At 38.0% G+C, this 144,179-nt stretch overlaps 1 protein-coding gene and 5 pseudogenes across 2 annotated transcripts; 4 read left to right on the top strand and 2 right to left on the bottom strand.

The window, feature by feature from the left end:
* Positions 1-34,652: 34,652 nt before the first annotated feature.
* Positions 34,653-53,380, bottom strand: LOC143657691 (forkhead box protein I3 pseudogene; annotated as a pseudogene).
* On the top strand, positions 36,897-108,427 carry LOC143674122 (uncharacterized). 2 transcript variants are annotated; one of them, XM_077149446.1, is made up of 6 exons: positions 36,897-37,008; positions 102,710-102,795; positions 104,256-104,382; positions 105,706-105,801; positions 106,313-106,395; positions 106,852-108,427. In XM_077149446.1, the coding sequence occupies exons 2-6, from the start codon at positions 102,784-102,786 to the stop codon at positions 108,292-108,294; spliced, it is 1,761 nt and encodes a 586-aa protein (XP_077005561.1). In that variant the 5' UTR covers positions 36,897-37,008; positions 102,710-102,783; the 3' UTR covers positions 108,295-108,427. The 2 variants fall into 2 exon arrangements, with proteins under 2 accessions (XP_077005561.1, XP_077005560.1); XM_077149445.1 differs by having other exon boundaries at positions 106,849-108,427.
* On the top strand, positions 65,697-68,457 carry LOC143657682 (putative monooxygenase p33MONOX pseudogene; annotated as a pseudogene).
* LOC143674131 (small ribosomal subunit protein eS24 pseudogene) lies at positions 86,111-88,110 on the top strand (annotated as a pseudogene).
* Positions 97,378-102,716, top strand: LOC143674126 (beclin 1-associated autophagy-related key regulator pseudogene; annotated as a pseudogene).
* A 15,584-nt stretch (positions 108,428-124,011) lies between the features above and the next one.
* Positions 124,012-124,811, bottom strand: LOC143657674 (transcriptional coactivator YAP1 pseudogene; annotated as a pseudogene).
* Positions 124,812-144,179: the final 19,368 nt, after the last annotated feature.

Here is a 144,179-nt window from a genome sequence, read left to right as displayed (position 1 = left end):
TTGCACAACCCCACTCCATGCCCCCTTGAGCTCTGCGCATGGGTACATCAGTTTATGGCACTCTCAGATCCATGCATGTGCATGGCCCCCATTCACACACCCCAGCTCTGGGAAAGCAATGACATGTGCAGCCAGGCCACACCCACCCCCAGCCCATTCAGGCATAACACTGAACCTCTGCTCTAGCTCTGCACATGTGCTCAAAGGGCCCCACATCCTAGACCAGTGCACACCATGGCCCTGTCCCCCAGACTTCAGTACCCACAGAACCACATTCTCCCCCGCACTGGGCACCCATGTTCACAGGCACCAGCATAGCATCCCCACCCAGCATCTATACCTGCACTACAATGCATCACCAAACTGTTGTGCCCTGCCCCATGCCCTGCATCCTGCTCCACACCCAGCCAGCAAATACAAGGCTTTAGACTTGAAGGAAATCAACTTCCAAAGTAACTCCAATCAAGATATTTAAATGGCACAAAGCATATCATGATGCAGACAGATATAGCCCAATATAATGATCAAATCAAAACTCCAGAGAAGACATAGACATTGGAACAACTAATCAGAGATGTTCACATAACTCTACTAAATAAAATACATGGGATGGCTAATTACATAAAGGATATCAAGAAGACACGAGAATAACATAAAGAGGAATTTGAAAGAATAAATACAAAATAGCAGATATCACAGAGATTAAAGATGCTGCAGATCAAATAAAAAACATACTAGAGACACAACGGCAGATTTGAAGAGACAGAAGAAAGAATAAGTGAACTCAAAACAGCAAATGGCAAAAAGTTGGAAAAAATTGAATTGAATCTCAGGGAAAAGTTGGACAAAACGAAATACACAAATATAAGAATCATTAGTATCCCAGAAGGAGAAGAGAGGAGCAAAGGGCTAGGAAGATAGTAGTGGATCTAATCGGGGAAAACTTCCCAACCCTTATAAAGGACATAAATATGCAAGTCAAAGAAGCTCAACAAATTCCAAATAGAATAAATCCAAATAGGCCTTCCCCAAGATACATACTAATCAGTCTGTCAAATGTTAACGAGAAGCAGAAAATCCTGAAAGCAGCAAGAAAAAACAATCTACTACATACAAGGGATACCACGTAAGATTGAGTTCAGACTACTCAATGAGTACCATGGAGGTGAGAAGGCAGTTGTATGATATAGTTAAGATCCTGAAAGACAAAGACTTCTAGCCAAGAATTCTGTACCCAGCCAAATTGTCCTTCAAAACTGAGGGAGAGATTGAAATTTTTTTAGACTAACAAATCCTGAAAGAATCTGTCAACAAGAAACTGGCCCTATAAGAAATACTAAAGGGAATTCTGCTAGTTGAAAATACAGACAAGAGACATAGGTCTGCAGGACGGTGCAGAACTGAAGAATACCAGTAAGGGTAACTTAAAGGATAAAAAGAGAAAGAAGGAAAAGAATATATAGATCTGACAAATAAAATATGAAAGATAAGAAATAAAATAAAAAATAGATGCCTTTTCAGTAATAATCTTGAATGTTAATGGACTAAACTTACCAATTAAAAGATAGATGGCAGAATGGATTAAGAAATATAATCCAGCTATGGATTGAGAAATATAATCCAGCTATACACTGCTTACAAGACACTCATCCTAGACACAAGGATACATAAAGATTGAAAGTGAAGGATGGAAAAAGATTTTCCATGCAAGTTGTAACCAAAAGAAAGCTGGAATAGCTATACTAAATTAGACAAAATAGACTTTAAATGTAAAGACATCATACGAGACAAAGAAGGACACTATGTATTAATTAAAAGGACAATTCACCAAAAAGAAATAACAATCACAAATGTTTATGCTCCCAATCAAGGAACTCCAAAGTACATGAGACAGACATTGGCAAAAATGAAGGAAGAGATAGATGTTTCAACAATAATAGTATGAGATTTCAGTACATCACTCTCCTCTATAGGCAGAACAACCAGACAAAAGATCAACAAGGAAATAGAGAAGTTAATCAACTTGATAAATCATTAGATCTAGCAGACATATATAAGTCATTACACCCCACAACATCAGGATATAAATTCTTCTTTACTGCTCATGGAACATTCTTCAGGATAGATCATATGCTGGGGCACGAAACAGGTCTTTATAAATTTAAAAACACTGAAATTATTCAAAATGCTACCTCCTCATTGAAGCTGATTTGATTCCCTATTATATACTTTATACCTTTAGTAAGGTTTCCTTCTCTTACTAAACTGTAAACTTCTAAACTCGGGGACCAGAGTGCCAATTAGAATGCTTTAAAAATGGTAGGTACAAAATAAATGCTTCATGAATGTGAAGCTAATATGACCAGTAGCTTCATGATGGCTGAAAAGTTATGATGGTTTTTAGAGTCCTAATAAATGTTGAAAGCAAACAGGATAAAGAAATCGCCCTTCCTACTTAGCAGTTCCTTTCACCCCAACCTCTATTCCTCATTTTGTACTCCATTATTATGTTAAATGGAGGGGGAGACACATTTAAGAGATATCCTCTCGGGAGTGTATTTTATACTCAGTATTTTTATGCAGACAAAGTTCGAGTAAACCATTTTTTGGATAAGATGTCCAAGAATAAATGAGCTTTAAAGGGGTAATACAAATCTATCTAAGTAAGCAAAAGGTATCTCCACCTTCATTTTGCACTGGGCTTTCAGATGTCTCTGAAGAAACTTCCTGACTCTAAAAGGTTACAGCACGGCTCCATAAGACTCTACTATTGGCTGCTGTTTATATTAAATGATCCAGAAGAGGAAAGAAGGAACACTGAATTTCTTTTAATTGAGAAGGAAAAATAGTCTTAAGCCCTTAAAGAACAAGGGTCTAATCAAAGACTGATTAAGGCACAAAAATGACAACTCCTCTAGAAACAAAATAAGAACAGGTTTGAAGTGGTCCACTACTTCATCCATTCTCTTTAAGAAATCACCACGGCATCAAGAGATTCCCCTAACTTTTGAAAACCTCCACTGGCTAAATCCCTACCTAAATGCATGTGAAACGATCTGATGGGACACTCACAGGAAAAAAGTTCTTCGGAAGGAACTGATATTAGGCACAGTATAAAGAGAAGAATATATTCATGTTTTATTAGCGTAATTGCAAATTAATTTTTAAAATAGTGCTAAATAGTGTAGGGCATAGGGGAGAAGTTGGAAGTGTCTCCATGACTGGAAACCCCTAACCTCTGGACCTCTAACAACCCCTGCCGCGTTGGACTCCGGCCTCTCTGGACTCTAACTCCCCTCCCCCACGCCTCCCCGCACTGCCTGGGACCTTCTCGTCCCCACTGAGCCCAAAGTGCGACTCTATCTCCCGCCCAGGCCGGAGTCTTCCCACAGCCACCTCACCTCGGCGTTTGCGAGCGGTAGCGGATTACTCAGGAAGTTCTGCAGTAACTCTCCAGGATTTACCGGCCCTATCCGAACAGTGAGCAGTCCCAAGGCTCAGTGCACTGGCGCACCGGCGACTCTTGCCCAGGTCTCCTGATCCGCAAACACGCCCTGGCGGCCTCCGGGCGGGCAGGGGCGAATCCCTCAGGTACCAAACCCTCGGAAGGATGGAAGCACAGCAGGAGAGAAGCGACGTGGGAGAGGAAGTTGACTAGGAGGCAGACGGCTTAGTGCTGAGGCAGGACCCAAAGGGATTCTTTATTCGCTGCTAGCCCTCCTTTGCATATTCATGAGTCCAGCGAGGCCGGCCTTCCCAGCAAGCCCGGAGAGGTAATGTATTATTCATAAGGAAGCGGCTCCGGAGCCCAGAAAGACCTCAGTGATTATTAGTGGTCCCCAGGGGTGAGTTTGGGCATAAAAAGGCGGAGGGAGTGTTTACACACTGAGATGAGGGCGCTACCATAAGGGAGTGATTGGGGCGTGGTTAGTTCTGTTGTCTTCCTGCTATTTTTTTAACTTTTAAAAAATTGTATACTATATATACAAAGCAAAGAAAGAAAAAAAATAATTTTCAAGGCACTCTTCAACAGATAGTTACTGGACATATCGCAGAGTTCGTCATGGGCTACCATACCATCTTCTCAGAATTTTCCTTCTAGCTGCTGCAGAACATAGGAGGCTAGAAGGAATAAATATTTTTTATCATCACAATCACCTTTTTTCTTTTTTGTGAAGAATAACATATATAAAAAAAGTTATAAATTTTAGAGCACAGCACAATTAGTTGTAAAACAGATTTCAGTGTTTGTTATGGGTTACAGTGTCACAATTTTAGGTTTTGCTTCTAGCTGCGCTAAGATACTGGAGATTAAAAGAAATATCAATGTAATGATTCAGCAATCATACTCATTTGTTAAAATTTACCTTCGCGGTATAACTCCACATTACTTTGATCTTTCTCCCTCTATTTAGGGATATTTGAGCTATGGCCATTCCAACTTTTTCATGTTGGAAGGGGCTGTGAGTAATATGGGGTAGGGAAATGGAACCAGTGGATGTTCTGGAGAGGCTGGGCCTTCTAGGTTTCAAGACTTATCTGGTCCAGGTACCTAACTGGAGGTTGTAGGTTTCTGGAAAGTTACCCTAGTGCATGGTACCTTTGTAGAATCTTATATATTGCCCTAGGTATTCTTTACGATTGGCTGGAATGGTTTTGGTTGGGGTTCGACAAGTTATGATTGGTAGCAATATCTAACTGAAGCTTGTGTAAGAGTGACCTCCAGAGTAGCTCTTGATTCTATTTGAACTCTCTCTGCCAGTGATATTTTATTTGTTACACTTCCTCTCCCCCTTTTGGTCAGGATGGTATTGTTGATCCCATGGTTCCAGGGCCAGACTCATCCCTGGGAGTCATCTCCCACACCACCTGGGAGACTTCCACCTCTGGATGCCATGTCCCATGTAAAGGAGAGGGCAATGATTTCACTTGCAGAGTTGGACTTAGAGAGAGCTCTAAGCAACATCTGAGCAACAAAAGAGTTCCTCCAGAAGTAACTCTTAGGCATACCTGTATAGGCTAAGCTTCTCTGCTACATACGTAAGCTTCACAAGAGCAAGCCTCAGGACTTGGCCTATTGATTTGTTTGTCTCTAATGTGTGACACAGTATCAGGGGTTTCTCTGATGGTAAAGTTTAATAGTTGCATATTTTTTCTCCCATCCTTTTTTATCCCTTCCCACCCTGGCCAATACTTTTTTATTTGCTTAATATATTCTAGGCTATATCCATGTATTACATTATAATATACAGGATTAAAGGCCCTTATTCCTATTCTGGGCTCTCTGTGTTTCAGTTGTTCAAATGATCTATCCAGACAGGTTGAATTAGATTATGTGCTACAGAAAATTTAGGTTTCAGAGAAAATAAACCTTTCCTCCCTTGGTTTCAAATTTCTCCCTTGGTCTCAAAGAGTAGATGAAGTTCTAAAACATAGACAATATCTTCCAGGTTATACATATATAAAATAGCCTCTCAAAATCCAGAAACAATAATTACCACTCTGGACTAAATGTGACTGCTATAGGAACTTACAATTTTGGCCCCTGTTTTCTTATAAGCATATTCTAAAGGAGACCATACAATAATTGCTCTTTTGTTTTCGGCTTATTTTGCCTCACCAAATGTCCCACCAGTTCATTTACAATGTTACATGCCTCACAATTTCATTCCTCTTTGTAGGAGCACAATAGTCAATCATATGCATACACCATCGTTTGGCAATCTACTTCTCAGTCAGTGCATTCTTCAGCCACCTGCATTCATTAGACATCATGTATAGTGCCCAAAGTCCACAGTCCATCAACACTCTCAATTTTAGATAACTTCATTGTTCTCAAGAGAAAGATAACCAATACACACACCCTCACCAAATAGGAAATCTAAATCTCTCCTTAACTCTTGTTCCTCCCCCCATTATTTACCCCTAGTGTTGCTGTGGTACTGCTGATGTTTTCCTATTAAACATAGCCCATAGCATGCAATAGCAGTTTTCCCCCTGTACCCTGGACTTAAACACTATTTGTATAAGAATCATACCTTTGAAGTAGTTCATGGAGGAACTTATTTATATTTGCATTGTTAATCAAATAATCCTTTCAATCATGTTCACCTTCAATATGGTAATATTACTTATAGACCCACTAGTGAATCACCTTCACTTCTATATATTCCCTTACATTTGAGTTCCACCTCATTAGCTAAACATTCACCAATCTTTAGCTTCTATGTATCTCTAAGTTCCTTATATTCTGTATTATCAGCCTCAGTTTTACCTTTACCCTGGTCATAAAAATGGAGTCATATAGTATCTATCCTTTTTTGTCTGGCGTATTTCATTCAGTATTCTGTCCTCAAAGCTCATCCATATTGTCATGTGCTTCAGGACGTCATTTCATCTCAACACTGCATAATATCCCATTGTATGTATATACCATATTTTCTTAATCCACTTGTCTTTTGATGAGCAGTATTCTCGGTGGTCTCATTTTCCAAAAGGTCAGAATTTTCTAAACCATCAGTTTCAGGTTTCTTTGTACCCAGGATTTCAGTTCTCAGCTTATCATTCCTGTTTCATTTTACTATAAGCTTCAGGAAGAAGCCAGGATGCATTTTCCACATTTAGTTTGGAAATTTTCTCAGCTAGATATCTAAGCTCATCATCATAGAATTCTACCTTCTATCCCACAGCAGGACTCCATTTTGCTAAATCCTCTACCAGTTTAAAACAAGGATCACCTTTCTTCCAGATGAAATGACACATTCATCATTTCTGTCTAAGTCCTCATCAGAAGTATCTTTAGAGTCCACATTTCTATCAACAGTTTCTTCAAAGCAATTCAGGCCTCTTCTATCAAGCATATCACAATTCTTCTCACTTTTGCCTTAACCATTTATAAAGCCATTCCAACATTTTTGATATTTGCGAATATCACTTCTCTGGTACCAAAATCTTTTTTTTTTATTTGCTAAAGCTGCCAGAATGCAATATACCAGAAATGCATTGGCTTTTATAAAGGGGATTTATCAAGTTACAAGTTGCAATTCCAAGGCCATAAAAATGTCCAAATTAAGGCACCAAGAAGAGGATATCTTCTTGAAGGAAAGGTAGGCAGTATCTGGAACACCTCTGTCAGTTGAGAAGACACATGGCTGGCATATGTTTGTCCGTGCTTCCAGTTCATTGATTTCAGTTTCTGATTCCAGTGACTTTCACACTAAGCATCTTTGGGTCCTCACTTGGCATCTCCAAGGCAAACTCTGAATTTCGTCTCTTAGCTTAGCATCTCCAAATGTCTGTGTCTTGTTTTTGTTTCTCTGCTGTCCATGTTGGTTCTGAGTGCTCTCTTTCTCTCTCTTTCTCTCCCCTCCTCCTCTCCCTGTGAGCTCTTTTAAGGACTCCAGTAAACTAATTAAGACTCATTGGAATGGGCAGATACACATTTTGATGGAAAAGATCTAATCAAAAGGTCCCACCCACATTTGGGTGGGCCATATCTCCATGGAAACAACCTAACCAAAAGATCCCATCCAAACCCACAAGATTGGTTTAGGATTAAAAGGATATGGCTTTAGAGGTATATAACAGTTTCAAACCATCACAGAAACTGAGGGGACACACACCCAACTAAACACAGAAAGGAAGCGTTGCTAAGGAAGGGACTGAGACTAGGGACAGGGTACAGAGGGGAACATATTCATATTTTATTTGCATAATTGCAAATTAATGTTAAAAAGTTCAAAATTGTTTCAGGCATGGGTGAGGAGTTGCAAGTGCCCTCAAGGATTGGAAACCATGCACCCTGGCCTAGCTTATAATAGACACTTAAGTTGAATTGTATCACCTACATGAGATCCAGACTTTGACTTGGTGGAGAATAACCAACAAACAAAGTGCAAAAGGAAACATTCAGCAAAAACTAAGTAAATACAAAACTTTAGGAGAGTGAAGGAAGCCAACTTGCAAAATAACCATATCAAGATAATCAAATGCTCTGAACATAGCAGAAAATCACAAAGATCATACTTAATGGTGAAATTGAAATATTCACCTTGAGATTGGGGATGAGACAGGGATAGCCATTGTCGCCACTATTATTCAACATTGTATTAGAGTACTATCTGGAGCAATTAGACAGGAGAAAGAAATAAAATACATCCAAATAGGAAAGGAAGAAGTAAAACTTTCATTATTTGCAGATAACATGATCTTATACGTACTGAGAAATCTACAATTAAACTACTTGAGCTAATAAACAAATTCAGCAAAGTGGCAGGATAGAAGATTAATGTAGGAAAATCAGTAATGCTTCTACACAGAAGCAATGACCTAGTTGAGATGACAGCTAAGGAAAAAATCCATTCAGAATAGCTACCAGAAGAATTAGGTATCTTGGACTAAGCCTAACAAGGGATGTCAAGGACTTATACACAGAAAATTACAAAATATTGCTAAAAGAAATAAAAAAAATGACCTAACTAGTTGGAAAGATATTCCACACTCATAGATAGAAAGGTTGAATATCATCAAGATGTCAATTCTACCCAAATTGATCTACAGATTCAATGCAATACCAATAAAAAATCCCAACAACCTGCTTTGAAGACTGAGAAAAACTGGTTATCAAATTTATATAGAAGGGAAAGAGACCTCAAATATCTGAAGATATCCTATTAAAAAAAAAGAACAGTGAACTGGGAGGTCTATTATTTCCTAGCTTTAAAGCTTACTATAAAGCCACAGTGGCCAAAACAGCATGGTACTGGAACAAAGATAGAAAGAATGACCAGTGGAATGGAATAGAGAGTGCAGAGATTGACCACCAAATTTATGGACATTTGACCTATGATAATGCTGCCAAATCCACTGAATTGGGACAGAATAGTCTTTTCAATAAATGGGTATGAGAGAATTGGATTTCAATAGCCAAGAGTATGAAAGAGGACCTGTACCTTACACCCTATACAAAAATAAATTCAAAATGGATGAAAGACCTATATGTAAGAGCCAGTACTATAAAACTCATGGGAAAAAAATCTAGATCAAGAGCTTCTAGGTCTCAAAGGACTTTGTTAACAATGTGAACAGGCAGCCAACTCAATGGGAGAAAGTATTTGGAAACCATATATTGGATAAAGGCTGGATATCCATGCACATAAAGAAATTTTACAGCTTTTGAACAAAAGAACAAAAAACTCAATTATAAAATGGGCAGAGGAAATGAATAGGCACTTTTATGAAGAGCAAATACAGATGGCTAAAAGCAGATGAAAGCTGCTCATCTTCATTGGTTATAAGGGAAATGCGAATTAAGACAACAATGAGATATCACCTCACACCTATAAGAATAGCTGCTATTAAACAAGCAGGAAACTATAAATGTTGGAGAGGATGTGGAGAAATTGGAACATATTCACTGTTGCTGGGAATGTAAAATAGTTCAGCTGCTGTGGAAGTCAGTTTGGCAATTCCTCAAAAAACTAAATATTGAGTTGACTATGACCCGGCAATTCCAATACTTGGTATTATACCCAGAAGAGTTGAGGGCAGTGATACAAACAGACATTTGCACACCGATGTTTATAGTGGCACTATTCACAATTGCCAAGAGTTGGAAGCAATCCGGATGCCCATCAACAGATGAGTGGCTAAACAAAATGTGGTATACGCATATGATGGAAGATTATGCAGCATTTAGAAAAACTGATGTCCTGAAACATATCACAACATGGATAAGACTTGAGGACATAATGCTGAGTGAAATAAGTCAGACACTAAAGGACAGATACTGTATGATTCCATTATTATGACTCTGATAAAGCCACCAGCATTTTGGAGAAGCTAGAAGGAAAAATCCGAGATGAGGACATGGTAGCTCAGGACAAACTCTGGGAACTGTTCTGTAGCTGCTTGTTGAAGTGTGCTTTGAAAATCATTGCTGTTTTTCTTTCTTTTCTTTGTATATATATACTGTATTTTGCAACAAAAAATTGTTTTAAAAAACCGTAGACAGTTATAGTAATATTAGATAAAATAAATTCCTGAAATAATAACAATAATAAAAGGGGATATCTATGTAATGCATGTCCTCCAGGACAACCTCTAGGCTTTGTTTGAAATCATTCAGCCACTGAAATTTTATATTGTCTCATTTTTCTCTTTCCTCTTTTGATGAAGAAAGCTTTCTCAATCCCACGATGCAGGGTCCTGGCTCATCCTCTGGAGTTCTGTCCCATGTTGCCAGGAAGATTTACACCTCTGTTATCCTTTTCTTTCACTATTTTTTTTGAGGATAATAGTGAACTATTAAATAGTTATTAGAGGGAATTGGAATGGGAAAGAGGTTTTTTAATACTTCTGTTTTAACCATAAAAGCCAATAAAAAAAGCTGCCCACTTTGGAAAGCAGAACTGTAAATGTATGTTTTACTTGGATCTTGTGTAAGGCAATTTTGGTTGAAATGCAGAAACTTAAGTTTTGTCCATGGACCCAGCTAGTGGCCAAAGAATATGAATTTTCTTTCCTCTATACACAATTTTGAGGAGTTGGGTCATAACCTCAAAAAAAACACACAAAAAATATGTAGACATTTTAAGAGTTTTGCATTGAATTATGACTGCAAGACTGCCAAAAATATTTGCAGTTACTGCCTATTCTAGTTTGCTAGCTGCCAGAATGCAATATACCAAAATCGGAATGGTTTTCAAAAAGCGGAATTTAATAAGTTGCTTATTTACAGTTCTAAGGCTGAGAAAATGTCCCAATTACAATAAGTCTATAGAAATGTCCAACCAAAGGCATCCAGGGAAAGATACCTTGGTTCAAGAAAGCCAATGAAGTTCAGGGTTTCTCTCTCAAGTGAGAAGGCACATGGCAAACACAGTCAGAGTTTCTCTCTCATCTGGAAAGGCATATAGTGAACACAGTCAGGGTTCCTCTCTCATCTGGAAGGTGGCATGGCAAACATGTCATCATCTGCTAGTTTCTTCTCCTGGCTTCCTGTTTCATGAAGCTCCTTGGGAGGCATTTTCCTTCTTCATCTCCAAAGGTCGCTGGCTGGTGGACTCTACTTCTCATGGCTATGTCGTTCAGCTCTGCTCTCTCTGAATCTCTTCCCTCTCCAAAATGTTTCCTCTTTTATAGGACCCCAGAAACTTCTCAAGACCCACCCAAATGGGAGGAGACATGTCGTCACCTAATCCAGCTTAACAACCACTCTTGATTAAATCACATCTCCAGGGAGATGATCTGATTACAATTTCAAACATACAGTATTGAATAGGGATTATTCTGTCTTTATGAAATGGGATTTTGATTAAAACATGGATTTCCTAGGTCCATACATCCTTTCAAACCAGCACACTGCCATTTGGATATCAACCTATGGATTAACCATAGCTCAAGGAATTGTGACCATATACCCATTAGAGATAGGAAAATATCTGAAGGATTTAGTTGAGGTAACTGGCTTAGAGGAAAGGAGAACAGAACCCAAAAGTCTGAGAAAATTATCCCCACCTGTAAATCCCTGTTTTAAAAGCAAGTCCAAAACAGAAATGGGGCAGGCAACAGTGACTCAGTGGCAGAATCCTTGCCTGCCATGCTGGAGACCTGAGTTCAATTCCCGGAGCCTGTCCATGTCAAACAAAACAAAACAAAACAGGAATGACTCCATGTGATGGTTATGGAGCTTCCTTTGTTATCATGAAACTGTTCTGGAGTTAGATAGTGGTTATGCTAGTACATTAATGTGAATGTACAAAATGTCACTGATAGGCAAACTTTGTGTTATGTATATTTTACCACAATTTTTTAACATTGAAAAAAAATGTCTAGAAGAAATATAAAGACTTGAAATAGCATTGGTTTTCACTTGGGCTGAACTCTGGCAGAATATTAGGTCTGTGAAAGCTCCTGGCACTTGGGCCCAAGCTCTGGCCCTTCCTGGGCACCCCGCTCCTGGTCTTTGCCCCAGAGCGGCTGTATTATGGAACCCGGGGCCTGGGACTCTTCCTTAGACCTCTGAATGCAAGGGATGATGCGGGCCAAGTCCAGGGGTCAACCTTGCAGTTCACGCTTGGACCAGAAGTGATTACCTTGAGGTGTAAGGTTTCATTTCCCGCATGGGCCTCATTTCGTGGGCCACAGGGCTATGGGGCTGTGGCGCTGCTGAGCTGCCGAACATCCAGCTGGGAGCTTCCTGGAGACCGTGCAGTTGCCCGGCCAAGGCGGCCAATCTCGGGGCACTCTGTTTGGCACGCGTCTTCTGGCTCTTTCCCTCCCACTCCCCTAGGAAGCCTGTGGTGCTGCTGCTGCTGGTGGTCCAGGGTTCACCAGTAACCATATTTTCAGAGACACCAGGTGGATTCCCACCTCAGGTAGCTCCCCTCCCCTCCCTTGGCTGCTACCGCCACCACTTCTTCCCCCATCTCTTACACCTCCCCATACCACCCCCTCCACAGCCCGGAGAGACTAGGGAACAACACCAGGTGCGACATCACTGGGGTGACTTTTGGGTCTACACCGTGGGCTGAGAGCTGCTGCAGACCAGGCATTGCTGCACCTCGAGGGCTAGTTTATCTTTTATCTTTAAGTTCATCTGTAAAATTCTGGAGAGAATAAATAAGGACCAAAGTGTGGCAAAATATGGTCATAACCATACACCCTGGCTTGTGGGCCTATCACACTTCTAATGTAATAGGCTTCTATCTGTGCAGGTTTTCATAATTAATCTTTAAATGACTAGATTTTTTTTTGCATTCCAAGCTGCTTTCCACTGGATATCCTTTCCTATCACACACCTTATCATCGTAGTAACATGGTTATTAGATTTCATTTCCTTGTCACTACTTAAAAGATGATAGTGGAAAACATGAAAGAACCCCATAAATGGTATCTCTGAGATAAAAATTGTGGTAAAAGGAATTGAGAGTGGGGAATCTCATTTGGTAAATTTTGACTTTAAAATGTAATCCCAGGTTTGTTTTAAAGTTGGAGCAAAAGAATCAACACGGAGCAGAGTTATTCAGAGTGCTTTATTTGGCTCCAGCACTAACCTCACAGTAGTTCTCTGAGTCAGGGTCTGTTTTCCTCCTATTTGTAAGTAGATGGTGAGAAAGAAGCAAGGGGGCATTTAAGACACAACCTCAATACACAGATGAGGTCCAGTAACTGGTGGGGACTAAAACTCAGACTACCATACTCCAAATCAACTTGATGATACCTTATAGTTGTGGTCATAGGTATCTCAGTTCATTTTAGTGACTCGTGACTTGAGATCGTAGAAGAGAAGGAGCTCAGTGAGACTTGGGAGCATCACTTGTAGTGAGAAGCAATTGCAGAAAGAGAACCATAAATGTTTCTATTATTTTTCAACTCATTTACTTCTTGCCTACCACACTGATTCCTTGAACTGATAGTCCTTTATGACTAGAGTGTTCAGTCTCTCACAACTGCATGTGATTTGCAGTTCTCAATAATTTTTTCATTTCCCAGGGACTATGTTAACTTATCATAATAAGATCTAATGTGTAATTGATGAGAATGACACCCACAAGATTTCATACCATTTAGGAAATAAGAGTTAGATCTTGAGGTGTAATGCTTCATTTCCTGCATTCTTAGACTTCTTTCTCAAGGTTTTTCTTAAGTCAACACATTTCCAGAATTATGGGCAATAGGTATTCAAGGAGGTGATCTCCTAGTGAAATTTCTGATATAAACACAAAGATCTCTGTGATCTGTGATCACTGTTTTTCTGTTAATAAACCACACTCAATTTGACTAAATAAAAATAAATACCTGCTGCCAAAACCAAAGACAAAATCAAAGAATAAAGAACCAACAAACTGGAGAAACCACACCATATCTGAGGCCAAAAAACAACAAACTAAAATAAATTTTTGTCAGACTTATGGAAAATAAAGGAAAAAAAGGTCTGTTCAGGTTCCATTACAGTCACTGTGGGAACAATGCAAGGGTTTGGGGGGACTGTGAATTGGAGGGGCAGGGTCTAAGGCAGTGAAAGAGGAGCCACAATCACCCTCACAGTATAGGCAGCCCCTTGCTGGGCCATCTGAGACCCTTGCTTCTCTATGAACACTGCTCTGGGAAAATTGGAGAGTGTCAGCCCTGCTTTGAACTGACAGTTTGATCCTGTGTGGGTGACCATCCCTGAGCCTCAATAAATTAACCAATAAATGTGGGCATCTCATGCCTGGACAGAGGCAGAGGGTGGGTGGCATGTAGGAGGGAAGGACTCTGGGTAGGTGTGGCCCTCTGCAGAGGGAGTAATACAAGGGAGTTGTGTGTGGGGGGTGGAATGGGAGTTAGCAGAATGTCAAAGACATCCCAGTGAGAGGCACCTGGAGCTCCAGCCAGGGATTGGCCAATAGGCAGGTCCTGCTGAGGATGGAGGAGACAGGGAGGAGGTTCTTTAGCTCCTGTCCTTTCTTCTGTTCCTTCTTTCCTGATATCTTTGATGTTAGCTCTGCTTAGGAAGCCCCTTCATTTGAGTTCAGTAACTTGGAATTGAATCATCTGAACCAAATTTCAGTGATTAAGCCTTATGACAAGGAGGTGGGCACAACCATCAATGTATGGTGAGTACCAAGTTTCCTATTCTGTGCTGTCAGCTGGGACAGGGGTTCTATTTATAAAGAGACCTCCAGTAATCTGGATATAGACCAAACTTAAGTCATTTGAGCCACCCCTATTTACAATGGGTTCATATCCATAGAAAAGTGGATTAAGGTTAAGAAATAATCTAAATTGGGGTATATAATTCAATCTACCACTAACAGACAATCCTTGCCTCTAACCCTACAGAGACACCAATGCCCTGATGTTTTTATCCACTGTATTAGTTAGGGTTCTCTAGAGAAACAGAATCAACAGGAAACACTCACAAATAAAAAATTTATGAAGGTGTCTCACGTAACCATGAGAATGCAGAGTCCAAAATCCGCAGGGCAGTTTGTGAAGCTGATAATTCTGATGGAGGGTCTGGACAGACTCCACAGGAGAGGTTCACCAGTCAAAGCAGAAAGAAGCCTGTCTCTTCTGAATCCTCCTTAAAAGCCTTCCAGTGATTAGACTGAGCATCACTCATTACAGAAGACACTCCTCTTGGCTGATTACAAATGGAATTAGCTGTGGATGCAGTTGACATGATCATGATTTAATTCTATAAAATGTCCTCATAGCAAAAGACAGGCCAGCACTTGCCCAACCAGACAAACAGGTACCACCACTTGGCCAAGTTGACACATGAACCTGACCATGACACATGCCCTCAAACATACTCATATTTGACTTCATTTAGTGTACTTACGTTGTTGTGCTACCATCAAGTAATATTGTGCTATCCATTTCTGAATTTTTACAATCAGTCCTGTTGCACTATCTGTATTCCTTCAGCACCAACTGCCTGACCTCAATCCTCCTCTGTCTCCTGATAACCTGTGTTCTTAACTTTAATTTTCAAGGTTCACTTATTAACATTAGGTCATATTAGTGACATCATACAGTATTTTTTCCTTTTGTTTCTGGCTAATTTCACTCAGCAAAGTGTCCTCAAGTTTCATCAATGTTGTCACATGATTCACAATGTTATCCTGTCTTACAGTTGCATGGCAATCCATTGTATCTATATACCATACCTTGTTTAATCACTCCTCTGTTGATGAACATTTAGGCTGTTTCCATCTCGTGGCAATCATAAATAATGCTGCTGTAAACATTAGTGTGCAAGTGTCCATTTGTGCCTTGCCTTCATTTCCAACTAATATATACCTAGTAATGGGATTGCTGGATCATATGGCAGTTCTATACTTAGCTTCCTGAGGAACCACCAAATTGCCTTCTAGAGATATTGTATCATTTTAAATTCATACCAACAGTGGATAAGTGTGCTTCTTTCTCCAAATCTTCTCCAGTACTTGTCATTTTCTGTTTTTTTGATACTGGCCATTCTAGTGGTGTGAGATTATATCTCATTGTGGCTTTGATTTGCATTTCCCTAATAGCCACTGAAGTTGAGCATCTTTTCATGTGTCTTTTAGTCATTTGTATTTTCTCCTCTGAAAAATGCCTGTTCGTGTCTTTTCCCTATTTTTTAATTGGGTTGTTTGTCTTTTTATTGTTGAGTTGAAGAATTTCTTTATATATTTTGGATATTAAACCGTTACTGATATGTGGTTTCCAAATATTGTCTCCCATTGCTTTGACTGCCTTTTGACTTTCCTAACAAAGTTCTCTGATGCCAAAAGTATTCAATTTTTAAATTGTTTTTTCAAAAGTATCTATTTAGAGATCCCATTTATCTATTTCTTTTGTTCAATGCTCATAATTTGGGTGTAAGGTCTAGGAAACCACTTCCTCCTATTACCAGGTAAAGAAGAATTCCTTACATTTTCTTCTAAGGATTTTATGGTCTTAACTCTAATGTTTCAGTCTTTGATCCATTGTGAGTTAATTCTCTATAGAGTGTGAGACATGGAACTTCTTTCATTCTTTTGCTATGGATATCCATTTATCCAAATACTGTTTATACAAGAGGTTGGTCTGTCCCAGGTGTCTTGGCTTGACTGCCTTAACAAAGGTCAATTGTCTATATATGAGACAGTTTATTTTTGAACATTCAATTTGATTCCATTGTCAGTATATCTATCTTTATGCCATTATCATTCTGTTCTGACCACTGTAGGCTTGTAATATGCTTTAAAGTCAGGTAGTGTGAGACTTCCCACTTCATTTTTCTTTCTCAAGATATTTTTAGCTATTTGGGGCATGCTGCACTTCAAAATAACTTTGGTTATTGTTTTTTTCTATTTCTACAAAGTAAGTGTTGAAATTTTAATTGGTATTGCATTGAATCTATAAATCAATTTGGGTAGAATTGACATCTTAACTATATCAGTTTTCCAATCCACAAGCATGGTATGCTCTTCCATTATTTAGGTCTTCCATGATTTATCTTAGAAATTTCTTGTAGTTTTCTGTGTATTGGTCTTTTGTGTCCCTAAATTTATTCCTAAATATTTGATTATTTTACTTTCTACAGCAAATTGATTTTTTTCTTGATTTCCACGGCAGATTGCTCATTTCTAATGCATAGAAACACTACTGGTTTTTGGATGTTGATCTTGTACTCACCAAATTTACTGCACTAATTTGTTAGCTCTAGTATTTTTGCTGTAGTTTTTTGGGGCTGTTGACATATAATATAATGCCATTTGCAAATAGTGAGAGTTTTACTTCTTCCTTTTCAACATGGATGTCTTTTATTTCTTTTTCTTGTCTAATTGCTCTGGCTAGAACATCCAGCACAATGCTGAATAACAATGGTGACAGTAGGAATCTTTGTCTTGTTCCTGATATTATAGCAAAAGCTTTCAATCTTTCCCCCATTGAAGATGATGTTGGCTGTGGCTTTTTCATATATTCCCTTAATAATATTGAGGAAGTCCGCCTCTATTCCTATCGTTTGAAGTGTTTTCGTCAAGAAAGGACATTGAATTTTGACAAATGCCTTTTCTGCATCAATTAAGATGATCATGTGTTTTTCCCACTTTGATTTATTGATATGGTGTATCATATTAATTGACTTTCCTGTCTTGAACCAACCTTGCCTACCTGGAACAAATTCCATTTGGTCATTATAATTCTTTTAATGTGCTACTGCATTCAATTTGCAAGTATTTTATGAGGACTTTTGCATCTATATTCATTACAGAGATTGGTCTGTAATTTTCTTTTCTTGTAGTATCTTTGTCTGGTTTTGGTATTACAGTGATGTTGGCTTCATGGAATGAGTTAGGTAGCCTTCCCTTCTCTTCAATTTTTTTAAAAGAGTTTGAGCAGGATTTGTGATAATTCTTTTTTGAATGCTTGGTAGAATTCACATATTCATATGAAGCCATCTGGCCCTGGACTATTCATTTATAGGAGCTTTTTGATGACTGATTCAATCTCTTTAATTGTGATTGGTTTGTTGAGGTCGTCTATTTTTTCTTGAGTCAATGTTGGTTGTTCATGCCTTTCTAGGAAGTTCTCCATTTCATCTATGTTATCTAGTTTATTAGCATATAGTTGCTCACAGTGTCCTCTCATTATCTTCTTTATTTCTGTGGGATCAGTGGTTATTTCCCCTCTTCCATTTCTGATTTTACTCATTTGCAGCTTCTCTCTCTCTCTCTCTCTCTCTCCCTCTCCCCCCCTCTTACTTTTTTTTTTGTCAGGCTAGCTAAGCATCCATCGACTCCAACTTCTGATTTTGTTGATATTCACAATTGTTTTCATATTCTCAATTTCATTTATGCCTGCTCTGATCTTTGTAATTTCTTTCATTTTGCTTGCTTTGGGGTTAGTTTGCCATTCTTTCTCTAGTTCTTCCAAGTGAACAATTAACTCTTCATTTTTCACTTTCTTCTTTTTTAATATAGGCATTTAAGGCTATAATTTTCCATCTCATCAGTGAGAATTGGGAATTGAAGTTCCAACTATTTTGGTAGAGTGTCTGCTTCTCCCTTTAGTGCTGTCAAGGTTTGCCTCATGGAACACTCTGATTCAGTGCATAAATATTTTTGACTGTTATCTTCTTGCTGAATTGTACCTTTTATTAATATATAGTGTACTTCTTTGTCTCTTTTAATTATTTTACATTTGAAGTCTAATTTGTCAGATATTACTATAGATATCCCTGCTCTTTCTTGTTGTTTGAACAAAATATCTTTCCCCAACCTTTCACCTTCAACCTATTTTTGTTCTTGGGTTTAATATGAGTCTCCTGTAGACAGCATATAGATAGGTACTCTTTTTTAATCCACTCTGCCAATCTATGTCTTTTGATTGGGGGGTTTTAATCCATTAACATTTAATGTTATTACTGTAAAGGGAGTACTTTCTTCTGCCATTTTGTCTTTTGGATTTTATGTGTTATATCTAATTTTTTTCTCTTTTTACCCTTATTAATAGTCTTCATTTCTCTCTCTCTTGTCTTTTCCTTTCTGCCTGTAGTGCTCCCTTTGGTATTTCTTCTAGAGCAGGGCTCTTAGTCACAAATTGTCTCAGTATCTGTTTGTCTGAAAATATTTTAATCTCCCTTTCAATTTTGAAGGACGATTTTGCTTGGTATAGAATTCTTGGTGGACAATTTTTGTCTTTCAAAATCTTAAATATTTCATAGCACCGTCTTCATGCATGCATGGCTTCTGCTGAGAAATCCACACATAGTGTTACTGAGCTTCCCTTGCATGTGATGGACTGGTTTTCCCTTGCTACTTTCAAAATCCTCTCTTTGGATTGACATCTGACAATCTGATTGCTAAGTGTCTTGGAGGATGTATATTTGGATCTGTTCTGTTTGGGGTATGCTGCACTTCTTGGATCTGTAATTTTATGTCTTTCATAAGAGATAGGAAATTTTAGTGATTATTTTCTTCTTTAGTCTTTCTCCTTTTCCCTTTTGGGACACCCATAACATGTATATTTATGCACTTCATATTGTCATTCAACTCCCTGTGACCCTGCTCATATTTTTACATTCTTTTTCTTATATTTTCTTTTCTGCATCAGATTTCAGTCCAGTCCTCTGGTTCACTAATGCGTTCTTCTGCCACTTCAAATTTATTGCTGTATGTTTCCATTGTCTTTTTTTTTTCATATCTTCTATTGCGCCTTTCATTTCCATATGTTCTGTGCTTGGCTCTTTTCAATCTTTTGAGTTCTTCTTTATGTTCACCCAATGTCTTCTTTTTTTTATTTTTTATATGGTTTAATTTTTTTCTTTTCTTTTTTTTTATGTAGGTCTACACAACCCCTTTCAATCTTGTTCATCCTCAATATGGTAATATTACTCATAGACCCACTAGAGAACCACCTTCACTTCTATCTATTCCCTTATACTGGAGTTCAACTTCATTAGCTAACTGTTCAACCATCTCTTGCTTCTATGTATCTCTAAGTCCCCTATCTTCTGTATTATAAGCTTCTGATTATACCTTTATGGTGGTCATAAAAGTGTAATCTACAGTATATATCTTTTTGTGTCTGACTTATTTCACTCAATATTATGTCCTCAGGACTCATCCATCTTGTCATGTGTTTCATGACATCATTTCATCTTACTGCTGCATAATATTCCATCGTATGCATATACCACATTTTGTTGATCCACTCGTCTATTGATGGGCATTTGGTTTGTTCCATCTTTTGGCGATTGTGAATAAGGCTGCTATGAACATTGGTGGGAAATGTTTGTTTGTATCATTGCTTTTCACTCATCTGGGTATACCAACTAGTGCTGTTGCTGGGTCATCAGGCAACTTGATATTTTGTTTCCTAAGGAACCACCACAGAGTCTTCCATAGTGGCTATGCCATTATACATTCACACCAGCAGTGACCATCAATTTTATTGATTTTCTCATAGAACCAACTTTTGGTTTTGTTGATTCTTTCTATTGCTGTTTTGTTCTCCCATTCATTTATCTCTGCCTTAATCTTTGTGATTTCTCTTCTATTTGCTTTGGGGTTAGTTTTCTGTTCTTTCTCAAGTTCCTCCACCTGAGCAGTTCCTCTATTTTTGCTCTTTCTTGTTTTTTTTTGGATCCGTGGTACATGAATTGAACCTGGGTCTCCTCACAGAAGGCAAACATTCTACCACTGAACCACCTATCTTGTTTTTAATATAGGCATTTAGTGCAATAAATTTCCCTCTGAACAGCCTTTATGACATCCTATAAGTTCACAAATATATGGAGATTAAATAGCACACTTTTAAGCAAGTTGTATTTTCATTTTCATTCATCTCATGACAGTTACTGGTTTTCTTGCAATTTCTTCTTTGCTTAAAAGTGTGCTATTTAGTCTCCATATATTTGTGAATGTTCTCATTCTTTGATGGTTATTGAGATCCAACTTCATTGCATTGTGATCAGAGAAAGTGCTTTGAATAATTTCAGTGTTTTTAAATTTATAAAGACCTGTTTTGTGCCCCACCATATGAACTATCCTGGACAATGTTCCATGGGCACCTCAGAAGAATGTATATCCTTGTGTTTTGGGGTGCAATGACCTATGCATGTCTGTTAGGCCTATTTTATTTATCAAGTTATTTAACTTCTCTATTTCCTTATTGATCTTCTGTCTGATTGTTCTATCTATAGAGGAGAGTGGTGTATTGAAGTCTCCTACTATTATTGTTGAAATGTCTTTCACTCCCTTCAGTTTTGCCAATGTCTGTCTCCTATCCTTTGGAGCACCTTGATTGGGAGCATACATATTTAAGATTGTTATCTCTTCTTGGTGAATTGATCCTTTAATTAGTTTATAATATCCTTCTTTGTTTCTTATGATTTTTTTCATTTAAAGTCTATTTTGTCCAATATCAGTATTGCTACTCCAGTTTTCTTTTGGTTACAACTTGCATGGATAATCTTTTTCCATCCTTTCCCTTTCAAACTATTTGTATCCTTGTGTCTAGGATGAGTATCTTGTAAGCAGTGTATAGCTGGATTTTATTTCTTAATTCATTCTGCCAATCTGTATCTTTTAATTGGTAAGTTTAGTCCATTAACATACAAAGTTATTACTGAAAAGGCATTTCGTGAATCTGCTATCTTATCTTTTTATTCTGTTTGTCAGATCTATATATTCTTTTCCTTCCTTCCGTTTTTATCCTTTAAGTTACCCTTACTGGTACTCCCCAATTCTGTGCCCTCCTTCAGACCTCCCTCTCCTGTCTTTTTTTTTTTTTTCGGCTGGCAGAGCTCCCTTTAGTATTTCTTGTAGGGTCAGTCTCTTGTTGACATATTCCTTCAGGACTTGTTTGACTGTGGAAACTTTAATCTCTCCCTCAGTTTTGAAGGACAATTTGGCTACGTATAGAATTCTTGGCTGGAAGTCTTTCTGTTTCAGGATTTTAAATATATCATACCATTGCCCTCTCACTTCCATGGTGCTACTTAAGTAATCTGAACTCAGTCTTATGTGGTTTCCTTTGTATATAGTAGATTGTTTTTCTCTTGCCACTTTCAGAATTTTCTGCTTCTCTTCAATATCTGACAAACAGATTGGTATGTGTCTTGGGGAAGGTCTATTAGGATTTATTCTCTTTGGAGTTCTCTGGGCTTCTTTGACTTGTATATTTATGTCCTTTATAAGAGTTGGGAAGTTTTCCATCATTATATCTTCATATACTCTTCCTAGCCCTTTACTCCTCTTTTTTCCTTCTGGGACACTAATGATTCTTTTATTTGCATACTTTCTTTTGTTTATCATTTTCCTGAGATCCAATTCAAGCTTTTCCAACAGCATGTGCTGTTTTGAATGTTCAAAGTCAGTTGTCCCATCCTCAACATCACCTATTCTTTCTTCTGTCTCTTCAAATCTGGTATTGTGTGCTGCTAGTATGTTTTTAATTTGGTCCACAGAGTCTTTAATCTCTGCAATATCTGCTATTTTTATATTTGTTCTTTCAAATTCCTCTTTATGCTCTTCTACTGTGTTCTTTTTTATCATCACATAATTGAATATTCATCACCATCATCTTTTGAACATTTGCATGACTCCAGCAAAAGAAATAAAAAGAAAAATGATAAAACTCATACATACCATACACCTCACCTGTCCCTCTCATTGACCACTATTGTTTCCATCTACCCAATTTATTTTATCCTTTGTCCCCCCCTTATTTATTTATTTACTTATATTCTTTTTTTTTTACTCATCTGTCTATACCAAGGATATGAAGAGCATTAGACACAGGGTTCTCAAATCACACTGTCACATTGTAAACATTGTATTTTATACAATTGCCTTCAAGAATCTAGGCTACTGGAACACAGCTCTACAGTTTCAGGTACTTTCCTCTAGCCTCTCTAATACATCATAAAGTAAAAAGGGATATCTATATAATGCATAAGAATAATCTCCAGGATAACCTCTTGATTCTGTTTGCAGCCTCTCAGCTACTAAAACTTGATTTTGTCTCATTTCTCTCTTCCTCCTTTTGGTCAAGAAGGATTTCTTGATCTCTTGATGCCAGGTCCTGGCTTATCCCAGACTTTCTGTCCCACATTTACAGGGAGGTTTCCACCCTTTGGAGTCATTTCCCACATAGGGGTGAAGGCAGTGAGTTCACATGCTGAGTTGGCTTAGAGAGAAAGGCCGCATATGAGCAACAAAAGAGGTTCTCTGGGGTGACACTTGGGCCTAATTGTCACTAGACTTAGCCTGTCCTTCGCAGTAATAAGTTTCATAGGGGAAAATCCCAAGATTGAGATTAGGCTCAGCCTATTGATTTGGTTGTCACCACTGCTTGCTAGAATATCAGGAATTCTTCAAATGGGGAACTTGAATTTTCTCCCTTTCTCCCCATTTCTCCAAGGGGACTTGGATAATACTTCTTTATTCCTGTTCAAATCACTCTGGGATTTATCAGGGCACCGCACTAATCTGGACAAACCTACAAAATCTCATGCTCTATTCAAGGTTCCATGTAGTTATGGTGTTCAGTTAAACTGTCTGTACACATTAAAGTAGGAATTGCACTAGCCAAAATATAAATTTTGTACCAAATAAACATTTCTTTTTTAGTCTCACACAGACATTGAAGTTTTAAAATATGAGTGACCATCTATTCACAACACCTTGCAGCATGGACATTCCTTTGTTCTACCGCATGCAAAACCATTTTATAATTTGTACATTTATTCACTATCATTGTATACTATGGGTATTCTTAGATTATACCATCTCAGTTTTTATCATCTATGTTTCCTTCTGGTTTCATATATGCTCCCAGCCCTCCTCCCTCTATCATTATCACATTCAACTTCATTCAATGTACTTACATTATTGTGTTACAGTCAGGTTATATTGTGCTATCCATTTTTGAATTTTTACAGTCAATCCTGTTGCACAATCTCTATCCCGTCAGCTCCAATTACCCAATCTCTACCCTATTTCTAGCTCCTGATAACCTCTTTTGTTAACTGAAGTTCTCCAAGTCACTCATTAATGTTAGTGAGACCATACTTGGATAATCTCACTCAGCATAATGTCCTCAAGGTCCATCCACATTGTTACGTGCTTCATGACTTTATTGTCTTATAGCTGCATAATATTCCATTGCATGTATGTACACAGCTTGTTTAGTCACTTATCTGTTGATGGATATTTGGGCTGTTTCCATCTCTTGGCAATTATAAATAATGCTGCTATAAACAGTGGTGTGCAAATGTCTGTGTCTTTGCCCTCATGTCCCCTGAATAGATACATAGCAATGGTTTTGCTGGATCATATGGCAATTCTATATTTAGCTTCCTGAGGAACTGCCAAACTGCCTTCCACAGTGGTTGTATCATTTTACATTCCCATTAACAGAGGACAAGAGTGTCTCCTTCTCCACATCCTCTCCAGCAGTTGTCATGTTCTGTTTGATTGATAATAGCCATTCTGGTGGGTATGAGATGGTATCTCATTGTGGTTTTGATTTGCATTTCCCTAATAGCGAGGGAAGTTGAGCATCTTTTCATGTGCCCTTTAGCCATTTGTATTTCTTCTTCTGAGAAATGTTCATGTCCTTTGCCCATTTTTAAAATCAGATTGTTTTTCTTTCTGTTGTTGAGTTGAACAATCTCTTTATACATTCTGGATACTAGACCCTTACCTGATATGTCATTTCCAAATATTATCTCCCATTGTGTTAGCAGCCTATTAACTTCCTTGACAAAGTTCTTTGATGCACAAAAGTGTTGAATTTTGAGGAGCTCCCATTTATCTATTTCTTTCTTCAATGCACATGCTTTGGGTGTAAGATCTAGAAAACAACCTCCTATTACAAGTTTTATATTTCCCTACATTTTCTTCTAAAAGTTTTATGGTCTTAACTATAATGTTTAGGTCTTTGATCCATTTTGAGTTAATTTTTGTATAGGGTGTGAGATATGGATCATCTTTCATTCTTTTGCATACAGAGATCCAGTTCTCCAAGCACCATTTATTGAAGAGACTGTTCTGTCCCAGGTGAGTTGATTTGACTGTCTTATCAAAGATCAATTGTCCATAGATGAGAGGGTCCATATCTGAACACTCTATTCAATTCCATTGGTCAGTATATCTATCTTTATGCCAGTACTATGTTGTTTTGACCACTGTAGCTTCATAATACTCCTTAAAGTCAAGTAATGTGAGACCTCCAATTTCATTTTTCTTTCTCAAGATATTTTTAGCTATTTGGGGCATGCTTCCCTCCTAGATGAATTTTGTTATTGGTTTTTCTATTTATGTGAAGTAAGTTTTGGGGATTTTAATTGGTATTGCATTCAATCTGTAAATCAATTTAGATAGAACTGACATCTTTACTATATTTAGTCTTCCAATCCATGAACACAGTATGCCCTTCCATTTATTTAGGTCTTCTGTGATTTCTTTTAACAATTTCTTGTAGTTTTCTTCATATAAGTCTTTTGTATCCTTAGCTAAATTTCTTCCTAAATGTTTGATTCTTTTGGTTGCTAGTGTAAATGGAATTTTTTTCTTGATTTCCCACACAAATTGCTCATTACTAGTGTATAGAAACACTACTGATTTTGGAGTGTTGATCTTGTAACCTGCCACTTTGCTGTACTCATTTCATAGATCTAGCAGTTTTGCTATGGATTTTTGGGAATTTTTGACATATAGTACCACATCATCTGCTAATAGTGAAAGTTTTAATTCTTCCTTTCCAATTTTGATGCCTTGTATTTCTTTTTCTTGTCTAATTACTCTGGCTAGAACTTCCAACACAATGTTGAATAACAATGGTGACAGTGAACATCCTTGTCTTGTTCTTGATCTTAGGGGGAAAGCTTTCAGTCTTTCCCCATTGAGGATGATGTAAGTTGTGTGTTTTTCATATATTCCCTTTATCCTGTTGAGGAAGTTCCCGTCTATTCCTATCCTTTGAAGTGTTTTCAACAAGAAAGGATGTTGAATTTTGTCAAATGCCTTTTCTGCATCAATTGAGATGATTATGTGGTTTTTCTGCTTTGATTTCTTGATATAGTGAACTACATTAATTGATTTTCTATGTTGCATAACTGGGATAAATCCCACTTGGTCATGGTGTATAATTCTTTTAATGTGCCACTGATATCATTTGTAAGAATTTTGTTGAGAATTTTTGGATCTGTATTAATTGGAGAGACTCGCCAGTAATTTTCTTTTCTTATAGTATCTTTTTCTGGCTTTGTATGAGGGTCATGTTGGCTTCATAGAATGAGTGAGATAGCCTTCCCTCCTCTTCAATTTTTTCGAAGAATTTGAGCAGGGTTGGTACTAATTCTTTCTTTAATGCTTGGTAGAATGTGAATCCATACGGTCCTGGACTTTTCTTTTACGGGAGCTCCTTAATAAGTGATTCAATTTCTTTACTTGTGATTGGTTTGTTGAGATTGTCTGTTTCTTCTCGAGTCAATGTTGGTTGTTCATGCCTTTCTAGGAAATTGTCCATTTCATCTGTCATCTAGTTTATTAGCACAGAGTTGTTCATGGTATCCTCTCATTACCTCCTTTATTTCTATGCGGTCAGTGGTTTTGTCTCTTCTTCCACTTCTGATTTTATTTATTTGCACCCTCTCTCTTCTTTTTGTCAACCTTGCTAAGGGTACCTCAATTTTATTGATTTTTTTAAAGAGCCAACTTCAGTTTTGTTGATTTTTTCATTTTTCATGTTCTCAGTTTCATTTATTTCTGCTCTAATCTTCGTTATTTCTTTATTTTTTCTTGCTTTGGGGTTAGTTTTCTGTTCTTTCTCTAGTTTTTCCAAGTGAACAGTTAATTCCTTGATTTTTGCTGCTGCTTCTTCTTCTTCTTCTTCTTCTTCTTCTTCTTCTTCTTCTTCTTCTTCTTCTTCTTCTTCCTCTTCCTCTTCCTCTTCCTCTTCCTCTTCCTCTTCCTCTTCTTCCCCTTCCCCTTCCCCTTCCTCATCTTCTTTCATGCATGGGCAGGCACCAGGAATCGCACCTGGGTCTCCAGCACAGCAGTTGAGAAGTCTGCCTGCTGAGCCAACATGGCCCACCTTTATTCTCTCTCTCTCTCTCTCTCTTTTTGATATAGGCATTTAAGGCAATAAATTTCCCTCTTAGTACTGCCTTTGCTGAATCCCATAAATTTTGATATGTTGAGTTTCCATTTTCATTTGCCTCGAGATATTTACTGATTTCTCTGATAATTTCTTCTTTCACCCACTTGTCTAAGAGTGTGTTGTTCAGCCTCAGTATATTTATGAATTTTCTGGCCTTCTGCCTGTTATTGATTGCCAACTTCCTCCCTTTATGATCTGAGAAATTGTTTTGGGTGATTTCAATCTTTTTAAATTTATTGAGACTTGCTTTGTGACACAGCATATGGTCTATCCTTGAGAATGATCCATGAGCACTTGAGAAAAAGGTATATCCTGCTGTTGTGTGGTGTAATGTTCTATAAATTTTGCTAAGTCTAGTTCATTTTTTGTATTATTCAAATTCTGTGTTTCTTTATTGATCCCATGTCTAGATGTTCTGTCCATTGATGAGAGCAGGGAATTAAGCCTCCAACTATTACGGTAGATATGTCTATTTCTCTTTTCAGTGTTTGCCTCATGTGTTTTGGAGCACTCTTGCTCAGTTCATAAATATTTATGATTGTTATGTCTTCTCATTGAATTGTTCCTTGCATTAATACATAGTATCCTTCTTTGTCTCGTTTAATTGTTTTACATTTGAAGTTTAATTTGTTGGATATTAGTATAACTACTCCAGCTCTTTTCTGATTGTTGCTTGCAAGAAACATCTTTTTCCAACCTTTCACTTTCAACCTATGTTTGTCCTTGGGTCTAAAATGCGTCTTCTCTAGACAGCATATAGGTCCTGTTTTTTAATCCATTCTGCCAGTCTATGTCTTTTCATTGGGGAGTTTAATCCATTAACATTTAGTATTATTACTATAAGGGCAATACTTTCTTCTACCATTTTGCCTTTTGGATTTTGTCATATCTAATTTTTCTTCTTTTTACCTTTACTGTTAGCCTTCATTTCTACACTTTGCTCCACATCTCTCTCTCCTGTCTTTTCCTATCTGTCTCTAGTGCTCCCTTTAGTCAGTCTCTTGGTCACAAATTCTCTCAGTGATACTTTGTCTGAAAAGGCTTTAATTTTCTTTTGAAGGACAATTTTGATGCATATAGAATTCTTGATTGGCAATTTTTGTGTTTTAGAATCTTACATATATCATACCACTGTCTTCTTTCTTCCATGGTTTCTGCTGAAAAATCTACACATAGTCTTATTGGGCTTCCTTTGTATGTGATGGATTGCTTTTCTCTTGCTGCTTTCAAAATTCTCACTTTCTCTATGACATCTGACATTCTGATTAGTAAGTGTCTTAGAGTATGTCTATTGAACCTATTCTCTTTGGGGCATGCTGCATTTCTTGGTTCTGTAATTTTAAGTCTTTCATAAGAGTTGGGAAAATTTCAGTGATAATTTCCTCCATTAGTCTTTCTCCTCCTTTTCAATTCTCTTCTCCTTCTGGGACACCCCCAACACATATATTCATGAGCTTCATGTTGCCATTGAGTCCCTGCTCACATTTTTACATTCTTTTCCCTATGTTTTCTTTTGCTTGTTGGATTTCAGATGTTCTGTCATCCAGTTCACTAATCCTTTTTTCTGTCTCTTGAAATCTAGCATTGCAGGTTTCCATTGTTTGTTTTTTAATCTCTTCTACTGTGCCTTTCATTCCCATAAATTCTGTGATTTGTTTTTTCAGTCTTTTGATTTCTTCTTTTTTTTTTTTTCACCTATTGCCTTCTTTATATCCTCCCTTAATTTGTTGCTTTAATTTTTTATGAGGTTTTCCATGTCTGTTCAAACATCCTGAATTAGTTGCTTCAACTCTCATTTGAATTGTTGGTTTGTTCCTTTGACTGGGCCATATTGTCAATTTTCTTCACATGACTAGTTATTTTTTACTGGCATCTTGGCATTTAATTTCCTTAATTGGTTTATTCTGGAGATTGCTTTCACTTTTTTACCTAGGATTTTCTTGCTGGATAGCTTTGTTCTCTATCTCTTTGACATTCAGTTCAGCTTATGCTACACTTTTAGCATGGGTTTTGTTTAATAGATCAGAATGTTTCAGTTCTTGTTTTCCTCTTTCTTGCCCTGCCTGTATGGAACATTTTTTCTTAGGAGGATCTACTTAGATATTGTAGCCCTTAGGCAGACTTTCCCAGACAAGACTGGCCTCCTCTCAGGAGGAAAGACGCACCTGCATCAGTTTTCCCTGAGGTGAGACCCAGCAGATTGACAGACTTTTCTATGAAGCCTCTAGTCTCTGTGTTTTTCCTATCCTGCCCAGTATGTGGTGCTTATTTGCCTGTGGATCCCACCATCATAAAGTAATGTGGTATCTTTAACTTCAGCAGACTGCCCCTGCTGGGGGCATGATTGAGACAGAGGAGAGGTTGTAGGCTGACTTTAATTGTTTCAGTCTTCCAGTCCCTGGGGTCAGAATTCCTTGAGGAAGGTATTTCACATGAGCTGGGCCCAACCACTCTCCTGGGGAAGGTACAAGTTCCAGGGAATTAACTCCTTTCACCTAAGCAGCCTTTTTATCTCTCAGACAAACTTAATTCTGCCTTTACCTGGGGCAATTGGAGCCTGAGAAGCCTTGCAGTTGTATCTAATGAGTTAAGCAATAGAAACAAAGCAATAAAAAAATCCTTTTCTAAGTAGGACCCCCATTACTCAGGTTTATTAATCAAGAGTTTAAGTTAGTATGTTACTCTATGTATTTCAGGTCTTATGTGTCCCTCTCCCTTTATTTTTCAGATCTAGACATTTAAAGTATTTTGTCCTGTCTAATCCAAAAAGCCTGTTTTTTCCCCATCAACCCTGCCCTCTCTGTGCCAAGGCAAAAGCTAGTAACTTTAGTTCTTATTCAATGTTTATCTGAAATGGATGGCCTATTATCAATAGTTAGAATTTGTTAGTTATTTCTACAATTGGAGCTTAGTTGAGTGCAGTCCCTGCTGCTAGTAAAGTCTTTTTCCTTTCCCCTCTGGGTACCAGCCTGTGGAGGAGGGGTGCCAAACTCCCATCGCTCGGGAACTCACAGTTCTAGGTGGGATTGCAGCTGGTCCAGCTTGTTGAGCCTGATGTACGCTGTGAGTCTGGTCACTGATGTGGCCCCAGCAGTGTTCTGTACTGTTCCTGGCTATCTACTCTTTGCTCTGGAGGATGAACTAAATTCCACACCTCACTAAGCCACCATCTTGGATCTATTCTCCTTCTACTGTCTTCTTGATCTCCTTTATGTCAATTACTATCCCACTTATTTTATTAAATAGAATTATATGAATATCTTTGATTAGTTGTTCCAACCTCTGTGTCTCCTCTGGTGTTTTAATTTGGTCATTAGGCAGGGCTGTATCTGTCTGCATTATGATATGCTTAGTGATCTTCTGTTTTTTTTTTTGTCGCATATAAATGTCTTGATTGTTGCATATAAATATCTTGATTGATGTACTTTGGAAGTTGATTTCTTTCAGTAGTCTAAGGTCTTGTGTTTGAGGGATGGATGTTCCACTAGGAGCAGGGTACAGGGTGGGGCACAACAGTGTGGTGTTTCATTGCAGTGTAGGTATAGGTGCAGGTTGGGGATGTTACACTGGTGCTTGCAAACATGGGCACCCAGCAGCCAGGGAGGATGTAGCTATGTGAGTGTATCGGTCTGGGGTGTGTGACCCTGGCATGCACTGGTCTAGTGCTTGGGGCCCTTTGTGTGCATGCATAGAACTGTGGCAGCAGGTCGGTGTTATGTCATCATGTGTTGGAGGCAGATGTCACCTGGCTGCACAGGTCAGCAGTTTCTCAGAGCTGGGAAACATGACTAAGGGCCATGCACATATGCAGGTCCAGGACTGCCATAAACTGATGTTTCCAGAGCTGAAGAAAATGATTGGGGGCTCATCTGCATGCATGGGTCTAGGAGTGCCATAAACTGAAGTTCCCAGAGATGAAGGAAGTGATTGGGGGCCGTGTACATGCTAGGTCTAGGAGTGCTGTAAACTGAGGTTCCTAGACCCAAAGGACATCACTGGGGACCTGTGCACATGCATGGGTCTAGGAGTGCCGTGCACTGATGCATAGCACTCAGGATGGGGAGGGGTGAGGTAGTGAGACAGTATGGGTGGGGGGCAGGGGTAGCCTGGGTATGGAGGTTAGTGCCTATAGCCTTTATGCCCTGGCAACAGCCTGCAGGGAACATGGAGGGGAATTTAGTGCTCAGGAGGGGTGCAGGAGAGGTGGGTTGGGTTGCACTTGGGGTGGGAGTGTGTAGTGGGTATGCACGCTGGGGGTACTTGGAGCATGGGGAATGGGAGTCTGTGGCGGGGTTCGGGTGCATGGGATGTCAGGTGTTGCAGGTCATGGGTCTGTGCTGGCCAGGGTAGCACATTCAAGGAACAAGCGCTGGCTTACTTCGTAGTTCCTGGCTCCCCATCTGTGCACTTCTATGGGCTCTGCATTTCCATGCCAGGGTCCAGCTTTCTGCCTCTCAGTTCCTTGACCTTTGCAACCAGGGCCACCCTGTGTGGTGCAGAAGGCTCTCCTAGGTCAGTTGAACTCTTGAATCGCCTCTTCAGTCGCCCTCCCATCCTTCTCTAATTTTTTTCGTGGAGCAAGGCTGAACTCAACCTACTTTATTCAGCTGTCTTCCTAGAAGTCCTCACCTATATACTGTTTAATTTTTAAACTTTTTTCATTGTATAATATAACATATACAAAGCAAATAAAGAAAAAAAAAAGCAATAATTTTAAAAGCACTCTTCAGCAAGTAGTTACAGAACAGATCCCAGACTTTGTCATGGGCTACCATTTCATCATCTTAGATTTTTCCTTGTAGCTCAGCATACTGGAGGCTTTTTTATCATAAGAATATATTTGATAAATATATATATATATATTTTATCATCACAGTTCACTTATTGCAATAAGTTTCAATGCACATTGCAACAATTAGTTGTAGAACAGATTTCAGAGTTTGGTGTGGGTTACAATTCCACAATTTTATGTTTTTACTTCCAACTGCTCTAAGATAATGGAAACTAAATGAAATATCAATATAATGATTCAGCAATCATACTCATTTGTTAAACCTTACCTTGTCTGTATAACTCCACCATCATCTTTGATCTTTCTCCTATTCTTAGGGGTATTTGGGCTATGCCCATTCTAACTTTTTCATGTTGGAAGGAAGTGGCTTTCAATAATATGAAATAGGGGGCTGGAACTAGTTGTTGATCTGGAGAGGCTGGCCCCTCTGCATTTTAGGACGTATCTAGACCAAGGACCCATCTAGAGGTTGTAGGTTTTGAAAAGCTACCCTAGTGTATGGAACCTTTGTAGAATCTTATATAATGTCCTGGTGTTCTTTAAGATTAGCTGGAATGGTTTTGGTTGGGGCTTGGCAAGTTATGATAGGTGCAATGCCTAACTGAAGATTGTGTAAGAGTGACCTCCAGAGTAGCCTCTTAAATCTATCTGACCTATCTTAGACACTGATACCTTGTTTGTTACACTTCTTTCCCCCCTTTTGGTCAAGGAGGCATTCTCAATTCCACAGTGCCAGGGCCAGGTTCATCCCTGGGAGTCATCGTCCATGCCATCAGGTCGACTTTCACCCCTGGATGTTATGTCCATGTAGCATGGGGGACAATGATTTCATTTGTAGAGTTGGGGCCTAGGGAGGCCACATGTGAGCAACAAAAGAGGTCCTCTAGAAGTAACTCTTAGGCATACCTATAAGTAGGGTAAGCTTCTCCACTACATACATAAGCTTCACAAGGTCAAGCCTTCTTTATCTCCTCCCTCAACACGTTGACTTGACTTTTGATGAGATTTTGCATGTCTGTTTGAACATCCTGAGTCAGTTGTTTCAACTCCTGTATCTCATTTGAAGTGTTGATTTATTCCTTTGGGCTATATCTTCGATTTTTCTAGTATGACTTGTTATTTTTTGCTGGTGTCTAGACATTTGATTTCCTTAATTAGTTTACTCCGAGGTTGTTTTCACTCTTTTACCTATGGTTTTCTTGCTGGCTCGCTTTGATCTCTACCTGTTCTTTGACATTCAGTTCAGCTTATTCTACCTGTTCTCAATACCACAGTTATAGCATAGGTTCTGTTTAACTGATCAGAATTTCTCAGTTTTTGTTTTTCTGTTTCTTGCCCTGCCTATATGGGGACTTTTTTTCAGGAGGGATGCTCTGATATTATCAACCCCAGTCAGATTTTCCCAGACCAGATAGGTTCAAGTCTCAGGAGAAGAGTGTAGTCAGTCTCAAATTACCCTGAGGGGAAGACCCAACAGGTTGTTTGACTTTCCTATGAAACCTCTAGTCTCTGTTCTTTCCCTATTCTGCCCAGCTTGTGGTGCTTATCTGCCCATGGCTCCCACCAGCTTTAAGTGATATGGTGCCTTTAATTTCAGCAGATTCTCCCTGCCAAGTGTGTGGTTGAGACAGTACAGGTGGGCTTTGATTATTTCTGTTTTCCAACTGCAGGGGCCTGAATTCCTGTAAAGAGGGATTCCACTTGACCTGGACCCACTCCCCCCAATTTTCTTGGAGAATTAACCCCTTTCACTTGACTAGTTACTTTGTCTCTCAGACGTGTTAGTTCCACCCTTTCCTGGGGCAGTGCTGGAGCATAAGAGCACTTCCAGTTCTCTTTAATGAGCTGTTTAGGAAGTAAAAAAAAAAATTCCTTTTCAGTGCTGGACTCCCACTCTTCAACAAGAGCTTGAGTTCATATGTGGTTGTATATATCTAGAGGCTCTATGTGCCCCTTTTCTTGGGGTCCACCTCTTTTCCAGTATTTTGTGCAGTCCAACTCAAAAGGGCTTCCCCCCCCCCCCCCCCATTAGCCTCAACCCTCTGTACTGGGGCAAAATCTCCTAGTTCCTTTAGTGCTTATTCCAGGTTCATCTGTGCTGGGGGCCTGTTTTCAGTAGTCAGAATTTGTTAATTAATTCTATAATTGGAGATTTGTTGAGCTAAGCCCTTACAACTAGTAAAGTCCATTTCCTTTCCCCTCAGGAACCAGCCTGCCTCATCCTTAGGGGAAGAGCACTGCCTCTGCAGTTTGGGGGACTTACAGTTCTGCATGGGATCTCAGCTGTTCCACCTCGTCCAGACTGGTGTATACTGTGTGCCTGGTCACTGATGTTCCCCCAGCAGTTGTTTTGTACTGTTTCTGGCTATTTACTAGATGTGTGTAGGATGAACTAAATTTCACACTTCACCTTTCACTATCTTGCTGGTTTTCTTTCTGTATGATTTTTAAAAAAGTAATGCTCATGTAAGCTGTACCTAAGTAAAGCTGTTTTATAATAGATTTTCTCTGTATGGACATTTCAAAATAATAAAGACGTTTTTAAGTACTTATGTCTTAGAAAACAACACACGGAAAAGTTTACACTTTTTAGTTTGTGCTCCTTTTTCTAAAAAAAATTGAAAACCAGTAACACTCACATCAAGGCCCAAAAGCATGATACGAAGGCAATTCAAAACTATTATATTTATTTTAATGGAATCCTGTTCCATAAATTCAACTATCCACATTTTAACGAACATTTTTGAGTAAATTATTTCATTCAACAAATACTAGCTGTGTGTTCATGACCTACCAGACCTTTGCTGGGCACTGGGAGGGTGACCACAAAAATTGTAAAGAATGAGGGAGATACTTTTGAGTATTGAAAGTGCTAAAAATTAATTATAAGCATTTTTTTAAATTTTTGTCTGCAAATGATTTTATTGTATTAAAAACTATAAAAATCCATTCAAAAACTAATAAAATTCTAACAATATTTTGTTACAAAGTGAAAAATTCAAGACCCTAACTAAAAAACACACCAAACTGCCACAAACAAGAACAATGGTTGCCCTTGATCTTGGGAATAGGGCAGCAGGAAAAAGGCAGAAGCAAAGTTTAACTTGGCTGCTTAGGAAAATATCTCAAATGGGATCTAGCTCCATTCCTGCCCTTGTAGATTTATGTTTGTCTGTGAATTCTGCTTTCTTTGTTTTTTAGGAACTAGAAGGCAGAGGTTACGAGCACCAGCTCTGGCATCAGACTGCCAGGATTTGATCCTGGTGGCACAGTTTGCTATCTGTGTGGCCCTGGGCAGACTACCTAACATCTCAGAGGTTCACTTCTTCATATGGAAAATGAGGGGTCAAAATAACATCTGTCTCCTAAGGCTACTGTGAGGTGTGTGTGACATCGCCTGACATACAGGGCTTGGCTGGGAATTGACAGTTCATTGCTATTAGATGTCTGCTATTATGTACCATACATTGTTTTATTCTCTTTTCTTTTTTTAGCATGGGCAGGCTCAGGGAATCGGACCCAAGTCTCTGGCATGGCAGGCAAGAATTCTGCCACTGAGCCACCATTGCTTCGCTCTGAACCATCCACTTTTTTGAGTATAAGCAGAGGTGGTTCATGAACTCGATTTAGCTCAAGGGTTGGTGGTATTTCCTAGTACCATGCTTTAAGAACATTAAATAGAGGCAAAGAACAGAAAGTTGGAGGTTTCATATATCTGGCTTTTTTAGAAAAATCAGAATGCCTCCCTGGAAGAGAACCAGCTGCTCACCGCAGAATGCAGCTGCTCAGCCGCAACCACTCCTCACTGCTTGCTTCACTTGCTCTTTGTAATTGTTACTTTTCCTACCCAACAACTTCATTTGTTTATGTTGATACGGTGGACCCTATACATATGTGTGCTTGCAACCTTGGTATGCAGTGATAAAGAAAATAAACATACTTTGCGTCCTTGTAAGGCTTATGGCTGCTGTCTCAGAATAGAATGAGATGAAAGTCTCTCTAAGGAGGCCTTTTACCTGGAGAAACCTGCAAGTTCTGCTAGCCTGTAGTTATCCACTCCCTTGCTTCTCTAATGAAGACCCTCAGACCCTACCCCAGACCTACTGAACGGGAATCTGTATTTTAAGGAACTCTCCAGCCGTGAACATTAAAGTTTAAGAAGCGCCGCCCTAGACCTCAGAGCCCTCCCAGGGGTAGATGAAGGTGTTAATCCTGCTGAAGTTCTGGAAGGCGCTGCTTTGGCCCCCTGCTGCCGTTGGGAGGGTAAAGGCTGAAATAAGAAGACCTCTGGTTGTTGTTATTGCCCCTACTGTTACTCAGCTGCAAGGTGTCCGGAGAAGCCTCTGCGCTGGAGCTGGGAAGTAACTTGCTGCTGGGGTGTAGCTGGATGCCCTGGGTCCGCAGGTGGCGGCTGCCAAGGAGAGGGCTAGGGCTCCCACTGCTGCTCACACTTAAGGTGTTGAGGCTGAAGGAGTGGTGGAGGGGTGCATGGTTCCTCCCGGTGAAGAGGTAGGAGTCCTGATGTCCTCGGAAGGCTCTGGGAACTGAGAAAGCCTCAACGAAGAAAACGCGCTGTTTTTATTTCGGTTTCCCCGCTCTTCCCAGCCACAATCCTGAGGAGAGCTGTTTTTCCGACTTCTGGCCTCCGGCGGCGCTTTCTCTTCCGGCGGAAGTTCCGCTGTCAAACCTTTTCTCGCGGTTTGGATCCAGGTTCCAGTAATTGCCTGCCTTTCCCTGGGTCGTCCTCGTCGCTGGGCACCTCCTCAAAGCAGTCTTGGGCGACAGATCGTGGCGGAGGGAGTTGTGCCAGTCGTCTCTGCTGCGCTGGTAGAAGGGGAAGCTGTGGGCCGGGACCTGGTAGACGTGGCTGACGCGAGCTTGTACTTCGGCGCGCCCTGGATGGCCGTGGCGAGAAGGGCGGGCGCACCAGCTTCCTGAGGTCCTCACGCTGGACACAAACAGCCAGTCAGATCGCCGGTAGCACCGAGCGGGCTGCGCGAAGGGCCGCGGCGCGCAGCCGAAGGTACCCGTGGCGATTGGTGGCTGATGCCAGGACCCTGCCGTGGTGGCGGAGGGTCATCCAGGTAAGCGGCGGCGGCGGCTGCGGCGTCAGTGCGGGGCCCGTTGAGGCACAAATAGGGATTGGTGGTGGCCGGCGGTGGCAGATGGCGGTGGCGGGATGGAGTAGGGCGGGCTGTGAGTGCAAGTCAAAGTTGTCATCGCAGTAGAAGTTGGCGGCGGCCGTGGGCGAGTGAGGCTGGCCTCGCCGCCGCCGCGGGAAAGAACAGCGTCCGTTTCGGGGCCAACCCACCGCCCGGCAACGGCCCTCTCTGGGTGTGGGCTGCACCTAAATGCATGTTAGACTTAAAATGGAGTCCATGGGGCATTGGAAGCTGCCTGAGCCTGGGAGGGACACAAGCAGAACTGGGCCTTAGAAAGCGACTTCTTGGGGCAGGCTTGGTAATCAGGTGGACTGAGGCTGATATTTGCAGTATGGAAAAGCCCACAGAATCATAATGGTGTTCTGTGACGGCAGGGCTCAGGACTGACTCATCTCAGGAATCCCATCATTTATCAAAGCTGTAGCAAATATTTGAGATGCCAAAATGTGTTGAAAACACAAAAAGAGAGACCCACTTCCTACCATGATGCTAAATGAACGGAGTTGCTGCTTCTGTCGCATGAAATGTGTTCCTGAAAAAAAAAAATGTAGAGGAGAACAGGAACAGACCCTCAATAATGAGAACCTTTTTGGAGGAAGAAAGGTCTTTAAGTCTGAGGTGTGCAAGTGTGTGTGCATGCTTGTGTTTGAATCTCTGCATGGGCATGTGTATATGGGGTGTATGCATGTGTGCATTTCTGAATACTGGAGGTGGTGGCAGCAAGGTGGAGTGCAGGGCATCTCCTGAAGCCATGAGTAGGGTAGCTAAAGATAATATTTTCAGTTCTGTGTTCGCCTCTGCGTACTGCCTTGTGAATATCATTACCCTACTCTTGTTCTAACCCTTACAACAGAAATCAGTGGCAAAGGCTCAGTCCTCTGATGTGCATGTCAACAGCATTAAGTCAGAGCAGCACTAAACCCCTGTTGGTTAAAGAATTGGGGACAAGAACTTGTGACTAATGTGCCAAGAACTTGGGAATGATGTGCCCAGGTCATAATTTACCCTCACTTCACCAAGCTTCCAGAACGAGTGGATTCCAATTTAATCCCAGTTCTACTGATTGTTGGGTCTTTGAAGGAAACCCAGATGTGAAGAATTTTCTGGTGCCTAAGATCCCATATATGAAGGACCAGGGATAGAAAATTTTGCATGCTGCAAACTCATGCAGACTTGGTATGCTGCAGAATACAAACGCTACTCCCTTCCTTTTTCAGGAACTCACCATTCCCAGACTCAGGCCAGGGGTCTCCACCCTCTCTCAGTACATATGTAGGGTAAGTGATACCACTGAGCATAGGTAATGAGTTCAGGAGACAAGATATAAGAAAACTGAGCAGCACAACTACTTCAAAGAGGAACAATGATTTGACAGCACTTGACACAGAAAGCAGAAGTCAAAGTCAAAATTATAAAATAATAATATACATTAACAAATATCTGAAAGCATAAACAGAAGATATTAACCATATGAAACATGAAAATATAAATAAAAAGAATTAAATTGAAATATTAAATAAAAATATTTTATTATTAATTGTGACCATTTATTTCTTATAGAGCATTGAGATCAATGATAAAAATTTATGACTAGAGGGTGCACAGGTGGTTCAGTGGTAGAATGCTCACCTTTCATGTGAGACACCTGGGTTCAATCCCAGCCCATGCACCCAAAAAAAAAAAGAACAAAATTTATGAATAGAGGCTCTTTTCTCTTTTCCTTTATGTATGCATTTATTTTCGAGGGGTGTGTGTCAGTTCCACTAATGTTACAGATATAAGTCAGTATCGTTAATCAAGCAGCCTATTTTTTGTGATATTATTCTTTATGATTGTCATTATTTTAAATTGTTACCAAATTATCCATACTTAGTGTATAAAGTAAATTATAATGTTTGTGGTGACAAAAAACAACATTCTGTCTCTAATCACCACACACACCCCCAAACCACCTCTCCTTCCCCAGAATTATCCAGTTCCACTTTCACTAGCTGGTTCCTTTGGGTACATATTTTGAAATAACATGTATGTTGCCCTTTCCATCCACCCATATCCTACCAAATGTGCGAATTTTTAATGTGCCCTCATCTTGCAAACATTATGTTACATTTCTGAGACCAGCTACATATTACCATATTGTGTTATTAACCTGTTTTCTATCATTTATAGAGAGATTCTACACAGATGGGTGATGAACTTGAGGGTTTTCTTCGGAAATTAATGAGTGGCACTTAGAGTTGACTATAAGCTTTGAACATGTAAAGTTTCTTCCATGTGAACTTTATTTTGCTGTATTCTGTGTGGGTGAGATCCTTGAGTATCCACTAATATTAGTACAATTAGGTCTTAGGCAACAGAAACAACTTTAAGACATGTTTTAAAGTATGTGTCTCCTATTATCCCTACTACTGCTAGCCTCAAGCTTAAGGAGTAATCTATTTTAGGTGTGATTTCTTTGTTTAAGTTAAGTCTTCGTTCATTTATAACATACTAGCAGAAAAGTTATCAAATCATAGGAATTACATTTTATAAGATACAGGAATTTAACTAAAAGGAATAAAATGGAATTCCAGTGACAAAAAAGGTATGGACAGATATCAGCAAGATGATGGGGTACAAAACTCCAACACCTATCATCCCAAGAAACATCATAAAGCAAGCATAAAATGTCAAAAACAACTATCCAAATTCAGGAAAATTTCAAACCTTTACATAAACCAATCAGGTGATGAATCAAGAAAAAACCTACTGGAAAATGTTTGCATACCTCTGGTGCTTTCACTAGACCTCTGGTGCTTTTACTAGTAGCGACACTTCCTGGCATGATGGCAGTGCTATAGCCTGAGAACCCTACACTTCCTGGTCCCTGGTTCTAGAGGAAGTGTAGAAGACCTTGCTTGCAAAATAGAATGCATCTGTTTACTAGCCCATCAAGTGGGCATTTGATGGACTGATCCAAGGTGTTTATAATTTCTGTTTCACATTTCTTAGAGCACATTGGGATAGGAAGCAGCAGGCATTCCTCAAAAATAATGTAAGGGAGGGATTGCAGTGTAACTAACTTTGGCCATAATCCCCCTAATACCAAAGGCATAAATGGATATTGCAGGAATAAAAATGTATATAGCAATAGCAATTTGATTATAAATGCAAAATTCTTCACCAAATACTAACAAATCTATACAACCAAGTAGGATATATTAAGAAATGCAAGGGTGGTTCAACATAATAAAATAATTTAATGTACCACATTAATAAAATGAAAGATAAAAAACACATGGTCCTCTCGATAGACACAGAAAAGGCATTTGACAAAACACTTTCAATGCAACAATACTTTCAAGAACACTTTCAACACAACAACAAAAAGATCAGCATACCAATTAAAAATTGGTCCAGAAACCTGAATAAACATTACGCCAAAGTATATTTTAAAAAGGCCAATGTGCACATGAAAAGATGCTCAACATCAATATTCATTAGAGAAATGCAGATTAAAATCACAGTGAGATATCCTTCCATGCAGTAGGATGGCTGTAATAATAGCAGTGAATTTAATAATGGAAAATAAATAGTTTTGGTGAGGATATGGAGAAGTTGGAGCACTTCTGCCTTGATGCTGGGAATATCTAATGGTGAGGCCACTTGTGGAAAAATGTTTAGGAATTTCTCAAAAAGTTAAACATAGAATTACTATATCAACTAGCAAGTACGCTTCTAGTTTCATGATGTTGAAAACTGGTATTCAAATGTTTTTGTATGAATATTTCTAGAGGCTCTGTCTATTCACAATAACCAAAAAGTACAAACAACCTAAATTTCCATTAGTGGATAAACAAAACGTGTTGTATCATTACAGTGGATCCACCTATATAAAATTGCAGCTATATAAAAAGAATAAAATAGTGATGTATGCTACAACATAGATTTATATTTAAAAAAATGAAGCTTGTTGATAGAAGCCAGGCACAAAAGATCACATATAGTATGACCCATTTATATGAAATATCCAGAATAATTAAGTCTATAGTGGTATAAAGAATATTGTTTTCCAGGAGCTGGAGGGGGGATGAATGAGGAGTAACTGATTACTGGATATGAATCTTCCATATTTATCATGGAGGTGATAAATATGTTCTGGAATGAGGTGAAAGTGATAGTTATACAATATTATGAATGTACTAATTATGACTGAAATGTATACTTAAAAATGATTAATTATTATGTGAATTTCAATCACTTCTAAATATCAGTTGCCTTTCAAATATGTTTATACTAAACAATATTTTTTGATATTTTAGTGATATTGATGAGTGGAAAAGTTGGCTATATTAGTGAGGTAGAATTCAGACAAATTCATTTCAGCAAATACATTGTAGACAACATATTGTCTTGAGACAGTTACAAGTGTAGTGGCATTGTGAAACATATAACTGTGGTAATACAATGAACTTTTTTATAGAATCAAATTATTATAAGTACTACCTCATTTATTATCAAAATCAATATCTGCATCAATTAAGCAAATTAATAAAAAACCCAGATGTATTTGTGATGTAATTTCTATTTTTTTGTTTGCGTACCTCAGGTTCTTATGTAGCTTCCTAACACCTTTGAGGCAATGCAACTTGCTTCTGAGTTTATTAAATTCTATCCAAACATAGTTTCTATTAATATTGTTCCTTGTGTTCTTTTCCTATGTTATATAAAATAAAATGGCCACATGCTTTGTTGTTGCCAGGGGTGAACTCTGTCCAAGAAACAACAGGACTTTTCTAAAAGACAAAATGATTAATCACAGGGACAGCTCCTTCTAAGGTCTAACAGACCCACAATTTGAACAACACTTAGACATTTAGTAAGAAACCGATAGAGATAACCTGTCAGAAATGGATACATATATCATACTAACCAACATACATCTATTGCCCATTGTTTAAAACCCAATGTACTAAGAAACTTAAATGTCACCAATAATTATACTGTTCCATTTGGAAATCCTCTAAATTTCTTTAAAAGTGGCTGTGACCAGATAGCTACCGAGATTCTCATTCCAAATTCCTGGTACTGAGAACTCCCTTCTGGAGCAGTTTCTCTTTCAAGCCACTTTGGCCCAGAATGCCTGGACCCTGTGGTGCCCTCTGGCAGACACTTCTAGCTGAAATAATGTTAAGTGGGTCTCAGGAAAGGAAACCCCAAGAGCAACATTTGAAAAACAAAAGGAAAAGTAGAGGGACCAGTGAACTTTAGTGGGAGTGAAAAGAAAGGGCCCATTCCTTCCCTTCCTGTGTTTCCTGTACTGCTGTTGACCTTTCGTTTTGTTCTTAATACGATGACACCATCATTAAAAGTTGGTCAATCCTAGCACATTTCTTCCAAGACAATACTTTTCCATGTCTGGTGGCTGTGAGAAGCTAAAATATGTTTTTAATGGGAAGTGTTGCTGATTGAATTTTATTTTTAAACAGATTTACAGTACATTGAATATGAAAAGTTCACATTCTTTTATCAATAATCTTGGCCTTCTTTACTCATTCTAAGAAGAGTTTGTTTCCTTGTTTGTATTAGTATAAAAATTAAACTTTTGGAGATGCCCTGATAGCTTCCCACTGAATGAAAGGCAAAGGGGAGATAGTACGCTTATGGAAATGCGAAAATTGTGTCATCTCAGGGCAAAGGTAAGTGAATGACTTAAAAAGAAAAGTGATCACTAGTATTTTTTTCTGAAGTTAATGTGGAATAATAATTATTGGGACTTTTAATGATCAGAAAATTATAGTGTCATGAGCTAATACAATAACATGGCACACGGAATTAATAGTATATTTTAATGCAGGTAAACATGGGATCTGTTTCTTTTATTTTGAAGTTTATATAAATAAATTTGGAGGGTACTATGAATTTCTTAAATTCAAGGATGCATTCAATGGCTCTGACACCCTCAAGACAGACCATCATAAAATGAACCTGATTCTTGATTATTTTCATACATCAGTTGAGTATTCATTTGCCACTCTGAAAATCTTAGGGCCCTTAGAATTATCCTAAAGGTACTCTATAAATGGAACTACAAAGGCTAGATGACAGCACATCTATTTACAACACAATTGATTCCATACTTTAAGTACACTGTTGAAACCTACTGTCCCCCCCACCCCCAAAAAATGTTCCTTTCAAAATATTACTGTTCATTAGCAGTGAACCTGGTTTTCTATGAGCTCTGATTGAGGGTTTCAATGACATTAATGTTTTCATTTCTGCTAACACAATATTCATTCTGAAGCCCATGAATCAAAGAGTCATTTTGATTTTCTAATCTTATTTAAGAAATGCATTTCATATGGCTATAGCTTCCATAGACAGCAGTTTTTCTGATGGATCTGAGCAAAGTATGTTGAAAGTCTTCTAGAAAGGATTCATCATCCTAGATGCCATTAATAATATCAGTGATTTGTGAAAGAAGGTCAAAATATCAACATTAACAGAATTTGGAAGAAGTTGATTCAGCCCTCATGGATGTCTTACAGGGGTTCAAGACTTCAGTGAGAGAAGTAACTGCTGTTGTAGTGGAAATATCATGAAAACTAGAATCAAAAGTAGAGCCTAAAGATGTAACTAATTTGCTGCAATATCATGATCAACCTTGAATAGAAGAGGAGTGGATTCTGATGGATGAGCAAAGAGAGTGGGTTCTTGAGATAGAATGAAGGCATCATGAAGATGCCTTGAACATTGCTTAAAGGACAACAAAGGATTTAGAATATTACATAAACTTAGTTCATAAAGCAGTGGGACAGCTTGAGAGGATTGGCTCCAATTTTGCTATAAGTTCTACTTTGGGTAAAATGCTGTCAGACAATATTGTATGCTACAGAGAAGTCTTTTATGAAAGAAAGGGTCAATCAATTGCAGCAAAATTCATTGCTATCTTATTTTAATAAATTGCCAAAGCCCTCTCAATGTTTAGCAACCACCATACTGAACAGTAAGCAGTCATAAACACCAAGGCAACACACTCCAACAGCAAAATGATTATGACTCACTCAGATGGTGATTAGCAATTTTTAGCCATGAAGTATTTTTAAATTAAGATATATACATTGGGTTTTTTTAGACAATGCTATTATACACATAGACTAAAGTGTAAACATAATATTTTTTTTTGCACTGGGAAAACCAAAAAATTCATGTGACTCACTTTATTACATTATTTTATTGCAGTAGTCTAGAACTGAACCCTCAAAAATAGCTGAGGTATGCCTGTAATTTCCTGGTTGACAGTGTAATATGTATCCTTTTCAAGAAATAGAGTAGTCTCTGGTGTCCCTAACTGTTAAACCCCATTTAAAATAGTACTTATTACAATCGGTTAGGAGCCCAGGTTCCCAGCACACCTTCCTGACACCAAGGGGGGAAAAATAGAGTTTCAGCAATCTTGCCTTGTTCCAACTTGTTGATTCCAAGCAGGGTTAGAATTTTAGTTATTATGGGGGTGTTCTGGACTGGTGACTGCCTTGCTTTGCATTGTCTCATTCAGAGTCATTGTTGCCAGGTGAATATGGAGGTTCAGGCACCCAGTGGACTTTACTGACATTGTGGGTGGCAAGCTTTTGGGGTACTTGCTAGCCTCACCTTGTACCACCTTGTTTTGTCTCATGGATGTTGAGTAGGGTGGGAGCTCAGCTCCCCACTCAGTTCCCAAACCCTGTCCTGGCAGGGACATTGGAGTGCCTCTTGCTTCTTCTGTACATAGATGGATGATTTACTTTAACATCAGCCTTTCAGACACTATTATAGCAGAGGATCAGAACACCATCTAGTTTCCCCATGTGAAAAATGGAAGATGAACACTTTTTTTTTGGCATGAGCAGGCTCTGGGTAGAAGATGAACTCATTTTTTCTGTGACTGTTGGGTTAGTGGCTTCTACATTGCCCACTCTGCGATATGAAAACTAGGTGACTCATCACTGTGAGATTCCCAAAGCTCCCAAGCTGTAGCCCTGCTTTTATCAACCTTTTAGAGTCTTTCTGTGCTTCTTGTTTTTATTTCCATGATTTTGCATTGAAAGGAGTATCAATGAGAAATGGAGCTACTCTTGGGTGAAACAGAAGTTTATTTTCAGAGGAGATACAGGAGTTTTCCACGTGGCTTAGAATTTTATGACCCAACCAAGTCATATACCTAACTGTGTAACACCCCTTCTTTGTTTGTCCTGGTGTCTGTGTGATCATGTGAGGATGAGGGCATTTATCAAAAATTGCACCCTGCTTTCATTTCCCAGTTGCTATGACAAATACCACAACAATGGGCTATCTTAAACAATGTAATTTATTATCTGTCAGCTTAAGAGGCTAAAAGGTTTGTTTCATCTTAGAAACTGTAGTGTTTTGGCTGCCCAGCAATCCTTGAGGTCCTTGGCTTTCCTTGGTGATGACCTTTCCTTTCTCTTCCGGTTTCTTTTACTTCTGGCTTCTGGATCCTTCCTTCAGCTCTCTAAATTTCTTTTTCTTATGAAGTACTCCTATAATCCATATTAGGGTCTGCTCTTGTTCAGTTAAGCCACACTTACTAAAAATACCATTTTCAAAAGGTACTACATAATTTAGTCCATCTCTTCTTGGCCTCATAACATTTTACTATCAGTCCATCCTCCATAATTTGTGCATTTACAAATAAAATTTATTTTCTGGTCAATTTCTTAAATGTGCAGGGAACAGATATCCTAGTAAGTTGCTGAAATGTGCTTAGAAATGTCATAAATCCAGGAGCTAGAAATGAAGAGCAGATATCACAGTTTTGTTGGAGAGGGACGTGTATCAGAAGCTGTGTTCAATCTGTTTAATGCTACAGGTGCTGGTATTGAAGATCATTTCAGTCCTGGAATGTTATGAGACCATTGACAGGGCAATTTCCCAGAATCCTGAATCATGACTGAATATCACTCTTTTGCTAAGTTTTTTTCATTGCCTTCACTAGGATATAAAATCTGTGCACATGGGAACATTGTATCTTCTTATGATTTTATGTTGTGATAACTTCCAGCATAACATTTCCCATTTCAACTCTTTGCAAGTATACAGTTGAGTAGTGTTAGTTACATTCACAATGTTAGTACATACACCAAACCATTATGTTACCATGCCGTGGTCCAGCCGCAGCAGAGGGAACGGGCTTGAAGGTGTGGAGGGTCGTTGGCACGAGAAGAACACCAAGAGACAGCTTAGAGTGCTCTGAGAAGAGTTGCTTAAATTTATTTTTGCTTAACTGATTTTATACCCTTATTCTTGGCAAAAAAACAGGTATCACAGGATCATGGTTACGTTAAGGCTTACATTTTAGGTAAGGTTACAGGTTCAGGGAAGCAAAGCGAAAGTACACGTTCTGATTTTCTTAGGAACATGTACATAAGATTTCGATAGCAGCAAGACATTGGCTTAAGCCGCAGACATTGTGTTTGCAGTTTTCTGAGTTTAGACTTTCTGTTCCTATTATTCTACAGGTGAGGCTATATGTCAAGACCTATTTTAATCTGGTTTATGATTAAAAGGATACATTGTCTACTTAGATTTTTTATTGTTTCATAAGCATGGACCGGCGCCGTGGTGGGGGAGATTGGGTAGTGATAGGTATCAGTTTTTCTTATTCCTTTATTTCCTCTTGAAGTTTTTGGACAGGTTCCCTGAACCAGGGACAGCATGTTAAACTCCATTTTAACTGTGATTTCACTAACTGTTGTAAAAGATCTTGTTTCGTTTTAGGCCCCAAAAAGACACCAAGGGGGGCTTGCTCTTCTAAGTTTTTCTATAAATGATAAAGCGTTAAATCTAACGTGCCTACCGTTGACATTTACAATTCTATGGCCATCTTCATTGTAAGCTCCTGTGTATGGTAATGGAGGGTCAGGGAATCTTTTCCCATTAACATTAGCTCCTTTAGGGGGTTCCCACCATTTGTTTCCAATTTTATATTTCACATTAGGTGGTCCTTGCGCGGTGGGAAGTAAATTTCTAGGATGGCTCAATGCAGGGTTTTTTAATTGTAATTGTTTACTTTCTATGGGGTACTTTTCTGTGACTTGTTCTAAAAGCACTTCTGCCTGCTGCATCTGCAGCATGACTTGCTTAATGGGGGCATCCCAATCTAATTTTTGCCAAACAGTCATTAACAAAGTTTTGCAATTTGTATCATTTTTTCCAGTTCTTAATACAAAATTTTTTGCTTTCTGATTTGTTTTGATATAATGCTTGGAGAACAACCAGCAACAAGAAACACACAATTAGTGTCGTTAATCCCAGTATTTTTCTATTACACCATTTTATGCCTCGTCCTCTTTTGGGGCGTTGAAGGCCTTGCCACCGCCCTTCCTTCCAGGGAACCGTGTCAAACCGGGGAGGAAAAAGAGGACGCGGCATTACCAAAATGTTTCCTTTTACTAAACAGAAAATCTGTATCCATTAACTGTTAAGTTCTCACATCCTACCTCCATCCACACCCCTGGTAACCTGTATTTTTTCTTTCTGAATTTGCATACTCTAGTTATTACCTGTAGGTGTGAGCATTAAGAAGCATTATTTCTTTTATCCCTGGTTGATTTTACTCATCATGATGTCTTCAAGCTTATTTCATGTTGCAGCACCTTTCAGAACTTCATTCTGCTTTATGGCTAAATAATATCCCGTTGTATGCATGTACCTCATTTTTTTCATTCACCTACTGATGGACACTAGGGTTGTTTCTATGTCTTATCTATTATGAATAATGCTGCTGTGAATATTGGTGTACAGATATCTGTCTGAGTCAGTGCTTTCAATATTTGGTATATACCTAGGAGTGTTTTTGCTGAGTCATATGGTGATTTCAAGTTTAACTTTATGAGAAACCACCAAACTGGGGTCTGGATGCACCACTTTACATTCCTACCAAAAATGCATAGGTGTTCTTATTTCTCTCCATCACCAAATACTATATTCAGTTTTTAAAACATTAGCCATTCTATTGGTTGTGAAGTGGCATCATGTTTTGTTTTCCATTTCCGTAATGGTAAGTGACCTTAGAATCTTTTCGTGTTTTTATTGGTCACTTTTATAGGTTCTTTGGAAAAAATGTTTATTTAATACCTTGGACCACTTTTCAATTAGGAAGTTTAATTTTTATTGTTGAGTTATAAGAAGTTCCTTATATAGTCTGTATATTGCACCTTTATCAAATACATAGTTTCCATTTTTCCCCATTCTGTATGTTTTCTATTCACTATATTGTTAAAGTACTCCAAAGCACAAAAGCTTTTAATTTTGATGAGTGCCAGTTTCTAACTTTTCTTTTGTTGCTCATGGTTTAGTTTAAAATCTAAGAATCCATTGCCTAATATAAGATCTCGAAGATATTCGCCTATACTTTCATTTAGGAATTTTATAAGATTGTGTTCTTTTATTTAGGACTTTATTTTGAGTTAAATTATATGTGGTGTGAGATATGGGCCCACTTTCATTCTTTTGCACATGGATATCCAATTTATCCAGGACCATTTGTTGAAGACCATTCTTTCCTCATTGAAAAGAATTGGCAAACTTATCAAATATCAGTTGGCCATAGATGTGCTCATTTATTTCTGAACTCTCAGTTCTATTCTGTTGGTCAATATGTGTGTCCTTGTGCAGTTCTACTGAGGATTTTATATTTTTTACTGAGGCTTTATAATAAGTTTTGAAATCAGAAAGTATTTGTTGTCCAAATTTGTTCATCTTTTTAAAGCTGATTTCAACTATTTAAGGTCCCTTCCTGTTCTATATGAATCTGATGATTGGCTTTTCTCTTTCTATGAGAATGACATTGGAATTTTGATTGGGATTTCATTGAATCTTTAAATTGCTTAGGGTAGTATTGACATTCTAACAATAGTAAGTCTTCCAATCCATGAATATGGTATATATTTCCCTTTATATAGACCTTCTTTAATTTCTTTCATCAGTTTTTTTGTAGTACTCCATGTAAAAATCCTTTATATATTTGGTTATATTTGTTCCTAGATATTTGAATTCTTAATTGATATTATAAATGAAATTGTTTCCTTGAGTTCCTTTTCAGATTGTTCATTGCTAGTGTTTAGAAACAACACTGATCTTTTCATGCTTTTTTTTTTACCCCCTACTTTGCTGAATTTATTAGTACTGGTAACTTTTTTTGTACATACAGTAAGAACTTCTCTATATAGGGCCATGCCTAAAGGAAATTTACATCTTCTGCCCAATTTAGCTGCCTTTTATTCCTTTTAGTTATCTATTCTGGCTACCATTTCCACTACAGTATTGAATAGCAGTAGTGAAAGAAGGCATCATTGTCTTTTTCCTGATCTAAGGGGAAAACTTTCATTCTTACATGATTTATTATATCAGCTGTAGGTTTTTCATATATGTCTTTTATCATTTGAGGATTTTTTCTTTAATTCCTAATTTCTGAATGTTTTTATTAGGAAGGTGTGCTGGCTTTTGTCAAATGCATTTTATGTGTCAATTGAGATCTTTTTTCCCTTCTTTCTGTTAGTGTGGTTTATTACATTATAATTGATTATGTTAAGTTGAAGCACCCTTGCATTCTTGAGGTAAATCTCACTTTGTTGTGGTGTAGACACTTTTAATGAGCTGTTGGATTTGCTTTCTTAGTATTTTGTTAATACTAAGAAACAAAAATATATATATATATAAAAGAGGAAACATTTTGGAGAATGGGAGATTTGGAGGGAGCAGAGAATGCTGCAGCACCATGAAGCAGAGAGTCCACAAGCCAGCGACCTTTAGAAATGAAGAAGGAAAACACCTCCTGGGGAGCTTCATGAAACTGGAAGCCTGGAGAGAAAGCTAGCAGATGATATGTGTTCACCACGGGCCCTTCCAACTGAGAGAGAAGCCCTGACTGTGTTTGCCTTGTGCCTTCTCACTTGAGAGAGAAACCCTGAACTTCATCGGCCTTCTTGAACCAAGATATCTTTCCCTGGATGCCTTTGATTGGACATTTCTGTAGACTTGTAACTGGGACATTTTCTCAGCCTTGGAACTGTAAACTTGTAACTTATTAAATTTCCCTTTTAAAAAGCCATTCTGTTCCTGGTATATTGCATTCCAGCACCTAGCAAATTAGAACTGGCATTTCTCATTATTTCTTAATGTGGTCTTAGCTGCTGATTGGAGGCATTTTCTTTCAATATGAATAACCTCCTAAAGCATTTCTTGTCAGGTAGGTCTAGTGGTAACATACTCCTTCAGATTTTGTTGACCTGAAAATGTCTTAAACTTGTCCTCATTTTTTACAGTTTCACTGGATATAAACTTCTTGATTGGAAATTATTTTCTTTCAGCATACTTACTATATTGTCTCACTGCCTTCTTATCTCCTATGTTTTTGGTGAGAAATCAGCTCCCATGTACATGATGTGTTGTTTCTGTCTTGCAGCTTTCATGATTTTTTATTTGTCTTTGGCATTCAGTAGTTTGATTACAATGTGTGTGACTAAGATCCTTTGAGTTTACACTATATGAAGTTTGTTCATCTCCTTGGATGTGTATTTTCTGTTAAATTTTTGTTCGATTTGGGAAAATTTCAACAACTATTTCTTGGAAAGTCATTTCTGCCTCTTTCTTTTCCTTCTCAAACTCAAACAATTGCACATAATATTAAACTTGATGGTATCCCATGGGTCGCTCAAGCTTTCCTCATTTATTTTCATGTTTTTCCTTTCTGCTCCTCAAATTGAATAATTTCAGTTTCGTTATTGTTGAGTAAAGGGGTCTTCTTCCAGATCCAGGTTGCTTTTGAATCCTTTTTGGGAATTTTTTTTTTTTCTGTTATTATGGACTTCATGTCCGGTGTTTCTGTTTGGTTTCTTTTTTTATAATTTCTATCTCAATTGAAATTCTCACCTGATTCATAAATTGCTTCTCTGATATCCTTTAGTTTTTGTCTGTGTTTTCCTTTAGTGCTTGAGCATATTTAAGACCATTTTGAAAATTCTTTGGTATGCCCACTATCTGATCTTTGTTCATAGTTGATGATGTTTTATCTTGCTCATTTATATGGCTATTTTTTTCCTGTTTCTTTTTTATGTCCTGTAATCTATTCTTGTACCTGCTACATTTTAATATGTCAGTGTATTAACTATGGGATTTAGATCTTCATATGTGTGTTCCTTATGTTTATATCCAGCCAGTGACATAATAGAGATTCCCCTGAATGTCAGGAACAAAACAAAAAATTCTTTTTTTTTCTTGGAAATTGCTCCATGTTGGATGATTTTTTAAAAAATATTTTTATTGATAAATCTTCACACACATACATTCCATATGTGTGAGTGGCTCACAATGTCATCACATAGTTGAGTGTTCATTACCATGATCATTTTTTAAAACATGTATATCACTCCATAAAAAGAAATAAAAGGAAAAAAACCTCATACATTCTGTTCTACTTTGCTAGCTGCTGGAATGCAATATACCAGAAACAGGATGACTTTTTAAAAGAGAAGCTAGTTTACTGTTCTAAGGCTGTGAAAATGTCCAAATTAAAGCAAGGCTATAGAAATGTCCAAACTAAGGCATCCAGGGAAAGATACCTTGGTTCCAGAAATGATGTTCAAGGTTGTTCTCTCTCAACTGAAAAGGCACATGGCAAATATGGTGAATTCTGCTAGTTTTCTGTACAGGCCTCTTGTTTTATGAAGCTCTACTGGGGGTGTATTCCTTCTTCATCTCCAAAGGTTTTTGACTGCCTCAGCTCTTGTGCTTCTCCATGACTCAGTTGCCATTCTGAAGCTTTCTCCAAAATGCTTTCTTTTCAAAATCCCAATAAACTAATCAAGACCAACCTGGAATGGATGGAGACACATCTTTCTCTAATTCAAGGTTAATACCCACAATTGATGAGTCACATCTCCCTGGAGATAATCTAATCAAGTTTCGAGCATGCAGTGCTGAATAGGGTTTTAAAAAAATGCCTGCCTCCACAAGAATGGATTAGGATTGAACCATGGCTTTTCTAGGTTGCATAAACCCTTTCAAACTGGCACACCTACCACACCCCTTACCCCTCCCTCTCATTGACCACTAGTATTTCCATTTACCCAATTTATTTTACCCTTTGGCCCTCTCTATTATTTATTTATTCTTTATCATCATTTTTTTTTTTACTCATCTGTCCATACCCTGGATAAAAGGAGCAATAGACATAAGGTTTTCACAATCCTAGTCACATTGTAAAAGTTATATTTTTATTCACAGTCATCTTCAAGAATCAAGGCTACTGGAATAGAGCTCAACAGTTTCAGGTACTTCCCTCCAGCAACTCCAATGCACCATAAACTAAAAAAGGATATCTATATAATGCATAAGAATTACCTCCAGGATAACTTCTCGACTCTATTTGAAATCCCTCAGCCACTGAAACTTTATTTTGTCTCATTTCTCTCTTCCCCTTTTTGGTCAGAAGCCTTTCTCAATCCCTTGATGCAGAGTCCTGGCTCCTCCCAAGATTTCTGTCCCACATTGCCAGAGAGATTCACACCCCTGGGAATCATGTTCCATGTAGAGGGGGTCAGTGAGTTCACCTGCTGAGCTGGCTTAGAGAGGGAGACCACATCTGAGCAACAAAAGAGATTCTCTGGGTGTGACTCATAGGCCTAATTTAAAGTAGGCTTAGCCTGTCCTTTGCAGAAATAAGTTTCATGGCAAACCCCAAAATCAAGAACTCAGTTGGCTGATATTTTACTTCAGAGCTTAACCCTCATAACTGTGCACCTGAACAGCATCCTGTGATTGTGCAAGGTTATCTTTCATGTTTTCTGAGCATATGTCTTGTCCTAGGTATGTACCAATGGCCATAGAAATTCTCCTGTTCATATGGGTCAAAATGTCCTCTCAGCTCCCTACATAATATTCTTTTCTTCTGATTTGTTATATTGTATTGTGTGTCTTAAGGTTGATCATCATTTTACCCAGGCCTCTGTCATTTGAATGCTTGTAATGACTCAGCTGCAGGCAACTTTTGCAAAGTTCAAATTAAGTTATAGGTAAGCCAGAGACAAGTGTTTTTGTTCAGTTCTTCAGGCTACCATCTAATAGATTATACAGACATACAGGTACCTTTTCTGTGCATAGGCTAACCTGCTTTCTCCAGAATGAGGATAACAGAAATATCCTGAGAGCGATGCTTGCTCTGTACCAAGCTAGGGATGGTGTGAGGAAAGGACGAGTATTGGGTTTGAGATCTTTCTACCACGTACAAGTTGCCTATTTCTTGGTTTAGCATTGATTTGGTTATTGCATCCCTTTAATTATTTTCTGGACTACTGAGAAAGATGGTTTTGCCCATTTCTTGCTAGTTCTTTGGATCCCTGGAGCTTCTCATTCTGCCATATTGATGATGGCACTCCCTTGACTGTTAGATTTGGTCCCTGCTCATTAAACAACCTATACGGTACATTGTATCCACTCAACATTATATATTTTTTACCACTTAGTTCCTACAAAAATTTCAGGCTTTGCAACATTGGAGACCTTCAATAGATTTTATTAATGATAATTTGTCTATAAGAGAATGAGCTGATTTGTAGTGAAGACTCCTCCTATGTGACATACATGCCATTGTGCTCTGTGATTGCATGAATGTTCCTACCATCTGTTCTAAGGCATTCTGAAAATGAGGCCCTTCTTTCATCTGTAGTTATTTTCCACCTCCTTGCCTGGGATATCGCTGCATTTGGTGGCTGTTGTATTTTGGACCTGTATGTACCCTAGAAAAACATGTACTTAATTCCTTCCTGTGGGGATGAACTTATTATAAGTAGGACATTTTGATGAGGTGACCAACCTCAATCAGGAAGGGTCTTAATCTTATTACTGGAGTCCTTTATAAGCAGAATGAAATTCAGAGAAAGAGAGAAAGCCACACAGATCACAACCAGAAGTAGAACATGAATTGATCCCAAAGACAAAGGAGAAACCAGGAGATGCCACCATGTGCCTTGGTATGTGATATATTAAGGACCAAGGATCTCTAGCAGCCAACCTCAGAATGCCACTGTCTTCAGGGGAAAAGAATTGCCTTGATGACACCTTGATTTGGAGTTTCTCTTAGCCTCAATGCTGTGAGTGAATAAATTCCCATTGTTTAAGCTGACCCATCCCATGATATTTGCTTGAGCAGCCAAAGGAAACTAAAACAATGGCAAAAAACACCTGGCAAAATTTTTTGATGTAAGAAATGAGCCACTGCTTCATTCTGGATTCTCAAGTGTTTTCCTGCCCAAGCACCCATAATACACCAGAACTTTCTTTTAAAATTATATTATTTTCTATGTGATTTTAAGTTATGAGAGAAATCATGATATTTTAAAAGGGAAATTTATGCACTATCAGACTTTTATTTGCAAACTATCTCTTCAATGTTCATCGTTGTTTGCACCCACATAGGTTAACAGTACTTAATAGTTATAGCACAAATGTATAGTTAACTACATTTTTAGTTAACATGCTAAGTTATTTCTCTGTTTCCTGTTATAATTATATTTAGGTTGCCTGAAATAATAGAAATTGACCTGCATAACAGATTTTTTAGCAACAACAAAGTTTACTTCAAATATGTTTGCCAGTATTAATTCATTTAAATAATTAAATATCATTGCTTATTTAGCATTACCAAATCCTTCACCATCCTATTTTTTTTTAATATTTTTTTCATGTTAGAGAAGATTATGGTTTAGAGAAAAATCATGTGTCAAATACAGGATTCCCACATACCACCCTTTCATTAACAGCATGCATTGGTGTGGCACATTTACTAAAATTAATGAAAGCACTTCTTTTCTTAAACTTTTTTATTGTATAATATAACATATATACAAAGCAAAGAAAGAAAAAAGCAATAGTCTTCAAAGCACTCTTCAACAAGTAGTTACAGGACAGATCCCAGAGTTTGTCATGGGCTACCATATGAGCCTCTCAGATTTTTCCTTCTAGTTGCTCTATAATATAGGAGGCTAGAAGGAATAAATATTTTTTTATCATAACAATTGACTTTTTTTCTTTTTTGTGAAAAATAACATATATACAAAAAAGTAATATATTTCAAAGCACAGCACCATAATTAGTTGTAGAACAGATTTCAGAGTTTGGCATGGGTTACAATTTCCACCATTTTAGGTTTTTACTTCGAGCTGCTCTAATATACTGGAGACTAAAAGAGAGATCAGTTTAATGATTCAGCAGTCCTATTCATTTGTTAACTCCTATCTTCTCTGTATAACTCCACCCTTACCTTTGATCTTTCTATCCTTTCTTTAGGGGTATTTGGGCTATGGCCATTCTAACTTTTTCATGTTGGGGGAGGGAGATGGAGCTAGCTAATATTCTGGAGGGGCTGGGTCCCTAGTGAAAGCACATTTTTATAATTATACTATTAACTCTAGTCCATGCTTTAACTTAGGGGTCACTGTGTTGTACAATTGCATGGAGTTTTTTTTGTTTTTAAAGTTATTCTAGTAACATGTATACAACCTAAGTTTTCCCTTTTAACCACAATCAAATATATAATTCAGTAGTGTTAACTACATTCATAATGTGTCCTATTACCACCATCCATTAACATAACTTTTGCAATGTCCCACTGTTCTAGTTTGCTAGCTACTGGAATGCAATATACCAGAAACAGAATGGCTTTTAAAAGGGGGAATTTAATAAGTTGCTAGTTTACAGTTGTAAGGCCGAGAAAATGTCCCAACTAAAAAAAGTCTATAGAAATGTCCAATCTAAGGCATCCAGGGAAAGACACCTTGGTTTGATGAAGTTCAGAGTTTCTCTCTTAAGTAGAAGGGCACATGTCAAGCACAGTCAGGGTTCCTCTCTCATTTGGAAGGACACATGGCGAACACAGCATCGTCTGCTAGCTTCTTCTCTCCTGGCTTCTGGTTTCATGAAGCTCCCCAGGAGGCATTTTCCTTCTTCATCTCCAAAAGTTGCTGGCTTGTGGACTCTCTGTTTCGTGGTGCTTCAGCATTCTCCGCTCTCTCTGAATCTCCTCTGCTAAATATCCAAGTTCATGGATAAAATCTCCCTTCCAGCCAAATCCATTAGTCAATTTTGCCAGATTATCTGCCATTTTAAAACAAGGATCGCCTTCCTTCCAGTCTGCAATAGCACATGCCTCATTTCTGTCTAGAGCCTGGTCAGAGGTATCTTTAGAGTCTATGTTCCTAACTTTAATATTTAGCAGAAGAGATCTCCAAATTAATTGTGGAAAGTGAAGCATGGTTTCTCCTTGCAGCTTATAGTGAAATGCGAAAGAAGATAATTTAAGAACTGAATTCTTGGGTACAAAGAAACCAGAAGTTGATGTCCTAGAGAATTCTGGGCTTCCTGGAAGGGAGACCCCAGAGAACAGTGCCCCACATGAGGACTTGGCCAAATGTGGAATTATTCAGCCATTTCAGAGAAAGCCAGGATTGGACATGGAGTTATCCAGGAAGGATTTGTGGAAACTCCTTATGTCTGATGGGCATGATCCAAGGCTACTGCACCCACATAGATACTCTCCTACATTTTTATCCTATGCATTTTTTTCATTAATAGAACATTAGGCATAATTCTAAATACATGGCTGAGTTCTACAGTAAGGTATTTATGGTAGATGTGTTTTTGCTTTAGATTTATGGTATGAACTCCAATTATTTCACTTTGATTATAGGCTTATTATAGCCACATTGTAAGAAATTTAATGGTGCCTAAGGAATTAGAAACTAATGAAGACTTTCATTATTTATACTTGAAAGAGTTTTATAGTGTGATGTCTCACATATTCTATATGTTTTACTCTGGTGGTTTGGAGCTGTATGTTCCCCAAAAATATTAAACTTAATCCAGGTCTCTCACCTTTCTCACCTGTCTTTGTGAGAGTGTCCTCATGTCCTCTCACATATTTTCTCAATAAATTGTCTGCCTGCTTACTTTATGCAGTGCTGTGCCTTTGAATTCTTTCTCACAGCACTTTTGGCTTAATGTTGGATGTTAATCCAGCATCCCCAGGACATAAACTCAATTCACTCTGAGCCTCCGGCTATCCAAGGGAGCTCAGGGCAGCAGGTAATACTGCCCATTGGGACCTGTATGGGGGCTTCTTCCCATGTTGAGCATGAGTCCAATGTGAGCCAAATCAAGTCCCTGTCTCCCTCCCTCTCCCTCCCTCTCCCTTCCCCTCTCTTTCTCTCTCTCTCCCTCCTTGGCTGTCTGAGACTTTCCCCACATTCTCTTCCCCTCAGGACCCAGACCCTTTCTCTTGCTGGTTCTTTTCCTTTTTTTCACCTCTTTGGCAGAGGTCCTCTCCCTTTCCTCCATGAGGATTTCCCTCTTTCTGGCTTTCAATGCCTTCTGAGACATCCCATACACAGGGTTCTTGGCAAAGGATTCTTATAACAAATAAGATTTTGCCTTTAACATTAAAAAAAATGCTTGCATTTTAGCCCTCAGGAAACTGCAAACTTAGAGGTATTCCCAGGAGTGTTGTTCTAGATGATTCTTAGGTGGGGTGAGTGCCCCCATCTCATGAGCATAGATCTAGACATTTATGGGGGAATGTCATGTGGATGTCTGGTGATTTGTCCCTGGGACACCTGGTGACTGTACTCCCCATATTCCAAAGAGATTAGGCCAATGGAGAGGACTCCTCAAGAGTGTTACGCTGGAGTTCTTCCAGGAAATGTCCAGGAGATACCTCCCACCATCCAAGAAGCGTAGGTGCAGGCATCTCAGGAAAGGTGCTATATGGGGTTTGAGTCCCTATGTACTCGGGAGTGTTGTCATGGAATTCTGGGTAAGGCCTGGAAAATCCCTGGAAGCCTAGGTCCAGATGTTTCTCAGGAAAGATAACTCATGAATGCCCAGTGGCTATACACATGTTCTGAAGTGATTGGGCCAGCAGAGAGGGAAACACCCAGCTCCAGCATGCATTGGTATACCACACAGTCACACTGGTACTAGTGTGACTTTTTCTTTTCTCTTTTCCTGAGAAAATGGGAAATACCAACAGTCAACTTAAGCTAAAAAAATGGGGAAGCATAGTCCTCCAGTGGGACTATGAATGACAATACCATCCTCGAGTTTGTAAAAGACAGGAAATGAAGCCAGAAATTCCCCATACCCAGATGTTTGCAGTTCTATTAAGACAAGGACCTGGGAAGGATTTGTTGCTTTGTGTTATGCCCAATTTCCACTAGAGGAAAATATCTTCTCTTCCTTTTCCTCTTCCTTCTTTTCCCTTTTAGAAGTTGATTGCTAAAACACATGAGGTAATGTATCGCCAAGCTAGTTAATTATAATTAAACTATGGGAGTTCACTCAGGGGAAAGAGGAAAACTGGCTCTGTCCTCAGAGATACTAGTGAAAACCCTGAAAAGTACAGTAATGTAAGCCCAGATCTCTTGGAAAGTCAAATTTTGCCGGACACCCATTTCATCAGTCAGCCATCAGATTCAGAGAAATCTGCAAAAGCTCTCCATGGGCCCACAAACTCCCACAATGCTGTTTTTATCAGAACAAGGCCAAGGAGGGGGAGAAGGCAGAGAGGTAAGCAAAAGACCAGAGAATAGTCTCAACTGTTTGCATTTGCTGTTAACAGCATCCTGGCTTCAAGCCTTTCTTCAACTGTGGGTCAGAGAGCTGCTGGCAGAGAGTGCCAGAAACCTTGTGTAAATCCTTGACAAAGGATCCACTGGGGCCCTGCCCCAGGTGCCAACAACATAGTCTTTGCATCCAGGGACTGCACTGTCTCCTGAAGGGGAGACAGGACAACCCCTCAAGCCCTACTCATGGCAAGTGAAAAACATTGAGGGTGCCTGAGGCTATATATGGCTCTGCTGACTTCACATCTGACCATCAACATAGAGGAGTGTTGGGTGACACTTGATGTGACAGGTAAGATTATTAATTTCTTAATTAACAGTAGAGCTACTTTGTCTTAAACTGCCACTCTGGGCCTATCTCTACTCGGACTGTCTAGTTGTGGGAGTTGATGGTAAAACCCAAACTAAAATCTTCACTACCCTTCTCCTTTGTAGAATCAAAGATATTCTAGTGTCCCATCAATTTCTCATTTTCCCTAGTGAATACCACATATCCTTCTAGGGAGGGAGATCTTTTTCACTCCATAGGGACTACTTTAAGACTAGTGGACCCAACTAGTGATTACCCACTTCTTTGCCCCAAAGCCTTGACTAAATCTAGGCCCTTTGGCATTCCAGAGGAGATCCTTAAGCAAATAAGCCTGTCTGTATTGGATGAAAGCATCCTGTGAGCCCACTGACAAACCTCACTCTCTGCATTCAGGTTCCCAGTCCTAAATCTTAAAAACGTATTTCTGTATCCCTCTTCACCCTAACTTTCAATACCTATTTGCCTTTGACTGGCAGGGACTTAAAAATAAGATTCCCACCCTACTCACTTAGAGAGTGCTACCCCACAGGTTTCAAAATAACTCCCATATCTTTAAGAATGCCTTAGCAGCAGACTTTGCTGACTTACAACTGCCTCAGAGAACAGGCAAATACAAAGATATATTAACCTAGTAAATTAACATATTTTTAGTATGATAGTAAATGTTGTGGTCATTGCTGATTGAATGGATATAGAACATTTGTTCTAGTTTGCTAGCTGCTGGAATGCAACACACCAGAGATGGATTGGCTTTTAATAAAAGGGAATTTATTTTGTTAGTTCTTCAGAGGAAAGACAGCTAACCTTCCGCTGAGGTTCTTTCTTACGTGGGAAGGCACAGAGTGATCTCTGTTGGTCTTCTCTCCAAGCCTCTGGGTTCCAACAACTTTCCCCAGGATGAGTCCTTTCTGCATCTCCAAAGACCTGGGCTGAGCTGTGAGTGCTGAGATGAGGTATGCTGAGCTGCTTGGGATGTACTACATTGAGCTCTCTCATTCAAGCACCAGCCAGTGAACTCAGACATCAATCATTGCAGCAGGCACACCTCCTAGCTGACTGTAGATGAAATCAGCAACAGATGAGGTTCACGTACCATTGGCTCAGGTCCACAGCAACAGAACTAGATGCCTTCACCTGGCCAAGTTGACAACTGAATCTAACTACCACAGCATTATAGAAGGTTTTTAAAGTGAATTTTGTAATCCTTAGTGACTACAAATCCTGAATGGATATGGAAAATTACAGAAGGTTTTAAAAAAATGAATTTTGTAGTCATTACAGACTATAAGTCCTGAATGGAAGTGGAAAATTGTGGAGAATTTGAGAAAGTCAATTTGGTTTGTAGTCACTGCTGAGTCTAAGAATTTATATAAAGTTTATGAAAGTAAATTCTGTCCCTCATAGTCCATGTTGCTCTCAAACTGCTCTTAATGAAAAATTTTTAAAAAGTTTGTCTTAACCACCTGAGCACTCTGTCTAAAAATTTTACATCACATCAGAATAATATCCTTGTTAGTGTTTATGTTTACCTTTTCATCCTTTATTTCATAAGACAGGATTAGAAGAAAGCAGAATTAACAAAGTCTGATTACTTCAGATATCATTGTGCATGGATGATGTGCTGTGTATATGCAGTTGTGAAAAACTTTCAGTTTTTACTCTTAATGTATTTAAAATCCAAATAACCAACCTAGTACTATTAAATTACAAAGTATGTTGGTATATGAACATAAAATACAGAGCTTTAGAGGAGAATTCAATTTTATATTTGATTGTGGAAGGACAGAAAAATCCTGTTCAAGTTGTTATTTTAAAATGATAATTGTGATGATTGTTAGGAATTATCCTGTAGATATGTGGTGGGTAACAGAAGAGTGGAAGCAGATGAGGGAAAAATGTTCCATATTTAAGGATCAACATTACTTGATACCTGGGTTATATTAATGAGTGATAGAAGGCAGTTACCATGTGGAACAGAGAGATATAGGTACTATACTTTGCAGCATAGTTTTCTTACTGAATCAGTGGTTGTTAGGTAAGGCCAATAACTTAGGCTCACATTTTTATAGAAGAGCAAAGGTGATTAAAGGTGATAGGTTCTTATTTTGCCACCTCATCTGTTCTGAGAAAGTGCATTTTCATTCACATACTCCTATTTTCATACTGATCACACTGTTATTCTTCCTCTCATTCACTGAGGGGATATTTTGTATCTCAGAAATCTCAATTTGTACCTGGAGTCAGTCCCACCTCCTCATTCTGTCCTTTAGACTTAGGCATCACACCACTTAGCCACTCAACAATCCTGCTAGAAGCCTAGACACAGATATTTCAGGCCTATACCTGGTAGCTTCTGAATCCAGTCCTTAATCTCCTTTCAAAACCCTTTGCTCCCTGCATGCTTCACTTGAGCCACCTCTGGGATGTATGGGAAGGTCAAAGGAATCACATTTTACCACCTAGAGAGGGTTCTGAGACTCAGCCCGTTACTTTCTTAACCAACTCCTCAAACTGTGTCGGGTTAGGCACCCAAAGGAGCATAGTTCCAAACTGGGTGAGAGAAGGCACAAAAATGTCCCTCTTAGAGCCCAAATTGGGTGGCAGATCCATTTAAAGGTATCATTTCCCAGGCTTGACTTCAGTGTATGAAGAGTGGGAGACAGACCTCTGTACTCAGTAGCCCCGTAAGTCTCCTCTGTCCTTGTCCTCACATGACATTTTTCCTGGGAATCAGCAGGATCCCTTGACCAAAACTTCAAGTCTGTTCCCCTTTCCCTTCTATTTAGAGGCTTCCCTTGCTGGGCTACAAGTGGGTGTAGGTGGAGACTCACTCGGTACCAATGACCTGAGGACTAGTGGTCTATATGGCAGTAGTTTCTTTCCATTCATAGAATGGGCAGCACATACTTGTGAATTCCATATGATGGGCCAATCCTAAGAAGATGTTGGTGATATGAGAGACTGTTATTTGCTGTTCTCAAAAGGACTAGAGTTTTCTTTTTTTTTCCAGTTCATGTCCCCCAAACCTTTCTCACATTCTAAAATCTGAGTTAATTGTAGATTTATCTTTTTTTGAATTTTAATAAAATATATTTTTAGGCAAATATATTTAAAATATTATGTAGTCCATTAAAATTTATTAATGAAATGTTATATTCGGGGGAACTAAGCCTGAAAAATCTGGTATGTAGTTTTTCTTTTTCTTTCTTTCTTCTTTCCTTTTCCTTTTTCTTCCTTCCCTCCCTCCCTCCCTCTTTCATCTCTTCTTCCTTCTTTCTTTTGTTTCTTTCATCCTTTTTTTGTTAGAGAAGTTGTAGGTTTTACAAAAAATAATGCAGAAAATATGAAGTTCCCACATACACACCCTTTCCCTATCATTAACACTTTGTATTAGTGTGATAACTTTGTTCCAATTTGTGAAACAGTATTATAACATTAATTACTATGCCTGGATTACATTAGGGTACACTGTGTTGTACAACCTTATAGTATTTTTTTTATTTTGTTCTAGTATCGTATATACAGCTTAATATTTCCCATTTTCATCACATTAAAACATATACTTCAACAATGTTAATTACTTTCACAATGTTGTGCTTCCATAACTACCATCTATTACCAAAATTTCCCCTTACCCCAAAGAGAAAGTCTGTACAAATTAGGCATTAAAACTCTACATTTCCTCCCAACACCCCAGTACCTGGTAACCCATGTTCTACATTTGACACTATATATTCTAGTTCTGACATTATGAATTTGATTTTTCTAATTCAGTATGAGTGAGGTCATATCATGTTTGTACTTTTGTTTCTGGAATATTTCACTCAATATTATGTCATCAAGGTACATGGCTGAATAATCTTCAATGGTATGTATAAATCATATTTTATTCATGCATTCATTGGCTGATGTACACTACAATTGCTTCCATCTTCCTGCAATAGTGAATAGTACCACTGTGGATGTTGATGTGCAAATATCTGATCAAGTCAATTCTTTATCATGTCATTTATTTTGGCTCCAGTAGTGGAGTTGCTGGGTCATATGATAGTTATATACTTAACCAAACTGTCTTCCAAAGTAGTTGTACCATTTTACATTACCAAGAACAATGAATGAGTGTTCCTTTTTCTCCACATCCTCTCCAACACTTGTAATTTTTTGTTTTTATTAATTGTAACTATTCTTGTGGGTGTAAATAATGTCTCATGATTTTGATTTGTGTTTCCATAATAGCTAATGATGCTGAGCATCTTTTCATGTACTTTTTGGCCATTTGTATATTTTCTTTGGAAAAATAACTATTTCTTTTGCACATTTTTTTAATTGGGTTGAGTTGTAAAATTTCTTTAATATTCTGAAATCACATGCTTACTGTATATGTGATTTCCTAATATTTTCAACTCAATAGGCTGTCAATTAACTTCAATGATAAAGTCCTTTATTGCACAAAAGCTTTTAATTTTGTGAGAGCCCATTTATTTCTTCTTTTGTTCCTTGTGCTTTGGTATTGGAGTTTAAGATGCCTTGCCTAACACAGGGTCCTAAAGATGCTTCCCTCCAGTTTCTTCTAGGTATTTGATAGTTCTAGCTCTTATATTTGTGTATTTTATCTATTTTGAGTTAATATTTGTTGATAGAGTTGATATTGTATGTGGCAAGTTGAGGTGCACAGTCATTCTTTTGCACATAGAGATCAGTTTCCCCAACACCATTTGTTGAAGAGATTATTCTTTCCCAAAAGAGTGGTCTCAGCACCCTTGTCAAAAATCCTTTGGCCATAAATGTGAAGGTTAATTTCTGAACTCTCAGTTTGATTCCATTTGTCTATATGTCTGTTCTTGTGCCAGTCCATGTAATTTTTGTGGCTTTGTAATGTTTTAATATTGGGAAGTATGAGTCCTCTAACTTTATTCTTCTTTTTCAAGATGGCTTTGGCTATTTTGGGCCTCATACTTACAAATAAATCTGTTGATTGACTTTCCATTTTTGCAAAGAAGATTTTTAGAATTTTGGTTGGGATTGGGTGGGATCAGAAATTGACCAGTTTTTGCAATTTGTTAAATTAAAATTTTCAGTTCTTAGGCTGTGAAAATACCCAATTTAAAGGCATTAACATACCTGGGCTTTGAGGACATGTCTTCCAATCCAAGAATGTGTAAGTGTCCTTTTATTTAGATCTTCTTTGATTCTTTTTAGCAGTGTTTTATAATTTGTTATGTACAATTCTTTTACCTCCTTCATTATATTTATCCCTAGATATTTAATACTCAGTTGCTATTGTAAATTGATTTTTTCTTAATTTCTTCTTCATATTGTTCTTTACTAGTATATAGAAATACCATTGATTTCTATACACTGTTGATCTTCTGCCCAGCCACTTTGCTAATTTTATTAGTTCTAGTATATTTTGTTAGTGGGTTTTTCTCTATATACGATTATGTCATCTGCACACAGGAAAAGTTTCACTTCTTCTCTTCCAGTTTGGATGTCTTTTATTTCTTTCTCCTGTCTAATTTCTCTTCTTAGAACTGCTAGTAAAATGCTGATTAATGGTCATGTTAGTGGCATCCTTGTCTTTTTCCTAAACTTACAGGGAAAGTTTTCAATATTTCTCCATTTGGTATAATGTTAGCTGTGAGATTTCCATAAATTTCCCTTATATTGAAGTTTTCTTCTATTCCTAGACATTTAAACATTTTTATCATGAAAGGTACTGGATTTTGTCAGTTTCCTTTTTGCATTGAATTTAGATAATTATGTAGTTTTTTCCTTTAATCTGTTAAGTGATATGTTACTATTTCAGTTTGCTAAAGCTGCCAAAACAAATATACCAGAAATAAGTCCATTTTTACAATGGGAATTTATTAAATTGAAATTTACAGTTCTTAGGCTGTGAAAATGTCCAACTCAAGGCATCCACAGGATGATATCTGGATGCTGAAGATGGGCTGCTGGCATCTGTGACTCCTTTCACGTGGCAAGGCACATGGTGATATCTGCTGGTCCTTCTCTCCTGAGTTTTGTTGCTTTCAGCTTCTGGCTTCACTGCCTTCTTCTCACAGCTTCGCTGGTGCTCTTCTCTGAACTTCTCTTAATTTCATCACATAGCTTTGTATTTTACCCTCTTATAAAGGACTCCAGCAAGAGGATCAATGAATGATCCACATCACAATTGAAATAGCCTATCAAAAGGTCCCATGCACAATAGGTCAACAACTACAGGAATGGATTAAAAACATGGCCTTTTCTGGGGTACATAACAACTTTAAAACTACCACAATTGCAGTAATTGCTTTTCTCTTATTGAACCTCCCTTGCATATCTGGGATATATCCCACTTGATCATGGTGTATAATTTTAATTAATTTTAATGTAATGTTGGAGTCTGTTTGCAGAATTGTTGAGCATTTTTGCATTGTCATTTATGAGGTATGTTGCTATGTCTATCTTTATTTGGTTTTGGTATTTGGTATTGAATTTAGATGATTATGTAGTTTTATCTTTCAATCTATTAATGTGATATATTGCTGTATATCACCTCATAAAATAAGTTATGAAACATCCTTCCTCTTCAGTTTTTTGAAAGTGTTTGAGCAGGATTAATACTTATTCTTGAAATGTTTTGCAAAATGTACCAGTGAAGCCATCTGTCCTTAACTGTGGTGGCATGGATTAAACTTTGGAATTCTATCAAGAAAAAGCACCTAGATCCCAGTCTTTCAATAGCTTTGAGGCAGTCAGAAGTGCCTGCTCTTGATCCTAGGAGGCCTCTAGATAAGATATCTCTGCCCACTGGAATCTACTGCCAAGTATTGATCCATGATGATAACCTCCATGACCCTATTGTCCATGACTCCTTCTCCATCAGACATGGGCAGCATCCCCTGGAAGTTAGTAATTCTGGGGCACAAATTTCAGTACCTTACCAATGTGGAGGAAGGAAATTTCAGTGTATCTTCCCCTGCAATCACCCTAAGACTGGTCACTGACAGAATTGTCAAGGCCCCAGTGTGATGGCTAAAACTACCAAATGTCATCATGAATTACTTGATAACAAAATAGATCCAATTTTCTATTCAGCAATTTGAGCAACAGGCAGGCCTGAGAGATGCTGGATACATACCTTACAGGGTTTTACCACCAAGGCTAATACCTTTGAATGGTAGAAGCATTCCAAAAATTAAAGCTACAAAGTGGAGTGACAATAAGAACAATTAAAACAGCTAGCATCAACCCACACTATACCAAGCAGCATCCCCTATTCTTCATTAAAGCAGAAACCCAGAGGCTGATACACTTCTGATTCTTCCATAGCTTCACCTGGCCCAAATAATTCTTGCATCATAGACTCTAGAATTGGGGATTATAGAAACTCGTCATAAAGAGGGAGCATCTCTAGATCAAGATCCTTACAGAAGCCTGATTTAGGAGGCTTTGCTACCCAGACCTATACAGAAATTTGGAAATCCTCTCCAATAGAACTGATCCATGTCCAGACCACCTTCAAGTCATGCCAGGAAGACATGTAATGGGAAGAAATGATCAGCATAGCACATAATCTTAAACCCTGTCCCTTGAATGCCCACTGAGTTATAAAGCACTTTCTATACCCAAGACTCTGATAGAGGGTGTTTTGCTCCCCACTCTCTTTTACCTCAACTCTGACATACTAAAGGTATATTTTATAAAAATCTGTTAAACAGGCTATAGCTGGAGACATAATTGGCTGTTGAAAAACAAGTGTAAAAGTTTGCCTTTATTGTGTGGAAGAAGCCATTATGTACTGTTTAAAGTTAGGCTAAATAATCTCAACAGTGGTGTTTGGGAAACTTATTGCCTATTGCATGTCATTTGCCCTAGACAAGAACTTTAATTATTGCTTATTTGGTAACCAATGTTTGTGATGTTTAGTCTTCCTGATTCATTTACCAGCGAGAACATGAGCGTTGGCAAATCATGAAGTGCTAATGTTCTGACTAAACAACCTTGGTCCTCCTGGCACTGTGCTGAAACATTTCTTGGCTCTTCTCAGTGAGGGGGACTTAAGATCTGTTTAGGGTCTGGGTACAAATAAAAGCCAGACTTAGCAGGGACCCCTCTTCCTAGGCTGAAGCTGTGCTGTCCTTGCCTTTTTGATATTCCTAATGGGTTGTATTATACAGCCAGTGGTTCAAACAGTACCTCTTGGGTCAGTGCTCTTGGAGAGATGCTTCTCCTTTATGTGTTATACAGAGCAAACATTAGTCTTGCATATCCTTTCTTATACTTGCAACTCCATTGAAAACTTTATAAGGGAAAAAATTCAGTTATTGGTTTGATATAAATAAAAGGATATTAAATTTTTTAAATAAATAAATTGGTAATCACAGTTAGATGATAGTTTTGAAGTTTTTTGTGAGCAAGTGTCATTATATTGTGATTTCCTTGTTCAGTCCAGGACCTGAAACCATTTTCTCATGAGCATGGAGAAAAATAAGATTTTACTGTATGAAATCATTTTCCTCCCAAATGAGCCTCGTGCCTTTATACACATTCTTACCTTACTAATAAAAGGAAAGAGGGAAACTGCCTTTATATTTCTCTTCACTGTATCCATATTCAGCCATTGTCTTGAACCACGTCTAAAATTCCTGCAGTTTTATATTTTGGTTACTGTCTTATCTGTATAAGGAGCTGACCACTTCATAGAGAAATCTGAGAGTCTATAATGATCAGAACAATAATTAATTTGTGTCTCCTGTGTCAAAAGACAAAAAGAATCATCATAAAATTAATTTTTGTGGTCTCACAGCTTTATTATGCAATTCATGAGCTGGGAAACATCCAGTCCATAAAGAGGAGTGGAGCTCTGAAGTGTGAGAGCAAGAACAAGCTAATATGTGCAGCATAAAGAAGTCTTAATGAAAATAATCTTATTGGTTGGTACAAGAAAAAAGTTTTTCTTACTTGGCTTAGCCATGAGTTAGAGGAGCTTGGTTCCAGAAGGAGCAGGGCACTGAATAGTTGTGATTGATTATTCTCAGGTTTCAGATTCTGGGAGAAGGAGCACTTACGAGAGATAGAAACTTACTCAAGATCCAATTTGCTGACATAGAGGTTAGCATTAAGGTCTCCATCTTGGGCCTACTTAATTTGTTTAACAATTTCCCCCATTTTGACCTGATTCTCAGTGATTGAGAGAATTAATACCTTAATTAAAAATTCTTTTTTAATTTAAGGTATTGAATGCCACTTCCAGTTATGCCTATTAGTCTTGGAGTAGTACTTGTGTATTATTTTCACACTGGGGTCATAGGTGATCATGATGTTATCAGTTGTTCCTTATTTATCTCTTTTTTGTCATCCCAAAAAAGATAAAGAAATTATATAAAGAAATTATTTTGTATTGTATAATTAAATTAAAATCAATGCAGATTCACTTTCAGGTTTCAGACCCTGGCTGACACTATTGTGTCCATAGTGTCCATGAAAGCTTAAAGCAGAGTAAAGGGGACCTTGGCTCTAATATTCATATTTGATATGAAAGAAATATTTCAGTTTGATCCAAAGAGACTGAAACATTTGGTATAAGAAATTTCTTACTAGTAGAGTGATAGGATCCCCTGTAATGTGAGTGGATTGGATTTTGTATTGTAAATTAAATTGTATAAAGAAATTATTTGCTACTTAATGTGCTGTTGAACCCATTTAAAACTCTTGGAGGAAAACTGCACTGGGGAGACTATAATGAGTACTCTATCAAAATGTCCAAATGTGCATCTCATAGTATGCTCCTAAGCCCAAGTCCCTATGATTTAGACCAACTGAAATCAAAGTGGTCAAAAGGGGCCCTGAGGAAGGCCTTACTGTAAGCCATGTGGCTTGTTTAATTATTTCAGGCAATTGTGTCTTAACTTCCCCACAAGTGTTTACTCAAGAGGACAGTAGGTGCTATTGACAATGCAAAAATGACCTTTGTTTCACTAATAAGTAATAAAGTTTGGCAATGCTTTTGTCTAAAACAAGTTTAATGAATCTAATGTCTATTATTGTGCACCTATAGTTCTAACAGTAGATTAAGCAATTTCTCCTATTGTGATTGATAGATTTCTAATCATGTTTTCATTTGTGTTAACCTAAAGCCAAGATAGCTACAATCTGCCCAAAGAGGCAAACACAGAATCATAGACTCCCTGGGTAAATCCTGTTTTGCTTGAGAATGTAAATTGAGGGATGTAGTCCAGTGAGAAGTTTCAGATTGATTATAAAATCCTAAGGGGACAGTGAAGAGACAAAGTAAACAGTGTCTAGACATTTATCAGCTAATAAGGCCATTTAGTGCCCAAGCAGATATCAAAACCCTCCACAGTAAAAATATGACCTGGGAAAGCAATAAATATCCACCCAAGTGCTGTTGTTTATAAATCCATTACTAGAAACACAATCATTTGTTCAGAAATTGAGAGTATAAATTAGGAGATGACTAAAATTTATTTGTGTTATGAATCTTTTGGAGAGCCAGGGTCTGAAACCTGAAAGTGAATCTGCATTGTTAAGGTAACTTGTAGTGCACGGAGGCATGTGGACTGTAACAGTAAGGCTCCAAGCTGTTTTAAGATATCTTTATAATTCTCTAGACCAATTGTGTCCATAGTGTCCATGAAAGCTTAAAGCAGAGTAAAGGGGACCTTGGCTCTAATATTCATATTTGATATGAAAGAAATATTTCAGTTTGATCCAAAGAGACTGAAACATTTGGTATAAGAAATTTCTTACTAGTAGAGCGATAGGATCCCCTGTAATGTGAGTGGATTGGATTTTGGGTGAAAAATTGAACATTCTCTGAAGTTGCCTCCTTTTGAAATGGCCTGGGAGAAGTAGACAATGATATTGTCTTTCCAGGCTAGTGCAAGGGAAAAACATAGTGATATATAAAGGATTTTATGTATGATAAATGTTAATAAGATAAACTCTATATGAGGAGTAATTGATCTGTCACCTTGGGAATAAGTAGTCTACCTCATGACATCCTCCACTTCATGGCTAGTTTATTTTTTTTAAACTTTCTTTATTTTTATTTTTTAAACATTTTTATTGTATAATGAAACATATACAAAACAAAGAAAGAAAACAACAATAATTTTCAAAGCACTCTTCAACAAATAGTTACAGAACAGATCCCAGATTTTGCCATGGGCTACCATTCTGTCACCTCAGATTTTTCCTTCTAGCTGCTCCAGAATATTGGACACTAGAAGGAATTTTTTTTATCATCACCATTGACTTTTTTGTGAAAAATAACATATATACAAAAGGGCAATACATTTCAAAGCACTTTTGCAACAATTGGTTGTAGAATAGATTTCAGAGTTTGGTATGGAGTACAGTTCTACATCTTTAGGTTTTCACTTCTAGCTACTCTAAGATACTGGAGGCCAAAAGAAATATCAATATGATTCAGTGATCATATTCATTTATTAAAGGCTACCTTCTCTGTAAAACTCCACTATCACCTTTGAGCTTTCTCTCACTCTTTAGGGGTGTTTGGCCTATGGCCATTCTAACTTTCTCATATTGAAAGAGGCTGTCAATAATATGAGATGGGAGATGGAACTAATTGATGTTCCAGAGAGGGTCGCCCCTCTGCATTTCAGGACTTACATGGTCCAGGAACCCATCTAGAGGTTGTAGGTTTCTGGAAAGTTACCGTAATGCACAGAACCTTTGTAGAATCTTATATCTTGTCCTAGGTGTTCTTTAGGGTTGGCTGGGATGGTTTTGGTTGGGGTTTGACAAGTTATGATAGGTAGAAATGTCTAATAGGGGCTTGTGTAAGAGTAACCACTCCACTCTGTTTGAACTATCTCAGCCATTGATACTTTAATTTTTGTTGCAATTCTGCCCCTTTTGGTCAGGAAGGCATAAGTTGTTCCCATGGGGCCAGGGCCAGATTCATCCCAAGACATCAACTCCCACATGATCAGGGAGACTTTCACCCCTGGATATCATGTCCCATGTAGTGGAGAGGGCAATGATTTCATTTGCAGAGTTGGGCTTAGAAAGAGTGAGACTATATCTGAGCAACAAAAGAGGTCCTCCAGAAGTAACTCTTAGGCATATGTGTTGGTTGACTAAACTTCTCTCTACTACATACATAAGTGTCACAAGGCATGGCTAGTTGACTTTTAAGCCTCCCAAGTTAGAACAAATGCAGTATTATGAAGGAGTCTTCTTTAATTGTGTTGTAGACCCATGGTTTAACATTCTGTAATCAAGTTGCAGTGCAGAAGTTAGGAGCATTTGACATGGTTCCTTTGAATAGGGTCTAGGGCTGTCTTCCATTTACGTCATTTCTTATAGATCCAGTGTCTGGTGCCAGACTATGATTAATGGTAAGTGTTTGTCATGTGGGTCAGGCAAGATATCCTTTACCCATTAAAGATAATCTTTGGCATAATATAGTAAGGAATCAGATTTGCAAATTGACGTCATGCTGTGACAAGAATAAACAATCAGCTGTCAATTTTATTCCCAGATATAGGTCCAGAGGTAACTGGGAATGCTGTGAATGACCATCAGGGCTAAGGTAAAATTGTGGGTCAATTTCTTCAGATTATTTAAACTTTTGCTTTATATCTGTAACTCAGCTATTTTAGTAGTGGCTATTTTTTGCATGAAATGCAAAAGCATTTTTTTGTAATATTCAGGCTCAATTCTTTTTTTGTGAGTCACAGCCTTCGGTGATTAAATTAAGCATCACTCGTTGCAAAAGGCACTCCCCCTAGCTGATTACAAATGCAGTCAGCGGTGGATGCTGCCTATGTAATCATGATATAAGTCCAGAAATGTCTTCATAGCAGCAAACAAGCCAGCACTTGCCTGACCAGACAAAATGGGTACCACCACCTGGCCAAGTTCACACATTAACCTGACCATGGCAGAGATAATTTACTTGTCCACCATTTTTTGCTGGTGTACCTGAAAAATCAAGGAACTCTCTTTTTTTTCCATAGCGTATTGAAATCATGGATTTTACCAAAAGCTTATCTGTTATCACTATTGATATTAACAAAATTTCCTTCATATGGAAAGCAGGCTTGGGTAAGAGCATAAATTCATTCTGTTTGGCAGAAGAAAATTGTGGAAGGCTACCTCATTTGATTAGTTCATCATGAGTGGTAATAATTAATTAGTTATCAAATTTATTTGAAGGAGAAATCCTGGTCAGGCAAGCACTGGCCTGAATGTTGCTGCAGGGTATTTTGTGGCTGGTTAATAAATCAGAAGGCTGGTATATTAAATCATTAGGTGATTGCATCTGTGGCTGATTACATCTGTGATCAACTCAGGTGTGTTTCCTACAATGAGATAATCTAATCAGTTGGATGCTTTTAAGGAAGAAGAGACTCTTTGGCTGCTTCTTCAGCCAGTGAGCTTCTCTTGTGGAGTTTGTCCAGACCTTTCATCAGAGCCACCAGCTTCACAGCCTGCTGTACAGATTTTGGACTCTTCCTTTCCCACAGTTGCATGAGACACTTTTATAAATCTCATAGTTACAGATCTCTCCTTTTATTTCTGTTTCAGTAGAGAATCCTAACACAGGCTTTATCTATAATATTTCCTTCAGCACACATATTGTCTAGCTCACACCATTGTAAGGATTATAAAAGATAACGTATAAGAAAATGCTTTATAAATGCAAATTTCTTTATAAATAGTGGTATTTTATTCTTGTCATTATTAACATAGTCTTTGGAAATCAAGTTCTGCACCAAGTACCTAACTTGATAAATGATCAACTTGTAGAAATAGTCATCATTCATGATTATTGTAATGTATCAGTGCTATGGTAGTGACTAACTACATATGGTTATTGAATTCTTGATATGTTGCTAGCTTGATTGAGAAATTGAATTTTTAACTTTATTTAATTTTAATTAATTGAAATTGAAAAGACCGTCTATATACAGTAGCTATCAAGATGGACAGCACAGATCTACAGATACCACTAAGTGTAGATAGTAACACAGGGTAACAATTTAATCCTATATATTCACTGAAAAAATAAAAGACATTTTGCAAAACAAGGCATATTCAGGAGATGTGTAAGCACGGATTCAAGTCAAAATAACAAACCATGATATGTAGAGAAAGGTTAAGAAGTGAAAGAATTTCAGCAACTATTGAGTGTCAGTTATTTGCTAATCACCATGTTGTATAATGTATTTCTGTTAAACAGAAATAAAGAATATCTGTATAAAAAAAATTTATTTGGAAGAGGAAGGAGTTTTGAATAGCCAAAAGCATCCTTAAAAGGAAGAACAGAATTTAAGTTCTTACACTTCCTGGCTTTAAATCTTATTATAAAGACACAGTGGTCAAAACAGCATGGTATTGGCCCAAAGATATACATATTAATTAATGGAATCAAATTTTAAGTTCAGAAATAGACCCTCAGATCTATGATCAATTTTGACATGGACCTCAAATACACTGAACTGGGATGGACTAGTATCTTCAGTAAATGGGGCTGGGAGAGCTGGATATCCATATCCAAAGGAATGAAAGATGACTCTTACCTCATATCCTATACAAAAATTAACTCAAAGTGGATAAAGAACTAAATATAAGAACTGGTACCATAAAACCCCTAGGAAAAAATATAGGGATATGTTCTAGTTTGCTAGCTGCCGGAATGCAACACACCAGAGATGGATTGGCTTTTAATAAAAGGGGATTTATTTTGTTGGTTCTTCAGAGGAAAGGCAGCTAACTTTCCACTGAGGTTCTTTCTTACGTGGAAGGCACAAGATGGTCTCTGCTGGTCTTTTCTCCAGGCCCCTGGGTTTCAACAACTTTCCCCAGGGTGACTTCTTTCTGCATCTCCAAAGGCCTGGGCTGAGCTGCGAGTGCTGAGATGAGGAATGCCGAGCTGCTTAGGCTGTGCTACGTTGTGTTCTCTCATTTAAGCACCAGCCAATTAAGTCAAACGTCACTCATTGCAGCAGACACGCCTCCTAGCCGACTGCAGATGTAATTGGCAACAGATGAGGTTCACGTACCATTGGCTTATGTCTGCAGCAACAAGACTAGGCATGCTCACCTGGCCAAGTTGACAACTGAATCTAACTAACACAGGATACATATTCAAAACCTAGTGATAGGAAGTAGCTTCTTTGACCCTATGTCCAAAGTATAAGCAACAACAACAACAAAAATAGATAAATGGGAGTCCCTGAAGATTGAACACTTCTCTGCTTCAAAGGACTTAGTCAAAAAGGTGAATTGGCAGCTGACTTAATGGAAGAGAATATTTGATATCCATTTATCTGAAAAGGGTTTGTATCCAGTACATATAAAGAAGTCCTATAAAAGTCAGTAATAAAAGGATAAACAACCCAATATAAAATTTGCAAAAGATATGAATAAATGTGTTTCCAAAGCAAAAATACAAATGACTTAAAAGCACATGAAAATATATTCATCTCCATTAGTTATTAGGGAAATACAAATCAAAACTGCATGAGATTTCATCTCACACCTGTAAGAATGGCCTCTCAAACAAAAATGAAATAACAAATGTTGGAGAGGATGAGGAGAAATTGGAACACTTATTCACTGCTGGTGGATATGTAAAATAGTACAGCCACTGTGGAAGACTGTGGTTCCTATTTAATCTAAACATTGTATTGCCCTATGACCCAGCAATTCCACTGCTCAGTATAGTAATGAATGATCTGAAAGCAGAGGCACAAATAGATATTTGCATAATGATGTTCATAACAGCATTATTCACAATTGCCAAAAGATGGAAACAATCAAATGTCCACCAACAGTTGAGAGAATAAACACAATGTGGTACATGCTTATAATGAAGTATTATGCAGCATTATGAAGGAATGAGGTCCTGAAGTATGTGGCAACATGAATGAACCTTGAGGGCATAGTACTGAATGAAATAAAGACAGGCACAAAGGGACAGATATTGTATGAGTCACTAATATTAAATAATGAATTTGTAAACTCTTAAAACATAGGATATAGTGTAACTAGAGATAGACAGAAGCTAGAGAAGGGGGAGCAATTACCTAATATGTATAGAATTGCTAATGAGGGTGAACTTAAATGTTTTAGAATTGATAGTGATGATGGTAGCTTGTTATTGGAATTATGGGTAATAGTGCCATATTGTAGCTGAATTTGGTTGAAAGGGGGTTGTTTAAAGTCATTTATGTCACTGATTAATACTACAAATATAAGTTCTTGCATGAACTACTGCAAAGGTACAACACTTGTACAAATAGTTAATAACAAAGTGGTATGTTGGGGGAAATTATCTATTGCAAGTTATGGACTATTAAACAGTAATAACTTAATATCCTTTCATCAGCAGTGACAGGTGTACCACATCGATACTAGGGCTCAGTAATAGGGGGGCATAGGGATATGGGGTGTTTTGGGTTTTCCTTTTTGTGTTTATCAGCTATTTTTTTCTTTAGAGCAATGAAAATGGCCTAAAATTGAGTGGGATGATCATTGCACAACTAAGTGATGATACTGTGTGTGCTGGTTTGACCTATTATGTACCCCAGAAAAGCCATGTCCTTTAATCTTCATTCAGTACTGCTGGGTGGAATCTTTCTTATTGTTTCCATGGAGATATGACCCACCCAATTGTGGGTGGTAACTTTTAATTAGATGGTTTCCATGGAGATATGTCTCCACTCATTCAAGGTGGGGTTGCTTACTGGAGCCCTTTAAGAGGGAACCATTTTGGAAAGAGCTTTAGAGCCACCAGAACTTACAGAGCCAACAGAATGGACACAGTCCCTGGCAAGCCATTGAAGAATCCTGGAGAGAAAACTAGCAGATGTTGCCATGTGCCTTTCCGGCTGAGAGAGAAACCCCAAACATCATTGACCTTCCCTGAGTTAAACCATTCCAGTTCTGGTATATCACATTCCAGCAGCTTGCAAACTAGAACACTTTGTGACATTGATTGTAGATTGTATACTTTGTACAGAATATATGGTATGCAAATATCTCTCAATAAAATCTGCAAACAAAAAAACAGGTGATAGGTTTGGAATATGTGTTCTTGTATGAACATTCCTAAATATTCCATGCAATTGATAACATATCAAACTGTTTTTAGCACCTCTTTTTTTACATAGTGAAAGAAAAAAAAATCCTTTGTGATTTTCCAGGACCCCTCTGGGAAATCTGAATGAGAGTTTGGGATCAAGAAGACATCAAATATGGTTGGATTTGGGGAAGGAAAATGTCAAAAGTTATCAAGTTTGAGTGGGCCATGGTGACTCAGCAGGCAGAGTTCTCACCTGTCATGCTGGAGACCCAGGTTTGATTCCTGGTGCCTGCCCATACAAATAAATAAATAAATAAAGTTAACAGGTTTTAACATTTTGTTAAATACAATCATGGGTCAGTGTGAAAAAATATTTAAGTCCCTACTTAATCAAAGTGGGGAAAAAAGATTTTAAATATAAAGACATGAGTTAGGATGAAGATAAAAAAAAAATCCTTATCATTTCAGAGTGAGAAGACTTGTTCTCCAAAACAGTAAAGGAATATAGGGTCACTACAAAGCACAGGGTATTATTCTGATAAGAGAGAATCTTTGCCATCTGAACAGGTTACTCCAATGGTTAAGGAAAACTTTCTATACATTCTTATTAAGAGCAGATGGAGAATCCAAGAAAACCTTGTCATTTTAATAGAAAGAAAATCAAATAACTAGTTTTGTGTGAAGATGCTGTCTTATAAGAAAATTCTTAAAAACATTTTTACCATCAATTCTTAACAAATCTTGACCATAGTGTTAGTTTGCAGGCTTCTGGAATGTGATATACCAAAACTGGAACAGTTTTTTAAAAGGAGAACTTAATAAGGTACAAGTTTACAGTTCTAAGCCTATAAAGATGTCCAAACCAAGGCATCCAAGGAAAGATAACTTAATTCAAGGAAGGCCAATGGGTCAAGAACACCTCTGTCAGCTGGGTAGTCACATAGCTGACATCTGCTAGTTCCTTGTTCCTGGCTCTCTTGCTTTCAGCCTCAGTTCCTGTGGGGGCTCCTCACTTTGCTTCTCTAGGGCTGGCTTTCGTCTCTTGGCTTCCCTTGGCTCTCTCCAGGTTCTCACTTGCTTGACATCTTACAGTGACATCTGCTGGGCTCCAAGCATCTCCAAACATGTCTGGCTCTCTCTGTTGGCTCTGTCATTTCTGGTGCTCTCCAAAATGTTTCCTCTTTTAAAGAATTCCAGTACACTAATCAAGACTCACCTGGAATGGGTAGAGATAAATCTCTGTCTAATCAAAGGTCACACCCAAAATTGGGTATGTCACATCTCTATGGAGATAATCAAATCAAAAGATTTCAACTTATGGTATTGAATCAAGATTAAAATAAATGGCTGCTTCCACAAGATTGGATCAGGATTAAAACATGGCTTTCCTGGGGGTACATAATGGATTCAAACTGGCACAACCATACTAAATAGTTACTTTTCTGCAAACCTTCTATAACTTTCTATATCTATTCAAGATTCCTGTATATATTCTTGTTTTTCAATCTGCAGCATCTATTCATTTTATTTAACAACAAAACTTTCTTTTCCCCTATTAAAACACATCCTGCATACTTCATATGTTTGTGTTATCAAAAAGAGTTTGGGAAGGTGTGAGGGTAGTTCAGTGGTAGAACTCTTGTCTGCCGTGTGAGAGATCCAGGTTTGATTCCCAGTCCATGCACTTCCCAAAAAACAAACAAGCAAAATAAACAAACACAAACAAAAATTCAACAAATGGTGCTGCAATAATGGATACTTCCATGGAAAAATAATGAAATGTGACCCTGCCATACAGCAATACAAAAAAAAAAAGTTTGGAAACTCTTCAAGCCAACATCCTACAAAATACAAACATTCTTTAAATAAGAATTTACATTTTTCATCATCTTAAGTATCTAGTTTGTATAATGTCAGATTATTTAATCAGAAAATATGTATACATTTAGTTTAAGATACACCTAAGTAGAAAAAATGTAAGCTCATATTTTACTTAATACTGATAATTCCTAAGACATAGGTATTTTTATATTATTTGTAACATTAAATTAGTACTGTTTGCCAAAGATTAACATAAATTATGTGAACTTTAATTTTCTTCAGAAATTTGGATTTCATTCTATGAATACTCTTTCCACTAGAAATATTAGAAGTTTGGTTTCCTTAATTTATTATATATACATGCTCATTTATTTTTAGATAAAATTGAGTAGAGTTCTTTTAAGGAGTTTTTGTTTGTTTGTTTGTGTTTTTTTTTTTTTGCATGGGCAGGCACTGGGAAGCAAACCCGGGTCCTCTGACATTGCAGGCAAGCATTCCTGTCTGCTGAGCCACCGTGGCCCGCCCTCTTTTAAGGAGTTTTATAAGTTAATTTGGTATTACAATTCAGAGGTAGAAAAATATACAGCCAACATATAGATCTTATAACTTCAATTTTAAAAATTAGCTATTTGACATAAACAAAGAAATAAAATATAGAAATCTTATGTGCCTATAATTTATTATCCTTTTTTTAGAGTCCTTTTATGAAACCATTTTTGACTCTTGCAGTTTTCCTAGTAAACTCTAAGTGCCAATCAAAATAGGCCTTCCATTCAGCTCTCTTTCTGCAATGCATTTCTGAGATGAGTAATTTTGTCTAATTGGATATTCCTCATAATGGACATTGAAATTCTTGGTTGCGTTTGGTGAGATTTTGCCATTTTGTTAGATTGACACAACTTACATCACCATAATTTTTTAAATGTAGTAAGCCAGAGTTGTCAGAGTGTAGATAATTAAAGTTTTTAGAGTAAGATCCCATCTTTATTGTTTCACATCTTACCTTGTGTACAGGACAAAGACACCAGCAGTAGCAAAAATGAAATTGGTCTTCACCTAAAAGCTAGGGACTCGGGCTCAGAATTTGAACTTTCTCATCAATTAGTTTGACCCACTAACCTTAGGACAGAGATCTAGTGAGATCAGAGAGCTCAAACACAAAAAGAGTGGTGTTCACATGAGAGGGACTCACCCATGGACCTTGAAGATGGTAGGGAGGACAGAGAACTTAAGTGGTTCAGTGGGCACTTTTGTCTTTCTTTCTTGTTGTCTCCAGAGTCATCAGTAGTCACCTTTGGAATCTGCTGTCATCATCAAAATTGTCCCCCCAAAAAACCCACAAAGTATTAAAAGGAAATTTCATGAAATGGGGAACATCCAATCTGTAAAATGGAGGGGAGCTCTGAAGAGTGAGTGCAGTAAGGCTTATATAGGCAGAACAAGGTAGTCTTAAAGAAAATAATCTTTTTAACTGATACAGTGCCGTTTTCCTTACTTGGCTTAGCCTTGACTTAGAGGTTATTGATAAGCTACTAGAGGAAACAGGAGCTGATAAGTGATGATTAGTTGTTCTCGGTTTTCAGATTCTGGAAGTAGGAACACTTTCAAGAGACAGGAACATAGTTAAGTTTTGGTTTGCTGACATGGGGTTTAGCATAAGGACTCTATCTCAGGCCTCTGTAACTTATTATGTTTTATGTTTATATCTCTTTGACAAAAAAATTTCTTTCTACTTTCTCAAAAAAAATTGTAGAATAAATTCCAGAATTATCCAACAAAGTATATATTAAAGTACCATACCCCCGAAAGAAAATCTATCTTTAAAGAGCACAGGGGCCCAGCTTAAATGATTCATACAATAGGATTGAAGAAAACTCAGCTTTGAAAGGGATAGAAAATCCTATTTTTCCCCATTTCAGTCTGTCTTCTGAGATTCTTCTATTAATGGTAGTTGACCTTTCTACAAAAAACAACATTGAAATATTCTATGTGCTAACAACATGGCAACAAAAAGATAAACCAAATTTCAGCATTTTTATGAAACTTGACTTAAAAAAACCACCGAGTATTTCAAACAGTAGAGTCACTAGAAGTACAAAGCTATCAAAAATGTACACTTCACTTGGCATCTTCTGGGCCTTCCACTTTCTGTGCCTGGGCCGTGAGGCATCTGTTTTTTTTCCAGGGTTGTTCCCATCTTTGCCAGTATCTACTTTTCCCTTACTCCCTCTGGGCAGCTTCTCTCTCTTCTTTCCTGGGATTTATTTTTGGCCTGGGTTCTGGTGTTGGAAGGGCAGGTTTAGCAGACAACCATACTGATTTCTGTGGCTCATCCTTCCCCTTTACTAGTGTCTGATTCTGAAAAGGAAATTTTTTTTCTTTTTTTCATTTCTTAGCTGCCAACTAAATAAAGCTTCAGGCAATCTCAGGTTTCAGCACTGCTCCAAGAAAGGGCAGAGTTAAGGTATGTCTGAGAAGCAAAGAAACTACTCAGGTGAAGGAGGCAATTCCCTAAAGGGCATGTATTTCCCAAGTAAAGGGGGAGGCAGGGCCCAGTACAAGTTGTGGCTTACATTCAGAGAATGTAGCCCACAGAGACTGGAAGACAGAAAGAGTTTAAAAAGCCATCTTCTGCCTCAACCTCTGTCTCAACCATGTTTCTGGCAGGGACAGGATCTGCTGAGAATTAAAGGCACTACACCACTTTATGCCATCAGGGAGCTGTGGGCTCCCCTTCTGGACACCACCTTCTAGGCAGGATAAGAAAAACAGATTCAAGAGGACTCACAGGAAACACTGGGATCCTGATGGGACTTATCCTCAGGGAAGCATGATACTGATTATGCTCATATCCTGAGTTCTGGGCCTGTCTTGTCTGGGAAAATCTGATTGGGATCAATCCTATCTGGGAAGGCAAGAACCAGAAAAACAAGAGCTGAAAAATTCTGCTCAATTAACAGAAGCTATCTTAAATGTCTAGACAAGTTGAACTAAATGTCAAATAATAGATAGAGAACAAAGCCAACCAACAAGAAAACCATAGGTAAAAGAAAGAAGATGACCTCTAAAATAAACCAATCGAGGAAATCAAATGCCTGGATACCAGTCAAAACTCACAAATCATACAAGGAACAAACTAGCACTTCAGATGAGATAAAGGAGATGAAATAACTAAAGCTGTTCAAACAAATCTAAATCAAATTAAAAAATAAAATCAGTGAATTTAAGGAAGATGTGGCAAAAGAGATGAAGGAGAAAAAGAAGAAATTAGGTGACCATAAAGAATTTGAAAGCTTGAAAAAGCAAATGGTAGAACCTATAGGAATAAAAGGTGCAATAGATGAATTCTGGGAAGATGGTGGAATAAGTAAGTCGAATTCATTTCTGCTCCAAGGAACAACTAGAGAAGGGAGCAGAAGGTGACTGAGATGGTGATTCCAGAGTGTAAGTTACCTGGGAGGGTCTTCACCACATAGAGAGGCCCTGGTTGCAAAAGCTGAAGAACTGAGAAGCAGAGACCCAGAGCCTGTCCCACTGGTGCAGCCTAATGTGCCCCTTTCCAAATGGAAACTGTGTAAGGGTTCTCTAGAGAAACAGAATCAACAGGAAATATTCATAAATACAAAATTTATAAAAGCACTCATGTAACCATGGAAATGTAGAGTCCAAAATCTGTAGGACAGGCTGTGAAGCTGATGACTCTGATGGAGGGTCTGACGAACTCCACAGGAGAGGCTTGCTGGCCAAAGCAGGAAGAAGAGCCTGTCTCCTCTGGATCCTCCTTAAAAGGCTTCCAGTGATTAGATCAAACATCACTCATTAAAGAAGACATTGCCCTTGGCTGATTACAAATGGAATCAGCTGGGGATGTAGCTGACATGATCATGATTTTATTCTATGAAATGTCCTCATAGCAAAAGACAGGCCAGCACTTGCCCAACCAGACAAACAGGTACCATCACATGGCCAAGTTGACACATGAACCTGGTCATGACAGAAGCCCAGAGCCCTCAGGAGTGCAAAGAATGGTAGATGGGGACTAGGAAATAAACAAAGCTGCATTCCTTGAATGCACTACTCTCACTGGCACAGTCTTGTGACCCATGACTCACCCCACACCCCACACACATGAATGCTGTTATCTGCTCCCCCTCCCCATGTTCCAAGTGTCCCCAGCCTACCACCCCCCAAACACATTTGCCTGTCCTGTATCCCCACCCCAAGTGTACACACACCTCACTCAACCCAGCCCAACTCTCCTGCATAATTGCGCTCTTGCTCCACTGGTCCTGAGGCCCACCTCCTCCTCCCTGACCCTGGCAGGCAATTACCAATGCATAAAGACTATGGGCACTTATATTCGTACAGAGGCTACAGCTGCCCCCAGCCCCCACAACCCCCCACCCCACCCCACACTCTATGCATGTGTACATCAATTTATGACCCTCCCGGATCCATCCATGCTTATGACCCCCAGCTCTGGGCAAGCACTGACTTGTGTGTGCAGACCACACCCATCCCTAGCCCATGAAGTTGCAATCCTGGCCTCCTGTCCCTGAGCTCTGTATATGTCCACACAAGGGCCCTACCCCCTAAACCACCACACACCAGGGCCCCACCCCCCAACCCACATACATCCTTCCTACTTCCAGGTGGTCATGCATTTGTGCACTGATTTCTTGATCCCTGCACCCCAAATCCCTGCTGCACACTTGTCCCACACCCTGGTACAAGCACCCTATTCCCACACCTGGCAGGTGCTCATGGGTGAATCTGTGCTAGATAGCCCCTGCCCTGCACACATGTGCACACTTGCTCCAACCAACTTCATACCTGCCCACATGCACCAGGGCACCATCCACCAATGCAACCTGCCACATCCTGCAACCACAGTGACCTGTGCCTGCCCCTACACACTCCCACATGACCACCCAGGGCCCTCTGGACATCTACCCCTATGCAAGGACACACCTGCACCTTGCCCCCCTCATGCCCCTACCTCTGAGCCACCTACCCTACACCCTGATACCCACAACCCCCACACTCCATGTGTCCACCGCATCCTACCTGCACACCAGCCCCATGCATCCACACAGCCTCATCTTTTGCCTCCTATCCTTTTCTGCCTTTCTGTCCCCCATACCGTACCCTGCTGCAGTACTTCAAGATCTGCCTGAGCTGCACCCCATACTCTCGGCTGCCACACCACACCTCCACAACCCTGCAACCAGCACCCCATGCTCACAGGCACCAGCATAGCATCCCCTATATACTATATAGGTATAGTGTCTATACCTACACTGCAATGCATCACCACACTGTTGTGCCCCACCCCACACCCTGCATCCTGCTCCACATCCATCCTGCAAATACAAGGCTTTACACGCTGAAATAAATCAACTTCCAAAGCAAACTAATCAATGTATTTACATGCTTCAAAGACAACAGAAGATCACTAAGCATATCATGGTACATACAGCTATAGCCCAGCCTAATGGCCAAATTAAAATACCAGAGGAGACACAGACTTTGGAACAACTAATCAAAGATGTTCATATAACTATACTAAAATAAAATAAATCAGATGGCTAATGACATAAAGGAGATCAAGAAGACACTAGAATAGCATAAAGAGGAATTGGAAAGAATAAATACAAAATACCAGATATCACAGAGATTAAAGATGCTGCAGACTAGGTTACAAGATCAACATTCAAAAATCTGTAGCATTTCTATACACTAGTAATGAACAAGCTGAGGGGGAAATCAAGAAACGAATCCCATTTACAATTGCAACTAAAAGAATAAAATACCTAGGAATAAATTTAACTAAAGAGACAAAAAACCTATATAAAGAAAACTACAAAAAACTGCTAAAAGAAATCACAGAAGACCTAAATAGATGGAAGGGCATACCGTGTTCATGGATTGGAAGACTAAATATAGTTAAGATGTCAATCCTACCTAAATTGATTTACAGATTCAATGCAATACCAATCAAAATCCCAACAACTTGTTTTTCAGAAATAGAAAAACCAATAAGCAAATTTATCTGGAAGGGCAGGGTGCCCCGAATTGCTAAAAACATCTTGAGGAAAAAAAACGAAGCTGGAGGTCTCGCGCTGCCTGACTTTAAGGCATATTATGAAGCCACAGTGGTCAAAACAGCATGGTATTGGCATAAAGATAGATATATCGACCAATGGAATCGAATAGAGTGCTCAGATATAGACCCTCTCATCTATGGACATTTGATCTTTGATAAGGCAGTCAAGCCAACTCACCTGGGACAGAGCAGTCTCTTCAATAAATGGTGCCTAGAGAACTGGATATCCATATGCAAAAGAATGAAAGAAGACCCATCTCTCACACCCTATACAAAAGTTAACTCAAAATGGATCAAAGATCTAAACATTAGGTCTAAGACCATAAAACAGTTAGAGGAAAATGTTGGGAGATATCTTATGGATCTTACAACTGGAGGCGGTTTTATGGACCTTAAACCTAAAGCAAGAGCACTGAAGAAGGAAATAAATAAATGGGAACTCCTCAAAATTAAACACTTTTGTGCATCAAAGAACTTCATCAAGAAAGTAGAAAGACAGCCTTCACAATGGGAGACAATATTTGGAAATGATATATCAGATAAAGGTCTAGTATCCAGAATTTATAAAGAGATTGTTCATCTCAACAACAAAAAGACAGCCAACCCAATTACAAAATGGGGAAAAGACTTGAACAGACACCTCTCAGAAGAGGAAATACGGATGGCCAAGAGGCACATGAAGAGATGCTCAATGTCCCTGGCCATTAGAGAAATGCAAATCAAAACCACAATGAGATATCATCTCACACCCACCAGAATGGCCATTATCAACAAAACAGAAAATGACAAGTGCTGGAGAGGATGCGGAGAAAGAGGCACACTTATCCACTGTTGGTGGGAATGTCAAAGGGTGCAACCACTGTGGAAGGCAGTTTGGCGGTTCCTCAAAAAGCTGAATATAGAATTGCCATACGACCCAGCAATACCATTGCTAGGTATCTACTCAAAGGACTTAAGGGCAAAGACACAAACGGACATTTGCACACCAATGTTTATAGCAGCATTATTTACAATTGCAAAGAGATGGAAACAGCCAAAATCTCCATCAGCGGAAGAGTGGCTAAACAAACTGTGGTATATACATACGATGGAATATTATGCAGCTTTAAGACAAGATAAACTTATGAACCATGTAATAACATGGATGGACCTAGAGAATATTATGCTGAGTGAGATTAGCCAAAAACTAAAGGACAAATACTGTATGGTCCCACTGATGTGAACGGACATTCGAGAATAAACTTGAAATATGTCATTGGTAACAGAGTTCAGCAGGAGTTAGAAACAGGGTAAGACAATGGGTAATTGAAGCTGAAGGGATACAGACTGTGCAACAGGACTAGATACAAAAACTCAAAAATGGACAGCACAATAATACCTAATTGTAAAGTAATCATGTTAAAACACTGAATGAAGCTGCATCTGAGCTATAGGTTTTTGTTTTGTTTTGTTTTGTTTTGTTTTGATTTTACTATTATTACTTTTATTTTTTTCTCTATATTAACATTCTATATCTTTTTCGGTTATGTTGCTAGTTCTTCTAAACCAATGCAAATGTACTAAGAAATGATGATCATGCATCTATGTGATGATGTTAAGAATTAATGATTGCATGTGTAGAATGGTATGATCTCTAAATGTTGGGTTAATTTCTTTTTTTCCGTTAACTAAAAAAAAAAAAAAAAAGAGAAGGGATAATTGGAGATGAAGGGATACAGACTGTACAAGGGGACTGGATATAAAAACTCAGAAATGGACAGCACAATACTACCCAATTGTAATGCAATTATGTTAAAACACTGAATGAAGCTGCATGTGAGGTATAGGTTTTTTGTTTTTGTTTTTTTTGTTTTTTTTCTTTCTATTATTGTTTTAATTCTTATTCTGTTGTCTTTTTATTTCTTTTTCTAAATCGATGCAAATGTACTAAGAAATGATGAATATGCAACTATGTGATGTTATTAAGAATTACTGATTGTACATGTAGATTGGAATGATTTCTAATTGTTTTGTTAATTCCTTTTTTAATTAATAAAAAAAAAAGCTGCAAAAAAAAAAAAGATGCTGCAGACTAAATAAAAACATACTAGAGACACACAACAGCAGATTTGAAGAGACAGAAGAAAGAATAAGTGAACTCAAAACAGCGAATGGCAAAAAGTTGGAAAAAATTGAATTGGATCTCAGGGAAAAGTTGGACAAAACAAAGTACACAAGTATAAGAATCATTTGTGTTCCAGAAGGAGAAGAGAGGAGTAAAGGGCTAGGAAGATATTTGAGATATAATTGGGGAAAACTTCCCAACCCTTATAAAGGACATAAATATACAAGTCAAAGAAGCTCAGCAAACTCCAAATAGAATAAATCCAAATACGCCTTCCCCAAGACACATACTAATCAGTCTGTCAAACGTTGAACAGAAGCAGAAAATCCTGAAAGCAGTAAAAGAAACACAATCTACTACATACAAGGGAAACCACATAAAACTGAGTTTGGACTACTCAACTGTCACTGTGGAGGTGAGAAGGTAGTGGTATGATATATTTAAGATCCTGAAAGAGAAAGACTTTTAACCAAGAATTCTGTACCCAGCCAAATTATCCTTCAAAACAGAGACATTAAAATTTTCATAGACAACCAAATCCTGAAAGAATTCATCAACAAGAGACTGGCTCTGCAAGAGATACTAAATAGAGTCCTGCCAGTTGAAAAAAAAAAAAAAAGACAGGAGAGGGAAGTCTGGAGCAGGGCTCAGAATTGAAGAGTACTAGTAAGGGTAACAAAGGAGAGAAAGGGAAAAGATTATATAGATCTGACAAATAAAATCCAAAAGATAACATGGTAGATTAAAGAAATACATTTTCAGTAAAAACTTTTAATGTTAACAGACTAAACTTACCAATTAAAAGATACAGATTTGCAAAATGGATTAAGAAATAGAATCTGGCAAAATGCTACTTACATGGTACTCATCTTAAACACTCTATTTCTGGTATACTGCATTTCAGAAGATTAGCAAACTAATACACTACCTCAAGTGCGGTTATCAAGTTCAAGAAATTTAACATTGATAAAAAGCTTATATTCTATATTCCAGTCTCAGTAATGTACTTTTGAGCCTTTTTCCCTCCATTCCTAGATCCCAAGCAATATCATGTCTTACGTTTAATTGTCATTGTCTCTTTAGTTGCTCTTTCTTTTTTGCATTGTGGAAACATAATATAACATAAATCTTAACAGTCTCAACCCTTTCCAAGCACACCGTTCAGTGAGATTAATCACATTCACAATATTGCTGTACCCTCATCTCCATTCCTATATCTTTCCCTTCATCCTGAACAGAAACCCTATACTCATTTTGCATTACCTCTCTATACTCGTTTGTATCTGTTATGTACTCCTGAAAAGGCTATGTTCTTTTAATCCATGTGTGTGTTGTTTCCATGGAGCTGTGACTGAGCCCATTCAAGGTGGGTTTTAATCCCCTTGCTGGAGTCCTTTATGAGAGGATAAAAGGCAGAGACATTTTGGAGAGAGCTCAGAGAAAGAAAACACCCCAGGATAAGCAAGAAGGACCCAAAGTTGCTGAGAGAGCCACTTTGAAACCAGAATCCAGGAGAGAAAGATGAACCAGTGTCACCATATGCCTTTCCATGTGACAGGGGAACCCAGGATGCCAGTAGCCTTTCCTCAGAAAAGGAAGTTCATGACCAACTGACTACTACAGCAAAAACAAATGATCATTGAGGTCCTTTGACCTAGAAAGGCAATAATAGCTAACACAGAAACTCAGGAAAAACTAGCCAAAATGAACAAGACTACACCAGATGTCATCATTGTATTTGGATTTTGAACCCATTTTGGTGGTGGCAAGAAAACTGGCTTTGGCATGATTTATGATTCCTTGGATTATGGAAAGAAAAATGAACCCAAACACAGACTTGCAATACATGACCTGTATGAGAAGAAAAAAACCTCAAGAAAACAGTGAAAGGAATGCAAGAACAGAATGAAGAAAGTCAGGGGCACTGTAAAATCCAATGTTGGTGCTGGCAGAAAGTGAGCTTGAGATTGGATAATAGAAGGAGTAAAGATTCTTCAGTGACTTTATCTGTGATTGTGCAGATATTTCACCAAAGGATTAATTTATTAATAATTATATATATATATTATTTATATATATATATAACTTAAATATATATATTTAAGTTTTTAGTTGTATTAATCCTTTGGAACTTATGGGATGTGGCAAAGGCTGTGCTGAGAGGGAAATTTATTGCCCTAAATGCCTGTATTATAAAACAAGAAAGAGCAAAAATTGAGGACTTAACAGCAAACTAACCCCAAAGCAAATAGGAGATATCACAAAGATTAAAGCAGAGTTAAATGAATGGGAAAACAAAATCAGAAATGAGAAGGGGTGTGTTACCACAGACCCTGAAGAAATAAAAGAAATCATAAGATGATGCTATGATCAATTATATACCAACAAACTAGGCAACTTAGATGAAATGGGAAAATTCCTGGAAACACACAAACAAGCTGCACTGAATCAGGAAGAAATAGAACATCTCAAAACCCAGTCATAAGTAAACAGATTCAGTCAGTCATCAAAAATCTTCCTACAAAAAGCCCAGGGCCAGATGGCTTCACAGGGGAATTTTATTAAACATTCCAAAAAGAACTAACACAAGTCCTGCTCAAATATTTTCAAAAAATTGAGGACAAAGAAAGACTACCTAATTCATTTTATGAAGCTAATATCATTTTAATACAAAAACTGGGAAAAGGTGCTATAAAAAAGGAAAACTACAGGCCAGTCTCCCTAATGAACACAGGTGCATAAATTCTCAGCAAAAAACAGCAAATTGAATCCAACCACACATCAAAAGAATTATATATCACAACCAAGTGGGGTTTATACTAGGAATGCAAGGATGGTTCAACACAAGAAAAAGAAAGTAATACAGCACATTAACAAATTGAAAGGAAAAAATCACATGGTCATCTTGATTGATCCTGAAAAGGCATTTGACAAACTTCAACATCCTTTTCTGATAAAAACACTTCAAAATATAGGAATCAAAGGTAACTACCTCAATATGTTAAAGGGCATATATGGAGAAAAAGCTTTCCCTTTATGAACAAGAATGAGACAAGGATACCCTCCCTCTGTCACCACTATTATTCAACGTTGTACTAAGAGTTCTAGGTCAAGCAATCAGGCAGGAAAGAGAAATAAAAGACTTCCAAATTTGAAAGGAGGAAGTCAAATTTTCATTATTTGCAAGTGAAATGATACTCAGAAAATCCTGAGAAATCTACAACAATGTTAATTGAGCTAATAAATTCAGCAAGGTGGCAGGATATAAAATTAATCTGAAAAAATCAGTAATGTTTTTATACACAAACTATGACCTGAGGAATCAGTTATGGGAAAAATTCCATTCAAAATATCAACTCAAATAATCAAGTACCTAGGAATGACCTTAACTAGGCCGTAAAGGACTTGTACATAAAAAACTGCAGAGCATTGCTAAAAGAAATCAAAGAAGATCTAAATAGGTGGAAAGCCATTCCCTGCTTATGGATAGGAAGGTTAAATATAGTTAAGATGCCAATTCTACCCAAAGTAATCTAAGGATTCAATCCAATACCAATCAAAATTCCAAGAACCTACTTTGAAGACTTGGAAAAGCTAGATATCAAATTCATCTGGAAGGGAAAGAGACCTCAAGTAGCTAAAAGCATCCTAAATAAGGTGAAAAAAAGTGGGAGGTTTGACACTTCCTGATTTTAAAACTTATTATAAGCCATAATGGTCATAAAAGTATGGTACTGGCACAAAGATCTAAGTATTGATCAATGGAATTGTATCAGGAGCGCAGAAATAGACCACCAAATCTATGATCCACTGATTTTTGACAAGGTCCCCAAATCCACTGAACTGGGGCCAAATAGTCTTTTCAATAAATGGGCATGGGAGAACTGGATATCAATAGTCAAAAGAATGAAAGAAAACTCATTCCTTACACCCTATACAAAAATTAACTCAGAGTTGATTGTTCTAGTTTGCTAGCTGCTAGAATGTGATACACCAGAAACAGAGCAGCTTTTAAGAGGGAATTTAATCAGTTGCATGTTTATAGTTCTAAAGCCGTGAAAATGTCCCAGTTAAAGCAAGTCTATAAAATGTCCAAATTAAGGCACCAACAAGAGATTACCTTCACTGAAGAAAAGCTGATGAAGTTCAGGATTTCTCTCTCAACTGGAAAGGCACATGGAGAACATGGCAATGTCTGCTACCTTTCTCTCCTGGCTTCTTGTTTCATGATGCTCCCTGGGGGCATTTTCCTTCTTCATCTCCAAAAGTTTCTTACTGCCTGGACTCTCATGACACTGAAGCTTTTTTCAAAATATGTTTCCTCTTTTAAAGGATTCCAGTAAACTAATAAAGAGTCAACTGAATGGGTGGGGTCACATCTCCTTCTAATTAAAGCTTAATACCCACAATTGGGCATGTCACATCTACATGGAGATAATCTAATCAAGCTTCCAACCTTCAATACTTAATAGGCCTTAAAAGAACCCTGCTACCTCTATGAGATGAATCAGGATTTAAACATGGCTTTTCTAGGTTACATAATCCTTTCAAACCAGCACATGGGTCAGACACCTAAATATAAGAACTAGTACCATAAAGCTTCTAGAAGAAAATGTAGGAAAACATCTTCAAGGCCTAGTAATAGAAAGTAGCTTCTTAAACTTTACACTCAATGCACATGCAACAAAAGTAAAAAATAGATAAGTGAGAACTCCTCAAAAATAAATGCTCTCCACCTCAAAAAGCTTCCTCAAAAAGGTGAAGAGGCAGCCAGCTCAATGGGAGAAAATATTTGGAAATCACACATCAGACAAAGGTTTGATATCCTGTATACATGAAGGAATCATACAACTCAACAACAAAAGACTGAACAACCCAATTATAAAATGCCTAAAGGTGTGAATAGGCATTTTTCTGAATAGCAAATACAGATGGCTCAAAACACATGAAGAGATGCTCACTTTCATTAGGTATAAGGGAAATGCAGATCAAGACTACAATGAGATACCACCTCATGCTTATAAGAATGGCTATTAAACAAACAGGAACCTACAAATGTTGGAGATGATTTGGAGAAAATGGGACATTTTCTATATTTTAGAACCTTATCTACTCTTTGAGACCAAAGGAAGAAAGGTTTATTTTATCCAGAACCTAATTTTCTGTAGCACATAATCTAATTCAACCTGTCTGGATAAATCATTTAAACAGTCCAAACACAGGGAGCCCCAGTGAGTGCCTTTAATCCTCTATAGCTTAATGTAATGCCTGGATACATCCTAGAATATATTAAGTACATAATAAAAAAAATATTGGCACCCTTATGAAATTATTCCTGCAAAAGATAGGGTAAGCTCTTAAAATTAGGCCCAAGTGTCACCCCCAGGGAACCTCTTTTGTGGCTCAGATGTGGCCTTACTGTCTAAGCCAACATGGCAAGTGAACTCGGTATCCTCCCCCTTTACATGAGACATGACACCCAGGGATGAAAACCTCCCTGGTAATGTGGGTCAGAATCCTGAGATGAGGTGGGACATGAAGTCAAAGGGATTGGGAATACCTTCTTAGTAAAAGGGGGAAGAGAGAAATGAGACAAAATAAAGTGTCAATGGCTGAGAGATCTCAAACAAAGTCAAGAGGTTATCACGGAGGTTATTCTTACGCATTATATAGACAACCCCTTTTTAGTTTATGGTGTTTTGGAGTGGCTGGAGGGAAGTACCTGAATTGTAGAGCCTGTTTCCAATAGCCTTGTTTCTTGAAGATGATTGTATAGTGATACAGCTTTTATGATGTGACTGTGTCATTGTGAAAACATGTCTGATGCTCCTTTTAACTAGGGTATGGAAAGATGAGTAAAAAAATGTGGATAAATAATAAACAAATAATAAGGGAAACAATGGTTAATATAAATTGGGTAGATGGAAATATTAGTGATCAATGAGAGGGTGGGGTGAGGTGTACGGTATGTATCAGGTTTTTTCTTTTTTCTTTTTCTGGAGTGATGCAAATGTTTAAAAAAATGATCATGGTGATGAATATACAACTATGTGATGATATTGTGAGCCATTGATTGTATACCATGTATGGAATGTTTGTGTGTTTGTATGTTGTTTTATTATTAAAGTATTTTTTAAAAAAAAAAAAACAGTGTTCACAAAGAAAAAAAGTACTAGCAAAGTCCTTTGAGGAATGGGAGAAAAAATATGGAGCTATTAAACTTTACCACCAGGGTAATCCCTTATACTGTGTCAGACATGAGGGACACTCAAATCAGTAGGTCAAGTCCTTAATCATGAGGCTTGCTCTTGTGAAGCTTATGTATATAGCAGAGAAGCTTATCCTACCTATAGGTATGCCTAAGAGTTATTTCCGGAGGACCTTTTGTTGCTCAGATGTGGCCTCACTCTCTCTAAGCCCAACTCTGCAAGTGAAATAACTGCCCACCCCCATATGTGGGACATAACATCCAGAGATGAAAGTCTCTCTGGTGGCATGAGAGATGACTCCCAGGGATGAGTCCAGCTCTGGCACCAGGGGATCAACAATGCCATCCTGTCCAAAAGGGCAAAAAGTAGAGTAACCAGGTATTAGTGACTAAGATAGTTCAAATAGAGTTGAGAGGCTATTTGAGAGGTCACTCTTTTTGCAAGCCTCAGTTAGACATTGCTACCCATCAAAATTTGTCAACCCCCAACCAAAATATAACATTCTACAAAGGTTCCATGCCCTAGGATAATTTTTCAGAAATCTACAACCTCCAGATGGGTCCCTGGACCAGATAAGACCTAGAGGGGCCAGCCTCTCCAGAACATCAGGTATTTCCATCTCCCTACCCTACAGCGTTGACAGCCCCTTCCAACATGTAAAAGTTAGAATGGGCATAGCCCAAAGACCCCTAAAGAATGATAAACAATGATTGAAGTTGATGGTGGAGTTATACAGAGAAGGTAGGGCTTAACAACCGAGTACAATTGCTGAATCATTATACTGATATTTCTTTTAGTCTCCAGTATCTTAGAGCAACTAGAAGTAAAAACCTCAAATTGTGGAATTGTAGCCCATACCAAACTCTGAAATCTGTTCCCCAACTAATTATTGCACTGTGCCTGGAAATTTATTGCTTTTTTGTATGTATGTTATTTTTCACAAAAAGTCAATTGTGATGATAAAAAAAAACATTTATTCCATGTAACCTCCAATGTTCTGGAGCAGCTAGAAGGAAAAAAATCTGAGGTGATGGTGTAATAGCCCATGACAAACTCTGGGATCTGTCCTGTAACTACTTATTGAAGAGTGCTTTGAAAACTATTGCTCTTTTTCTTTCTTAGCTTTGTATGTATGTTATATTATACAATAAAAAGCATTTTTTAAAGGGGCAGAATAGAAAGAAGAAAGACATGATGGACACATACAACAGCAGATTTGAAGAAGCAGAAGAAAAGACTAGTGAACTGGAAGACAGGACACAAGAAATCCTGGACACAAAAGAACAGATATGGAAAAAATATGAGCAGGGTGTCGGCATTGAATGACAACATGAAGCACATCAATATATGTGTTATGGGTGTCTTAGAAGGAGAAGAGAAGGGAATGGGGCAGAATGAATAATGGAGGAAATAATTGCTGAAAATTTCCCAACTCTTATGAAAGATATTAAATTACAGATCCAAGAAGTATGGCATACTAAAAATAGAATAGATCCATTATACACTAATTAGATTGTTAAATGTCCAAGACGGAGATTTCTAAAAGCAACAAGAGAAAAGTCACCCATCACACACACAGGAAGTTCAGTAAGACTGTATGTGGGTTTCTCAGCAGAAATATGGAGGTAAGAAGACAGTGGTAAGATATATTTAAGATACTGAACAGAAAAAAAAACTGCCAACCATGAATTGTATATCAGATTAAAATGTTCATTAAAAAAATATGGGGGGCAGGCCACTGTGGCTCAGCAGGCAGAGTTCTTGCCTGCCATGCTGGAGACCTGGGTTCAATTCCTGGTGCCTGTCCATGCAAAAAAAAAAAAGCAGGGGAGGGGGTAGTTTAAACTATTTTCAGACAGACAAAGTTTTTGACAAGAGACTTGCTCTACAGAAAATACTAAAGAAATCACTATAATTAAATAGGAAAAGACAGAAGAGAGGTTTGGAGAGTGTAGAAATGAAGACTATCAGTAACAGCAAAATGAAAGCTCAATATTGTAAGTATAATGAAAAAAGCTCAATGTCACTATGGATGAAAGAAAAAGGCTAAGGACATGTATGGCACCAGAAGGAAAGATATAACATTAAAAACTGGGACTGCATAACTTAGCAAAACCTAGACTGGACAGTGATGGTGATTAAATGTGTAAATACAAAAATGTTTTTACATGAGGAAGAACAAATAAATGTCAACATTGCAAGGTGTTGAAAATGGTAATGGCATATGGAAAAAATACAATCAATGCAAAATAGGCTCTATAATTAACAGTAACATTGTAATATGCTTCCATTTATTGTAACAAAGGCAATATACCAAAAGTAAATCACATTGTCAGTAAGAGGTGGATAGAAGGAAAGGATATGGGATTCCTAGTGGTGTTGGTGTTTCTCCTTTTTATTTTATCCATTTTTTCCTCTTCTTTCTTTGCAGATTAAATGGAAATGTTCTCAAATAGATTGTGGTGATGAATGCATAGCTAGGTGATTATACCAGGAACTGTTGATAATTTACTTAGGATGGATTGTATGATATTAGAATAAAACTTTAAAAAATAAACAGAAAACTTGGAATATGTCATTGGTAACAGAGTCCAGCAGGAGTTAGAAACAGGGTAAGATAATGGGTAATTGGAGCTGAAGGGATACAGACTGTGCAACAGGACTAGATACAAAAACTCAAAAATGGACAGCACAATAATACCTAATTGTAAAGCAATCATGTTAAAACACTGAATGAAGCTGCATCTGAGCTATAGGTTTTTGTTTTGTTTTGTTTTTACTACTATTACTTTTATTTTTTTCTCTGTATTAACATTCTATATCTTTTTCAGTTGTGTTGCTAATTCTTCTAAACCGAGGCAAATGTACTAAGAAACGATGATCATGTATCTATGTGATGATGTTAAGAATTACTGATTGCATATGTAGAATGGTATGATTTCTAAATGTTGGGTTAATTTCTTTTTTTCCGTTAATTAATAAAAAAATAATTAAAAAAATAAATAAAAAATAAACAGAAAGAAGCAAGTGCTGGAGGAAATGTGGAGAGAGAGAGAGAGAGATGTACCTATTGACCAAGTAGAATGGTACAGCCTCTCTGGATGGCAGTGTGGTGATTCCACAAGAGAGTTGTCATGTATTTTAGTTGTCTAAATGCTACAAGAATGCAGTATACCAGAAATGGAATAACTTTTTAAAAAGGGAAGTTATAAAGTTACAATTTACAGTTCTAAGGCCATAGAAATGTCCAAACTAGGGCATCCAGATAAAGATAGCTTGGCTCAAGAAAGGCCAATGTCTGTCACATGGCATCTGCTGGTTTGTTTTTCCAGTTTCATTGCTTCCAGCTTCTGATGCCAGTGGTTTCCTCTCTAAGCATTGTGGGCCTTCACTTAGCTTCTCTGCTACACAAGTCTGGGTTCTGGCTTGCCTAGCATCTCATGGGAAGGTACATGGTGATGTCTCCTGGGCTCTGTATCTCCAAATGTGCATGTTTAGGCATCTGCTCTTCCTGTTGGCACTCTAGGCATCTCCAAATATCTGCATCGCTCTCAGTTCTGAGCTTTCTCCAAAATGTTTCATCTTTTAAAGGATTCCAGAAAGCAAATTAAGACCGATCTTGAATGGGCAGAATCAAATCTCCATTTAATCAAAAGATTACATTTATAATTGGGTTTATCACCTCTCCATAGAAGCAATTCAATCAAATGTCCCACCCACAACTGGTTTGTTACATCTCCATGGAAACAACCTAACATTTCCACCTCAATATTGAATCACGATTAAAAGAAACATGGCTTCCCCACAATATTGGATCAGGAAAATGACATGGCTTCTCTCAGGTACATAACAGCATCAAGCCAGCACACAATATTATCCTGCAAACCTATTATTAGGTATATACTTGGAAGAACTGAAAGCAGGGACATGAATGGATATGTGCACACTGGTGTTTATGTTGGCAGTGTTCATGATTTGAAATGGATAAAGGTGGCCTAAGGGTACATCAACTGATGAACAGAATGCAAAATATGGTGTATACATACTGTGGAATATTGAGTGGCATCAAGAATGGATGAAGTGAGGCATGCAAATAGGTGAATGGATCTTGAGGACATCATGCTGAGTGAAATAAGACAGACGTGAAAAGATAAATATTGTAAGGCCTCACTAATATGGACTAAATATAAAGTGCAAATTCTGAGAATTGAATATGAGAGTATAGGTTATCCAGTGGTAAAATGTGGGCAGAGATTGGGCAATTGACGATTAAGGAGTGCAAAATAAAAAGTCTTATTGTAAAGATTCCTAGATTGTAAGCTCTTACAGCAGTTACATCTATTCCAGAGCTGTAACTGTTATTTCTGAATTCTGATATACTGAGCACTTTGTGTATAACTTGTTTGTTCCCTGGAAATTTGGGCATCTGTAAGACACCTGAGGACCCAGAGTTAGTGTTCTGTAGCCCAACATTACCCCATACAGCAACTATAAATGAAGCTGAAAAAGAGATAAGACCTCCATTAGAGATGTGAATTAAGCTGATCTGGTTAGGACTAAGGTAAATCAGGATACAGGGAAAAGATAATATTGACTGTATTATAAAACTTCAATTTCTTTGTAAGACCAAAGGAAGAGATGTTTATTTGGTACAAAATTTATATTTTCTGTAGCACCCTGTCTAATTTAATCTGTATGATCAGTTTATGTAAACAGAAAAATTACGTGGAAATTTGAATGGGGAATGAGACCTTGCTATTTTGTACAGGTTAATGTAATACCCTGATACGCCCCAAAGTAATTTGGGCATAAAATAAAAAGATATTTGCAAAGTCCTCTTGAGGGATTGGAGAACAATTTGGAAATACGAAACTTCCCCATCTGGGGAATTCCTGATACTGCAAACTTTAGGGACTACCAATTTAATAAGCCAAGCCCTCAATCTTGGGGCTTGCCCTTTTAAACTTATTCTTGCAAAGGACAAGCCAAGACTAATTATAATTATGCCTAAGAGTCACCCCAAGAGAACCTCTTTTGTTGCTCAGGTGTAGTCTCTGTCTCTAAACCAACTCTGCAAATGAACCTACTACCCTCACTCCCATGTGGGACATGGCTCTCACTGGCTCCTTGTCAACATGGGACATGACTCCCAGGGATGAGCCTGGCCTTGGCATCATGGGATCGACAGTTCCTTCTTGACAAAAATGGGGAAAAGAAATAGTTTCAGTAGCTAAAAGATTTCAAATAGAGTCAAGGAGTCATTCGAGAGGTTATTCGTATGCGTTATTTAGGCATTCCTTTTTAGTTTCTCGTGTGCTATAATAGCTAGAAGAAAGACCTGAAACTGTTGAACTATAATCCAGTAGCCTTGATTTTTTATGATGATTATATAGCTAGCTATATAGTTTTTTTTTTTTTTTTGGCTGTGTGGCGGAGGTCACCTTTCATTCTTTTTCCAGCTGAGTATCCATTATTGCTGCACCACTTGTTGACTTTTGTTTGGTTGATTGGTTTTCTTTCTTTCTTTGCTCCCTTTTGTTTTGTTTTGTTTTGTTTTGTTTTGGAAAGTGCATGGGCCTGGAATTGAACCTGGGTCTCCCACATGGCAAGCGAGAATCTACCACTGAACTACCGCTGCACCCCCTATATAACTATATAGCTTTTACAGTGTGACCATATGATCTTAAAAACCTTGTGACTAGATCATCATGGCGTCTCCCAGTGGGAAGGGAGCCAGGTGCCGGAGGCTCCGAGCTGCAAGTACCGGCCTCTCTCTAGGGACCTGGTGGACTCTGTGGATGATGCGGAGGGGTGTACGTGGCGGTTGAGCGGTGCCCACTATGCAACACCACCCGCCGGAGGTTGACCTGTGCAAAGTGTGTCCAGAACGGGGATTTCGTCTATTTTGACGGCGGCGAACGTGAGAGGTTTATTGACAAGAAGGAAAGGTTAAGCCGACTTAAGAGCAAGCAAGAAGAATTTCAAAAACATGTGTTAAAAGCTCTGGAAGGAAAATGGATAACAGATCAGTTGAGATGGAAAATCATGTCCTGCAAGATGAGGATTGAACAATTAAACCATATGTAAAGGAAACGAAGAAATGAAGAAAAATTCTGAAGGTCTTCTCAAAACTAAGGAAAGGAATCAGAAGCTTTATAGTCGCGCACAGCGGCATCAAGGGAAAAAGGAGAAGATACAGAGACAGAATCGCAAACTTGGTGACGTTGTGGAAAAAAAAACATAGACTTAAAGAGTCATTGTGAGAGTCTGACAAATCTTCTGGGATCTCATATATTAGAGCTCACCTCTGTCATTTTTCCCATCGAGGAAGTAAAGACTGGTGTGAGAGATCTTGCTGACGTGTCTTCAGAAAGTGCCATGACCTCCAGCACCGTCAGCAAGCTTGCCGAAGACCGGAGGACAACTTACGTCTCCGGGAGGTGGGTCTGTGACGACCACAACGGGGACACCAGTATCAGCATTACTGGGCCTTGGATTAGTCTCCCGAACAATGGGGACTACTCTGCCTACCACAATTGGGTGGAAGAGAAGAAAACAATGCAGGGGCCTAATATGGAGCATAATAATCCTGCTTACACAATCAGCGCTGCACTATGCTATGCAACTCAGCTGGTCAATATTTTATCACATTACTCAATGTAAATCTTCCCCAAAAACTGCAACAGTGGATTTTGTGGGGAAAGTCTCAGCAGACAGAAATTTACTCAAGCAGTGAAGAAATTGAATGCAAATATCCTTTACCTTTGCTTTTCTCAGCATGTAAATTTAGATCAATTACAACCGCTGCATACCCTCAGGAATGTAATGTACCTGGTCAGTACAAACTCTGAACACCTAGGCAGGTCTGGACCCTTCGAAGTGCTCGCAGGCCTCGAGTAGTCCGTGGAGTTTGTGGATCCCGGAGTTGCTGGAGAATCTGATGAGAGTAGAGGTGAGCACGTCAGTGAGGAGACCGACCTGGGCACGGACTGGAAGAACCTGCCAAGCCCCTGGTTTTGCGATATCCCTTCCCAGCCCGTGGAAGTCTCCCAGAGCCAGAGCACCCAGGCATCCCCACCCATCGCAAGCAGCAGCGCAGGCGGCATGATTTCCTCGGCGGCTGCCTCCGTCAACTCCTGGTTCAAAGCCTACACTGGACACCGCTAGTGGACATGCATGGACAGACACACGCCACATGTGCATCCAGAAGATTCTTCTCCCATGACACAGCAGTGAATCTTACCTGCTTAGCTAGGATAGTGCCTGGAACCAAACGGGGAACTGTTTGTTTTCTCTCAGGCAGTGAGCCAAACATTTTTGCCAGATGGCCTGTGATGACCAGTGACATATTAGAAATGGCTAGACCCATTATTGTGACAATTAATAGGCCAGAACGGCCCAAGGCCCTTGTCCCCAGTGCAGTCTTGGTGGAAGAAGGACCTGTGCATGCAGCCATTTCCTGGTTTTGTTGAGGAAGAAGTTCATTGGGGCTGCCTCGGATCACATGCCGAAGGACCCCAGGATCGGCAGGGATGGGTTTATGTGTCAGGCCTTGGATTCTGAGACTGTTCCTGAATGCTTTAATTAAGTGTTAGAGGTTGAACCACAAGGAAGTGATTCTTGATTTTAGGACTTGAAAGATAAAAACTGTTTTCACGTGAGTGTTTTTATGCCATCACTTTTTGTACAGAGAATCAGAAGGCATTTTTGAAATATTTGATTTTTTTTTTTTTTATAGTTTGGTCATCTTGGATTTTTAGGTCGAGGATTTTGGTTTTGTTTGGGAGTAGGTGGTCTGTTTTGGGGGTGAGATTTTAGTTTGAAAATTATTTCATTTGTGCTGCACTACCATAGCTTGTCAGAAATTCTGTTTTTCATTCTCCCCACAAACCAAAGAAACTAAGGTCCTTTTCCTTTAGGACCTACATCTGTGAGTGAAAGATATCCTAGATGCAATAATGTCCTAGAAAATTTAAAACAAGATTCTCTTGTATTCTGAAAGAAATTAAGTTCATTCTCATTAGGTTTTTCAATTCCTGCCATCCACATTATTTTCCTTTGAAATTGAACTTTTCTCTGAGTAAAAATAAGTTGTATGATCGTTCCCTTGTGTAAATTAAATGCACAAGTTAAAAGCCACTTAAGTGGCCTCTGGTCATCCTTCCACTGTCCAGGTTTTGTTCGTGTTTTATCATCTTACTTGTTTGTTTCCTAGAGGTCTTGGTTGCTCTGAGGACACTACTTTTGCTCAGAAATACAGAGTAGATACTTGTAGCTGGTACTATTCTTCTCTCCTAGGGAAAGCTCACAGATAAAAGAATTTTCCCTCACCAAGAGAACATTCTCAGCTAATGTGTCTTGCCATTCTCTTAGTGACAATCTTATAAGAAAACTAATGAAAGAGGCATTATGTACAAATATGTAAGTAGTGTTTTTATTTTTAATACCTGCAAAAAAAATCCTATGAAAAATTCCCAACAAGCATTATTACCATATCTTGTTAGTATGAATAGCATGATAGTACCTCAGGTCATTCAGAGGTCTGCCCTGTCCTAACTCCTTCTTTTCTCATTGTAATTATGATAGTTGATACTTTGCTTTGATACTATTGACAATACTGCAATTTCTTCTGCCATTTTGTATTTAGTGTTTGTAACTCATTTATGATTTTTTCCTCAGTTCTGTTAATGCTTAGTTTTACATTTATTTTCTTTGGTGTTGTACCACACTGAATGACTGCTCATTTCCATGTTGATATATTTTTCATCTGTTTTCCTTGTAATTACCATGGGGTTAAAATTTAACATCCTAATTATATAGCAATCATTTGTTTGGATGCCTTCTTAACTCTGAATGTATATACATATACATCCTATACTCCATGGCACCCTTAAATTTTTTGTACTTGTTACACTTCTATCTTTGTATATTGTATATTAAAATACACAGATTTATCATTATTTTTATGCATTTCAGCATCTGAAGGAAGTGAGAAGTAGAGTTACATATGGAACAGTACAACAAAATAATGCTGGCATTCATAATCACCCAAATGGTTACCTTTAAAATGGGTCATTATTTCTTTATGATTCTTTGAAACATTGTCTAGTGTTCCTTCCTTTCAGTCTGAAGAACTACCTTTAGTATTGCCTATAGGTCAGGTATAGTTATAAACTGCCTCACCTTGTTTATCTGAGAAGTCTTAATCTCACCCACATTTTTGAAAGAGAATCAGATATAAAATTCTTGGCTTGCAGTTGTTTTCCTTCAGCACTTTAGATATTTCAACTTACTTCTTTCTTGTCTCCATGGTTTCTGATGAGAAATCAGTGCCCAGTCTAATTGAGACTTCCTTGTGCATAACATGATGCTTTCTCCTGCAGCTTTATATTTCCCTTTTTATCACTAGCAAACTAGCCTGGGGTTAGACCTCAAGGATATGTGACTTGAGAGGAAGGTATGGGCACAGTAGCCACCATGTGGAGAGAGCAGTTTACTGTTTTTTACTGTAAGTTATCATCATCTTCCTGACACTCTTCTCTGGATGCTGAAACAGTGTCCTTCTTAACTCAGAAGTTACAAAATAGTTGTTTCAAAAAGTTTTTTTGGCTGCTTAAAAGTGGAAGGACTGAGTCCTGGATCAACCTATTCTGCTATTTTCTGAAATGGGATATTTTTATGACTAGATTTGTATGATGGAAGCTATTGATCCCTCTAAGTTGACCAAGAACTTGAATTAATCAACCTCATAATAAACTATTCTTAAGTTTCTTGCTTTATATGCAAGTCCATTAATGTGTGATTTAGAATTCTGTTTCGAGGGAGTTACATTGTTAGGCTTCACTTGTGGAAACACCAAGATGATTTAGTATAAGTGTAGCTTGGAGGGTAAATGCAGGGTAGAACAGGAAGGGAATGAGAATCCAAAGGATGGGGATGGATGTTCCTAGTACATAAACTTGTAATAATTATTTATGGGAAAATCCAGACTGCATTCTCTGTTGGAGACCCAATTCCAGATTTGACAGGAGTCAAGCATTCTTATGTTGAAACCAGGGAGTATACTGAAAATCAAAGAACATCATGGGCTAATTGAAACCTCAAATTCAATGATTATTATGTTTTTTATCTGTACCATAGAGGGATCCATGTCTTTTTTAGCTAGAGTATCTAAGAACTCCTACATTTTGAGCCTGCGAGAGGAGTAGCCTCCCCTTACTTCTCTTGGAGCACATTTCATGCTGATTGGGCTGAGGCTACTCCCATATGAAGTGTTTGGAATTCATAACAGATGTGTCTGGATATTGTGGCCAGAACTTGAATCTGAAGGGTTCTTTCTCCATTATCAGGTTTTCTCACCTACTGTTTGTCTGGGTGTGAGAGAAAACCCAGAGGAAGACAGTTGTCAGCTGAGCTATTGACAATGCAACCATGGGTAAGTATGGAATTCTTCTTTAACTGAAATTACATCTCTGTCATTGGTATATGGGCAGATTTCTTCTGTTGGATGGATATTTCAAATACTTTCATCAGCTATTCAAGATCTGAGCTTAAGTTTACCCAGGACTCTAAAATAGTTATGGTACAGTATGGATGCTGTTATTTCAGCAGGTGCATTCAGTCAATCCAGAGTTACAGTTGCTGGGGTTTAGGGCTGTGCATTTTTGACAGAGACACAAGAAAGAAGGTTGGCAAATTAAAGGAAAGAAGAAACCGTTTGTTTATTTTCCCCAATTTTAAGTTTCTTAAGGTTTTGATAGAATATATTTTCACATTTTGAAAGCTTCAAAAAAGGAAAACTAAAGTTCCCCCTTAACACTGTAGTTCCCAATTCCCCAGCTTAAATTTTTGTAAAACAGTTTTATTCAAATCTTATAAATGGGTGCAATGTATAGGAAGTATTGTTTCCTTAATTTTGGCTGTGATTCAGGAGGAATATAATACAATAAAATTCATGCCCTTGTGAAAAGTTTACAGGATTGGTGATACAAGAAGCAGTCAAGGGCTTTATTAATCTTCCACAGACAGATGAATATAAATGATAGACAATGAAAACTAGTGTTCATAGACCCCAGAAAAAGTTGAAAATGGGAGTCTCCTACCACAGAAGTGGTCAGGCTAGGTCCATCTTTCAGTACAACCATCTCAGGAGTCCCTATTTGTTATCATGAATCATCTGTGCTTATAGTGAACACCTAAGTTATGTAGAATTGAGGGAGACAGCCCTTATTAATCCAGAGTTCTGTATGAAACATGCTAAGTACTCCACAATTCTGGATATTGCTTCAAAATTCCTTGCCATTTTAATGAATAACATAATATAATATTAATAACAACTCAATCCAATTAAGTGGATTGGGTTTATTTAGAAAGCACTTCACACATTAGCTCATTGGATCTGTGAAAATATCTGAATATATTGTTAAACAATTTTGTAAATCAGAGGCAAATGAGATCATCTATATAGGAGAATAAGCTAACCATATCATCACTGAAAAGTGAAATATCATGGATAATGCTTGCCTTATGATGAGTCACAAGATTTATTTCAAATTGGTGGAAAAGCATGTTTTAGTTATGATTTCTCAAGTGCAAGTTTTATAATGAGCACCAGGAAATCATAATTACAAGTTTAATGGCAAATTTCCAGGAGTATATCATAACAAATATTACATGATATTCCTTTGCAATAGAGTTTTATGAATTCAGTGTGTCTATGAGTGTATGTGAAAGGCAGATGGTAGTTTAGTATTGAAAGTGATCTTACTGGAACTCCAAACACATTTTGAGCTTTATAAACACAGTCTCTGCTTCCTCAGTGCTGTCATTTTTGAACAACACACTCAGGACATTGGTAAGGTTGGCCCTCTGTGAATGCAAATTTCTGTGATTTAGGAGTTAGTGACCTTAAAAGATGTAGCTGTAGACTTCACCCAGGAAGAATGGGCCCTGCTAGATACATCCCAGAGAAAGCTGTTCAGAGAAGTAATGCTGGAGAATATCAATCATCTTTTCTCAGTAGGTGAGTCTCAAACAAAATTTTCTATCATTGATATCTATCTCTATCATCTATTTAGTGTGTTCTAATGTATTCTACCAAATACATAAATATTTATCATGTATCATCTTCTATTTACTTATTTAAATATTTAGATCAGATTCTCCATATTGTTGAATAAACTTTGTTTATTGTTTTATGTTTTTACATTTTAAAACTTTTATGTTACTTTATATCATTTTATAACATGCAACTGCCTAAATGAGTTTTGTATCCTTGTTAAAGAAATTTATTAGAGAAGTTGTGGGTTTACAGAACAGTCATGCATAAAATACAGGATTCTCAAACATAATTCCACCTCCAACACCTTGCAATAGTGTGGAACTTTTATAATTTATGATCACACTTTTTATAATTGTATTATTTTTAATGGCAGCTACCTTTGTTACAGTTGAGGAATGATTATTGAAATAGTACTATTAACTATATACATATTTTTAAAATAGGTGGTTTTTCCTATATATTATTAACTCCTTTTATTAGTGCCATACATTCATTATAATTCATGAAAGAACATTCTTATAAAATTTGTTATAGCCCACGTTCTATTATACGGATCACTGCTTTATACAGTCATATGTTTTAACTTTTAGTTTTTATGTGGCCTAAAGTTTCCCCTTTTAGCCACCTTCACCTATATATAATTAGTGCTGTCAATTACTCTCCCAATAATGTACTACTATTACCATTATCCATTTCCAAACATTTTCAATCAACCTATATATAAATTTTGTACAAATTTAGCATCAACTTTCCATTTTCTACCCCCAAACCATCCCCTCGTAATCTACATTTTAGTAATGCTAAGAACTCAGTGAGTAAATTTTGAATACATAAATAAGTGACTAAATATTTTGAAATAATTATTGTATTTCAAGGGCTATGCTGAATCTTCAGAACAGAATAGTAAAACCATCATATGTATCATTTTACACATAGAATTTAGATTGTTCTGATGGAGTTTATGTTTATTGGATTATTTTTGAAAATAGTAACCAAACCCTGTGGAAACACAGAAATTCTCCCCATTTAGAATTTGTATGGTTTTACAGTTTCTCTTTGAAATTGTGCATGGGCAGCAACAAATACAAGTGCTCACTATAATGGGCACAAGGTCAACTGTTACCCAATTTTTTTGTAAAATATTGGCAATATTCTATGTTCAAAGTACTTTTGCCTTGCTGACCTAGAATGCTGACCTTATTCTTTGTTAGTTTGCCATGGGGTTGATGTTAGTTCACTCTTTTTAACACACTAAAATATAGACATTTTTTTTCCTACAAATAGGATATCAGGTCTCCAAATCAGATGTGTTTTCCCAGTTGCCACAAGAAGAGGAATTGTGGAGAGAAGGAATACAATTTCTCAAAAAACAGAGTGCAGGTGAGCTCAAGGAACCTGTGCACTAGTAGAGGAGGGACCTGGCCAGTTAGTAGTAGGTGTTTGGAAATATCAAATTCAGGTTTCTGTAAGTGAGTTATAACTTCTCAACTGTAGGTGGGGAAATTTTCTTCATATGCAGTCATTATTCCATATACTCATTAAGCTCTTTTCATGTGAATTTGACTTTGGTAAAGGGATATTCATATACAATTAGTTTAGAATAAAACTTTCACATAATGGTCCTTGTCCTGGTCCTTCCTTTGAAGATCTTCTCTCTTTATCTCCTTGACATCCCAACTTTTTATTTTTCTTGTATTTCAATCCTGAAAAATTTTCTTATTTTTAATGTCCTGTAATGGTTTCTTCTGCCAGTGTATTTATTAATTAGATATTCTTTCCCAGCCAAGTGTTAATGTTGAGATATACTGAGAGGGATTATTCAGGCTTTCCAACATTTTCATTCCCCTCATGCTCATTTAATAATTTATTGTGTTTTTTTCAATTATTACAGGCAACAAAAGTGCCTTTAAAAAAGAAGAAATTATATTCATGCAACCTATCTGCAGTAAAGACACTTTTAACATCATGTTATTGGTAAGCTTCATTGGTGTGAGCCCTAGTTTTCCAAACAGACCCTTGAGAGTGCAATAAATTAGAAATTTAGTACAATCAACTAATTGTAATTAATGTTGGGATTAAATGCTAATCCAACAAACATCTCTGATAGTTCAAATTTAGGGAAAAATTAACCTGAACACAAAACTCTAACCTGAGTTTATATAAAAAGATAATTGCATAAATGTGGTTCACATATGTAATCTTTGAAACATCATGAAATTCTAAATTGATTGTATAGTTCTGTAATTGGTATGCTATAATAGAGAAAATCTTTGGTAATGAAGGAGAATAGTGTGTATATGAAACTAACATGGGAAAGATTTTAATTGGAGACTGTCACTTGAAGGTTAGTCTAGAATTCATATGTAGGGAAATAAAAAATAATATATATAGACAAATGTTTTACATGTCTCATTTAATTCCCCACAGCAGAGATCTTACACTCAAAAGAATTCCTTTAAGTGTAATTATTTGAAAGAAGACTCCACTCACAGATTCACAGTGACTCAACAAGCATTAGTTCACAAGACAAAGAAACCTTATTTCAGTAAACCACTTGCAAAAGTCCTCAGTGATCAGGTATCTTTTAGTCAACATAAGCAGAATCACAGTAGAGGTAAATCAGATGAATGCCATGAAAGTGCTAAGGTTTTTTTGGAAAGCTCTAGCCTCAGACAATACAATGGAACTCACATTGGAAAGAAACTCTATGAATGCCATTTATGTGGAAAAGCCTTCAGTCAATGCTCTACCCTCAGGCGACATGAGAGAACTCACACTGGAGAGAAACCCTATAAATGCCAGCTATGTGGGAAAGCCTTTAGTCAATATGTTAATATTAAAGAACATGAGAGAACTCACACTGGGGAGAAGCCCCATGAATGTCTTCTATGTGGGAAAGCCTTCAGTAGATATTCTAATCTTAAAGAACATGAAAGAACTCACACTGGAGAAAAGCCCTATGAATGTCATGTATGTGGAAAAGCATTCAGTCGATACTCTAATCTTAGAGAACATGAGAGAACTCACACTGGAGAAAAGCCCTATGAATGTCATGTATGTGGAAAATCCTTTAGTCAAAGTTCTTATCTTCGACAACATGAGAGATATCACACTGGGGAGAAACCCTATGAATGCCACTTATGTGAGAAAGCTTTCATTCATTGCTCTACCCTCAGACAACACGAAAGAACTCACACGGGAGAGAAACCCCATGAATGTCATATCTGTGGAAAGGCCTTCAGTCAATATTCTACCCTCAGACAACATGAGAAAACTCACACTGGGGAGAAACCCCATGAATGTCATCTATGTGGGAGAGCCTTCAGTCGATATTCTAATTTTAGACAACATGAGAGAACTCACACCGGAGAGAAACCCCATGAATGTCATCTATGTGGGAGAGCCTTTAGTCGATATTCTCATCTTAGAGAACATGAGAGAACTCACACCGGAGAGAAGCCCTATGTATGTCATCTATGTGGTAAAGCCTTCAGTCAAAGTTCTTATCTTCGACAACATGAGAGAAACCACAATGGAGAGAAACCCTATAAATGTCATCTATGTGGGAAAGCCTTCATACAATGGTATATCCTCAGACGGCATGAGAATACTCACACTGGAGAGAAACCCCATGAATGTCATCTATGTGGGAAAACCTTTGGACGATATTCAAACCTTAGAGAACACGAGAAAACTCACACTGGAGAGAGGCCCTATACATGTCATCTATGTGGAAAAGCCTTCAGTCAAAGTTCTTATCTTCGAGAACATGAGAGAACTCATACTGGAGAGAAACCATATAAATGCTATTTATGTGGGAAAGCTTTCAGTCGAAATTCTAATCTTAGACGACATGAGAGAACTCACACTTGAGAGAAACCCCATGAATATCATCCATGTGTAAAAGCTTCCATTCATAATTCTGCCCTCTGTCCACATCAGAGAACAGACACTGGACAGACACCTTGAGAATAGCATTTATATTGAGAAACTTAATTTTCTAACCTTATACAACATATGATTATTCAAATTGAAGACAAACCCTATGAATGTCATCAGAGAGGGAAAGCCTTAAATCAATATTCTTACCTTAGATGGAATGAGAGAACTCACACTATAAAATTTTGAATATGGTAGAAACTTTAACCATCCCTTTATCCTTTAAACACACCAGAGAACTCACATACTGAAGAAACACTATGTTTGTAATCAATATGGAAGTGCCTTTAGTCATCCATATACTTCAGCTAATATATGGAAATTCACACAGGAGGTAATTCATGTGAATGTCTTCTATATGGCAAAACCTGGTAGGAGATGGTCTGATGTTATACCACATGAGAGAATTCACAAGATAAATCTAAGGGAAGTGGAGAGTTCTAATCTACCATTCTGATAATCAAACCAGAGAAATTGCATGTGAGAAATTCTATGTCTATACTTAATATAGGAGTTCCTTAATTTATAATTTATTCTTTAAATAAAATGAATGAACTACACAGGAGTGAAACACTAGGTCTATAATCATTGTGCACTATCATTTAGCTAAACACAGGCCATAGTGTGTGTGCCTGTTTGAAACTGTCGTGTATCCTAGAAAAGCCATGTTCTTTAATCCTGATTAAATATTGTTGGGTGGGATCATTTTGATTGGGTTGTTTCCATGGAGATGTGTCTCCAACCATTCAAGGTGAGGTTGCTTAAGAAGAAACCATTTTTGAAAAAGCCACAGAGCCAACAGAGCCAACATGAGACCCAGATGTTTGGAATTGCATTAAAAAAAGGCCCCAAGGAAGCTCTTTAAAGAAGTCAGGAGAGAAAGCTAGCAGACATCACCATGTGGGCCATCCCAGCCAACAGAGCAACCCTGAACACCATCGGCCTTTGCTTGAGTCAAGATATCTCTCTCTAGATGCCTTAGATTGGACATTTTTCTGTCCTTAGAACTGTAAACTTGTAATGTAATAAATTCCCTTTGTAGAAGTCATTCCATATCTGGTATATCGCATTTTGGCAGATTTAACAAACTAAAACAGTATGCTAAAGAAAATTCAGTTTAGGATTAAGTATGAAAACATATAATAAAAGTGAAAACTCCTTACTAGGAGGGTGAAACCCCTGGGGGAATTCCAGAAAATTGATATTGGAAAATGTATTCAAAGGAAAATCACTTATTCAGACATTGGAAAGCTTATAGACATCAGTTATTGTGGATTTGTATTGTGGATATTGTTTAAGGAGTTTGGGCAAATTATTGGTTGTTTATGGATTGAGTTATGGAGATCAGTGGTGGACATGCTATAGTTTTGGGGATAGTAGGAAGTGTGAAGTCTGTGATTTGGGAATCTTCTAGGGCAAATTAATATACTCTATAATGCATCAGTGATAGACATTTTGGGGGTCAGTGATCAAATACCTGAAGGGTAGAAAGAGAAATGTTTGCTTTGTTTCTGACCTTGGAGGAAATAGTACTTCCTCTTAATGACAATCTTTATTAGTGGGTGAGAGAATCTTGCATACAGTAGACCGTGAAGAGGTCTACATTATTGTCATTCCCCAGATGAAGACCATAATGACTTCCATGAAAGTCACAGTGTCGAATTTCATGTGCCAAAGTGGGTACTTCTGCATTCAAGTACCAATTGTCTACAACTGACCACCGCGGTCCACTTACCTCTTCCACTGGCCACAGCAGGCTGTTATAGGCAGAGATAGTGGAGTGGAAGAAAGCTTCAGCTCTGTCTGTTATGAGTTTTTTAATGTTCTCTTCTCTACCATGGAGGCATTATTGCCACTGTTGGACAGTGTATGTAGGTGGGAGCACAGGGTGTGCATGGTCTGTCACTCTCCCAACCTTGTTTGCTGGAATTTTGGGAGGTTGGGGAGTGTATACTTGTAGTCACATTAGGATGTGCAGTGGTGCAGGATACCTACAATATATTCCCTGGTAAGATGCATGACCACAGAGGTGGCCAAAGGGACCAACCCACAGGTAGCAATAACCTCCCATCCCGTATGTGGAAGGTCCAAAACCTCACAATATTATTCACCCCTCCCTTCTGTATCTCCTGGAATAATAGTGACCCTGTATCCAAAAGTGTTATAAAGTTTTGTTCAATGGTCCCAAATTGTACACACACTGGGGCATATAGCCTATGGTCCTGGGGGAATGTTCAGGGACCTTGGCCTCACGCAAAGCCATTTTCAATTTTTCAAGTCTTGGCAAAGAGGCCCCTTGCAGCTGCCAGTATCCTCAGTCAGAGCCAAACTGAAGGTGGAAAATCTCCAAGTTCCTCTTTCTTCTCTACTGTCCATATCTGGGGATTGAGCAGAGGGGATTAGGAAGAGAAAGTCCTTATTGATCTCATGATTCTCCTTCTAACTTATATTTTCCTCAATGTTCTCCACTGGAGATCCCATGTTGTGATGCCATTTGGTACCCGCTAGTCTAATAACCACAAGAACATAGTTTGGCGAAAGTATTCCCCAATGAAAGGGTGGCTGCTGACTCAACCTGTGGATCACAGCACATACTGGATTAATACCTCCCAGGTGAATCTCTGGGTGAGGAGAACAAACTTGCAACCCCATTCAGCAGAGGACTTTCTAATAAAATCATCAATGTCCTACCACAAACTGGGAATATGGTGAAGGGTTAAGTCCTTCCAGTGGGATGAAGTATCCATGTGTCAGAACTCAGTTGTGTCAGTGTGATCACAGCTTCTGCCTTGCTACTGCAAGCCTTAGTTGGAATTCAGGGAAGGTCACATGCTTCTGTGATTCCCTGAAGGATTCAGCTGAATAGAATCTGCAGTCACATCTCTAACTCCTCCCTCCACAGACCACATATACTCTTTTAATTGCAGCAAAATTTGTTAAAGGACAGTATTGGATGTGAGGTGGCTAATACTCCTCCATCAGGTTGGTTGATCAGGGTGGTAGTGGTGCCCTCATTGTAAAGTTAGTGAAGATCCACACTGGGCTTCTGTCCATACCTTTCTTTCATATCCCATATCTCCTCTGTAAATCCCATTATTTCATTTTCCCCACCTTCAGTTCTAATATTCTGCTGAATAATGACCAGCCTCACACTAACTACAAGATCAGTCTGTGTTGCCTCATTGCAGGTATACCTGCTTCCATAATAAGAACATATGTAAGAAGCCATGTGCCAAGGTAGTGTATGTTAGCTAGTGGAAGACCCAACCTCAAAGATCTCAGCATGGAGCCAGCTAACCAATACCCCGGTGTTCATGGGGGATTCTCAAAGTTTCGTTTATTGCTTCCCCCAGAGGATTATAAACAGCATGCCTTAGATTTCCCACCTATGGGTCATTACCTCTACCTAGGTTGGTAGGGCATGGCTGAAACTTCAGTTTAGCCCACAAAGCCATCCATCCTATTTTTTCCAAGATGCTCCTGTACAAAAGGAATGTAAAAGTGATGAAAAAATGGGCAAAAAATTAACCCATTCCACTCCATTCTTCCACATGCACTCTGCTTGCAGCACCAAAATCTGTGGAGTAAGTTGCTGTATGGTACATTATGGGAACAGAGGCTCAGGCACAACAAAAACTTAGTTAATGAACCTTTTATTGCTTGCGCAGCACAAACTGTCCAAAAGAGAAAGGGAAAAGATTTCATCATGGCCAGTCTTCCAGGGAGGCCAACTGCCAGTATTTGTAGATGGCAGCGTAGCATTCTAAGTTGTCATCAGAGAGGAAATATTCTGTGCTGTTTGAGTGTTGTGTTTATACACTGCAGCAGGAGTGGGACATGCCACTTAGAGTTCCTGCCCTAATAAGCAGCTTGAGCTGCATGCTCCCAGTTTCCAGATTTAAGGTTTGGTCAGGCCTTAGTATTAGACTTAACATCTTCATCAGACTGTGGTTGGAAACATACTGAGGCATCTGCACACAATAGGAAAGGAGATGGTGTAGGCAAATGCTGAGAGGTGACTTCTAGTGTATCCCTGACTTACCCAGCAAATTAAATTCTCCATTGCGCCTCATGTAGGCACCATTTATTGTACATTGGGCTACTTTGTCATGTCCTGCAACAGTGTTATTGCCCATAGAAACATTAAATTTGGGCTCAAGAGAAACAATCCTTAGATTCAAACCACATCATTTTTTTACAGTAGTCATTAGGACCTTCTTCTGTGGATGGCCTTGTGACATTTAGTGTTTCACTATGGCGTTAGCTGTTATCTAAGGTTTGGGCATTCTGTATGGGAAGATCTTGGACTTCAAAAGATGTCTCGCATGGACAGTGGAGTCTATCCTACTTGTCTATAGAGTGGTTTCATAAAGAAACTGCTCCATACATCCAGTAGGTCAGACAGTTTGATTGGAATGATGTGGATTGATGGCTAAAGACTGACAGAGCTGTCAGTGTTGCTTAGGTTGATGGCTCCTGCAAAAGCCTGTTGTTGGGATCATTGAACATAGGTGTTGTCCATCACTGTGAGATAACCTGAGGAGGTGGAGACAATATCATTTAACCCCTCCACCCTCACTTCCTGGAGTTCACAATACTCTTTCACAATGAATTGTCAAGATATACCTACCCAAATTCTCTGCCAGAGCTCTGAAGCCAGAATTTTGGCAAGGACCCTTTATCTTTGTTGTTTAACCCAGACCTCCAGCCCTGATCATCCAATCTGGGGGGCGAAGTCTTATCATTAACATATTTCATAGAGCCAATGATAATGCCCACCTGTACTGACAGGTTGCAAGTCCAAGTTGCAACCAGAAGAACGCAGTCCCTTGACAGTGTGTTGCCCCTACCCATGTTACCCTGGAGTTCCACAAGAGCATCTGCTTCACCTTCAGGTTGGAATTGGGAGATCCTTCTAGTAATACCACTGCTGCCTGATCACAAATCACCCTCAGGGGTTGTGTTCTCATATTGGTACACTGAAATTGTAGTTCTATAGGACTGGCAATGTCCATTGGCCCCGGTAGCAAAGTCTGTGCCCTTGTATGTTTTGCATGGCCTCTAGAGCCTGCCATTGTTGGGGTTCCCATTTAGAGATGGCCACCTTGTGGGTGACTTTAACTAGAAGGCCTAAATAGTGCGCAAGTGTGGCACATGTTTTCATTAGTAGTCAAACATGACTTTCAGCTCTTTTCCTACTTGAGGTGGGAGCTGCCAATGATGACTTTTATTTGACTTTGTCCAGTATTCTTCTCTGATTTCCAGCACAAGTGGCCACTAAAAAAAAAATGGTCCTGATGGTCAGTTCCCTGGACCTTCTCAAGGGTGACAAGTTGTTACAGTATGTATGACTATATGTAGGACATGTTCAATCAATTCCTTAGTGGATCCTGCAATGTGGATGATAGCAATATATTAGATAGCAAGTACTTCATGGGGTCTGGAGACTTATTACAAGTCTACCCTTACCCACTGGTGAACATATTGCAGAAGAACTGAAATAATCCTGAGGAAGCACATGAGATATGTACTGTGGACCATTCCACATGAATTCAAATTGATCTTGATCTTTGTCCTTCAAAGGGATTGAGAAAAAATCATTTTATCCAGGTCAACAATGACATACCAGTCACCTGAGTGGTCTGCCACCATGTTAGTGACAGCAATAATGTCATGTAAAGTAGGGACCAAAGGCAATACCTCAGTCTTTTTATCTGTATTGATCTATTGTTAACCCCTAGGTTCCTGATGTCTTTTTAAAGGTCCAGACTGGGCTACTAAATGGTGACAAGATGGTTCTTAACACTCCTGCAGGCAATACCATTAATTTCTATCTCCCCACCTGAGCAGCAATACTGATTTTATTTAATAACCCAGCAAGGCTTGGATAATTTAGGGGGCAAATGGATAGGACATGCCCCATAGTTATGGCTTGAATTCTTTTGATGAAGTATAACCCTCATTCAATGGTGGTGTTCCATGATGCAAGCAGCCCAAATGGTAAGAACTATATTGCATTCAGTAGTGGGAACCATAATCACTGAAACAATTCACAGCACCCCATCCACAAGTGCATACACAATTGCCTTTCATGGGTCACTGAGTTTATTACAAAATCCCACATTGCCAACAACTTACCCTTGCACTGTGGGGCCCCAGAATTTCTTTCACTTGGCCACTTGTATCTAAGAGCCCCATGAAAGCTTTGATCTCCCTATTTTCCCTTCCACCCTAAAATTGGCAAAGGAATGCTTTTCCAAGGTGGGATTCTGAGATGGTGGCCACACCTCCAATTATTATTTTTAAAGGTAATAATATTGAGGTAGCAAGAAAAATCATTGTCCCTACCTGACTCATTATGCTTACGGTTAAAACTGTCTTCTTTGATGTTCTGATTGGGGCACAGGGAAGCCTTAGGAACATGTATATCCCTCTCAGTTCACCATCTGGGAACTCAGAGGGCAGCTCTGCAGTATTCTAAATCTTTATAGTCATGCCAGACCTCTTCCTCCTGCTGTTTATGGCTCCTATGAAGGCTTTAACCTCTTAAAGGGACCCCCTTCCTGATAGCATTGGAATTAGCAGTGTTCTGGTGATATCACATCAATGTCTGCTTTGTCTATACTGTTTCAGTAACCGAGGCCACAGTGGCCTGAAGGTGGGCCCCACCACATCCTTTGCATTTCACTAGTCGTTCTTTGTTTTTCCTTTATGGTCCTTCAGTGAATCTTCTATTACCTAGTTTGCTTCTGTGGAAATAAATGATTCTGTGTTGTTGCTTGTGCCCCAAAGTAGAATACTGTGGTGGATATTTTCCACCACAATTCCTACCATCATCTCTTGGGACAACAAAAGGAGTAGGAGTGTCTTCCACTGGAGAGGCCTGTGTCTCATGAATCCCTCCAGGGATGTTTGAGGTACAACTGTCTCATCTACATCCTGACCAGTAGTCACATCTACTGCCTTAACCTGAAGGACAGTTATAGCCTCATGAGCAGTTTTCCAGGGAGGTTTTACTCATTGACAAATTTCCCCCCATTGAGAACAATGCTATCGTTCCAAGCAACTTGGACTAAAAATGTCATAGTTTAACTCTGACTCTGTCCTGTTGGTTGTGTTGTTCAATGTGGAGCAAAAAAATGCATATTATCAAGGCATCAGTAGCTAACATCTCCAGGATATGCCATTTAGCTCAAGACATCTGAGTCTGTAATGCCTCCGTATTGAAAGATTCACTAACCATGCTAAATGACACCCTAGATTTTGTCCATATCCACATTTTAACTTCTGCATTACATTTGTGGAAAAACACCTTGTTTTAATAGTTTCATTTTCAGCAACATCAACTATTCTTCATTGAGTCAAAACTGATCTAGCATAGTGCCCCCAAACAACCTGGACTGGATGGAGTTCCCTGCATGAGGGTCTCAGATTCCTCTTAAGACTCATTTGAAACCCTTGAGACGAGGTGGGTGGTGGGTTATATGGGAGTGTGCAACCAGGTGCCAGGGTAAAGTGCTTCTATTTTCCTAATACATGCTTCTTACATCCCCATCCTCAGTAATCACACCAGTTCATCCTTGTTAACAAGGAGGTATCTTGTATCCCACTTGACCCCATGAAGCTAGAGGGAGGCAAATACCTCAGTCAGTCTGTCATCCACCAGGGTGCTAGCATCCCTCTGGGTTTCCACCAGAGTGCTGACATCACTCTGGGAATACTGAACTGAAGAATCCTTATTCCTTCACAATGCTATGGGGTGCTTTGTTGGTGATTGTGCCCCCTGTACCAAGCTGCTGGGGAAGAGACACGTATTACCACCCCCTGGTTAAGGTTCCTTCCTAAGAGGTCAACACACCCCATTCAGATGTTAAAATTACCAAGAAAAGATCCAATTTACACAGGCATTAGATGGAACAATGCTTACTCACATAGAAAAGAGATAAAGCAAGATCAACTCCACTAGTAGGCATCAGTCCCTCAGAACCATAAGGTCCCCTTGCAGCCATAGGAAGATAGTCTACATGCATACCTCTCTCCTATGTGCTGTAGGTAAGGGACCTTCCTCCCTTTTGGGAACAGGCATAGACTTAAGAGGTAGGCCAGGTGCCATAAATTGAACATACATAGGCAAGGAGTGCCCAGTAGGTGTTTACATATGTTCTGAGCAAAAGGGAAGGAATGAGCCAGCAGAACACTATCTGCAAGGGGATGTGTTTATCTCCAGGATAGTTTATTCCCAAGAAGGGAACAGGCCCACATTTATTATCCCATTCTAGAAACCAGGTTAATACATCTTGTCCCAAGCACAGGGTTTATTTGTAGGTCACAGGGAAAGGTGGTTAGTTGTGCTTGGAACATCCCTTCAACAGTATAAAAAAGAGAAGAACATAAACAAGAATTCAGTGAAGATGAGCAGTTCTTCATCTGCTTTTTAGCCATCTGTATTTGCTCTTCAGAAAACTGGCTATTCATTTCCCCTGCCTATTGTATAATTGGGTGGTTTGTTCTTTGGTTAGTGAGACATATAATTTCTTTATGTACACAGGGTATCAAGCCTTTATCCGATATGTGGTTTCCAAATATTTTCTCCCATTGAGTTGGCTGCCTCTTCACCTTTTTAACAAAGTCCTTGAGGCACAGAAGCTCTTGCTCTTAAGGAGTTCCTATTTGTCTATTTTTTCTTTAGCTTGTGCTTTAGGTATAAAGTTTAAGAAGCTACGTCCTATTTCTAGATCTTGAAGTTGTTTCCCTACATTTGTTTCAAGAAGTTTTATGGTACATTTAGGTCTTTGATCCATTTTGAATTAATTTTGCTATAGAATGTAAGATTGGGGTCCTCTTTCATTCTTTTGGCTATTGAAATCTAGTTCTCCCAAGCCTATTTATTGAAAAGACTATCCTTTCCCATAAAATAATAATTTTAATACTTAAGGAAGTACAATAATCCTTACAGAAATTGTTTTACCAATTCCTCACAATTGGAAATTTTCAAGCATAACTGAAAATCAACAGAGAAACACATACTCTGGGTATTGAGTATACATCTATCTGAAATCCCTTGAGATGACAATACTCTGAAAGTTAAGTTCATTTGGCTTATTCAAGACTAAGCCATTCCATCTTGGCATATTTTTCTTAATGTCAAATGTTATCTTTATGTATATTATGTGCATTCTTTAGTTCACCATTTTATAATTGGCAAACTCTGCGTTCAGTTTGGTCACAAATACCACAAATACTCACAAATGCAGTAGGATGTGTAGCTGTTTAGGGAAGTAAAGTAAATGTGAGGTATTATCTTCTGAATTTCATGGGGTGACTAGCAGCCATTGAAATCTTTCCCTTTCAATACCCTTCATTAATTTTCACAAACAATCCTTTTAGTTAACAGGCTACTTCTCTGTGTAAGACTCCCCAAGAAAATGATGGTTGCCACTAAAGCCAACAATTACAGATTTTAGCATATAAGTTATTATAGTTCTAATATCAGATTTTCTCCTATTCCCTTTAGAGTGATCAGAAATCTCCTTAGAATAAGGGAAAGGGTAGGAATAAGCAAGAAGACATAGGAGCATGGAACAGTAGAACTGATGTGCTGTTGGTTGTAAGCAAAAATGTTTCTTCAATCCTTACAATTGAGAGCCCATACTGGGTTTGAAATAATCAAAATGTAACAGAGTTGTCACACTAATAGCCCTGCAAGTACTGGTCTGAGTAAGACAGAGTACAATGGGGTACCTATCTAAGAAATGTGGAAACTTTGTGCAAAACATTGGAAGTCCAAATGTTCAGGGTTTGGAGAACAATTGAGCACCTTTAAGAAACTCAGCCATTTGAGTGAGCCCTTAGAAGAGAAGGGAGTTTATCAGTTTCTGGCTATGGTCACAAATACCACAAAATACATCAGCTTAAACAATTCAAGTTTATTGGCTCATGGTTTGCAGGCTAGGAGAAGTCCAGAATTTAGACTTCAACAAAGTGATGCTTTCTCCCTGCAGACCATAGCATTCTGGGACTGGCTGCCACCGGTCCTTGAGCACTTGAAATTTTTGTCACATGGGAATGCAATATGGCAGTGTCTTCTCATTTCTCTTCTGGGTTCTGTTGAGTTTCATATAGCTTCTCCATATGGCTTTCTCCTCATAAAGCCTCTAGTAATAGTATTAAGACCCAAACTCATTCAGCAGACCACACCTTTACTCAAAATAACACCTTCAAAAGGTTCTGTGGTTCACATCCATGCAGATAAAGAAAATATTTTTTTCCCTGGGGTACATAATTCTACCTACCACGAGGGTGCACACAACCTGGTTTTTACATTCATCTCAAATAAATTCTAAAACTAAGAGCTGCTAAATGAGATAGACACACTGGGTGGTTCCCTAGTCAAATGAGAGACTGCAGCACAGGAACTGAGTGGGATGAATCTACAGCTGATATTAACAGGAAACATGGGTCCAAGAGAGCATATTTCAACTTGAAACTTGGAAGTTCCAGTAATGACCTTGCATTTATAAAGTTCAAGATAAATAGCCCTGGCATTCTCTGGAGTATAGAGGTAGTTGAAAACCAGCAACAGAAGTGGAAGAAGTGAAAATGAAGCTCAAAGCTTCACTACCTGGCTTTCTAACACTGAACATTATTGAGCATAGACATGTCCCTTTGGCTTACACTCTCTCCATTTAAAGACCATTCCCATAAAATTTATGGTCTAATGATTGTTTTTTATATAAGATATTTGTTCTTAGCAAGGAATATACATTCACTAAACCAAAAATATTTTTTTATTGTGATTACATTCATAGGATTTACCTCTCTTTTTTTTTGAATGGTATTACTCTTTCCATGTTTTGGCCTAGACCATCACAACCAAATTAATTGCCTATTGATCATTTCTTCATGGAAACCCTGGCCCTCATGCAAGTAGGGTGGTTGGGAGTCTTCCTTAATTTTTAAGAAATGAGAAGTTGGTGTATAATACGCTTTGTGTACTCAGCAGGTGAACTCACTGCCCTCCTGCCCACACATGACATGACTCCCAGGGGTGTAAATCTCCCTGGCTATGTGGGACAGAACTCCCAGTATAAGCCAGGACTCAGCATCAAGGGATTGAGAAAGCCTTCTTAACCAAAAGGGGGAAGAGAGAAATGAGACAAAATATAGTTTCAGTGGCTAAGAGATTTCAAAAAGTTGAGAGGTTATTGTTCTAATTTGCTAGCTGCTGGAATGCAATATACCAGAAACAGAATGGCTTTTAGAAGGGGAATTTAACAAGTTACTAGTTTACAGTTCTAAGGCCGAGAAAATGTCCCAACTAAAACAAGTCTATAGAAATGTCCAATCTAAGACATTCAGGGAAAGATACCTTGGTTCAATAAGGCCAATGAAGTTTAGGGTTTCTCTCTCAAGTGGAAGGGCACATGGTGAGCACAGTCAGAGTTTCTCTCTCACCTCGAAAGGCACATGGTGAACACGGCATCATCTGCTAGCATCTTCTCTTCTGGCTTCCAGTTTCATGAAGCTCCCCAGGAGGCGTTTTCCTTCTTCATCTCCAAAGGTCGCTGGCTAGTGGACTCTCTGCTTCGTGGTGCTGCAGCATTCTCTGCTCTCTCTGAATCTCTTTCATTCTCCAAAATGTTTCCTCTTTTATAGGACTCCAGAAACATATCAAAATCCACCCAAATGGGTGGAGACATCGTCACCTAATCCAGCTTAACAACCACTCTTGATTAAATCACATCTCCAGGGAGGTGATCTAATTACAGCTTCAAATATTCAATACTGCATAAGGATTAGAAGAAATGGCTGCCTTTACAAAATGGGATTAGGATTAAAACATGGCTTTTCTAGGGGCCACACATCATTTCAAACCAGCACAGTTATCCCAGAGGTTATTCTTTTGCATTATATAGCTTATCCCTTTTTAGTTTATTGTGTATTGGAGTGGCTGGAGGAAGGACTTGAAAGTGTTGAACTGTGTTCCAGTAGCCTTTTTTCTTGAAGAGGATTATATAACAATATACCTTGTACAATGTGACTGTGTGATTGTGAAAATATTGTGTCTGTTGCTCCTTTTATCCAGGGTATGGACAGATGAGTAGGAAAAATATGGATAAAAATAAATAAATAATAGGGGGCATAAGGGTAGATTGAAATACTAGTGGTCAATGAGAGGGAGGAGTAAGGGGTAAGGGATGTTTGAGTTTTCTCTCTTTTTCTGGAGTGATGCAGTGTTCTAAAAATAATTATGGTGATGAATACACAGCTATGTGATGATATTGTGAGCCATTGATTATACATCATGTATGGACTGTTTGTGTGTGATTTGTCAATAAAAATATTTTTTAAAAAACATTCTATGTCACCTCTCAGGGTCTTTGGTTATCAAATGAATCATTTTCTAATTTCAGTAAAAGTCAACAAAGAGTAAAAAAAAATACCCCTTGTTGAAATATGACACTGTCCTTAGTAAACTCATAATAGCAAACACAAATTAAAGTATCATTATATATTATTTACAGTCCTGTGTGCTTTGCATATATTAAACTCATTGAATTTCTAGCAACTCTATGAATTAGTTTCTGTTATATCCACCAAATTGAGGAACAGTAAAGTTAAATAACTTGTTCCAAGGAGATTTAGCTAGCATTTGGCCAAGCTAAAGTTTTTGCCAAGTATTATTCAGAAGTCAAGCTATTAAATACAATGCCACCCTGTTCAGATTATACATACCACACCCCTCTAGGTAGGTGAAGAAATGTGGTCCCCAACTGTGTCCACCTGAGCTTTTTCTGAAGGTACCTTCCATATGTATTTTAGATTCAGAATTTCTTTAATGATTATAAACTAGTTCATTGTAAAGGCAATTCAAGAATACTTAGTTAAAGTTTTATCCCAATGTTATACAATACAACCAAGAAGTAGTCACTTTTACATTAGGAACAAGTACATACAACAAGATAGCCACATAAGGCTGTAGTTCAAACTCAAAAGTACTCTTGGGGTCAGTAAAGAAGGTATGGTAAAATCAAAGCGCTGTCAGGTACCACAGTATTGCTACAACATCAAGGTATAATTAGGTAAATTAAAGTCAAGGAGGGACAAACGTGCATATTCTTGTTTTGTAAGTACACTTAAGTGATTGAAATTTTAGGAGCAACTGCCCTTAATGAGAGTGCGATGCAAGAAAAGTTTTCAATAAAGAGAAATAAGCTTATAAATTTATCAAGGTCCCACTAAGTCTTCACTCCCTCCCTGCCTTCACACCCTTACCCAAATCTCAAGCTACTCTGATCATATGTAAAATGTAAATCTTAATTTGTGGCTTGCTGGAAAATCATAGACATTCCTTTAAGGTAGCTTTAATCTTCTGTACATTAAAATAATAGCATGCTGTACTATCCATATACTCAACTTTGCATTGTAAGTAGAATTTCATTATTGCTCAAAATTCAATGCATCTGCACAGTGGCCATTTTCCCCAAACTTAATTCAAGATTTAATCTCTCTATTGTTTTCTGAATGAAAACATAGAGTCTATTATATGATACGGTGATTAAATTTTCTGACACTGAAAGTATTTAATATAAAACTTCTTACTTTCAACTTTTGAACTCCTCTATAATCACATAGCCAAAGTACTTTGATTTTGGGTTTTTCATACTAACTTTACCCAGAAAGAGTTCATATATCTGTTATAAACACTTGAAAATAAGGGCTTATCCTGAAAAATTGAGGAACCCTTTTACAGAGGTGCTAGCTGGTACCACTAAAATTCATAACCAACTATTACATCATAGTTTATACTGAAGAGTTGATTCATCCACATTTTGGTCTTAAAAAAAATACTCCTTGGAAACCATTATTACTCCCACAGACACAAACTTTTGTTATATCTCATATTGTAAAAATAAAATCATACTCATAATTATCTCTATTTCTTTGCTAAAATCAACTACCAATATACAATTATTAATCTGACCCCCTCTGCCAGCTAACTCATGCCTTTGCAATATTCTATACACTGCCCAGGATCAATTCTCAGCATATAGAAGTAGGAGCAAGTCTTGTAAGAAAGAAAAACTTTGTAGGCAATTTTTTGATCTAGTCTTTAATACATTTATTACAAATGAGAACTAATGCAGTAGTATTTACTTCCAAATCTGGAATTTACTTCAAATGCAAACTTCCAAAGCTAAATGAAAGTCAACCACCATATAAAGCTTACTTTTTTCATGCACATTATGAGTCTACTCAATTATTTCCCATCAAAACTTAAAATTAGTCCAAGGGAATAACAAAGGGAAAATAAAGCCTTTTTTGTTCCTTTCCAATTCATCAGATAACATTTATTGTGTGCCCAGAAGATACTGTTCTAGACATCATCCACAATAATAGCATTTTCTAGAACACTAAACTACCTCAAACACCTACAGACTACCCCAACCAGATTTAAACTATCTCTGAAATATAAACTATTAGTTATGTATTCTAAATGCATACATTCAAAGATACCATTTTAAAATAAATTTAAAACCAGGGAAACCTAAAAATATGATATATTTTGCTATTATATTGTCATGAAAATTTTGGTGTGTATGTGAGTATATACAGAGAGCAGATAACCAAGGCTTAAATAAGACAGTTAAAAACTTGGAAATGTAGACTTCACCAAAAGAACTATAGTAAACTTGCCAAGCTACAACTATGAAGAGATTCACTAATATGGCAGCTTGCCTAGATTCCAACAAAACCAAGCAACCTCCTAAAAGAAAACAAAACATTCATAGAGTATGTGGCAATAAGTTTATTTCTAACTAAATAAACTCGTACTTTATAAGTCCCTAAAATAAAATAAAGGTCACTATGTGACTAATGATAGCACTAGGAGGAAAAGAAAATTGAAAATAGTCTACAACCTTAGGTTCGACTAGCTGTTCAAATCAACACTAAGTACTTAATATCGGATGCAGCATTTTTGGATTTCCAGGCTAGTAAGTCATGTTTCCCCATGGGCCAAAAGCAGCAAAGAAACAATTGCTTGAACTAACTAAATTCTGAGACATGAAGCATTGGACTTCCAAGTCTGAGTATTTAGTGAAGATGATTGGTGAACATCTCACTGAGCAAAAGGAGTGGCATCCATCACTCAAATAGGCTCACTTTCCCTAGCCTCTCAGATGAGGGGTAGTTATAATAGCAAAAGAACAAAATAGATTTTTTTTTTCTTAAAGAAAAATTCCTTTAAGACAACTGTGAAAGGCTAGCAATATATTAGCAGCAGCGATGGTCAAGGAAAAGCAAAAGAGTGGATGAAGGAATCTTGCAGGGTGTTGGTTCATCTTTTTCTGTATCAGCCATAAGATTGCAACTGATTTATTTGGGAATTTCATATGTATGATCTCCTTAAATCCTTCACAGTTTAGAATTCAGTCTACCTGAGGGTTCTATAGCCAGGTAGGAAAGCTTTCTTTATAAAGCTTGGTGGCAACCAAAAGAGATTCCATGTCATTAAGTGTGTCAAAACTCAAAGCTTCCTACAGACTTGACATCAACTCCTCTGCTATGGTCATTCTATCTCCTTCCAGGGTTCCGAGGTCCACATTTGTCCTAGAAATGACTTCAAGGTAGTCTATGAAATGCCTCTTCTGTGAGGGTAGGGTGCTTTGATTGATAGTATCTCATGCATTCATTTCATCAACACCATTCATCTTGGTCTTGTTCTTATGGTTTATATTGTAAATTTCTCCATACTGAGTCATGGCTTGTTTCCATCCATCAGAAAAAGGCCCGGAGGCTGAGTTCATCATATTCTGCTTGGTGCACTGGTGAGGGCCATCTTGTGCACCTGAGAGAGCATAGCCTGACTGTGGACCTTCCATATCTTGTCTGATCAGTGTGAATTTATCTCTGACTTTAAAACTTCTTTGCCATCTCCCAGACTTCTGACAGAGATACATCAGGAATCTCAAAAGAAAACTGTCAAAGGTGTGAGCAGTAGGTGCAACTGCTAGACTAGCGACTACTCCCCTGGGAGTCACTGACCTAGGAGAAATTGCACCCAACTGCAGGGATGCTAGAGAGGAATGAGCTTGAACATGCTGGGGAATGCCTGCATCAGTACTGACCTGGTGGGAGTGGGATTTGGGCTTCCACGGCTTAAAGAAGAAGGCGGGTAGTTTCTGGAGCCTCTTGGACAAGGTCTGGTGCACACGTTGGTTGTCTTGGGATTCACGACCGCATTGAAGAGCGCCTCCAGATCGATCTCCGGACGTGCACAATCTTGTGCCTGGTGGGAGGGATCTACAGTGCTGCATAGGAAACCCGGGGCAACAGCTGCCCATGCCCCTATTGCCGGCCCTCCCCTTGGGGGATCTGCGCGGTGGATGGGGAGAGCTGCGCTTAGCTCTGGAGACTATCTGAGGTGGTGGCTGCAGCCCGGGATCCATAGCGTCTGGCTCCCCGACACATGCCACGGACCAGGCGGATGAGTGTTCATCCCGACTCAATGGGCCAATATGGGAGAAGCTGTTAAGAGCAGCGAGCAAGTCTTTCTGGGCATCAGAAATGCATCACATCTCTCTAGATTCAGAAATTTTATGGTGCCAAAATATGCCACTGAAGTTTGAAAGACTTTTATTTATAAAGGTAATAAAAATAGCAAAAAGATAGAATACCAGTACTATTTGGCAATAAAAATAGTAGTACAATTATAAAGAATCTAAAAAATTTAGTTAAAAAATTATTCATCTTCTGGAATTTAGGCCCAATTCTTTTGCATACTGGAGTCAAGAGGAAAACATAGGAAGACCATAGTTCCATATTCAGACTTCCTCTGGGAGGGCAGCAATATCTCCTAATGTCATAAGCCAAGAGAGTTGTCTAGGTGTCCTGATTCCCAAAGCTCAGTAACAGAAAGAGATTTCTTTCTCCTTCATATCAATGTTCCACCTGAGAAACATTTTCTTTCTAACAGTTCCTATTAATTAGGATTATACTGTTGCTCAGTTACTAAACATTTTACAAATATTACCTTATTGATATTTACAACCTTGAGAGGTAGGGATTATTATCCCAATTTACTGATGAATTAAACGACACACTATACTTAATCAATTTGTCTCAATTTTAAGAGGGATAAAGTGGGAGAGTAAGAGATTATGAGATAATTTAGGGGGAAAAATCTCAAGAAAATATTTTAAATGGCTAGAAATAATATCTTGGTATAGAACAGACTAGCTGGTTGTCATTTATGGACATTTGATCTATTCTAAATCCCAGATGCATCTTAAATGCATTATAATTATGTGTTATTTAATATGTCAGATGAAAATAATTGGTTTTCCTTTTTGTCCAAGATGGAGTAAACGGATTGTATTTAACTTCATGCAAGAAACAACTAATCCAGACAAAATATATGGTAACAGTTTTCAGATGTTGAGCATAAGGCTGTGTGATTTAGTGATCCCTGAAACAGATGGAACAAGTGAGGTGAGGTAGTTACCTTACTTACAGCCTGGAGAAAGTTTTCAGGCTGCAGTGCAGGATGGGGAAAGCCAGGAAATGACCAACGGTCCACCCTGGGATGGAATTGGAAGTCTGAGGAGGTCAAGCCAGCCAGAGATCTCAGGAAAGAGAGCCAGAAAGAGAACAAAAAGTACATCAAGAAAGAGCTTTATAAAAGTGAAGCAAGGGCTCCCGGGCATCTTTCTTTGGCTGAATACTGATCAGCACAAACTAGTGAGGACTCTATCTGACTGAGGAAAGAACTACACAAAAGGAACAGTAGAAAAAAATCACTGTTTCAGACATAGAAAAGCTGAACCAGTTAATCACCAGAAGGCCTTCAATACAAAAGATACTAAAGGATGTCCTGTAGACAGAAGGAAATGGATACATCCAATGGAAATTTGGATCTCTACAAAGTAATGAAGAACATCATAAATGATAAGTATGTAGGTGAATATAATCTACATTTTTTCCATGATTATTGATCTCTTTAAAAGAAAATTGCATGATATCACCAAGCTGGTTGCACTAGTTTGAGGTTGTTATATACCCAGAAAAGGCCACGTTCTTTTAGGTGTAGATCTATTGTGGGTAGGACCTTTCGGTTAGGTTATTTCAACTTGAGATATGACCCCCCTCATTCCAAGTGAGTCTTAATCATTTTACTGGAGTCCTTTATAAGAGGATAAAGGACAGAAAAAGCTGTGAGAGCTGAGAGAGGAAAAGCCCTGGAGAAACTCAGAGACGACCCACTGAAATTCAGAGAGGAGGGCACTGGAACCAGAAGTGGAAAACAATGAACCCTGGAATGACGGACTGGCAGACACCAGCCCTGTGCCTTGCTATCTGACAGAGGAACTCCCAGATGCCAGCAGCCTATTTTCAGAGTAGGTATCATCCTGCTGATGCCTTAACTGGGACATTTTGATGTATTCTAAATCCCAGATGCATCTCAAATGCATTATAATCATGTGCTATTTAATATGGTAGATGAAAATTATTGGCTTTCATTTTTGTCCAAGATGGAGTAAAGGGATTGCATTTAATCCCTCTATTCTACAGCCTAGATCTGTAAATTTGTAAGCTAATAAATCGCCATTGTAAAAGAAAGCCCATTTCTGGTATATTACACTCCAGTACCTTTAGCAAACCAAAACAATGGTAGAGTGAGCTGCTACAGTGCTCCATTCCCCACACAGAAGCATTAAGCAATAAGCAAAAAATGGCAGAACCCCATCTTTCTCAGAGCTCTGAAAACCAGTTACAGATTTGAAGTAATCTGGCAAAGTAGCAAAGACTTTTGAAAAGTTTCTTCAATATGTTAAAAGTGCTAAATCATAACATGGACAAAGAAAGAAATCAGGTAAATGATATATGAACAAAATGAGGCTATTTTCTAGATTAAATAATAACAGCTATGCATAAGATACAGAATTCCCATATACCATCTTACATTAACAGCTTATATTGGTGTGAAACATGTTATAATTGATTATAGCTTATTTTTAACTATGCTGTTAAATATAGTCCATAATTTGACATATGGTTCGTTGTTTGTGTAGTGTGGTTACATGTATTTTTAAAAATTTTTCATTCTGTTACCATGTATACCATCTACATGCCCCTTTTAATCACGCTCTGATCTACATTTCAGTGCTGTTCACTACATTCACAATGTTGTTCTACCATCACCACCATCTATTACCAAAGCATTTCAACTATTCCAAACAGGAATCCCCTATATTTTAGACCTTAACTTCCCATTCCCAATCCCCACCCCATCCCCTGGTAACCGATATTCTAGATTCTGACCCTACACATTTGCTTATTCTAATTATTTTTTAAAAATGAGGAAATACAACATTTGTCATTTTTGTCTGGCTTATTTCATGCTATATGATCTCTTCAAGTTTCATCCTTTTTTTTTTGCATGTATCAGGAATTCATTTCTTTTGGTTGGCTGAATATTTGTATGCCTATATCACATTTTCTTTATTCATTCATCAGACAGTGGCCACTTGGGTTACTTCCACCTTTTGACAATTGCTTTGTACTAAGCATGCCAGGAACAACATGAGAAAGAAAAATCATGGGTCAATCTCAATCTTGAACATAGATACAAATATCCTGATATTTATGGAACTGAATGCAGCCTGTTGAAAATCAAAAAACTCATTTTGATCTTGAGCTCATACCAAAAATATGTGATTATTTTCCTTAGAAATGAATTAATCTAATCCAGCACTTTAGGAATGAAGAAATAAATGTAATCACCTTAATAGAGACAGAAGAGCATTTGGTAAAACTCAGCATTTAGTCTTGATGAAAACTACAAGCCATCTAGAAATAGGAGATAATTTTTTTAACCTGATAAATGACATCTGTAAAACTTGTGATAAACATTAACCTTAATTGGGAAATATTTAACATTTATTTATGAAATACTGAAACTTTCTGTTTGAGATTGTTAACAAAGCAGGGATGCCAGCTTTTGAATGAAGAATACAGACTCTGGCATGCCACATTCATTACTTTTTGCAGCCACACTATAGAAGGAAGTAAAAAATAATAACGATTGGAAAGGAAAACACAAAACTGTCATTATTCTTATATGATATAATTGTGTTCAAATATGAATTAATGAATTATGATAGAAATAGACTTTTTACAATCTATAGATTGTATAACCTAAAAGATTACAATATATTAGATCTAAATAAATGAGAGATACACCATAAAGTATATATTATATGCAATAAGAAAAGAAGAGAATTAGAGAATATATTCTCCCCTATTTTTACCCTTGATCTTAGCCAAAAGATCAAGAAATGATCTTTCCACCATTTCTACACATAATGAATCCTATTATATTTTTAAATTTACATAAGCCCTAAAACTTAAATAAACTTCATCTATCAAGAAAATTTCATCTTCTTATTTTAATTAATTATTGACAAGCTTCATTCAGAGGTTCTGACAAGCATGTAATATAACCAAAAATCAAAGCAGAGAAAATGAATACTTAAGGACATACTTATGACAGCTAATGGAACTCAAGCAGCAACTGAATCAGGAAAAATCCTTGGGTTCAAGGGCTAAGTTTTAACATGGTGTTCTAGTTTGCTAGCTGCCAGAATGCAACACACCAGAGATGGATTGGCTTTCAATAAAAGGGGATTTATTTTGTTAGTTCTTCAGAGGAAAGTCAGCTAACTTTCCACTGAGGTTCTTTCTTACGTGGGAAGGCACAGGATGGTCTCTGCTGGCCTTCTCTCCAGGCCCCTGGGTTCCAACAACTTTCCCCAGAGTGACTTCTTTCTGCATCTCCAAAGGCCTGGGCTGAGCTGCGAGTGTTGAGATGAGGTATGCTGAGCTGCTTAGGTTGTGCTACATTGTGCTCTCTCATTTAAGCACCAGCCAATTAAGTCAAACATCATTCACTGCAGCAGGCACGGCTCCTAGCCGACTGCAGATGTAATTAGCAACAAATGAGGTTCACGTGCCATTCGCTCATGTCCACAGCAACAAAACTAGATACGTTCACCTGGCCAAGTTGACAACTGAATCTAACTACCACACATGGCAAAGAAATTTTTTAATTTATGCAATTAAAAGAGACTATTCCAAGCTTCTATCAAGGGAATGAAACTCTTTACAAATTACATAAGTAGCTTCCAGTCCTATTGATTCAGTATCTCAGAAACAACCCAGTGTCTTTTCCTAAAGGAGAAAGAAGAATGGATGTCATTTGGGTGTTTAGGGTAATCACAGTAGGAGTGATGGGACTAGAAAAGGCATTGAATACCACAAACCACACTCACAATAATACAAAATATCAAATAATAGTAGGCTCAGGTTTTTAATTTTTTAAATTGTGAAATATAGCATATACACAAAAAAGCGATAAATTTCAAAGTACATTTGTAACAAGTAGTTATAGAACAGATTTCAGAGTTTGGTATGAGTTATAGTTCACAATTTTAGTTTTTCCTTCTAGGTGCTCCAAGACATTGGAGATTAAAAGAAATATCACTACAATGATTCTTCAGTTGTACTCATTTGTTATACTCTACCTTTTTTGTTATAGCTCTCCCTTCTCCTTTGATCTTTTTCCCAATATTTAGGGGGCATTTGGACTATACCAATTCTAGATTTTTCATGTTAGAAAGGGCTGTTGATAATATGGGATGGGGGTGGAATTAGTTGATGTACTGGAGAGGCTGAACCCTCAGGGGTTCAGGACTCATCTGGCCTAGGTACCCAACTGGAAGTGTAGGTTTCTGGAACATAATCATAGTGCAAGAAAATTAAGTAGAATCTTAGATAGAGAGCTAGGTGTTCTTTAGGATTGGCAGGAATGGTTTTGGTTATGGGTTGTCAAATCATGGTAAATAGCAATATCTAGCTAAAACATGCAAAAGAATAGCCTCCAGAATAGCCTCTTGACTCTTTTTGAACTCTCTTGGTTACTGATACCTTATTTTGTTATGATTCATTTCCCCCATTTGGTCAGGAAGGCATTGTTGATCCCATGGTGCCAGGGCCAGTCTCATTCCTGGGATTTGGTGCCCCATGTTGCCAGGAAGACTTTCACCCTGGGATATCATGTCCCACATAGGAAGGAAGCTAACGATTTTTCTTGCAGAGTTGGACTTGGAAAGAGGTCACATCTGAGCAACAAAAGAGGCCCTCCAGAAGTTACTTTTAGACACAACTGTGGGTAGGTTTATTTTCTCTATTACAGAGATAAGCAAGCCTCCAGATCAAGGGCTTGGCCTACTGACTTGGGAGTCCCAAACGTTTGAAACATTATCAGGGATTTCCCAGGTGGTAGATCTTAATAGTTCCACTTTTTTTTCACCCCTCCCTCAAGGAACTTTGCCAATATATTTTAACGATCTCCTCGACATACTCTAGGATGTATCTGGGCATTACATTAAGCTATACAAAATTACAAGCCTGCATTCCCATTCTGGCCTCCATGTGTTTAGGCTGTTTAAATGCACTATCCAGACAGGTTGAGTTAGATTATGTCCTACAGAAAATTTAGGTTTTGGACAAAGTAAACCTCTCTTCCTTTGGTCTCATATAGTAGGTTAAGTTCTAAAATACAGACAATGTCCTTCTACCCCTGCATTCTGGTTGACCTTAGTCCTGACCTGATCAGCTTCATTCTTATCTCTAATTGATGCTTGATCTCTTTTCAATTTCTTTAACAGTGCTGTACATGGCAATGCTGACTTTTGACTTTCAGACCTTGAAACTCCTACTCTGAGTCTTAGGTTTCACACAGGTACTCAAATTTCCAGGCAAATACAAGGTTATACATATATAGAACAGCCTCTCAAAATCTAGAAATAACTATTACAGCTCTGGACTAAATGTGACTGCTATAAAAGCTTCCAATCTAGGCTCCAATTTTCTTATAAGCATTTTCTAAAAGAGAACATAAAATATTTGCTCTTTTGTTTCTGGCTTATGTGCATCACATAATGTCCCCCAGGTTCATTCACAATGTTGTATGCCTCACAACTTTGTTACTTTCTATAGGCACACAATATTTGACCACATGTATATATTCCATGGGCATGGCAGGCTAGTTCCTTGAGGGGAAAGGAAACAGACTTAACTAGCTGCAAAGGCTCAGATCAACCAAGCTCCACATGCAGAATTAATTAACAAATTCTGACTACTGAAATTAGGCCCCCAGAACAGATAAACCTAGACTAAGCACTAAAGGTACTAGGAGCTTTTGCCCTGGCAGAGGGGGGTGGGGCTGACAGAAAAAAAGCAGAGGCTTTTTAGACAGCACAAAATACTGCAAAATGGTTGGACACCAAGAAAAGGGGGCACATAGAGCCTGGAAATACATAGAGACACATACCAACTTAAGCTTTTGATTGATAAGCTCTAGGAGCAGGGTCTGCTCAGGAAAGGTTTTTTTTTTTGTTTTCTTTTTTTTCCTACTGCTTAACAGCTCATTAGATAGAACTGGAAGCCTTTTTAGGCTGCAGTGGTGTCCCAGAGAAGGGCAGAATTAAGCTTCTCTGCCAGACAAAGTAACTAGTCAAGTGAAAGGAATTAATTTCCTACAGGTTGCATCTTTCCCAAGAGAAAGGTGGGGCCCAGCTAAAGTGGAATTCTTCCTTCAAGAAATTCAGGCCCAAGGAACTAAAAAACTGAAGCAGTTAATGCCAGCCTACAAGCTCACCTCTGCTCAATCATGCCCCAGGCAGGGAGAGTCTGCTGAAATTAAAAGCACCATAACACTTTACACTGGTGGGAAGCCATGGACAGACAAGGGCTGCATGCTGGGTAGGATAGGAAAAGCACAGAGTCTGGAGACTTCTTAGGAAAGTCTGACAACCACTGGGTCTCACCCTCAGGGAAAACTAATGCTGGCAACTGTTTCCTCCTAACACTTGGCCAGTTCAGTCAGGGAAAATCTGACTAGGGACTATAATATCTGGGGATACCATCCTAAAAAAAAAAAGGCTCCATATAGGCAGGGCAAGAAAGAGAAAAACATTCTAATAAAATAGATAACATAGATGAAATGGACAACTTCCTGGAAAAGCATGAACAACCAACATTGACTTGAGAAGAAATAGATGACCTCAACAAACCAATCACAAGTAAAAAGATTGAATCAGTCATCAAGAAGCTCCTAAAAAAGGAAAGTCCAGGACCAGATGTAAATTCTACCAAGCATTAAGAAAAAGTATCAATCCTGCTTGAACTCTTCAAAACACTGAAGAGGAGGGAAAGCTACCTTAATTCATTCTATGAAGCCAACATCATCACAATAATGCCAAAGCCAGACAAAGTTACTACAAGAAAAGAAAATAACAGACCAATCTCTATAGTGAACATAGATGCAAAAATCCTCAACAAGGTACTGCAAATCAAATCAGTAGTACATTAAAAGAATTATACACCATGACCAAGTGGGATTTATTCTAGGTATGCAAGGATAGGTCAACATAAGAAAATCAATTAATGTAACATGCCATATCAACAAATCAAAGCAGAAAAACCACATGATCATCTTGATGGATGCAGAAAAGGCATTTAACAAAATTCAACATCCTTTCTTGATGAAAACACTTCAAAGGATAGGAATAGAAGGGAACTTCCTCAACACGATAAAGGGAAAATATGAAGAATCCACAGATAACATCATCCTCAATGGAATAAGACTGAGAGCTTTCCCTATAAGACCAGGCGCAAGACAAGGATGCCCACTGCAACCATTGTTATTCAACATTGTGCTGGAAGCTCTAGCCAGAGCAATTAAACAAGAAAAAGAGACAAAAGGCATCCAAATTAGAAAGGAAGAAGAAAAATCTCACTGCTTGCAGATGATGTGATATTATATGTTGAAAATCCCCGAACATTTACAGCAAAGGTGCTATAGCTAATAAATAATAAAGCAAAGTGGCAGAGTACAAAGTCAACACCCAAATATCAGTAGTGTTTCTATACACAAGTAATGAGCAAATTGAAGAGGAAATCAAGAAAAACAATCCATTTACAATAGCAACCGAAAGAATAAAATATTTAGGAATAGATGTAACTAAGAATAAGAAGAACTTATGCACAGAAAACTACAAGAAATTGTCAAAAGAAATCATGGGAGACCTAAATAAATGGAAGGACTTGCTGTGTTCATGGATTGGAAGACTACATATAGTTAAAATGAATCAATTCTACCCAAACTGATTTATAGATTCAATGCAATATCAATTAAAATCCCAACAACTTAATTTGTAGAAATAGAAAAACAAATAACCAAATTTATTTGGAAGGCAAGGGTGCCCTGAATAGCTAAAAACTATCTTGAGAAAGAAAAACGAAATAGGCGGTTTCACACTACCTGACTTTAAAGCATATTACAAAGCTACAGTGGTCAAAATAGCATGGTACTGGCATAAAGATAGGTATACTGACCAATAGGATTAAATAGAGTGTTCAGATATAGACCCTCTTATCTATGAAGAATTGATTTTTGGACAATTGATAAGGTGGTCAATCCAACCCACCTGGGACAGAGCAATCTCTTCAGTAAATGGTGCTTGGATAATTGGATATCCACATACAAAGAATGAAAGAGTATCCATGTCTCACACCCTGTACAAAAATTAGCTCAAAACGGATCAAAGACCTAAACATTATAACTAAGACCATACAACTTTTAGAAGAAAGTGTAGGCAAATATCTTATAAAGGTGGTGGTTTCCTAGACCTTATACCCAAAACATGAGTATAGAAGTGAGAAATAGATAAATGAGAATTCCTCAAAATTAAACACTTTTGTAAAATAAAAAACTTTGTCAAGAAAGGAAAAAGGAAGCCTATACAATGGGAGACAATATTTGGAAACCACATATCAGATAAGGGTCTAGTATCCAGACTATATGAAGAGATTCTTCAATTCAACAACAAAAATACAACCCAATTTAAAAAATGGGCAAAAGACATGAACAGACACATCTCAGAAGAGGAAATACAGATGACTAAAAGGCACATGAAAATATTTTCCATTTCACTGGTTACTAGGAAATGCAAATCATAACCACAATGAGATACCATCTGAATCCTACTAGAATGGCCATTATAAAAAAAAAACAGGAAACAACAAGTGCTGTAGAGGATGTGGAGAAAGAAGCACATTAATCACTGTTGGTGGGAGTGTAAAATGGTACAACCATTCTGGAAGGCAGTTTGGTGGTTCCTCAGGAAGCTAAGTATAGAATTGTCATATGATCCAGCAATCCCATTGCTAGTTATATATTCAGAAGACCTGAGGACAAGGACACAAATGGACATTTTCACACCAATGTTTATAATAGCATTATTTATGATTGTCAAGGAGGAAGCAGCCCAAATGTCCATCAATTGATAAGTACTTAAACAACCTGTGGTATATACAAATGATGGACTATTACACAGCTTTAAGACAGGATTAAGTCATGAAGCATGTAACAACATGGATGAACCTTGAGGTCATTATGCTGCATGAAATTAGCCAGAAACAAAAGGAAAAATACTGTCTTGTCTCACAAATATGAACTACCATTAATGAGGGAACTTGGAGAATTTTGGTTAAGAACATGGGTTATCAGGAGAAAGAAATAGGGTAGAGATTGTTCCAATTGGTACTGAAGGAATACAGATTGTGCAGCAGAACTGACTGTAAAAATTCAGAAAAAGATAGCACAATACTACCTGATTGTAGCACAATAATATAAGTACTGAATGAAGCTGAATGTGAGTAAGATAGAAGGAGAAGGGCTGGGAGCCCTGTATGTAACCAGAGGGAAAGATAGAGGACAAAGACTGAAATGGTATAATTTAGGAATGCCTGGATTGGACAATGATAGTTATTAAATGTAGAAATAGAAAAAACATTTTTGCATGAAGGAAGAACAAATGAATGTCAATATTGCAGGATGATGAAAATAAATGGTATATTGGAAAAAGGACAATCAATGTAAAATAGGGTCTACAGTCAACAGTAACATTGTAATTTGCTTCCACTGAATGTAACAAAGGCATTATGCCAAAACTCAGTGTCAATAGGGTGGGCATGAAGTAGGGGTGTGATTCTTTGTGGAAGAAAAAGGAATGTCTTCAGATAGAGTATGGTGTTGAAGGCAGGTCTATACACTTAGGTTGGATTGTACTATGTGTGAATAAAACTGTTTACAGATGAACAAAGAGAAATAAGTGCTAGAGAAATCATGGAGAAAGAGAGGTACCTATTCACTGTTGGTAGGGAAACTGAGAGGTGTTGCCACCCGGAGAGCAGTGTTGTGGTTCTACTGGGGGCTAGGAGTGGGGTTTCTGTATGGTCCTGAAATCCCATTGCTCAGTATATAGCTGGAGGAACTGAGTGTGGAGACATGAATGGACAACTGCACACTTGTGTCTATGGCAGTAGTGTTTGCAATCCACAATGGATGGAGGTAGCCTAAGGGTACAACAAGTGAGGAACATAAGGGAGAACTAAGGTATAAACACAGCAGACTATTGGCTGGCTACAGGAAGGAATAAAGTTATGAGGCATCCAACTAGGTGAATGAATCTTAAGGACTATATGTTAAATGAAATGTCCAAAACAAAAAGACAAACATTATCATACCTCATTCATATGGACTAACTATAATATAGAAACTTGGTGAACTGATTTGACAGCACAGATCATCAGGTTGGGGCCTATTGTAAAGGGTCCTAGATTGTAAGCTCTCAGACCAGTCATATATTGTAAGTGTTATTTCTAAATTCTGAGATACTGAGCTCTTTGCTTATAACCTGGTCATTCCCAGAAACTTTGGGTATTTATATGACAACTGAGACTCAGAATCAAAGCTCTGAAACTATGAAAGTCAGCAGTACCCAATACAAGAACTGTTTAAAAAGTTGAAAAAGAAGTCAGACTTTGATGTGAAATATGAATGAAGATTATCTGAATAGGACTAAGGTAAATCAGAATACAGAGTAAAGGATGATAGCATCCATATTCTAAAACTTCAACTTCCATGTCAGGCCAAAGGGAGAGATGTTTATTCAGTGCAAAATCTATATTTTGGGAGGTGCATTTCCTAATTTAACTTGTATTGTCAGTTTAGTTGAACATCAAAAGTACATGGAATCTTGAATAGGACATGAAACTTTGTTGGTTTCTCCAGGTTACTATGATGCCTTGATATATCCCAGACCTATTTGGGCAGTGAACAAAGAAGTATTTGGAAGATCCCCTTGGGACACTGGGGAGAAAATATGGAATATTCAACTTCCCTATTTGGAAATTTTCTAATATTCTTGCAAGCAGTGGAGACAACAAATCAATAAACCAAGCCCCCTATCTTGGAGTCTGCCCCTATGAAACTTATTCCTGCAAAGGATAGGCTAAGCATACTTAAAATTAGGCCTAAGAGTCACCCCCAGAGAGCCTCTTTTGTTGTTCAGATGTGACTCCTTTTTCTAAGCCTACATAAGAAGTGAACTCACTGCCCTCCCACCCTATGTGGAACATGACTCCCAAGGTCATGTTTTCCCCTCCTCACCCCTTCCCATGTCAAAGTCTTGGACGTTCTCATCTCAGTTATCATCTGTGCCAGTAAGCCCAATACTGGGTTAAGCAGGTCATAAAACATGTATGAACTGCCACTGGGCAAAATATTTTAGCCTCTTGGCTAAAGGAGCTTATACTCAGTCCTTTGTCTCAAATGCTCTTAATTGTTCTGTTTTAGACCAAACGTAGTATTCAAAACACACCTAAGAATACTTGGGCCTTTCTCTTACCTTCAAAATTGCATATTACATGGTAACATGGCCTATACAGCAGATATGTAATGGACACTTCTGAGTTCTGAAAAATACCAAGTATATAATATAAAATGATATGATAAATATAATGTAATGTAATATATAATTATATTTTATTATACATAATGATATAATCTACTCCTAAACAACAAATTTAATTTGTACCATTATTAAAAAATAAATTCCTTCAAGCCTTAACATGTGAACTATTTCTAAATACATATTTGCTTTCTTTTATGAAAAATATTTCTAACAATTCTAGGAAGAATTGTGCAGTGAAAGATAGAGAATTCTCACCATAAATTCGATGGCTCAAATCAGACACTGGAAAGTAAATCTTTCATAGTTGAGTAAACCATGCACACTTAGAATATATGAGGTTATCCTAAATATTAAGTTCTTGAAGAGAATATCAGAGCAAGTCCAAACTACTTTTTCTGCTTTAAACAAATAAGTATGTGATGATTTATGTCACAGTATGGTTATATTACTTAGAAGAAACAAATTAGAATTATGGCCTCAGATCTAGCATATCAAAACAAACTCATATAAGCTTCCCTCTATTTAAAAACTGCATACTGATTTCCCTTTCTTTGGGAATCAATCTTGATTTTTACTGGTCATATTTCTCCCTAGGTATAAAGTGCAGCAAAACAACATTGCAACTAGATGTGGCCATGAGACTATGTTTTGGTTCAGGAGCTATAAGCAGTAGTGTGTGCACTTCTGGGAAATCTACAGATGGTTAAGTGCATTTTTCTTGACTGTTTCCATCCTTCCTGACTTCTCCATCCACCCAAGATGGAACAGCAGGATGTGATGACTGTTATGCTAGCATCCCTTTGATTCCTGAGATGAATGTCATACACTAAGGACATTGGAGCAAGGAGCTGGAAGGAGTGTCAGTGCTGACTGACTTCAGAGTGGCCTTCCAAGCTCTAGAGTGCATATTTCTGGAATTATACAGAAACATATTTGTTTAAATCACTGTTGGAGTTTTTCTGTCATATACAGCCATGTGATATTAGCCATTACTAAACCCCCAAAATGTGATGTTTCTCAAATTTCTCAATTATCGAAAGCAGGAAAAATATATTGAAGGAGACAAAATAAATTTTTTAATGTATATATAACCTCCTTAACAAAATGGATTTAGAATAGTCATTTTCAAATGATGACTAATTTGAGCTTATTTGGTTCTCACTACTGTGGATTTCTAGATTGTGTTGATGAAGACAGGTTAGCCAAGCATGTGTTTTTAAAGAATGAAGACACTATCTGAGAGGTTGTCAAATAATGTAAATAGTTATGATGATAATTTTCAGATATGTGGTCTAGGCCAATCAGCTCTGCTAGGATCTGTGCCCACTCTGATAGTCCTACAAAGTCATTGGTGGTATATGGAATGACTTCCAATACGTACAAATTCAGGTCAAACAAAACCAAGACATGAAAGCACCATCTCATGGGAGAAAACACAAAATTAGATTGAAAAGACCTTCATCCTGTTCTTTTTTGTTTCTCAACGAAAGAGTTGACAAATCTTATATTTAAGGTATCTATCAGCCTAGTACACAGAGTAAAATATGTAATATCAAATAAGATAGCAAGGAAATTTAGGGGTCAACACAAGTCTACTCTAAGTACTATGTAAATCTCTTCAGAACAGGTTCAGCTAATGCAAATTGAAAAGGATATAATAAGAAGAATAGATGCTTTAAAATTAGAAATATTCTCTAACATATGTTCTGGTACACACTTCTAATTATTAAAACTGTATTACTTTTTAAACTGAGAATTTGAGTTGAAATCTCTAGATAGAGTATACAATGGACAAATTTAACTTGTAGTTCTCATCTTCATACCACACAAAGCTTATTTAAAGGATTAAAATATGTAAAAGTTAAAAGATTCCCTATGTATATATTATGCTGAGTTTGACAAGCATGCCAAGTTTGAAGCAGAAAAGAGGCAGCATTGCTTTGAAAATTATTTTCCATCACTATTTAGATTATGTCAATACATTTTGGGATTTTTTATTTTTATTTTCATACTTTACATCCACACATATTTAATGATGTTAACTCTGTATTTATTTCTGAGATTTGGAGGAATGATTGACAGCCAAGTAGTATCCTTAGGTACAAGGCAAAAAGCTACAAACAGAATGAAAAAAATATAGTTTCAATCATATAGCTAGAAAGCACCCAAGGGCAGAAACTGAGGATAGTAGGAAATGGGAGGGGGGGATTATAATGAGAAAGACTGCAAAGAGAAATGAGGAAAAGCTCAGTTATAGGTATGTTAAAGGCAAAAATTCTCCCACTCAAAGAACATCCCTTTTCCTATGTGTGCTTGTCAATTACAGCAATTCAGTGGCATTGCACTCTTTGCGTGAGGTGGTAACTTGTTCAAAACACACTGTGAGAAATTAACATGCAGTGATTATAATCAACAAATTACTATCAACTGACTTTTCTTCATCACATTTATAAAACTATTTGAAGTCTACACACTTACATAGAAAGTTATTTTTATTTTTCCTTTTTTGACAAATATTAATTTTTTCTTGAGGACCATGTCACAAGCACTTTAAAATTGACATAAGGATGTCTGATGATCTCACTTTGCATCCATCAGCCATCTGGACAGAAGATACAATATCTCTGAGACACAGACACACACACACAAACAGAGGGAATGAGAGAGGGAGGGGGAGTTTTCAACCTTTAACATTTTCTTAAACACAATCTCAAGTGAGTTCCATTGCTGATGTTATGTGAAAACTACCATTTTGCTAAGATTACTAGTTTATCAGACTCACTATTGACACAATATCTAGTCTCCATAAATTTCAATAGCTGCTTCTCTTTTCAATTTGCTGCTCCCAAACTGCCTGATTTATATCACACATTTAAACAAGTTTCCAGAAATAGAGGTGAGCACTAATAAATCACATGTGATTCCCCTAAAGTATAATAGTAAGCTGCTAATAGTCCTGGAGCTCATTGAGTAAATACTGTAGCTTTTTAGATTTCAAAGATTTAGAACAATATATTTCTTTAAAAGAATAAAAATAGTAGTTACTACCAAAGTAAGTGAGAAATTGTGCTATAGATTATTTTTCCAAAAATCTACCAGTAGAAAAGAAATAAAAGATTCAGTCCCTATCCTTAAAGGGCATATGTAAAGGAGAGAGAATATAAGGAGAAAATTGTCTGTCTTAAATTTACTCTTATGAGAAAAAATACAAGTTTCCTGTTTCAAAAGCAACTTACATCCTATGTCAAAGATTTAAGCCAATGTCTTAGTCATATAATAATAAAACTGAGAAACATTATCACTTCATGGCTCTACAAGAAATGTGTGACTTATTGAACAAGTCCATTATATTTTGTATTTGAAAATAGTTTCTATTTTTATATATTCTGATTCTTTGAAAATTGACAATTCATGTACATATTACGGTAACCCTCAGAATGCCAGAATATGCTATTATTTGTAAAAATTTACCTTCTAGTCATTCTAGAAAATTACATAATCTGGGGCCACTGGGATCATTATCCTAAATGCTGCCTGTCTTTTTCTCTAATAAAACTGTCAGAATCACTGCAGTCTGGGAGACAGATTTTGGACTGACAGGCCATCTGCTCTCCTACTACATGCCTGGTAATAAACACTTTCCCACTTTGAAACCCCAGTGTCTCAAGAATTGGTTATTGAGCACATTGGGCAAAAGAATCCATGGCACTTGTCAATTTGGCAATACAGATGGGTCAAATGCCTGAGGCTCTGGGGCCTGAGGAGAGCAGGTAAGCCAGGGGACCAAGTCTTTTGCAGCCACTTGACTGAATTGTAGTCTACAGGCTTGACAACCAGCATTTCTCTGTTCTGCTGGCATTCCAGAGATTTTGGCACCTTAAAAAGCTTCAAAGAGAGAAATCATTTCTGGTTCTATGTTCAGATGTCTGACTGGGTGAGTGGGTCATAAGGATAAAAGTGGATCAGGGAGTAAGTGGGCAGTGTGAGTCCCCTGACCGAGGCCTGGGTCAGGCTTCCAGAATGATCCCCTTTATTCTAACCTCTACACCTTCTGTTTTGTTTCCCATATTATATAGTGTTTGAAGCTCTGACCTACTCCAACAATCAATTGGTATTTAATGAAATTAAATAGGCCTATTTAGGTGTTAGCCAGTGTGTTACCTAGGTATTATTTCATTGTTATTCAGTGTGCCAAGAATTTAATGTCTGTTTGTTAATTGATGTGCTTGGTGTATGATACATAAATACGGCAAGTGTTAAGTGTCTATTTATATTAGTAAGGTGGTGCATTACCACATTTATACTACCCAAGTGCTTTAACTGGTTTAACTTGTTTGCTATAGGAGTTCTTTAAAATGGAAAATTATAATTCTGTACCAGTTTGAAACTGTTGTGTAATACAGAAAACCATGCTCTTTAGTCTTCATTCAGTATTGCTTGGTAGGATATTTTTATTGCTTCCATGGAGATGTGACCCACCCAATGGTGGAGAGTAACTTTTGATTAGATGGTTTCCATGGAAATGTGTCTCCACCTATTCAAGTTGGGGTTGCGTACTGGAGCCCTTTAAGAAGACACACAGTCAAAGATCTTTGGAGATGCAGAAGGAAAATTCCCTGGTGGGAGCCTTATGAAATGAAGAGAGAAAGCTGCAGATGTTGACATGTGCCTTCCCAGCCAAGAGAGGTCTCCAGAAGCCAGAGACCCCAGCAGATGCCAGTCACATGCCTTCCCAGCTGACAGATGATTTCAGCCTTTCTTGAGTGAAGGTAGCCTCTTGTTGGTGCCTTAATTTGGACACTTTCATAGCCTTAAAACCATAAACTTGCAACTTAATAAATTCTCCTTTTAAAGACCATTCCATTTCTGGTATATTGCATTTTTCAGCTTAACAAACTAAAACAAGCTCTAATAGCATTCTTGAATTTAACCCTTTGGGATGCCTCTTGAATTTGGGGGGAAATTTTAGTTATAAACCTATGTAAAAGCAAAACTTAGTTCATTTCTGTAATGCATCCTACCAGAATATAATTTAGAATTGGCAGAGAGATGGCCTGTAAATGGATCTGTGGATAAGAGTATCATATTACAGTTAGAGCTGTTCTGCACAAAGGAACAGAAATGGGATGAGATGAGATATGTTCAACCCTTTATTTGTCTCTCCTAGCAATTGGTGGAGGTACTAAATTTTCTCCAGCATACATTGGGTTGCCAGAATTTTCTCACTGTTTCCTATCCACTTTGTTTATAGGTGAAAGAGTTTTACATGTAAAGATAGGCGGAGAAAAGAAAAATGTCCTCCCTGATTCTAATCCATAGGATTCAATAGAATCTTTATTGACTCCTTCATCTGCTCCATCTCCACCCTATAGCAAAGGGGTTGACAGATCAGGAAAAAAAGGAAGATCTCCTACCACTTCCTCATCCTCTTCAATATCCATTTTTGTCAGAAGGAAAAGAGCCTGGGATATGATTGGATTCCCTCTTACATACCTGACACTCAACTTGGTTAGGGTTTCTCTTTAAAACCAGCAAGAGAAAGAATTCTACCCCTCTGGCTAGTATTTGTAGGAGTACATGAACAGTGAGGCCCAGAAGGATTTGTGTATATTCATACAGCTTCTCCATATTGGATTTATATAACTGGAAAAATAACACCCTACTCTATAGAGAGGATCCAAAGAAAATAGCTTAACTACTTCAATATTAATAGCCTATAACTCTAGTTGGGCTGATATTTAGACCTTGTTAAATACCCTGCTAATGGAAGAATAATGGAAAATGGTAATAGGAAAGGAAAATCAGGAAGGTGATAGGAAGCAGGGAGAGAATTCTGTATGCTGGAGCAAATTTAGCAGTACCAATAAGGGATCCCGAGTGGAATCCCAATGAAGCAGATGGCTGGGCTAAATTAGAACATTATAAAGACTGTAGGCCTGTGAAAAGGGGTCTCTAAAACTATAAACTACCAGAAGGCAAATTAAGTAAGACAGGAATCAATGGAAGCTCCATCAGCTTTTCTTGAAAGAATTTATAGCACTTAACAGCATTACACATAGATCCAAAAAGTGCAGAAAATGACAGAAATTTGAATATGATGTTTATTACTCTGAGTTTCCCTGACACAAGGAGGAAGCTACAGCAAATAGACAATGGACTAAGACTGTCCATCTCTAGGTTGGTTGAGCTCACTTAAAAAAATATTTCTATTGAGAAATCTTCACACACATACAGTCCATACATGGTTTATAACCAATGGCTCCCAATATCATCACATAGTTGTGTAGTCATCCATGATCATTTTTAGAACATTTTCATCACTCCAGAAAAAGAAAGAAAGGAAAAAACCTCATACATCCCATATCCCTTACCCTCTCCTCTCATTGACCACTAATATTTCAACCTACTCAATTTTTTACACTTTATTCCCCCATTATTTATTTATTTTTATCCTTATTTTTTTACTCATCTGTCCATTCCCTGGATAAAAGAAATTTCAGACACAAGGTTTTCACAATCACACAGTCACATTGTAAAAGCTATACAGATATTCAATTGTCTTCAAGAATCAAGGCTACTGGAACACAGCTCAACAGGTTCAGGTACTTCCCCCCAGCTACCGCAATACACCATAAGCTGAAAAAGGATATCTATGTAAGGCATAAGAATAACCTCCAGGATAAACTTTCAACTCTTTTTGAAATCTCTCAACCACTGAAACTTTATTTTGTCTCATTTCTCTCTTCCCCCTTTTGGTCAGGAAGGCTTTCTTAATCCCATGATGCCAGGTCCCAGTTTATCCTACAAGTTCTGTCCTACATTGTCAGGGAGATTTATGCCCCAGGTTGGGGGAGGGCAGGGAGTTCACCTACTGAGTTGGCTTAGAGAGAGACTACATCTGTGCAACAAAAGCAGTTCTCTTGGGGTGACTCTTAG

The sequence above is a fragment of the Tamandua tetradactyla genome, chromosome 2 (genome assembly GCF_023851605.1).
Source record: "Tamandua tetradactyla isolate mTamTet1 chromosome 2, mTamTet1.pri, whole genome shotgun sequence".
Taxonomy (NCBI): Eukaryota; Metazoa; Chordata; class Mammalia; order Pilosa; family Myrmecophagidae; genus Tamandua; species Tamandua tetradactyla.
Note: the sequence above shows the minus strand (reverse complement) of the source record. Positions and strands in the feature narration are given on the sequence as shown.

Bases quoted from the DNA above. Each gene is read 5' to 3' on its own strand.
- LOC143674122 (XM_077149445.1), top strand. The intron at 105,802-106,312 runs GTGAGCTCAAGG...CAATTATTACAG, and splicing joins TCTCAAAAAACAGAGTGCAG to GCAACAAAAGTGCCTTTAAA. The intron at 106,396-106,848 runs GTAAGCTTCATT...AATTCCCCACAG, and splicing joins CTTTTAACATCATGTTATTG to CAGAGATCTTACACTCAAAA.